Source organism: Palaemon carinicauda, chromosome 32, assembly GCF_036898095.1.
Source record: "Palaemon carinicauda isolate YSFRI2023 chromosome 32, ASM3689809v2, whole genome shotgun sequence".
In the NCBI taxonomy this organism is placed as follows: domain Eukaryota; kingdom Metazoa; phylum Arthropoda; class Malacostraca; order Decapoda; family Palaemonidae; genus Palaemon; species Palaemon carinicauda.
Genome location: NC_090756.1, coordinates 18,863,324 through 18,985,814, shown reverse-complemented (window position 1 = coordinate 18,985,814; position 122,491 = coordinate 18,863,324). Strand labels below are relative to the sequence as shown.

At 42.1% G+C, this 122,491-nt stretch overlaps 2 protein-coding genes and 2 long non-coding RNA genes across 4 annotated transcripts in view; 3 read left to right on the top strand and 1 right to left on the bottom strand.

Annotated features, from left to right (window-relative positions):
- Positions 1–1,709: 1,709 nt before the first annotated feature.
- LOC137625518 (serine-rich adhesin for platelets-like) lies at positions 1,710–3,382 on the top strand. Its single transcript, XM_068356427.1, has 2 exons — positions 1,710–1,888; positions 1,930–3,382. The coding sequence occupies exons 1-2, from the start codon at positions 1,710–1,712 to the stop codon at positions 3,380–3,382; spliced, it is 1,632 nt and encodes a 543-aa protein (XP_068212528.1).
- A 357-nt stretch (positions 3,383–3,739) lies between these two features.
- LOC137625517 (homeobox protein MSX-2-like) lies at positions 3,740–10,763 on the top strand. Its single transcript, XM_068356426.1, has 4 exons — positions 3,740–3,896; positions 4,043–4,362; positions 6,859–7,067; positions 8,872–10,763. Exons 1-4 carry the CDS (start codon positions 3,740–3,742, stop codon positions 9,110–9,112), a joined length of 927 nt encoding a protein of 308 aa, XP_068212527.1. The 3' UTR covers positions 9,113–10,763.
- A 24,005-nt stretch (positions 10,764–34,768) lies between these two features.
- Positions 34,769–75,467, top strand: LOC137625720 (uncharacterized). The gene is made up of 3 exons (XR_011040883.1): positions 34,769–34,852; positions 53,209–53,365; positions 75,272–75,467. It is a non-coding gene; the product is annotated as an uncharacterized lncRNA (long non-coding RNA).
- A 32,973-nt stretch (positions 75,468–108,440) lies between these two features.
- LOC137625719 (uncharacterized) overlaps positions 108,441–122,491 on the bottom strand; it is a 137,127-nt gene continuing 123,076 nt past the window's right edge. Inside the window, exons 5-6 of the long non-coding RNA XR_011040882.1 lie at positions 121,364–121,498; positions 108,441–108,858 (exon numbers count right to left, since the gene is read on the bottom strand). This is a non-coding gene — a long non-coding RNA (uncharacterized lncRNA). The remainder of the gene's footprint in view (positions 108,859–121,363; positions 121,499–122,491) is intronic.

Below are 122,491 nucleotides of genomic sequence, written 5' to 3'. Positions count from 1 at the left end.
ATGAAAACAAGTATTCAAAGTCCGGTTAAAACTAGTACAGCAGATACAGAACAGTTCAACAGGTGATTATAAAGAAACTGTATATATATATGATATATGATATATATAATAAACGAAAAAAAATTGGCCAGAGCCCTTGGAAAACAAGTCTTCGTACATCAAATAATTTCAAGTCAATTAAATAATTCAATGACTTTAAAATAAATAAATTTAATTAACAAACTTCGTAAACTTGAATTATTTCGAAATTTACAAATCTTTTTATTCCAGTATATAAAAAAAATAATTATTTTAGAAATATATACTTAATAATACCGGAAATATGTCTATGTTCTCGTTATAATTATCTATTAAGAATATCTAATATTAAATAAATAAATGTAAAGAGACAAAAACATATTTTAAAATTCATACGATGGATAAATTATCTTTTCGTAAAATTACATTCCGATATCAAATAGAGTTCAATAAATAAATCAATGAATCAATCAGACAACTATACGGATAAATCAATATCACAAACACGTGTTCATAGCACTAACGTAAGTCCGAACACGTGATTACGCATCGAAGTGTAAACAATGTTTATTGGTTGTAATTAGTGAATGAATACAATTTTTACCGATATAAATTTACAGCTGTATTATTGCATAACTTGAATTCATAAAAATTACCCTTTATTGCTGTATTTACAACCTGAATGTAATCATGTCAACACATATAATATACATACAAATTGGACCCTCATGGTATAATGGTAGCAGATTCAATACCGTGGGACACAAGTTCAATGACAGGGAATGATTTAACAAAATAATCTGATGCCAAAAATGCGAACAGTACTTTTAATCAGCCATGCAGTTACAGCTGTGGGTCATAGTATTAATCAGTCAACTGTTGTGGGTCATAGTATTAATCAAATAACTGTTGTGGGTCATAGTATTAATCAAATAACTATTGTGGGTCATAGTATTAATCAAATAACTGTTGTGAGTTATAGTATTAATCAGATAACTGTTGTGGGTCATGGTATTAATCAGTCAACTGTTGTGGGTAATCGTATTAATCAAATAACTGTTGTGGGTCATAGTATTAATCAATAATCTGTTGTGGGTCATATTATTGATCAGTTACATGTTCTGGGTCACAGTATTAATCACTTAACTGTTGTGGGTCATAGTATTAGTCAAATAACTGCTGTGGGTCATAGTATTAATCAATAAACTGTTGTGGGTCATAGTATTAACCAGTTAACTGTTGTGGGTCATGGTATTAATCAGTCAACTGTTGTGGGTCATAGTATTAATCAGTTAACTGTTGCGGGTCATAGTATTAATCAGTTAACTGTTGCGGGTCATAGTATTAATCAGTTAACTGTTGTGGGTCATAGTATCAATCAAATAACTGTTGTGGGTCATATTATTGATCCGTTAACTATTGTGGGGCATAGTATTAATCAGTTAACTGTTGTGGGTAATAGCATTAATCAGTCAACTGTTGAGGGTCATAGCATTAATCAAATAACTGTTGTGGGTCATAGTATTAATCAAATAACTGTTGTGGGTCATAGTATTAATCAATAAACTGTTGTGGGTCATAGTATTAATCAAATAACTGTTGTGGGTCATAGCATTAATCATTTAACTGTTCTGGGTCATAGTATCAATCAGTTAACTGCTGTGGGTCATAGTATTATTCAATTAACTGTTATGGGTAATAGCATTAATCAGTCAACTGTTGAAGGTCATAGCATTAATCAGTCAACTGTTGTGGGTAATACCATTAATCAAACAACTGTTGAGGGTCATAGCATTAATCAGTCACCTGTTGTGGGTAATAGCATTAATCATCAACTGTTGAGGGTCATAGCATTGACCAGTCAACTGTTGTGGGTAATAGCATTAATCAGTCAACTGTTGTGGGTCATAGTATTAATCAGTCAACTGTTGAGGGTCATAGCATTAATCAGTCAACTGTTGTGGGTCATAGTATTAATCAGAAAACTGTTGGGGGTAACAGCATTAACCAGTCACCTGTTGAGGGTTATAGCATAAATCAATCAACTGTTGTGGGTCATAGCATTAATCAGTCACCTGTTGAGGGTCACAGCATTAATCAGTCACCTGTTGAGGGTCATAGCATTAACCAGTCACCTGTTGAGGGTTATAGCATTAATCAGTCACCTGCTGAGGATCATAGTATTAATCAGTCATCTGTTGAGGGTCATAGTATTAATCAGTCAACTGATGAGGGTTATAGCATAAATCAATCAACTGTTGTGGGTCATAGCATTAATCAGTCACCTGTTGAGGGTCACAGCATTAATCAGTCACCTGTTGAGGGTCACAGCATTAATCAGTCACCTGTTGAGGGTCATAGCATTAATCAGTCACCTGTTGAGGGTCGTAGCATTAATCAGTCACCTGCTGAGGATCATAGTATTAATCAGTCATCTGTTGAGGGTCATAGCATTAATCAGTCACCTGCTGAGGATCATAGTATTAATCAGTCATCTGTTGAGGGTCATAGTATTAATCAGTCAACTGATGAGGGTTATAGCATAAATCAATCAACTGTTGTGGGTCATATCATTAATCAGTCACCTGTTGAGGGTCATAGCATTAATCAGTCAACTGTTGAGGGTCATAGCATTAATCGGTCACCGGTTGAGGGTCATAGCATTAATCAGTCGCCTGTTGAGGGTCATAGCATTAATCAGTCACCTGTTGCGGGTCACAGCATTAATCAGTCACCTGTTGAGGGTCATAGCATTAATCAGTCACCTGCTGAGGATCATAGTATTAATCAGTCATCTGTTGAGGGTCATAGTATTAATCAGTCAACCGATGAGGGTTATAGCATTAATCAGTCACCTGTTGAGGGTCATAGCATTAATCAGTCACCTGTTGAGGGTCATAGCATTAATCAGTCACCTGTTGAGGGTCACAGCATTAATCAGTCACCTGTTGAGGGTCATAGCATTAATCAGTCACCTGTTGATGGTCATAGTATTAATCAGTCAACTGTTGAGGGTCATAGTATTAATCAGTTAACTGTTGTGGGTCATAGTATTAATCAGTCAATTGTTTCGGGTTATAGTATTAATCATATAAGTGTTAAGGGTCAGAGCATTAATCAGTCAACTGTTGTGGGTCATAGCATTAATCAGTCAACTGTTGAGTGCCATAGCATTAATCAGTCAACTGTTGTGGGTCATACTATTAATCAGATAAGTGTTGAGGGTCATAGCATTAATCAGTCAACTGTTGTGGGTCATAGTATTAATCAAATAACTGTTGTGGGTCATATTATTGATCAGTTAACTATTGTGGGGCATAGTATTAATCAAATAACTGTTGTGGGTCATAGTATTAATCAATAAACTGATGCGGGTCATAGTATTAATCAAATAACTGTTTTGGGTCATAGCATTAATCATTTAACTATTCTGGGTCATAGTATTGATCAGTGAACTGTTGAGGGTAATAGCATTAATCAGTCAACTGTTGTGGGTCATAGCATTAATCAGTCAAATATTGAGGGTCATAGCATTAATCAGTCAACTGTTGGGGGTCATAGCATTAATCAGTAAATTGTTGTGGGTCATAGTATTAATCAATCAACTGTTGAGAACCATAGCAATAATTAGTCAACGGTTGGGGGTCATAGTATTAATCAGTTAACTCGTGGGTCATAGCATTAATCAGAACTGTTGTGGGTCATAGTATTAATCAGTCAAATGTTGTGGGTCATAGCATTAATCAGAACTGTTGTGAGTCATAGTATAATTCAGTCAACTGTTGTGGGTCATAGCATTATTCAATCAACTGTTGTGGGTAACAGCATTAATCAGTCAACTGTTGTGGGTAACAGCATTAATCAGTCAACTGTTGTGGGTAACAGCATTAATCAGTAAACTGTTGCGGGTCATAATATTAATCAGTCAACTTTTTTGGGTAACATCATTTAATCAGTCAGCTGTTGAGGGCCACAGTATTAATCCATTACCAGCTGTAATTCACCCAAAACTTATTTCTCTCAGGTCGCAGAACGCCCATCAGGAGCTCCCACGCCCACGGTCCCACCCATCCACCCTTATCACCGCCTATGAGCTGCCCGCCCATGAAGACAAATTCCAGCCCTCTGGCCAAGGCTTCTCTGCTTTCCGCCCCTGCACTCATCATCCCACCCCCGCCCACCATCCTCACAACGCCCATGATCAAGTCGCCGCCCATGAGCCCTCCACCGACCGCCCACGAGGAGTCTCGCTCGCCGTCTCCCAAATCCCCATCGTCTCCTCTACTTCCTGACGAAGATCATCTGGACGAAGGAAGGGATGCAGATGACGATCCTGCTGGCATGGTAAGGATCTGTAAGAGGTCCTTGGGGGAGGGGGTCCTAGGGGGTGGTTGGGGGGAGGGGGCGTTCCTAAGGGGGTCCTATGGGGAAGAGCCCCTCTAGTTGTTATTATTATTATTATTATTATTATTATTATTATTGTAATATTTAGGGTTGTTGTGGCCTATTGGAAGCATCCCTACCTGGATATGCTGGACTGAGGTTCGAGTCCCGCTCAAGCTTGATAATTTCTTGCTGTGTCTGCAACCTCACCATCCTTGAGCTAAGAATAGGGGGGGGGGAGGTTAGGGGACCCTATAGGTCTACCTGCTAAGTCATCAGCAGTCATTGCCTGGCCCTCCCTGGTCGTAGCTTGGGTGGAGAGAAGCCTTTGGTGCTTGATCATATGTATATATGGTCAGTCTCTAGGAGATTGTCCTGCTAGCTAGGGCAATGTGACTGTCCTTTGCCTTTGCCATTCATGAGCGGCCTTTAAACAGCAACCCCACGGGATCCAATGATAGAAGATAATAAATATGAATATGAAATTGACAAAATTAAGATATACTGTTAAAATTTATCACAAAAAACGGTAAAAATCCTAGAATAAATTTTTCCATGCATTTACCGTTTTAAAAACGGATATATTGATATTAGGAGTGAAATTACGGTCACCAACCCGTTAAAGATAATGACAAAGTAGGGTAAAAAGTTATGGTCACCTATATTTACTGAAATACGGGTGAGAACAGTAAGTTTTTACGGAGATTTTCCGTTTAAAATTACAGTTTTCTAACAATGTACTTCAAAATTTTAAACTTGCAGCGAATGTTTTCATGTTGAACAGCCTAACATAAGCCTCTTTTATTAGTTGATATATTAAAGAGCTATTTTAATGTTACTGTTCTTAATTTTTCTTTTTAATAATTGTTAATTACTTCTCTTGTAATTTATATATCTCCTTATTTCCTTTCCTCACAAGGCTATTTCCCCTGTTGGAGCCCTTGGGCTTATAGCCTCCTGCTTTTCCAAATAGGTTTATAACTTATAAAATAAAATATACACTTGACATTAGGTAATTAACATAAGTTAATTTTTTGCCAATGAAAATGGCAAAAATTTTTCTTCAAGGTCATATGTAGTAGGTTGGCCAGGGCACCAGCCACCCGTTGAGATACTACCGCTAGAAAGTTATGGGGGTCTTTTGACTGGCCAGATTGGATCCTTCTCTCTGGTTACGGTTCATTTTCCCTTTTCCTACACACATCCACACTGAATAGTCTGGCCTATTCTTTACATATTCTCCTCTGTCCTTATACACCTGACAACACAGATTACCAAACAATTCTTCTTCACCCAAGGGGTTACTGCACTAATTGTTCAGTGGCCAATTTCCTCTTGGTAAGGGTAGAAGAGACTCTTTAGGTATGGAAAGCAGCTCTTCTAGGAGAAGGACAATCCAAAATCAAATCATTGTTCTCTAGTCTTGAGAAGTGCCATAGCCTCTGTACCATGGTTTTCCACTGTCTTGGGTTAGAGTTCTCTTGCTTGAGGGTACAATCGGGCACACTATTCTATCGTATCTTATTTTTCTTCCGCTTTTTTTTGTTAAAGTTTTTATAGTTTATATAGGAGATATTTATTTGAATGTTGTTACTCTTCTTAAAATATTCTATTTTCCTTTCCTCACTGGGCTATGTTCCCTGTTGGATCCTCTGGGCTTATAGCATCCTGCTTTTCCAACTAAGGTTGTAGCTTAGCTATTAATAATAATAATAATAATAATAATAATAATAATAATAATAATAATAATAATAATAATAATACTGTATTTTCCACCATCACTTTGTTTGTAAAAATATTATTACGATCAAACTATTCATTTATGATTGTTATTACGGAAATCTGAATAAATATCTAATCAGTATTTCAAAGTAATTATCCCCATTAAGATATTTAACTGCTATTCATGTTTAAAAAATTAATCAAATATAAAATTACGAAAATTAAATAGAGCCTATATAATTACGATATTTACATATATAGTTATTACGATAAAACAATTTATCTATCTTATTATGTTAATCTAAATATGAATATAATTAGTAATTTCACAGTAAATATTCTCATAATTATATTTGACTGCTAGTAATGATTGAAAAATAATTACATATAAAATTACGATAATCAAATAGGGTCTATATAATTACGATAATTATAAATATAATTACGATAAAATAATTAATCTATATTTGTTATTATGTTAATCTAAATATAAATATATTCAATATTTCACATTAATGATTCTCATTAAGACATTTGACTGCTAGTAAAGTTTAAAAAATAATTAAATATATTACGATAATCAAACATATAATTACGATAAAATTATCTATTTACGATAGTTGTTATGTTAAACAAAATAAAAATCTACACAGTATTTCACAGTAATAATTCTCATTAAGATATTTAATTGTTATTATTTTTAAATAATTAAATTACTTTTGTTTCCCCCCTTAGCCCGGAGACCCCAATTCCAGCAGCCTCCGACGAGACGACGACAAGAAAAAACCGCGCAGGCGCAGAACGGCTTTCACGCATGCGCAGTTGGCCTACCTCGAGCGCAAATTTCGCGTCCAAAAATACCTGAGCGTGGCTGATCGGTCGGACGTGGCGGAGGCGCTCAACCTATCCGAAACACAGGTCAAGACTTGGTATCAAAATCGCAGGTACGGTTTTGATAAGATTTACAAAAATCACATGCATGGTGAAATTTTGAAAAACTCTACGGGAATAACACTTAATATTTAACATTAGTATTTAAAAATTCTACGGGAATAACACGCCCTATTTGACATAACAGAGAAAAAAGGGGGGGGGGGGGTTTACGGGAATAACAAGCCCTAATCAAAGTAATTTTATAGAAACTGCGGGAATAACATGCCACATTTAACATTATTTTAATAGAACTCTACGGGAACAACACGCCATTTGGAGACTTTGAACCATTATGCATTTTCCTTTCCCAAGATAATTCTCCATTTCCTTGCATAACATAAGCCATTTACCTTGAAAAATATACAACTTATAACATTGAATTTAAAAAGTGGTCCACTTACAAGTATAAATAGCCTTATGAATCTTTATATTTCACAAACTACTATTGCGATACATAATATACTACCTAAATCCTTCATTTCTAATCTCAAACCATAGTTCTCTAGTCTTGGGTAGTGCCATAACCGCTGTACCATGATCTTTCGCTGTCTTGGGTTAGAGTTCTCTTACCTGAGAATACATGCGGGCACACTAATCAATGTTTCCTTGCTATCTTTCCCCACTGGGCTCTATTCCCTGTTCGAGCCCTTGGGCTTATAGCATCCTGCATTTTCAACTAGGGTTGTAGCTTAATAATAATAATAATAATAATAATAATAATAACAATAATAATAATAATAATAATAATAGAAAGCATAACAAAACATTAGTGAATGCCTCCAATTCGTTCACCAACTGTTAGTTATCTAGAGCAGGGAGGTCACTCGGCACTAAGGGGTAAAATAATATGGGGCAGACCCAACAGTCACTCATTTAAATACAAGTTAAAAGAGGTAGGGGAAAAAAGGAAGCTGGAGTGAAGGGAATGTAGAAAGCTACAGAAAGCTACTAAGTAGGGGTCGCTAGTTGGGGCTATGGCATAATTTTGCTAGAAACAATGTTTATTCTCACAATTTACAGAACTTAATACAAAATGGAGTTCTCAGATACAAAAATGTTAAAGCCAATTGCGTACTATGAAAAAACACATAATTTACGACCATTTGCTAGATGTCTCCCCTCTATAATAAAGACCAAGTGTCTGGCTCTATATGCATTTCTTTCCGGTCACTCTCAGCGGTATGGCCAGACGTAAAACTACGGGTGAAAGGGATTGTAGTTAGGAAAGTGGGAGTGGGTGAACAGGGTTGACTGTGTGTGTATGCATATCTATTCAAATACTTGGTTATCAATTTTGACGGGTCATGTACACTAATATATACTAAAGGGAATGGTCTCATAACCTCTACATGTGAACCAAACTTTTTAACATTAGCAAACAAAATCTGTATATATATATATATATATATATATATATATATATATATATATATATATATATATATATATATATATATATATATACAGTATATATCCCTTTCCAAGTGGGAATACCTTAACATAGTGGAAGGGTTTGCATATCGTCATGATCAGCAAAGCTGTACTAGTCAGAGCCACCCATAATAGGCTAGTTTGCTAAGAGCGATCGGACGAAAATCTCCCACCATCACCAATCCATATTGGCTAGCGTGGTGATGAAAACTGGATAAACCCCAAATAGGAATTGACATGTCTGAGGCTTTTGTCCTGCAGTGCACTAGAAACGGCTGTATTTGTTGTTGTTGTTTAAATGTATGTGTGTGTGTAATGAAAGTCTTTCTCACTGAAGCATTCAGAAACACAAAAATAACCTTTTTTCCTTTTGAATCTCGACAGAACGAAATGGAAGAGACAGAACCAAATGAGGCTGGAGCAACTCCGCCAAAGCGCCGGCGTCGGCATCGAGAAGGACCTCTTGGGAGGCGGCGGGGGGCGCAACTCCCCATCGGACCCTCTGGGGGTGGTGGCCCCGACCTGCTGCCCCCCTTACTTCCTGCCACCCGTCGACCGCTCCTGTTTCATCACCACGGCGGGACTCTTCACCAGACTCCCTTACAGTCCTTCCTGCCCTTTGTGACCGCAAGCTGACCCCACTTGACCCATGACCCCGCTGTCGTATAGCCCGTCGTGTCCGTTGTGACCTCCAGGATGGTCCCTCCTGTAGAAGCTAGATGTTATATCGTCTCCTGCAGAAGGAGATGACTGCTTTGTTTACACGTGCTGCTTTTTTATATTCACGCCTTTGATGTCCTTTGTTTACTTTGTACAACTTCCGGTGATCCACAGGACATCTCGAACGGGTGTGCCAGGTCGGTGACCTGAGGTCATCACATTTCTAGTGCTTCGTTCTCCATTGCCAGCATTAGAGCAGGTTTAATTCCGCTGTACATAAAAGTGAGTTTATGCGTTGATGATAACGTCTTGTAAAGTGTTTTTTTATATCTTTGCCTACTCTTAAGTGGTTTAGGATAAGGCACAGGCTCTGAATTCGTGTTTCTGGATTTGTGCTCAGATGGAATGTTCGCATCTTAGGAAACTGACTGACTCTCGGTGGTCGATGAAAATGGTCGCACTCAGATAAACATTACCTTCTGGTAACCAGTCGAAAATAGTTGTTTTATTGGTTGCTATTTAGAAGGAAAATTTAAGGACTGATTGACCATCTGACCCAGTGTTTCGTGAAAATAATTGTCACCCCATTCCAAGTGAATGTTAAACATTATGTCCCTCTTCGCTCATCGGACAGGTGGAGGTTCCGTTCCTCTTCTCTCAATGGACTGATAGAGGCTTTACATTACATGGATATAACGTTGAACAGTGACAGAAAGCATACAGGTTATAATCCTGTTCCAGAAGTGAATGTTGGTGTCTTGCAACATAAAATTGTCTTCTTGAAAACGATAATTAAAGACATTTCATAGGAAGTAAGAAAGTTGGCTTTATAAAGGACAAAATAAAGAAAAGGGGAAAACAGGGTCATTTAAAAATGCCGATGACGTAAAGAGCCATTGAAAATAAAACTTCTATCTTTTGACACTTTATTGGCCAAAAGATTAGCGTCTCTAATAACAGTTTTTACCCGATGATTTAAATTTCTAAACCTATTTTCCTTACCAGGGCTTTCAAATCCACCTATGCAAGATGATTCAACAATGTTAACCAATACATTCTTTAAAAATAAATAAATGTAAGGTAATACATCAGGAAATACAGTTCAACAGTGAAATTTTAATCGTGGAAATTGAGGTTATAATGGCCCTCCTTTTCACAGAATTTTGGAACTCAGAAAAACTGGATTTAGAGTAAAAGTGTGAATTTTATTCGACTATCCTTGTTTTTTTTTTTTTTTTTTTTTTTTTTTTTTTTTTTTTTTAACTATTTTCAGCCTAAAGCACAACGTCTGGTGATAAATTAAGAAAACTTAAATATTCTCTGCGGAAACACAATGACCCATGTAAATAAAAAATACACCTTTTTTTAAAAGAAAAAAAGACCTTAACTACAGGCAACAAAAGACTTGTACAAAGAGGGAGATGGAATCTCCAATAAATGAAAGAATTTCAGATGAAAATAAAAAATGGGAGGGAACTGTAATTGTGGCTTTTAGCAGTGTTGACAGTGAGAGCCTGAGGTTGTCTAATCTAGTCATATTTATTTATAGAACAAATCAATCTTTTTTTTCAGGGTAGATCTTCTGCGCATACCTTTTGTCTGTTATATATAAGTACTGGTAGAAAAATAGACTCGAATATGTGAAAATGAGTTTCATTTACCTGGTAGAGAGTCAACTGTTGTAAGTAAAACCTGAGTAAACATAATGCTCTTAACCTAAATAATCGTTAAGAACCTATTTTTCATCTTTAAGAGCCATCCATTTATAGGAAGTATGAATGTAAGTGATAGTGAGAGAGAGAGAGAGAGAGAGAGAGAGAGAGAGAGAGAGAGAGAGAGAGAGAGAGAGAGAGAGAGAGTCCTCTTACATATTTCCCATGTCTTTTCACTCAACATGATATTTTACCAATTTGTTTCCCCATTTCCTTATAAAAAAGGACCAGGGAAGACCAGACAATAGTTTCTCATGACTCAGCAGATGAATCTAGCTCTAGAGCTTACAAGGTGAGGATTTATACATTACTGAATAATACTGAGCTTTGAGAGGAGCTCAAACTCCCAACCCATTGAATGCGAGTCAGTAACTTGTCCAACAACTATCATGAAAAACACTAATTCTCTAAACCTATATCACAAAAATGATTAGGCCTACTGTACCTCTCATCTATAAAGATCCTAATTATGTTACCTGTTTGCACGTCCTGTCCTACTTACATATGGGTGTCCTGTTGGGGGGCGGGGGGGGGGGGTTTAGGCCAGGAGTGATCCATGCCCTGGAAAACGTGGGACAAGTGCTGCGTCACTCAGTCACCCCAACCCCTTTGATTGACTGCACCTTACAATGGTAAGCAGTGATTTGTCTATCTATCTATCTACCTTTATATATATACATATATATATATATATATATATATATATATATATAGAGAGAGAGAGAGAGAGAGAGAGAGAGAGAGAGAGAGAGAGAGAGAGAGAGAGAGAGAGAGAGAGAGAGAGAGAGAGAGATGCTGACCTCCCTACATTACATATACTCTACTGTACCATCAATTCCGGTTTTCTATAACCATTCCCTCTAAAACATCTCGTCATCCATCAATTACATTAGTTTATGTCTTTCATTCTACCTTCTTTTTTATCCCCAGGACCTGTCAATTATATGGCCTTTCTAACAATTCATCTAACCCCTCTCTACATAAACTAACCCCAAGACTTAAATTTTAACCTATGTTTATATTTCTGATGTCTAAAGGTTAAAAGGTCGCTCATGAATGGCAGGGGAGAGGAACAGGACAATGTCCTAGAGACTGACCATTTATACATATGATCAGTACCCAGGCCCCCATTCCACCCAAGCTAGGAACAAAGAGGGCCAGGCAATGGCTGCTGATGACTAATCAGTTAAACCTATAGACTCCCCTAAACCCCACATCGTTAGCTCAGAATAATTGGGATGTTGCAGACACTACTAAAAACTAACGAGCTTGAGCGGGTCTCGAAACCCAGTCCAACAAATCGCCAGGCAAGGACGTTTCCAATATGCCACCACAACCCTCTGACTTGCCGCAAAATTTCTTAGAGACTGGCCATATATAATTATGATTGGTGCCTAAGACCCACATCCACCCAAGCTATGACCAAGGAAGACCAGAAAATGGATCCTGGTGATTCAGTAGGTGAATCCAACTCCATCCCCCTTACCATGAGATCACACGGAAGATAAGACTTTGGACACTACTGAAAACTATCCCAGAGCTCTGAGAGGAGCTCAAACTCCCAACCCACAGAAGGCGAGTCAGTGGCCATTCCAATAGAACACAATAACTATCAGGGAAACCAATCTTTCATTCTCACTATTCTCTAAACCTAAGTCATGGAGACTATTACTACTCTTCCTCAGGATAGTTTTAATATTATCAATAAAATCGTAGAACTACAGATATCTGCGTCTCTTCTTTGGAACTATTCGATGTCAGCTACAATATCTACACACACACACACACACAACAACAACAACAACAACAATAAAAACAAAATCAGCCGTTTCTAGCCTAGTCCAGGACGATGGCCTCAGAGGTATCCTTATGAATGTCTGGGGTTTGCCCAATTTTCATCACCACGCTGGCCATTACAGATTGGTGATGACGGGAGCCTTTTGTCTGATTGCTATCAGCAAATCAACATACTATGGATGGCCATGACTAGTAGAGTACAGCTTTGCTGATCATGAAAACACACAAACTCTTTCACCACGTTAAGGTATCACCACATACTGTATATGTGAAATTGATACGTTGTATTTTTAGTGATCAATATCACTCTTGCCTACCCCTTGAGAGGTAAAAGGTTCAACGTTTGAGTAAACCCAGACAGAGGAGCATACTCTACAGGTTTCAGACAGAAGAGTATGCTATATCAGAGAACAGACTATGTCCCTCTTGACCTACAGAGTTAATTGGGCTGCAGCCCCATAATTAAGACGTGGCATTAGCGACCTCATTCTAAAAGACCTGCTGAGAACCAAAATGCTAGCATTAGCTGGTGCGATCCCCTTTCAGGCAACACAAAAAATCAATAAAATATTACATACATAATATAAGTATACATATACCATAAACAATTATATATAAACATCACCATACTGGCCAGTGCAGTTTGGTGAGGATGAGAGATTTTTGACTGATCGCTCAACAGCAAACCAACCTAGTATGGATGCCTGGCTAATACAGCTTTGCCGATCATGACGGTACGCAAACCCCTCCACCACATTAAGGTTTCCTCACTCAGAAATGATTATATATATATATATATATATATATATATATATATATATATACTTGTATATACAACGGATTTTGAGCAAAGCAAAAAATCTATTCTTGGGTGAGATAGCCATGTCGTCCTGATGGAAGGTTCCTTTAGGTAGCCTTTTTAAGGGAAATTTGCTACAGTGATATTCCCAGAGAAATAAACAGAAGGTTTCCAGAATTCTAACTCCTGGCACGAGTCATCCATAATATAACTTTAAGGATGTTGCATAAAATCAGGGGACGTGTTTTTAGATACAACACATAGCAATCTTACCCCAAATAGATTTAACTCTGTTAGGGGGAAGAGTGGCGAAAGAAGGGGGTGTCGATCTATGTACCCGGTGGACCTCCTATCCGCACTACTAACGGCCGCCATTCCTTTACTTGTGTTTAAGCAGGAATAGCCGCAGATAGAGTAGTTTCGGGTGGGGTCAGCAAAAAGGGTGGGTCCATCAGGACGACATGGCTATCTCAACCAAAAATAGATTTTTCGCTTTGCTCAAAATCAGTTTTTTGGGCTCGGCCATGTCGTCCTGATGGAAGAATACCAGAGAATTAACTTGAAAGTACTATATCTGTGGGTTTGTATAAGTGCCTTCTACCTTAAATGTGGTCCTTATCTGGTCTCTTAGACCTGTATATGACATAACCGATATCTGTCCTTTCCACTAAGCTTGGAACTGGCTTAGGGCTTCCTGTCCCCTGCAGGGAAAGTGTCGACATCGACAATAAGGATTCAAGGCTTGATTTTCCGTAGGGACGGAAGGTAATACTTAGAGATTACCTTTCACATACCTTGGAAATCTGTACTCTGATTTCAAGTTGGGCCCTTCTAGGGTTTAAAAAAACTCTAGTAAGCTTTATTCGTCTGTAACTGAGATAGCAGCAATAAGACACAAATATGTTTAGTATTTCTACCTTGCAACTAGATTATCAAATGTAGTTACAATTGGGTATGAATCTGATCCAGCACTGAAAACACATCAGGGTCCATATTTTGTTTTGTCGAAAAAATATGTAATTTCATCGAAATGATGCCACTCAATGGAGATGTGAAAATAATTCTGACTGACGTACAGATTTTGGGAATGCATGAACACCATGACGAAACGTTCACTCTGCACTGGTGTTATTGGTCAGATATGCACCTATATGGAACAGTGTGTTAATCATGGTTGTGATTTGCACTCGAGGGTAAATGTACCCCTGCACCCGATGCACTGGAAAGTCCCAGAGCAGCTCACTGTTCATCGCAGCGCTAGACGACAGGTTTTATAACACTACCCGCCGCCACCACAACACGTTTTATTTCATGTAGGCTACTTGCTTCATATAGTGTCTGTAAAAGACTCTGGATGATCTCCACCCAGTGTATGAGCGGAGTCTTCCAAAGCCCCTGTGTTAGAAGAAATTCAATGAAAGAGCAACTTTCCTTGGATAGTAACCTGCGGGTGTACTGTCTGGATCTGCTCTGCGAATAAAGTAGGCGAGCTTTACTCTCAGTTGTCTTAGGGGTAGGTTTTGATCCTGAGGTTTTCGCCTCTGACGAGCTGTCCTCCCTTGAAGTCTGAGGTTCTTCGAAGATAGACTTTAAGACACTCTACTGGGCACAGAGAGGTATCTTCCTTCAGTGGGCAGATTCTCCAAGAACCCCACCTCTTGGTGGGTAGCTCTTTCTTGGCAATAAAAGCAGGATCAGGAAAGAGGTTCAGTTCTCCTGTCATGGAACTGAATATGGCCTTCAGTTCTAGATAAGGCCCCTATTTCACTAACTCTAGCCCCTGAAGCTATGACAAACAGGAAAAAAATTTCGGTTTTAGATCTTTTAGAGTACAATTTTTATTGTTTAGATTCGCAGCATGGTGCGAGGACTTCTCCAAATACCACGTGATGGGCTTTGGAAGGGGTTGCTGGCTTGAGTCTAGCGCATGATTTTAGGATCTTAATAAAGATTTCACTAGAGGGGTCCACTCCAAAGGTGAACAGAAATGGTTTAGCCAGGGCTGACTTACACGAGGTAATCGTAGTGGAAGCCAGGCCTTGTTCGAGTAGGAAAATTAAGAAAACTAGACCGAAATATATCGATATTTCTGTCGGTGCCTTTGATTTCACAAAGGACACCCATTTCTTCCATGATGATTCCTATTGTCTCCTAGTCAAACTTGACTTATACTCTTCGATGAAATCAACTTTATCCTTAGAGATTCTAAACCTTTATTCGCCGCTAGAGCGAGAAAATCGTGAGATGTAGGTTGTTGGTTCTCAAAGATGGAGCGCAAGCAGACGACTTCTGGACCAGATTGGATAATGCTGGGTCTGGCAGAGGGAACAGCTTCAGTTTCAGTTCTAAAACTAGAGGGAACCAGTTGCTTTGGGCTGCTTGGGGGCTGCTACTGCTGCTGTCCTTCTGAAGGATCTTAGCTTGTCGAGGACTCTTAGCAGGAGGATGGTTGGTGGAAACGGGTAAATGTGCTTCCACTTGTTCCGTTCGAGGGACGTGATGTCCATCGCCTCTGCTTGAGGGTCCATCTAAGGGGCTACATAACGAGGTTGTTTCTTATTATCGCTCATTGTGAAGAGGTCGGTCTGCAGTTCCGGGACTTTTTCCGAGGTAAAGGAAAATGGGTCTGCGTCTAGGAACTATTTTGTCTCTATGGGCTTTCGCCTGTATAGAGCATCCACCGTCACGTTGCGGAACCTTCGTAGGTGAACTGATGATAGGTGCCATCCCTTCTTCCTTATCAGGTGGAAGGGGCTAACATCACATATCAAAACGGCCTCCCCTGGAATTTGATGGACTTCGCTTTCCTTCTTACATTCTTGTTAAAAAGTTCTGAGGTATATTTTTCACACAAGGGGGTGGAGTGTTGGAAGAATTTTGGAAAACGGGGTGGAATTCTGTTCCATTTCCACACGAGTCCATTCGTTAATAGGCTGTGGGCCCAGGGATCGAAGGTCCCGCGATCCCGACAGTGATACGGTCTGCCTCCTACCTGGAACCCCTCTTTGGGTGTGGGGTCCTGTGGATTTGTTTTCGTGACCACGTCCTACTCGGCCCCGGGGAGGCGTTATCTGCGGGTGAACTTCTTCTTAGGGCCATTTCCTTTCTGACTTAAGGTGAAAGGAAGTCGATTGCCTCACAACGTTGGGGTTAAAGATTGGCGACTGAGCCACCAGTTGTTGAGGGACCATCTGGAAAGTGGTCTGAGGTTTCGTGGTCATAGTCACGGCAGAAAGTTGTGCAGATCTGCATGGTCTCCTTGCCTTTTTATTTTTAGGCTGGGGACCTCCGTCTGAGGAAGATTTCCTCTTGGAGTTCATGCCCCACTTTTGGAGAAAGGTCTCGTTTTCCGTGGTTGTTCTGGCTATGATCTCTTGGACCAGTTCCTGTGGGAAAAAGGTCTTTACCCCAGATGTTCGAGGTAATCAGTTTCCTTGGTTCGTGTCTTATGGTTACTGAGGTCAAAACGGACTCTCTGCAGGGTCTCCTCGCTCTGAGGAAAACATACAAGTCTTTCACAAGGGTACCCATGTGGGACTTAGCCGGGAAAATTATCCTTTCTGGGGCGTTCTGTACACCTGCACTCATTTCCCAACAGTTCTGGTGAGAAAGGGAGGCCGCTAGTCTCTCTTTCGTCTCTTGTTCCCTCCTCAGATGGTCTGGCAACTTCGGAAGGTTCTCATTGAACTGCTGGCCTGCTATCTCTGGATCCAACTTAGAGATGGAGAAGGTTAGATGGACATCCTTCCCTTTCGCCTCGCAGGCAGGTAGTGCTAGAGAGAATGGTTTGCATACCTCTAGGGTTGGGCAAGGATTGCCCTTGTTGACTGCCTTGACGGCGAAGTCTAGTGAGGAAGGAGTAAGAAACGTGGGATGTCTCTTGCTCAGTGCTGAGACTTTGGATTTGGTGTACCCGACTCCTTTCAAGGTTTCCAGGATGATGGCTTGCACCTTGTCATATCCATCCCGCAGTCTCATATAGCATTCTGGGTAAACTGAAAAGTTAGGCCAGAATTCAAGATCTTCAATCAGTTTGGTCCCCAACTTCTTTGAGACGAATAGTTTCCCATTCATCACGGACATATGCTCCGTATACTTCCAGGGGTTGGTTTTGGAGCGTTGAGAGAAATTCAGCACCTTAAGGAGCTTCCTAGTAGAGCTCTTGATAGGTCCTGGGCGATCCATCCTCTCTTGCAATAGTATCTGTTGCAGTCTGAGTGATTCTCTCATTGTCTCTTGTACCTTTTAGAACAACCCCATTATCCGTTGAATCGAAGTGAGGATCTCTTCGTTCATGACGGCCTATGCCGGTGGTTATGGAGTTGGGATTGAAAAGGTTGACGGCATAGGTTGGTATGCCATCCCGGCAAACTGGGGTTCTTCAGTTGCTGTTGAAACGTATCCTTCTTCCTCCGCTTGTGGATGTTCTACGTCTTCTTCAGGGCATACTTGTAGTAGGGCATTCTCAGTGTCAATGAACACTTCTGACGTCCTTTCTTGAATGATGTCCATGCCTTCTAGTGCCTTATCTATGTCCACGTCTATCTTCATTTGTATGAGGGGAGACTGGACCTGTTCCTGGGGCACCATCACGATAGGTAGAGCCTTGGGGAACATTAGGTACCTTAGGGAGTCGTCGGATAAGTACGGTACCTTAAAAATTCTTTTGGAATCTACTTACCCATTAGCGAAGGGTCTCCCTCGCTGTATCTCTAGTCTCCATGTTGACTGAGGGAGCTTCTCCCAAGCCGTTGGCCAGCAGGGTCGAACAGGTGGGGCAACCCTTCGGGTCCCAATACTTGACAACTCCCGACACGATGCTGCAGGGGGCATGAGTCCTGCACTGCATGTAGCCACAAGAGTCTTTGTCTTTGTGGTTGCAGGCTAAGGCTGTGCACTTCTACATTGGCTCCTCATGTAAAGGAAAAGGGGCTCAATGAGTATATAGTTTTTTATATCCGTGATATAAAAGCATACAATTTTTATCAACAATAGTTATTACTATTGTTTATGGTAGCTTAGGATAGTAAGCTGGAAAGGAAATAGGGAAGACACATATCTACGCTTCCCACCCCAATCAATTACTGAGACCTCCGTCAATAATAATATTTTAGGTTCCTTGTTAGGAAGAATACAGGGTGGAGGAAACTCTAGTACTTGAGTTAGGGTTAGTAAGTGTTTATACTAACAATATCCACCTGTAATATATTAATATTGAGCGGTGATTTATTAGGGTCCCGATGATCAAAGGATTCATCTAGGTGTTGAGGGATTACTCAATCTCAACATGATATCGTGGTCCAAACAATAGACTGTGATAGGAAACGTATAATATGTTAGAACTTAAATGTACTACTGTATATTCTATATACTGTACTCCAGCCAGCACACTACCGGGGGTTAGGTTAGTACCTGGCGGCACTAACTGATAGAGAGAGAGAAAATATTAATGCAGGAGAGTTTCCTATTGTTATGGTTTAGCACAACAGCTGGAAGATTCTACCAACTGATTCCTGAATTTGACAGGAATATGTAAGGGGACTTGTCATAAACTTTTTATCTCTCTTGATTGCTCAGTCGGTAGAGTCTTCGCAGGCGGGGTTTCCTGCCAAACAGGTAGGGGTTCAAATCTCCACCCGACCAGAAGCCGTTACCATAAAATTAATTCCAAGTGGATATAAAATCCCAAGATAGAATTCGGTATTAAATGCCATTCGTGGGTGGTATTTACATTGATTGAAATCACGTGTGCTTGTGATATATGTTCATTTAAAATAACCACGTTTTGCAAACTCCCGATTCAGCTATCATGGTGGATATGGGTTTATTTCAAGTCTATAAACAGATTCCTGAATTCAACAACAATATGTACGGGGACTTGTCATATACTTTTTATTTCTCTTGATAGCTCAGTCAGTAGAGTCTTCGCAGGCATGGTTTCCGGCCGAACAGGTAGGGGTTCGAATCTCCACAAGGCCAGAAGCTGTTACAATAAAATGAATTCCAAGTGGAATTATATATTCCCAAGATAGAATTCGGTATTAAATGCCATTCGTGGGTGGTATTTACATTGATTGAAATCACATGTGCCTGTGATGTATATTCATTTAAAATAACCACGTGTTGCAAACTCCCGATTCAGCTATCATGGTGGAGATGAGTTTATTTCAAGTCTATGAACAGATTCCTGAATTCGACAGGAATATGTATGGGGACTTGTCAAACGTTTTTTCTCTCTTGATAGCTCAGTCGGTAGAGTCTTCACAGGTATATATATATATATATATATATATATATATTATATATATATATATATATATATATATATATATATATATATATACTGTATATATTATATATATATAATATATTTATGTGTGTATATATATACATATATATATATATATATATATATATATATATATATATATATATATATATAAATATATATATATATATATAATATATATATGTGTGTATATATATACATATATATATATATATATATATATTATATATATATATCATATATATATATATATATATATATCATAATATATATATATATATATATATATATATATATATATATATATATATATATACATATATATATACACATATATATATATATATATATATATATATATATATATATATATATATATATATATATCTCATGAATATATATATATATATATATATATATATATATATATACATTATTATTATTATTATTATTACTATCCAAGCTACAACCCTAGTTGGAAAAGCAAGATGCTATAAGCCCAGGGGCTCCAACAGGGAAAAATAGCCCAGTGAGGAAAGGAAATAAGGAAATAAATAAATGAAGAGAACAAATTAACAATAAAGCATTCTAAAACAGTAACAACGTCAAAACAGACATGTCATATATAAACTATTAACAGCATCAAAAACAAATATGTCATAAATAAACTATAAAAAGACTCATGTCCGCCTGGTCAACAAAAAAGCATTTGCTCCAACTTTGAACTTTTGAAGTTCTACTGATTCAACCACCCGATTAGGAAGATCATTCCACAACTTGGTAACAGCTGGAATAAAACTTCTGGAGTACTGCGTAGTATTGAGCCTCGTGATGGAGAAGGCCTGGCTATTAGAATTAACAGCCTGCCTAGTATTACGAACAGGATAGAATTGTCCAGGGAGATCTGAATGTAAAGGATGGTCAGAGTTATGAAAAATCTTATGCAACATGCATAATGAACTAATTAAACGACGGTGCCAGAGATTAATATCTAGATCAGGAATAAGAAATTTAATAGACCGTAAGTTTCTGTCCAACAAATTAAGATGAGAATCAGCAGCTGAAGACCAAACAGGAGAACAATACTCAAAACAAGGTAGAATGAAAGAATTAAAACACTTCTTCAGAATAGATTGATCACCGAAAATCTTGAAAGACTTTCTCAATAAGCCTATTTTTTGTGCAATTGAAGAAGACAGAGACCTTATATGTTTCTCAAAAGTAAATTTACTGTCGAGAATCACACCTAAAATTTTGAAAGAGTCATACATATTTAAAGAAACATTATCAATACTGAGATCCGGATGTTGAGGAGCCACTGTCCTTGATCTACTTACAATCATACTTTGAGTTTTGTTAGGATTCAACTTCATACCCCATAATTTGCACCATGTACTAATTCTAGCTAAATCTCTATTAAGGGATTCACCAACCCCAGATCTACATTCAGGGGATGGAATTGATGCAAAGAGAGTAGCATCATCTGCATATGCAACAAGTTTGTTTTCTAGGCCAAACCACATGTCATGTGTATATAGTATGAAAAGTAATGGGCCAAGAACACTACCCTGTGGAACACCGGATATCACGTTCCTATAATCACTATGGTGCCCATATATATATATGATATATATATAATATATATATATATATATATATATATATATATATATTATATATATATTGTATATATAATATGTATATAATATATATATAATATATATATATATATATATATATATATATATATATATATATATATATGTTAAATATATATATATATATATATATATATATATATATATATATATATATATATATAATATGTATATATATCCCAGAGTCAGAGGCACATCCCTCTTGTCTAACCAAACTCTGGAAGAAGCTGAATGGACAGAGGAAGGAGGGGGAGGGCTCATGCAAGAAGAATGTCTAGGTTTCTTGCCCTTCGAAGCAGAGCTCTGGGGCGAAGAATCTCTCTTAGACTACTTCTTCTTCCAGCAGCCAAACTGCTTCCACTTGGACCAGTAAGGCCACCCCCGAGTCACCGACACTCGGCACATGAGACGTCTCTGTGCAGGAGTGTCCTCTGCACGAAGGGCAAAGCTGGTGAGAATCCATCTCCAGAAGGTAACAGAAGGTGCCTGGGCAAGTACACATGCTGCTTTCCTCACAAAAACAACGCAAACACACCTCAAGTCAAAAGTAGTTAAGGTTCAGTGTAAGGTAGCAGGCTGAGCGGGAACCTCGCCCCACTAACCAGGGTAGTCGGGATTGGCTGCACCTCCCATAAGTTTTTATATGGCTGTTATTATCCAGTTAAGCCGAGTTATCCGCTGTAAAGAAAGATGGGTTTGTATTTGTTTTGGAACAAATATATGTGTGTACATTTGCATGTGTGTGTATGCGTGCTATCCACATTTCATTACAAAATGCAGACTTAAGTATAATTAAAATAAAACCTTATTTCAACTTTGCATCGACAAATGTGAGACAAAAAATGCACCATTTAATAATAGTTTACTCTTAAGGGGCAACATATCTACTCATTATACATATGGTAACGGCACCATGTACCAGCGCCAACTGTTGAAAACGCGCCCTGCTAAAGACGGCAAATGCTCACAAAATTTGAACGAGTTTCTGGGTCTTCCCCTTATCCTTTGACATAACTGGGCCTACTCTTCCTGTAAAATATCTCATGATTCTAAATATTAAAAATCGAAACTCGTTATCAATATACTGACTTGAGTTAAAGGCCAAACTTTGAGTAGTTATGTTTCTTTTCTTTTAATTATGTTGACTTTGGATAAATATGAATTACAGAAGCCTCCCTGTTTACGGTAGAGTATCACACCATTCTGTTGCTATATCTTAACCTAAATGGCACTGCTAAATCTATCAAAACCATTAACGTCTGCAAGATTGTAAAATTTCAAATGTTGTCACTGAAAAACCACACTTTGAAAGGGAAACAAAAATAAGAACCACGTAACTTAAGGTTCTCCACCTCACCTAACCTAGGAGCCTTATCCCTACCTGACGGGGAGGGGGTACGGCCCCTGCGATCTCCCTTACATTACCTTACTCTTATATTACCTTATCCCAAGAACTACATTCACCCAACTGTCGATCCCATTAAGATCTGCTGGGTTGCAGACTTGCAGTTAACCTACAACAGCAACAGCTGTTGACCCTTGCCCAACTCCTAAATCAACAATATGAACAGCCAGTAAATTACCGAGGGCTTCATAATTCATAACACAAAGATACCAATGAATCGAAATGAGAGAATTGCAAAATACAACAATGCCATTAAATTCTCACCTACCTTAGATGCAGGGATCAAAAAGTCTATCCTTTGACGAGTTGGCAGTTTTAGGGTAGACTACGTCTGCAGACTTAGTATTCTATAAGAACTAAGAAGTTTTCGAGTATGGTGATTAAATAATCCACTGTATTCATAAATAGCGTCACTCGAGATGTAATGAAAGTTGTTTTAACGATATTAAATACAACAGTACACTGAAAAATCACTTTGAGTAGACATACACTAGTACGAATGACTGAATTTGAATGTTGAGGTTGAAACCAAAATAAATCATCTTTTGAAAGGCTGAATACCTTTCACTCTACAAAACTAGAAGCTTTAGTCTACATAATTAGAGAAAAATATATAAATTTTATATATTTTATATTTAATTTGAATATAAATATACATTTAGGAGTGTATTCTAATTTTATTAGATGTAAAGCTTTTGAAAAGTGTATAACCTTTACTATGTAAACATTGTTTCTTCTTCCTTATGTTTTCAGGATACATCCTAAACATTATAAAGATTTCGTTTTGGTGAAGACTTAGGCTACGGACTAAGGGAAATCAAATTTATTCTAATCTAGATATGTAGTTTCATTACTCTTCAAAATTGTAGAGTTGGATATCCATCAAAGGTAAAAACTGTAGTTTGAGTGAAGATGGTATCTGCTGAAGAAAAATCTAAATAGTAAAAACAGCACTAATGGAATTTATTAATTTTGATTAGTTTTTAATAGTAAATCTGGCTATTTTTATTTTTTGATTTTCGTCTTAAAAGCTTGAGTAAGCCATTACAACACCCATAAAGGAAGCCACACCTAAGCTGTAGGCCTATAGCATGTGGGACAGTTAACAGGGGGGCGTGGAGTTTTTGCTAAATGTCATGCTACTCGTATGCTATTTTGTGATTACTAGTGCATAAGAGTACAATATCACTTAGAAAGCATCTTTATAACTTGACAACGATGGGTTTTCGACAGCAATTGTCATTAAAATCTTTCAAACCACCTAGCAATAGGCCTAGACCATAAGTTAAATAAACCTGGTCTAGGATTTGGCCCATGGAACACTCAATCACACATGACCTGACCCAAAATGTGAGATATAAATTTAGTGGGTAGTATGTGGATTTGCGGAGAGGTTATCCGTTTAATTGATTCACACCTTATGGAAAAATATACTCAGCTGACCACTATTCATAAATTTAATTTTACGTAAAATTTTGTGAGGCCTCGGTCACTTCATTACATTGGTGTGGATGATGGTCATGACCTATTATGTATCACCTTTTAGAAGCAATGACATGTGAATTGAGGAAGTTCACAGAGGTCATAGCCCCCCAAAAAACCCTATGTTTAGTAAGTACACGACAGTGTGAGACAGATTGTGTGGGGACCTTGCACTAGGACATATCCCATTGGTTTCATTATTACTAATGGACACCAATGGCTACAGTTGTTATTGTGTAGAAAACAGTATTGAAATTCTTGTTTCAATACACCCAATTGGCCTTGTCTGTAAAACTACATTCTTACCAATTTAGGAAAATTCCAGAGAAAATGCTTTGATTATTACTTATATTGTTTTTCAGATTCGATCAAGAAGGATGAAATATCACACGTAAGCTTTCATAATATACATATATAAGAATATTTATGTATTACAGAAACTGTATTACACACTCCTGATCATACTGTTTACACAGTATGAACTTTGTACATTAAAATACACCTTTATAGAATAACCGAATCAAAAAAAGTTCAAACTGTGAAAACATCTTGAATGCACTATTTACAAAATTATTTATAATATATGACCACACATTTGAAACTGATATATTTTACAATCTATAAGGTGAATATTGCATGCCTGTACATTATTGCAGTTAGATTGAAAAAAAGAAAAAAGCTTTGTATAACAGACTATTAATTATTGATGAAATATTTTTTTTTTAGATTTTTTTTCCAAAAATAGCCATGTAATAAAAACAGCTACAGCAAGATATAAAAGTCAAATTCTTAACATCATCGACATAACATTTCAAATGATTACAATGAATTCTTTTCCAACACACTACTAGCATACAGACTCCAAATTTATCAAAACTGTAGCAATTTCATAAAGCTTCCCCCAACATAAAACAGGAATGCTGGAGAGAAACAGATCACTGTCCATCTGATAAGGCCATCCAGAGTACCATGTGAGTCTCTTCCCCATGGAATAAGCCTATGTAGAAAGGACTGGGTTACTCCTAATCTAACAGGAGCTAGAGATGAAAGGACTGGAGACACTCTTCATAAGTGGGGTCTTTTCACCCTCTGTTGAGTGCCCATGTGGACATTCCATCCAGACAAGATGTGAAGCTTCTGGGGCAGAATTTATTATTTTTTTGAAGGTTCATTTTAATCTAGTTATTATTCAATAAACAGTTGTTGATATCTTACATTGTGCTTCGATGCAACATCTTAATTTCACATCCCTCAACAAGGTGAGGGGTGAGGATAGGCCATTTATTTTCTTTTCTTTACTGATTAGAACTTTAACAGAGTTAAAATGATACACAAAGCGAAAATAATTATTCCTCTGAAAATGGAGTGATGAAAACGCAGACTGGAACTTCGCCATTAGCAATGGGTTGCAAACTCAATGAGCCCCCTGATGAAGCAGGAGAAGGACTCCATCTTGGATAGATGTCCTTCCATGGACACAACTTCTGGATGATTTCTCCAACAGCGACTAGGGCCAAGAGGTAAAGTCTTTCTTCCACATATCGGGTAGAAGGGCAAAAATGGGGTTTCTCCAACTTCTCTCCTGCTGCTGGGCGGCAAAGGTGTACCGCAGTCCTTGAAGTTATAAGTGCCGACTTCTGGACAATGCAAGGGCCTCCCCTGGAGGTGGTGGAGAAGGGGGAACTCTATGAATGTAATCAGGACGCTTTGCAGTGGATACAATGTTAGCGCGATAAGATATAATACAATGAACGTTAAGCATCCGTCTAAGCACCAATCTCTATCGATGAAATTAGGTAGCCCTTCGCTTGTATCATTTGGAATATCACTAACAGAACAAGTCACTGTTTGACCATGGTTGCTTTTGTATAAGCTACTGTACACCACAGACATCGGTTCATGTGGTTTATTATTATTATTATTATTATTATTATTACTACTGCTAGCTAAGCTACAACCCTAGTTGGAAAAACAGGATGCTATAAGCCCAATGGCTCCAACAAGGAAAATAGCCCAGTGAGGAAACGAAATAAGGAAACAAATAGAATACTGTATCTGAGTGTACCCTCAACCAAGAGAACTCTAAACCAAGACAGTAGAAGACCATGGCACAGGGGCTATGGTACTACCCAAGACTAGAGAACAATGGTTTGATTTTGGAGCGTCCTGCTAGAAGAGCTGCTTACCATAGCTAAAGAGTCTCTTCTACTCTTACCAAGTGGAGAGTAGCCACTGAATAATTACAGTGCAGTAGTTTACCCCTTGAGAGAAGAAAGTGTTTTCTTCACTTGCTAAATGCTACTGTAAGGACAGTGAGACAAGCGTCACCAAGATCAACTGATACTTTATTTGAATGCGCACGGAAATACATAACAAGGTGCGGACGGAAACGTAGGATTACATTGGCGCCAAGTCAGATTGAAGTGCCCGCCAAAATATATGTGTTTTCTTACACTTACAAATATATGAATTATGGGTTAACAAAAACATGTCATGAAACGATACATATATCAAAATGTAGCTCTGGTAGAGCGGAATATATATACATAGGACACCACAGTGTGGCGAAGAGAGAATTTAAATAAATAAGTAGTTTGTCGATTTTCTGGACGACGAAGGGATCGGTATCCTTACAAGTACTCCCCCCCCAAGACATCGGGCGGCGTAGAGGGCTGATGATCAATCTTCGTATCTCTTCGGGCGTCGGAGGGTTCCTCTTGTTTTTGAACGGAGGGGCGCGCTGGCGGTCGGTGTAAGGATCTCTTCCTCTTGACGTCGTTTGATGATTTTTCCTTCGTTGGGCGGCTTGTTTTGCGGCGGAACTCTGGGTCTGCCAGGTCCAGCGGAGGCGGTGTCGCTTCCTTCGAGAAACGCTGGTTTCACGCGGTCTATAGAGACCCAGTCCTCTTGGCCATGGACGTCGAGAAGGAAGGCTTTCGTTGTCTTTTTAATAACCCGGTAGGGACCTCGATAAGGTCTAGTCAGTGGTTGTCGATGAGCGTCGACACGGACGAAAACGTACTTGCAGTCATCCAGGCTTTTTGGCTTGAAGTGCTTGGTTCTGTCCTGGTAAGTTTTGAGACACGGCCTGAACCTCCTGGCGATATCCCTTAGGTGATCCAGCTGCGTGTCGTCGGTTGATGAGGGAAAGAATTCGCCAGGAACTGCGAGCGCTTCCCCGTAAACTTTTTCGGAGGGCGAAGGTTCGCCGTCTGCGCGAGGGGCGGTGCGAAGGCCGAGGAGTACCCAAGGAAGTCGTGATTTCCAGTCCCCGTCGGTGCAGCTCGCCATCAGGGACGCCTTGAGGGCGCGGTGCGTTCGTTCGACCATGCCGTTTGCCGCAGGGTTGTATGCCGTGGTGCTGTGGAGCGTCGTCCCCATCAGGTTCGCCAAAGTCAGCCATATTTCTGAGAGGAAAGCGGAGCCTCTGTCAGTCGTGATGTCGTCAGGAACGCCAAACCTGCTCACCCAGCTTGACAGGAGGGCTTCGGCACATGCTTGAGTCGTAGCTTCGGTCATCGGCGATGCCTCCAACCACCTCGTGGAGCGATCGATGATCGTAAGTAGGTAGCGAGCGGATCCAGAAGGGGGCAATGGTCCCACGACGTCGATGTGTATATGTCCGAAACGTCTTTTTGGCTGGGGAAAATCACCCACCCCCGATTCGGTGTGACGGCTGACCTTGCTTGACTGGCAGTTGATGCATGACCTCGCCCATTCCCGGGCGTCCTTTTTTATCCCTGGCCAGACAAACTTTTCAGACAGAAGGCGAGCGGTGGTGCGTCCTGAGGGGTGCGAAAGTCCGTGGATGATATCGAATATTTTCCTTCTGCAGGAGGCTGGTACCCAGGGACGAGGGCGGCCCGTGCTGGTGTCGCAAAGAATAGTTACTCCCGCTGGTCCGAGGGGAACCGCACTTATCTTGAGCGCGGATGGCTCCGTCAGGTGAACCTGTGCTTCTCGGTCGGTGCGTTGTTCGGTTGCGAGATTGGCGTAGTCGATTCCCAGGTGGATCGCATCAATTTCAATCCTTGAAAGGGCGTCCGCGACTGGGTTTTTCTTTCCTGGGACGTAACGTATGGTGCACCCGAATTCGGCGATTGATGCGAGATGACGTTGTTGTCGGGATGACCATGCGTCCGTTGATTTCGTGAAGGCGTGGACGAGGGGTTGATGATCCGTTGCAATCGTGAAGGGGGTACCCTCCAAGATGTGCCTGAAGTGGCGGACGGCGAGGTAGACGGCGAGGAGTTCCCTATCGAAGGTGCTGTATCTTGTTTCGGCGGGTTTCAATTTCTTGCTGAAGAATGCCAGCGGTCGAGGAGAACCATCGACGAGTTGCTCAAGCACAGCCCCGCAGGCGACGTTGCTGGCGTCGGTCATTAGTCGCAGGGGCGCGTTGTCGTCGAAATGAGCCAGGGTGATGGCGTTCGCAAGGGCATCCTTCGTCCGAGCGAATGCCTGTTGCTGGGGCAAGCCCCACTCGAGTTTTTTTGCTTTTCCTTTCAGCACTTCGTCGAGGGGTGACAGGGTTTGTGCGATGTTGGGGATGAAGCGCCTGTAGTAATTGACCATTCCCAAGAACTCCTGAAGTTGGCGAATGGTCGTAGGTATTAGGAACTTCCTGATGGCGTTGACTTTGGTTGTCATGGGTTTTACCCCGCGCGAGGATACACGGTGACCAAGGAAATCCACTCCCTCCGCACCGAACGTACATTTGTCGAAGCGTACGACTAGGCCGTTCTCCTGTAGGCGCTTTAGGACGGTGCGGACGTGTCCCCGGTGTTCCTCCTTGGTTTTCGAGAATATCAGGATGTCGTCGACGTAGCAGACGCAGAAAGGTAGGTCACCCAGAATGCTATCCATAAGTCGTTGGAAGGTTGCCCCGGCGTTGCGTAGACCGAAGGTTGAGTATGCGAAGGTGTAGGATCCGAACGGCGTTACAATGGCAGTTTTCGGGATATCTTCCGGGAATACGGGGACCTGGAAGTAAGACTTGAGAAGGTCCATCTTGGTAAAAAACCTTGCGCCGTGCAACGCGTTCGTTAGGTCCTGCATGTTGGGCAGTGGGTAGTGATCGGGCGTTGTGATGAGGTTGAGGCGCCTGTAGTCGCCGCAAGGTCTCCAGGACCCGTCCGGCTTTTTAACCATGTGCAGGGGTGATGCCCAGGGGCTCGATGCTTTCTTACAGATACCCATGCGTTCCATGTCCTCGAAGGCGCGTTTGGCATCCTTCAGTTTCTGAGGTGGGAGGCGGTGGAATTTGGCGTGAGTGGGAGGTCCTGTCGTTGTGATGTGGTGGTAGATGCCATGCTTGGACGGGGAACCTGGCGAGTGTCGGAGCTCGGGCTTGAAAACCTCGGGAAACTCTCGTAGGAGGTCGGCGTAGGGGTGCGTTGTTACGGCGGATACGGACATTGTTGCAGGGCCATGTTCTAGGGTGCGAGACTGGCAGGTCCCCGTGTCAATGAGACGTCTGTTAGCGACATCGACGAGGAGTCCATGGTGGGCGAGGAAATCCGCACCGAGGAGGGGGCGATTGACGTCGGCGATAGCGAAGGGCCAAGAATACGAACGGCCCATGATAGATATCTTGAGGGTCTTGATTCCATAGCACCGTATGGGAGATCCGTTGGCGGCGATGAGTGAGGGAGCGTTTTTGTCGGGACCACGGTCTAGGTCGGACTTCGAAGGAGGGAACGTTGACTGCAATGCGCCGGTGTCCACCATGAGTCTACGGTTGGAAATGGTATCGAGGATACAGAAACCAATCTTGTTATGGTTAACTGCGGCCGCGATGGTGGCAGGTGGATGCTTCTGGCGTCGTCTTCTAGGGAAACTGCATGGTGCTCTACATTTCTTGGCGTCACTGCCGAACTGTTGGTGGTAGAAGCACCATGCTGGGTTAGGCCTAGGGTTTGGTCGCGTCGGTTGCGGTGGTTTCTTTCTTGATACAATGTTGATCTCGTCGTCCTCGAGGGCCATTGCCGAGGAGTCTATGGAAGAGCAGCTGCTGAAGGAGGAGAACGGAGGCGGTATTGACGATGATGCTCCGAGGCGAGATGCTTTGGAGGCCTCGTGGAGCTTCTGAGCCTTCGACAGGAGTTCGTTCATCGGGAGCGTGTCGGCGTCTGTCAATTGGGCCCGTACGTCCTGTGGTAGGCGTCGAAGAAAGATCTCGCGAGATAAGCTAATCTCACGTCGTCGGCCGTTGCTGTCTGTTTCGGGGAGCATGAGCAGGCCGGTTAGCTCGTCCCACGCCTCGACAGGAGAGGTGTCACCCATGGGCTTGCCGGCGAGGTCCAGTACTTTCTGTGCCCTTGCTGAGACGGAGAGGGAGTAGATACCAATGAGTTTCGTTCTCAGGTCGTCGTATGAAACTTGGCCGGCCTGGGCGTCGAGCCATGGGGAAATCTTGTCGAATACTTCTTCAGGTATGGAGGTGAGAACGATGTCAGCCTTGGCGCAGGAGTCGCTGAGTCTAGCGACGCGGAAGAGTACGTCCGCTCTCAGGAACCAGGAAGCGGTGTTGTGTTGAGAAAAGGGCGGCAGTTTGACTTTGGGCGTGGAGGCGAGGCCGTTGGGTGCGATGGGCGTGTTGCTTCCTACATCGTGGCCAGACGACGAGTCAGCGAAGAGGTGAGAGGTTGATATGTCGGTTAAGCTCATCCTACTGCCTTACGTTCACCGAAGTGTGGGAGAACCAAAGGCAGGTTCTTGCCTAAGGTAACGGAGTATGTAGAAGGTAGCACGGCCGTAATAAGTCCGTTAATGGCAAAGCCAAAACCGCTGATGCTACTTTCAACTCCGGGGTCACCAGTTGTAAGGACAGTGAGACAAGCGTCACCAAGATCAACTGATACTCTATTTGAATGCGCACGGAAATACATAACAAGGTGCGGACGGAAACGTAGGATTACATTGGCGCCAAGTCAGATTGAAGTGCCCGCCAAAATATATGTGTTTTCTTACACTTACAAATATATGAATTATGGGTTAACAAAAACATGTCATGAAACGATACATATATCAAAATGTAGCTCTGGTAGAGCGGAATATATATACATAGGACACCACAGTGTGGCGAAGAGAGAATTTAAATAAATAAGTAGTTTGTCGATTTTCTGGACGACGAAGGGATAGGTGTCCTTACACTACATACAATTTGATTTTTTTCATTATCGCATACTTAGGTTGTGTTGATAATTACCATACTGGTAGGGTACGTTCTGGACGAACCCTACATATGAACGTACCGTACATAAGCCCTAAAGACCACATAAATTATTTGAAGCTAGTTAGCGTCTAAAGAGTGAAAGAGAAAACGGAGTTACACAGCTCTGTCCCTCCATTAGAAAACTGGGACCAACATGTCATGAATGAAGAGTTTTTCGGTTTTTCTCATTCCTGATGTAATATTTTGTCTCTAAGTTATGGTTTGTGGTGCTTATGAATATGCTAGGTGTGTGAAGGTTAGGTATCGTACACCTAAATATCACTATATGGGATGATATGACGAGGTTTTAGTGATTTAGTACACCACCTGTGTCGGTAAACTTTGTTTACATTTTAATGACTGCCTGTGGATATTTCGTACAGCTTGGTTTTTAAGTGTACGGAATCTCCACATGTAAACAAAAATATTTATGCTGTTTGTGTGTTGAACTCTTCTTTCATATAATATCAAGTAGGCAAGCTTCAAGCATGATTTTGTATGGTAGGCTGGTCCTGCATTATATATTTCTATTGTATCAGTGTATTAAAGTGTAAAAAACAGTTTCAATTATTACACGATAGCCAAAATTAGCCCAATCATCCTGTAAACTTTAAAAAGTACTTTTTTTTTATTTTTATTTTAAGCCTTGTAAGCATTATAGGGCAAAGCAGATAATGTAACTACATTTTTATCTCAACTTTTTGTGTAATAAAGCAAGATGAAAATTAAATCGCATTCTTTATTTCAACATAGTTATCTATTTATGTTGCAAATCATTTAAAATCATCGTTTGGATGTATTTTAATGAAAACTGGTGGCAAAATACATATTTATTTATTTATTTTTTTTATTTTTAACAAATGTTTTGTTTGAGGCCTCATATTTCTGTACGGATCGTCCATACCTGTGGACGATCCGTATACTTCGAGATTTTTTTTTCTTTTGAAGCTTTATTTCACCAACTTATATTGTGATGAAAAAACTGTGCTTCAGAGAGAATATGGCGCAATGATTGTACTTTATAGGGATCACTTCAAATTTAGATTAATTCACTAAAAAAATATTTATGAATTTTTGAAGAAAAAAAAAAACTGTATGGTTCGTCCACAACTCACCCTACATAGGCCTACGCCTCGTAACGCACAATCATCGACTATACTTTCAAACCTGATTACCATATTCACCTACAATTCAGTAATATAGAGAATATGCCTAATAGCTTTTCTCTCAATGGAAAGTTTCTCTTTATATGGACATTTATTTGTAATGGCACTGCAAAGGATTTAAAGGTCGATCATGAGTGGCCGCCCAAACCCACTCTTCACCCAAGCTAAGACCACGGAGGGCCAGGCAATGGCTACTGAAAACACAGCAGGTAGACCTATATGCTCCCTCAAACTCCTCATTCTTTGCTTACAGGATGGTGAGGTTGCGGACGCTACAAGAAACTGTCAAATCTAAGGGGGCCTCAAACCCCATTCTGGCAAATTAACAGACAGGGACGATTCCAATAGGCCATCATAACCCTAACCATAGGCCTATAAAGAACCGTGTTCAAAAGTACTGCCTTTGGTAGATTCAAGTATCAAAACTGTTTTAAAGAGAAAAATATAAGTTTAAAGAAATAAAATATCAAATAACATACAAACTGTTTTTGAAAACAAAACTTAAGAATTTTTTGAAATTTCAAAAATTAGGCCTATGTTACTGGGTGATAAAAAATACGGATGAAACCCTAGTCAATAAAAATCTAAAATTCACTCTTTAAAAATAGGTTTGTATGTGGTACTTTGTATGTATTGAGTATAAATATGTAAACTATACAATAAGCCGCCAATAGCCATCCAAAAGACTGAAGATATTAAGACTTTCGAGAGGAAATTGAAGACTTTCTTGTTCTCTAAGTGATTCGATAATGTGGATTTGACAATAAACGAGCGATATGCGGCATGAAATGCCGAATGCCTTGGAATATTATTATCATTATTACTTGCTAAGCCACAAACCTAGTTGGAAAATCAGGATGCTATAAGCCCAAGGACTCCAACAGGGATAATAGCCTAGTGAGGAAAGGAAATCAATAAATAAACTATACATACGATAAGATGACTGTAAAGGTCCTGTAGAGAGTTGGGTTCCTCTGCTGTATAGGACCAAGACCAGAGGGAAAAGAAAACCAGCTTTTAAGGTAAGTAAACAAAGATAATGTACTAAATCTATAGTGCATAACTGCAATGAGAGCATGGATTTGAATTTTGCAGAAATTAATACAATAAAAAATCTTTACTTTTGCAGTTTCAGCTGCAAAGAGAATGGTAAATTGACCAGTAGGCCTACAGTACATAGTAACACATAGGCCTAAGGATAAAGTGGGTTGGATATTTCTGACCCCAAACAGTTTACTCAAAAGTCAAAACATGTAGCTTATCAATAAGTTATGGTTTTAAATTAAGGATGAACTGAAATTGAATGTACAATAGGCCTATAGGCAAATTTCCCCAAGATTGTAGGCTTACTATTTGATAAAAGAAGCAATGTGACGTCATTACGTAAACATTCTATACGTACAGTCTCAAGACAATCTAAAACGAGGCAGTGGCCATTAACACATTTATCCACATTCCTTTATTCCATGTACCTGACATCTCTCTCTCTCTCTCTCTCTCTCTCTCTCTCTCTCTCTCTCTCTCTCTCTCTCTCTCTCTCTCTCTCTCTCTCTATAGTTATGTCTGTCATTGGATAAATTTACATGTAAATGAATGTTATGTTCATATTTAATCCTTCTCATTTGCGATTTTATTCTGTTTAGTGGCTTTGAATTTCCCACCTTTTATTTTACCAAAGCATATTTACCAAAATTCCTATAAGATTCCCTAATCACCTTTAAAGTACTGATTTATAATTAATATATTATAATCCATAAAGTATATTAATGTTTCTTAACTGTATATTCCAGGCATAAGTTTTTTCATTATATCAGTTGAGAAATTATAACTGATTTACCGTAAATTCTACATTTTCCGGTATTTTTGGGGATAGTTGCCAGTTAGCCTCCTTTGTCAATATCATCATGAGACATTTACCCAATTATTACACTATTGACTTTAAATTCAAATCATGATTTTCAATCATAATTTGAAAATGTAGGCACTGCTATAAAAACTAAAGCGAGAAACATTTAGTGAGACAAAATAAGAAATGCATGTTTATGAACAATTCAATTCTTATACATTTAGCAACATTTCTGACAGTGACAGTCAGCTGGCCACGGTAAACAGTTCGTCTCTTGGCGTGTCTGGATTTCACCTTTTGGAGTTCCTTTATTGCTATTATGTATATTGTAGTAAGTAAGTTTATTGTAATGTTATTCCAATTTTAAGCATCAGTACCTACATTTTTTTTTAAATTCTCGTATATGCCAAATGTGTCTCTTTATTATCAAGTTGTGTTACTAACCGTGTCATGGCAGCCATTGTTCCTGGTCTCATTGAGTTTAGTGGTGATTAAATCGGCTATTAGACCTCATTGCCAACAAATGAAAAGTTTAAGCAATAAACCAGTAAACTGTAAGGTATGGTACTCAAGTGAGTGGAGAAAAATTATCATATCCATGCATGTTTTATCATTGGTAGGGCTACACTCTTTAAATTGCAAATGGCTGAACTTGTGTTGTTTTGACTATCGAAATATTTTGCTGTATTTTTATGGGGAGATTGAAGTGAAAATCAATGAGTAATTCACAAAGATTTACAAAGCGGGGAATACGTTCGGTAAATGTTTAGGAGAAGGCCGCACCCGTTTTTCAAGTATTAACGACGAAAAACGGCAAAAAACAACCAGATTATTGTTGCACATCGCATAGAAACATGAGGGAATGAATAAAAAAGAAACTAAGACTTAACTCTTACACACAAAATGTAAGCATAAACCTACTACTACAATTATGGGGGACCCCAGTGGGAAGCGGGGTTTTTGGGTGGGGGGAGGAGGAGAAAAGTGATTTTTCGGGGCACTACCAAACCTAATACAACCAACTAACCTACCCTGGGGGGCCTGTACCCCTACCTAGGTCTACCGGGGGGGGCTTTGCCCCCCCTGCGACCCCCCCTTAAGGCCACAGTGATTTTCAGGGCACCACCGAACCTAATACACCCACCTAACCTAGCCTAATAGCCCTGTACCCCTACCGGGGGGGGGGGGGGGTTGCAGGGCCCCCCCTGCGACCCCCCCTTAAGGACACTACCTAACACATCCATCAAACCAAATCCAAAGTGATGGTACTGCTGTATACATCATTATACTATCACCATTATAATATACTCCATAAATTAATGAAGCTTACCTTAAACTGTTGGTTGATAAAGATATGCTGCTGCTTTGAGGAAAACGTGAAGCCGTTGCGAAGGTTCCCTGACATGCAGGACAATTTTTATTTTGTAAAATTAAATTGTGTCTCTGGCACAAATCCACTAGTTTTTCAATATAACCCCGAATAAGTAAGAACAAATTCATTGTAACTTAGGAAACAGTCAGGACAAGAAGATGGAATTTCAACTTCTTGTGCAATATCAGATGACGTGCTTGCTACGGCCTCGATGTCTAGGAACGAAATAAAATGGCTGGGTAAGAAAATGTATTGTCGCACTGTGATGGGTAAGAAAATGAATTGTCGCACTGTGATTGGCCAAACGTGAAGACGTCATTGGGAAAGAAAATGTATTGTCGCACTGTGATTGGCCAAACGTGAAGACGTCATAGTGGACTAGTTTGTCTGCGGATTATAGTGGTTACAGGGCTCATTTGAGCAAAAATAAGACACAGTCAACAATAACAACAGACTTAGAAAAATCTGGGAGGAAGACAAGAGTAGCGTGAGTTTGATCGTCGATATTTCGACTTATTGATTTTCACTAAATTATCTCACTGGTATACCATTATATACATACATTCCTACATATTCTAGTAAAAATAAATTGAATATCAGTGATATCTTCATGCGGCCCTCTCCTAGACATTAACCATACGTTCATGTAAACTCATACCTGCTCATTGATAATATTCTCACGGTAAATTTTATATCGGGTAATGTAAAAATTTGGAGCCTTTGTAGGGTGACGGCCAGATCCCGTAGAAAACGGGAATATTCTGAACTGTGGCCGTCGTTCTAAAAGCGATTTCGGCGGGAGAAGCTAACTTAAAAACCCACCTAACCTATGCTAAAAGCCGTATCCTTACCCAGGGGTCTTCGCCCCCCCGGACCCCCCTTACACAACAGTTTCCTTACCTACGAGTACGACGGGAGAAGCTAACTTAAAAAACCCACCTAACTTATGCTAATAGCCGTGTCCTTACCCAGGGGGGCTGCGCCCCCCCGGATCCCCCCTTACACAACATATTTAAGATCCGTAGACCATTTCAAAACTTTTTTTATTCTATACAAGATAACAGTCGGAGCGATAATAAGCAAATTAGGACGCTTGTCCGTAGCGCTACAAACTACCCAAAAATTTTATCGGGAAATAATTAAGAAGTTTGGTACAATATCTTAATATAATTTGACAGCCTTCTTAATTCAATTTCATGTCCAACTTATATTGCCACCTCCCAGGTTGTTTAGTGGTCTGGAATGGCCTCCAAGGGCCTGGTGCTCGTTCTTATGTTCTAATTTCTTGAGTCCAGTATCCAGTCCTAAGCCAGTTCTCTTAATCCATGCAAACCACATTTGGCTAAATTATAGAATAGTGCAATATTAATTAGGAAATTGAACCTCGAATAATTGAATAGATCTTTGCAAATACACTATTTTGAATACCATATACTACCGGCGGAAACCTCTATTCATGAAGTTACAGATTTTAATAAAAAAAAATCCTGTTTTGCTCCCTCATCTAGGCACAAATCTTGGGAGCCTCTTTCCACCCAGTAGCTCAGAAAAACACCGATAGGTGGTGCTGCATCTTCTGCCGCAATTTTTCTGTTCGAACACAATAAAGGGTCCAACGTTTTATATTTTAAAAGTGTTTATTTATTTTCAGTATTGGAATATGCAGCATAATCATAACTAACTTTATTGATCATGTTAGTAATAAAAAGTTTGGGTAGAGATGTGTGTTTGATATATTTAGTCTGATAATGAGAGATGGAAGCAAAGTTCAAGTTCAATCAGATGCTGGAGTGTGAAAGCTACAACTCATCCTTCTAAGTGTGTATAACTGATAACACCAATATGCCATACTACTAGTCCACTGTGCTTACACGTGTAGCGAAACAAAATCTGCTTGCCAGAACATAACAGAGAGATAATGTTGCGAGCATACGGCAGAGCGAAAAACCAATAAATCATTGGCTTAATTAAGTAAGGAGGCATTTGTAATACGATTAACGCTGTTACGAATGACTCCATAAAAAATGGGATGAAAAGCTTCGATTTCTATGCGTCCAGAAGTCCTGGAAAACAAAGACCCCGGTGTTTTGATAGTGTTTCATTACTGTTATTCAGTTTTGATCACAGTCACTTTTTAGTGCAATTACTTTTTCATGACGATTGACCAAAACAAAGTTTTTTCAAAGTTGATTTAGATATAGACCTAATTAGACAGGAACACTACATTTTAAGAAGTTTCAAATGTAATTGATGGCAACACCTAGCGCAAAACCATAGCTTTTTCAGTTATGGGAGTTGACCCACCATAACTCAATAACTATGAATTTCTGCCAGGAATCATTATCAATAACATTCAAAATACCACAAAATACATTACAAACCAGTCTTAATTTCTACAAACCATTTTTTGGGCTCAAGTCATGACGTCCTGATGGAAGGTTCCTTCAGTAGCTTCCTAGGGTATATTTAACTACAGTGGATATTCCCAGAGAATTAAACTAAAGGTTATCACAGAATTCTAACTTCTGGTGCGAGTACCCTAAAGGTTTCCCTCTAGGATATCGTAGGTAGTAGGTTGGCCAGGGCACCAGCCACCCGTTGAGATACTACCGCTAGAGAGTTATGGGGTCTTTTGACTGGCCAGACAGTACTACATTGGATCCTCCTCTCTGGTTACGGTTCATTTTCCCTTTGCCTACATACACACTGAATAGTCTGGCATATTCTTTACATATTCTCCTCTATCCTCATACACCTGACAACACAGATTACCAAACAATTCTTCATCACCCAAGGGGTTACTGCACTGTAATTGTTCAGTGCCACTTTCCTCTTGGTAAGGGTAGAAGAGACTCTTTAGCTATGGTAAGCAGCTCTTCTAGGAGAAGGACACTCCAAAATCAAACCACTGTTCTCTAGTCTTGGGTAGTGCCATAGCCTCTGTACCATGGCCTTTCACTGTCTTGGGTTAGAATTCTCTTGCTTGAGGGTACACTCGAGCACACTCTCCTATCTTATTTCTCTTCCTCTTGTTTTGTTAAAGTTTTTATAGATTATATAGGAGATATTTATTGTTGTTACTCTTCTTAGAATATTTTATTTTCCTTTTTTCCTTTCCGCACTGAGCTATTTTCCCTGTTGGAGCCCCTGGGCTTATAGCATACTGCTTTTCCAACTAGGGTTGTAGCTTAGTAAGTAATAATAATAATAATATCAACAGGGGACGCATGTTTTAACACGCCACATAGCTATCTACACCCCATATAGAGTTAACATTTCGATATGGAAAGGTGGCTGAGTAACTGAGGAGCCGTTCCACAGTTACTCTCATCCATGGATACTTTTGGTACTCGAGACGTAAACAAACAGGCGCCATTGCTAAATGACGTCACGTCCGTCCTCGTCCTTTCATCTGTAGCTTCTTTGCTAAGTCGGATTTTTCCCAAGTGCTTTCTTTATCAGCTTACATCACCGTTAGGTCGCTACCTTCAGCTTCGCCTTCTTCTGGAAAGTTGAGTACCAGGTCCCAGTATTGTTTAAATAAGCTCTAGTCGTAAAGTAACTTCTACTTTTCATAAAATATTGTGTTTTGTGGCAGAGCTGTGCCGATACCGGACGCACCATTTTATGGCGCCGCTGTTCATGTTGCATGCTTTATTTAGTTAGCCAGAACAGCCTTCTCCGGTTATTTAACTAATTAATATTACTAGTTATTTAGTCTTCATAGCTAGGGAAGCTTTATATCGTCTTTTAGCGATCATCAGACTCGGTCGCTGTTCGACCCCATACTAGATCGCTAGCTTAGCCTCTAGGCTGGACAGCCTAGTGCTTGTTTTCATGCATGATATATACCAGTGTTCCTAGTTAAGTTATGAAGATTGTGGCATTATTAAACATACTATTTACTGTGATGAAAGTGTTTTCGCCTTCGGGGACCATATAAGGGGCAGTGTTGATTGTGTATCATCCCCTCCTAACCTAATGTAGGAACCCTTATATATTCCCTCTGGGTAGACTTGCTTTCCCTTCTATATAGGGGAATCTCGTCTACAACCAGAGTATTTATCGCTTCTCTGCCTACCCTAAGGGAATGACCCTCCCTTAGGGTCGTGCCTGAGATAAGGAAGGGCCCTGCCCTTCCTCAGTTGCACCTGGTTGGGTTACTCCTTCCTCCCTGCAACTAGCGATGTGTCTTTCAAGCTTTCCTAGCCTAGGAGTTAGTCCTCCTATTCTAGGTTAAACTCTGGGGGTTGACTCTGCCTTATTATAGTTTGAGACAGTACATTAGTACCGTTCTCGATCTGGGCTACCTAGCCTAGGTTAGGGAGCGTTCTCCCTTACCCTGGTGGCCATTCTCATGCAGAGTCTCCTCTTTAGAAAGACCCATTCTTCTCCCTCCCCACCTATCCCTTTGGTGTAGGATTGCCTACACACCTCTGTCCTTAGTCCTACATCTCCTCCCTTGGGTGGAGTGGTAGGGCTAACATTGTTCTACTGCTGAGCTGGCCGCTCTGCTACACATACCCTTCATAGCGTTCTATGGGGGTGGTTGCTGGCGGCGGTCCTGCCGGCAGGGGATTCCCCCCCTCTTTGAGTGCCCTCTATCCCTCCCTTGGGTTTCCACAGGCACCCGGCCACCTGCCGGCTCCCTGCCGCCGGATGTCAGGAGTATCCACTCCTATCATGAGTCCACTCTCTCCGGAAGGATGCCGGAGGGGTATAGGATCTTACCCCTTCCGTCCCTCCTTACCTTTCTCTCTTTTTATCCTGGTGCCGGTCTCTTTCCGCCTCTACTGCCGGCGGTAACCGCCGCGACCTCAGGGGACATTCTTTCATAAGATGCCTTCCCCCCCTCTAAGACGTCAACCTTCCGTGTGCCGGAAGCTGCCGCCTTCCGTCGGCTTGCCGCCGACGTCCCACCCTTCGTTTTACCTAGTAACAGCCGGCCGACTTCCGGAGTCGGCCACCCGCATGCCGGCATTGATTGCCGGCAATCTGGGTATACGGCAATATACATATATATCTTATGAATTGATCCAAGGCTCACCATGCCGTCAGCCTTCGGCTGCCGCCCCCTTCCGACGACCCACCGCTGTGCCGGCGGTCGCCACTATGGTATTATCCTTATAGATACTCAGTGTGTCTGTCTTGATGCCTTCCACCCTGCAGGACCGGCCTCCGGTGTGCCGTCGGTCTGCCGGAACTCTCATGAGACGTTAAGGGACATGCACCCCTTCCATGACTGCCGGCGTCATGCCGACAGTCAAAATACTGCAGCCAGATGGCTTGGCCACTTGCATATAGGTATTGTCTTACCATCCAAGATTGTGGCTATGCTGTTTGTTTGCACCTTACAATATTCCAGCATACTCTGTGTATCTTAGTGCAGTCCATTGCCGGAACCTACATTTGATAAGGGGTTTATCCTATACCCCTTCTCCCCCAGGGATCTGAGTGGTCTCAGACCCTACTACACTCTGCGGGCAATTTCTGTTAGAAGCCTAGCTTGGCTCATCCATATGGATTTCCCTCATTGTGACCTTCGGACACAGAGGAATTGTCTACTGATAAGGTTACGGTAACCGACTGGGTGGGATTCACAAGTATGTGTCTATCTACTTCCTTTCCCGCTCATTAATCTGAAGCATTAAAATGTTTTATAATTAAATTAATTATAATTTTAGATTAAGTTATCTTAATTTTAGAGTAATGTAAGTCATTCTTATGCCTTCCATGTACTCATGATCTCTTTCTTTTACAGGAGGAGTATATGAAGTGTGAGAGCAACTTCTCCGGGGTGAAGCGCCCGGACTTCTACGGGCACAAGGCGTGCCGGACCCACGCCCCCTGCGCCGCCAAGAAAGGCGACGAAGTATTGGGACCCGCAGAACTGTACAGTCTGCAAAAGTCTTCTTGTCGAGGCGTTCGACGATCCTCCTCCTGCGGAGGCAAGGGACATTGCTAGGGAGAAGCTATGCAAATGGGCGCGTGGCTTCCAGAAGAACGCCATTGGACCGTATCTTCCCAACGAAGACTTGAGGGCCTTGCTTTTCCCAAAAGCATCGAAAGACTCAGTGGTCCCCCGTGATCAGATCCCCACCGTCCAGATCGTGGTGGAACCTGACGTCGTCATGGCTCAGTCCATGCGTGAGTGCCATCTTGATTCCGACAACGTGGAACGTATGTCGGAAGTGTCGGAAGGGACGGAGAGAAACCTCATGGGCGAGGAACTCGACTATGAGGAAGATCAGGTGGAATACCCTGATTCGGAGACAGAGGTCGCTCCCGCTCCCCCAACAACTCCTGCACCGTCCGAGGAACCTGTTCCTTCGACTTCTGCCACCCCGGACCCTCTTCCACAGGCTACTCAAGAGGTCTTCAAGATGCTTGAAGCCCTCATGGAAAAGAAGCTACGAGAATCTCAGGAGCAATTCCGGACGACTCTCGTCAGCTTCAAGCAACCGAAAAGAATTTCGGTTAAGGACCTCCCTACCTGCTCGGAAGCTAACCCATGGAGATACGCCGAGCATATGCCAATTACAACTGGCAAAATTTACATTAGTGAAAAGGTTGGCTCTATATTGCTGGAAGAAGTGGAGTTCTTCCCAAATTTCGAGGCTTATCCGGACTGTTACATCCGGCTCAGGTCCGTACCAGCCTCAAAGGAGGAGACAGAACCAAAGGAGGTTATTGTGTTCGATCTCGCGAAGGCCCAAGCTTTGTTAGCTCAGGCGGTGAAGAGTAGGGGTTTCACCAACTCCAAGATGCTGGCGCTTAGTAAGAAGCATCCAACCTTCGTTGCGCCAAATGCTGCGACCTTCCCCTTCATCGAAAAGGCCTTCACAGCGGTCATAAAGGCAGTGGAGGAAGGGAGACCTTGCCCTGCACTGGAGGAGTGCAGACCCTTCTCCATTACTCTTCCCCCCGATGATAGGCACTGGAAAGACATCCAGTCGATCTTCACGGTAGGGAAACTAGAGCCTGACGTAGCCGGTCGTCAATTTAATGAGGACCTCCCAAGACTGAACGATCACCTCCTTCGTAGGGAATAGGATACGAAGGAGAGACTTGCCTCGTCGCTGTCCCACCAGGTACAGCTTGAGCTCATGGCCGAGGATACTAGAGTCCCGGACTTTTATATGGTCCTAGCCAAGTCGCACTTGGCGACTGTAACCAAGGACCTATACGTATAGCTTCACTAGGGCTCGCAGAGCCTGTCGTGAATTCGTGTTCGCTAACGCGACAGTGAAACACGAACCCCGGAGGCTGATTTCCTCCAATATCTGGGGCAAGTATCTCTTCCCATCTACCTTGGTGAAAGAGATTGTGGACAAAGCTGCCACGGAGAATAGGAACCTTCTCCATAAGTGGGGCATGTCGCGAAAGAGGAAGTCCTCTCAGAATGATGGCCCTCAGCCTAAGAGGAAGACTTCGAAGCCAAAACCCCAACAACGTCAACAGACGTTTCCAGGTCCCGCTACTCCCCAAGTGGCTACGCAGCCGCAACAGACCTTTCAGTTGGTCCCCCAACCGGTGGTGTCGCAGTCGCCGGTCTTCACCCCTGCATATGAGCAACACTCAACTACCTTTCATCCCAGAGGAAGGGGCTCCGGCAGAGATTCTTCTCGCCGTCCCTCCAGAGGCAGAAGAGGAAGGGGAGCTAGCGGCTGAGGTGGCAAACCCTCGGGACACCAGAAGCAATGATGTGCTTCCGGTGGTAGGAAGACTCCGCCAATTCCAGGATCGTTGGACCTTCGATCCCTGGGCACACAGCATCGTCAAGAAGGGACTAGGCTGGAGCTGGACTCAACCACCCCCAGCCTTCCAGCAATTCTTCCAACAGTCAACCCCCCTCCTGGAAGAATATGTCCTGGAGCTCTTGAACAAGAAGGTGATCAGGAGGGTAAAGTCAACCAGGTTCCAAGGGAGACTATTTTGCGTTCCCACGAAAGACTCCGACAAACTCAGTCATTCTAGACTTATCCCCTCTCAACAAGTTCATTGCAAACAACAAATTCAAGATGCTGACTCTGCAACAAATAAGGACCCTTCTGCCTCAACGGGCCTATACAGTCTCCATAGACCTGGCGGATGCCTACTGGCACATTCCAATGAATCATTACGCTTCCTCCTACCTAGGATTTAGACTCCAAAGGAAAAGTTACGCCTTCAGGGCCATGCCCTTCGGGCTCAACGTGGCTCCACGGATCTTCACCAAGCTGGCAGACGCAATCGTCCAACAGCTCCGTCTTCAGGGCGTCCAAGTGATGGCCTACCTAGACAACTGGTTAGTCCGAGCGACATCACCCGAAGATTGTGTAAGAGCCTGCAACAAAGTCACCCAGTTCCTAGAGCATTTGGGCTTCAAGATAAACACCGAGAAATCTCGCCTCTCTCCAGCTCAGAAGTTCCAATGGTTGGGAATCCATTGGGATCTTCAGTCACACCGCCTTTCCATCCCACAGAAGAAAAGGAAGGAAATAGCAGGGTCTGTCAGAAGGCTTCTAAAATCCAAACGGATCTCAAGACGCCAACAGGAACAAGTTCTCGGTTCTCTACAGTTCGCCTCTGTGACAAACCCAGTGCTTCGCGCACAGCTAAAGGATGCCGCGGGAGTCTGGAGACGTTTCGCATCCATCGCTCGAAGAGACCTCAAGAGACGGCTTCCAAACAGACTTCGCTCACTTTTAAAGCCATGGTCGGAAGCAAAGGCCCTGAAAAGGTCCATTCCTCTTCAACACCCGCCTCCATCGATCAACATCCACATGGACGCTTCACTGGAGGGTTGGGGAGGTCACTCCCACCAACGACAGGTTCAAGGAACATGGTCTCCTCTATTCAAGACGTTTCACATCAACATATTGGAGGCCATGGCGGTTCTTCTCACCCTGAAGAAACTCTCCCTGCCTCCCTCGATCCACATTCGTCTGACTCTGGACAACTCGGTGGTAGTCAGATGTCTCAATCGTCAGGGCTCGAGATCGCCCCAGATAAATCAGGTACTTCTTCCGATCTTTCGTTTGGCAGAAAAGAAGAAATGACACCTGTCTGCAGTTCACCTACAAGGATTCCGCAACGTGACAGCGGACGCTCTATCAAGGACAAGTCCAATAGAGTCGGAATGGTCTCTAGACGTAAGGTCATTCTCCTTCATCTCTCACCAAGTCCCGGAACTTCAGATCGATCTCTTCGCGACGAGCGACAACAATCAACTTCCTCGATATGTGGCCCCGTACGAGGACCCCAAGGCAGAAGCAGTGGATGCTATGTCACTGGATTGGAACAGATGGTCCAGGATATACCTGTTCCCTCCTCCCAACCTTCTGCTGAAAGTCCTCTCCAAACCGAGAACCTTCAAAGGGACAGTGGCCCTAGTGGCTCCCAAGTGGCCTCGGAGCAATTGGTACCCTCTGGTCCTGGAGCTGCAGCCCACGCTGATCCCCCTACCGGGCCCAGTTCTCTCTCAACAAGTACAGAAGTCGACTGTCTTCGCTTCATCACTGAAAGTCAGGGACCTTCATCTCATGATTTTCTCTCCTTAGCCGCAAAGAAAAGGTTTGGAATCTCGAAAAAAAGCTTAGACTTCCTCGAGGAATACAAGACTGAATCTACAAGACAGCAATACGAATCTTCCTGGAGAAAGTGAGTCTCTTTCCTCAAGGCAAAAAATCCTGCGGAAATCACCATTGATTTTTGTATGTCCTTCTTCTTTCACCTTCATGGACAAGGCTTAGCGGCCAACACGATTTCCACCTGCAAATCGGCTTTGACTAGACCACTCCTGTACGCCTTCCAGATTGATTTGTCCAGTGATATCTTCAATAAACTACCAAAGGCATGCGCTAGACTACGCCCAGCACCTCCACCAAAACCTATCTCCTGGTCCCTGGACAAGGTGCTCCATTTTGCCTCTAACCTGGACAACGATTCGTGCCCTCTGAAAGACCTGACTCAAAAAGTTATCTTCCTTTTTGCTCTCGCCTCGGGAGCCCGAGTCGGTGCAATAGTCGCATTAACAAGAGAAGAGGGTCATATCCTGTTCGCAGATACAGGAGAGCTTACCCTCTTCCCTGATCCGACGTTTCTCGCTAAGAATGAACTACCCACCAAGAGATGGGGCCCTTGGAGAATCTGCCCCCTGAAGGAAGATGTGTCTCTATGCCCAGTGGAGAGTCTTAAGGTCTATCTTCGTAGAACTTCAGACTTCGGTGGAGGACAACTCTTCAAAGGAGAAACATCGGGTAGCGACCTGTCACTGAAACAACTAAGAGCGAAAATCACCTACTTCATTCGCAGAGCGGATCCTGACAGTACACCCGCAGGTCATGATCCTAGAAAAGTCGCGTCTTCTCTGAACTTCTTCCAGAGTATGGATTTCAAAAGCCTCAAGAGCTTCACAGGCTGGAAATCATCGCGCGTTTTCTTCAAGCACTATGCAAAACAAGTGCATGAAGTTAACCCTGGATAGGTACGCTCCTCGGACACCCCTTTAAGGGTATACTCGGACGCGAACGACCCCGACGCCAAAAAAAATTCTTGAAAAATCAGTTTTTGCAGTAACCTCCTTTTTTCTTTTGCCAAAAAAAACTTCAATGAATGCTTAAAACAACTGTAAAGATAAATACTACTCATCTGCAGAAAAACTATTTATTATAAATATTTTAAAAAATTAAGTAGAAAAAAAAAAGACCTGACATAAAAATTCATAAAAAAAAGTTTATACATATATACACAAATCCTTTTAGGAATTGATTCTTGAATGTTTAGGACACATCTTGATGTATTTTGGATGAAGTCAGACCCATGGAGGTGAAGATCTGAAATGAGAAAAAAAAGGGTAACTTTTTTTGGCCAAAAAAATTTGTCCAAATTTCATGAATTTTTTTGGGTACCCAAATGAAATAGGAAGTGGCTAATTTTTTTAGGGAATAAACATATGTTATCCTAAAATAGAAATATGTAAAAAAATCTCCATTATTTTGTAAATTACATTTATATCAGGGGCCATATCTAAAGGTAATTTTTTGAGTACTTAGAAATTTCGTAAAAAAATACATATATTTAATATATATGATATTTATGCAGGTAAAAATATACCAAAATATCACAAATTCTATAGGGAACAAGAATATATATAGATAGGGCAGCTTACGCTTCGGATATGTCCACAAAATGGCCGCCAACCACACTGACTCAGACTCCCTAATCTGCCACTTGAAATGTAGGAAGGGTATGTCAATTTCAAGGTGTTATATACTAATCTAATTATTATTTGATATGCATAAAAATTGTATGGTGGGTTGCTGGATAATTGTCGATTATTTTACGACTATAAAATTAAAATTCTGACCCAAAAAAATTTTTTTGAAGGGAAATAAAATCGAAAAAAAAAAAATGTAAAACAATATAATATTTTAGCTAAAAAAAATTGATGATATTCAATAAAAAAAAAAGTAAACAAAATTTTCCGACAAATAAACATCTAGAGGAATCATTACTCTGTGATAGTTCCTTAGTACGTAGTAATTTTGAAAGAATTGGGAAAAAACGAAAAAATGGCAATCACCGGAAAATCAAACACATACCTATATATATGCCATATCTGGCTAAAAAAAAGATAGGCATGGGTAGCCAGATCATCTAGAAACACTTTCCAACACTATAAAAATATAAGTTTTGCGACACTACTTGCCAATTCCTTACGGTAACATGACTAAGCGAAAAAATGCAAAACAAATAAAAAGGGACACTCGCGGAAAAATGGCTAACATTCTAATATACGGCATTTCAGAAAAAAAAATTCAGCCACGTGCTAGGCAAACCATCAAGGCACATTTTCCGACAAATAAACATCTAAATGAATCATTACTCTGTGATAGTTCCTTAGTACGTAGTAATTTTGAAAGAAATGGGAAAAAACGAAAAAATGGCAATCACAGGAAAATCGAACACATACCTATATATACGCCATATCTGGCTAAAAAAAAAAAGATAGGCATGGGTAGCCAGATCATCTAGAAACACTTTCCAACACTATGAAATTATAAGTTTTGCGACACTACTTGCTAATTCCTTACGGTAACATGACTAAGCAAAAAAATGCAAAACAAATAAAAAGGGGCACTCGTGGAAAAATGGCCATTCTAATATACGGCATTTCAGAAAAAAAAATTTCAGCCACGTGCTCGGCAAACCATCAAGGCACATTTTCTGACAAATAAACATATAAATGAATCATTACTCTGTGATAGTTCCTTAGTACGTAGTAATTTTGAAAGAAATGGGAAAAAACGAAAAAATGGCAATCACAGGAAAATCGAACACATACTTATATATACGCAATATCTGGCTAAAAAAAAAATAGGCATGGGTAGCCAGATCATCTAGAAACACTTTCCAACACTATAAAAATATAAGTTTTGCGACACTACTTGCCAATTCCTTACGGTAACATGACTAAGCAAAAAAATGCAAAACAAATAAAAAGGGGAACTCGCGGAAAAATGCCCAACATTCTAATATACGGCATCTCAGATAAAAAAAAAGACATGCACGTGTTAGCCCAACCATCAAGGCACACTTTCTAACACATAAACATGAAAAAAAATCAATAATATACGGCAATTCCTTACTACATAGTAAATTTTTACAAATATTGAAAAAAAACAGAAATTGGCAACCGCAGTTAAATACCCAATATACCAATAACTACGTCGTATCTGACAAAAACAAAATCACGCATGGGTAGCCAGATCATCTAGACACACTTTCCAACACTAAAAAAGCAAAAGTTTTACGACACTATTTCGCAATATCTTACGGAAAAATGACTTGGCAAAAAAATGAAAAAAAATGAAAAAGGGGTACTCGCGGTAAAATGCCCGACATTCTAATATACGGCATCTCAGATAAAAAAAAAGACATGCACGTGTTAGCCCAACCATCAAGGCACACTTTCTAACACATAAACATGAAAAAAAAAATGAATAATATACGGCAATTCCTTACTACGTAGTAATTTTTACAAATATTGAAAAAAAACAGAAATTGGTAACCGCAGTTAAATACCCAATATACCAATAACTACGTCGTATCTGACAAAAACAAAGTCATGCATGGGTAGCCAGATCATCTAGACACACTTTCCAACACTAAACAAGCAAAAGTTTTACGACACTATTTGGCAATATCTTACGGAAAAATGACTTGGCAAAAAAATGAAAAAAAATAAAAAAGGGGCAATCGCGGTAAAATGGTCCTCGTGGTGATGAACGACATTTTAACTAAAAAAAAAATCATGCACATGGTAGCCAAACAATCCACCAAGACTTTCCACAACTGATAACCTATACAAGTTGCACCATTCTACGACAATTTCATAATACGTAATAACTTTGATAATTATGCAAACTACCTTAGAAGGGTAAACTCGGTCGCGCTCGACCCCGACTCGTCTCAGAAATCGGGGAAGGAGTACAGCTACAGCAATGCACATCTGGACACTACTAGAGCGTGTAGGGGAGACACCTCCTGCAGGTCGATCACCCACAAATTCAGTCACGGGGCTGAGTCACGTGAGAAAAACCTGTTTTTTTTGACGCTCGGGGTCGCGAACGACCCACCGTACCTATCCAGGGTTAAGCATTTCGTGGTAGCCGCAGGTAATGTTATGAAACCTGCTGTTTAACTCTGCATAGAACAGTGAGTTACTTGGGACTTTTAACTCTACGGGTGCCTCTGTTGACACTTTTTGTGATACATAGTGATTTCATAGACACTTAGTGTTTCTAATAGACTGTTCTTACCAAGGTGAAATGTCATAGACTTTACATGAGTGCCACATGCTCTAGGGCATGATGTGTTTTCCTTGCAGAAGACTGACGTTCCTCTGGAACTTGTGTTTCTAAAAAGTAAATTTTCTTTTCAGATTTAAGATTGAAGTCTTTATTTTCTATGTACATTATTCTTTTATTATTGTGAATAAAATCTATATTCATTATTGTAATTACTACCATAATGATCTGCAATCTTTGAAATAAAATGTCTATTTTATTCCATGTGCGTCTCTCTCCGCTCCTATACTTTATCAAGAAATATACGATTTTTATAGTTTCATTTACCCCCTTTTGTCTCTAAATAATGAGAAGAATGATATATGTAATTATGTTATATACTCACTCATGCCTCGATAATATTCCTATTCGAATATTAACCTTTGTCCTGCCTCCGAGACCAGATTGATCTCTCCTCCAGGGAGAGTAGTAAATGTTATTTACTTTCCTATGCTTGATAATATTCCTACCCGAATATTAACCTTAGTCTTGTCTACGAGTCCAGCACGAACTCTCCGCAGGGTGAGTAGCTCTTCAATGATCGCTTCGAGATGTTCCTATTGTCCACCAGGACTTCTCTGCCAGGGGGGCAGGAAGCTAGTTCTTCATAGAATCTCTGGTAAGGACATGTTCTATACCTCTATTCGAAGCCCTTGGCACTTGCATTAAAAAGGGGAAAAATTCCATGATACATTAATTATCTGGTACACTTCCATCAGGACATCATGGCTTGAGCCCAAAAAACGGATTTTGAGCGAAGCGAAAAATCTATTTTTGGGTGAGATAGCCATGACGTCCTGATGGACCCTCCCGTCTATTCTAGTTCAGCCTTTCAGGCCCCGCCCTGACCTGCTGTATCATGGAGATTAGCAGAAGCTGGGCTCAGGATGAGGACGGACGTGACGTCATTTAGCAATGGCGCCTGTTTGTTTACGTCTCGAGTACCAAAAGCAGCCACGGATGAGTGTAACTGTGGAACGGCTCCCCAGTTATTCTCCACCTTTCCATATCGAAGTGTTAACTCTATATGGGGTGCAGATAGCTATGTGGCGTGTTAATACATGCGTCCCCTGTTGATATACAATATCCTAGAGGGAAACCTTTAGGGTACTCGCACCAGAAGTTAGAATTCTGTGATAACCTTTAGTTTAATTCTCTGGGAATATCCACTGTAGTTAAATATACCCAAGGAAGCTACTGAAGGAACCTTCCATCAGGACGTCATGGCTATCTCACCCAAAAATAAATTTTTCGCTTCGCTCAAAATCCGTTTTTTGTCCATTTCTGAGCATGAATATTGGGTCATACCACCTGTCTTGAAGATTTTTCACTCCCCCCACTTACAACAATTATGGGGATTCCTAGTAAGAAAATAGGGTTTTTGGTGGTGTGACCCCCCTAAAAAGTAATAAGTAGTAATAGTAAGGGTCAGAAATGCGTAATAAACACAAGATAGCTAACCGGAAAAATGTATGGTTTGTGTAAATTTTGTGAAGTTGAAGTTTCATTATTAGCCTACCAATGATTCACGTCACGTCCCTCAAATTGGTTATGCTCTGCCGTGGCTCGCATTGCTCGTAAATAAAAATTTTCTCGCTGCTTCTCTATTCTGGCAAGCAGTACATTGATGTGGTGAGTATGTCGTCTGCATGGCTCACTATTAAAATATAATTACCTATAATTTATATCACGTCCCTCTAATGGTCTCGACTTTGCCGTGACTCCCTTGGTTCACAAATAAATACAGTACAGTATTATCTTATAGGTCCTATGTCCTGGCTAGCGTTACATAGCTTAGATGCCAGTCATGTAGATCACCATTTTTGGGATAGCTTTTATTTTCATATAAGCAACAATAGCTATATACTTAACAGTTTATGTTTTGATCATAATTATTGACCAAAAGAGATGAAATTACATTAAATTTTGAAATAGATTGAAAGGAGAATATGTCTTCTTGTGAGGTAGTCCTGCTCGAACTGAAGTTGATGGAAAACAAAAATTGTAATTTGTAGAACAACATCCAGGAACTTGTGCATAAATATTTGGAAACTTCATTGGTTCAAAAGGTCATCTAATGATTAGTTCATGCAAAGAACTGAAAACTGCCAAAAGCTATTGCAAACATTGCATGTGCAGTAACCCACAATCAGTCTCACAAAAGTAAATGGACTTCGAAAGAGAAAATGGTGTTTACCTTTTAATTGATCAATACGTAATTTATGCCCCAGCCCCCCTTACAGTAGTCACAGAAAGAAAAATGCCGGAATAGCCCGCACTCGTCCATTTCTTAGAGGGAATTCCAGTTTTGCTAGAAATTAAAGTATCCTATATTTTTCATGTTGTGACCATATACATTAATATTATCAAAATATTTACGGTGGACTTTGGTTATGGCATGGCAATTTCTAATCCCTTGCGGATGATAATAGCCTAGCCTTAGATTGTCTGGTCATTGTATTTTATTAATTTATTTTTACAATAGTTCTCCATTGTAAGTAAAGAAGTGAGTGAACATTCTTTGCCTTTAGTTTAGTTTCAAGTTGCACCCGGGAGTTATACGGTTCTTTATTTTATAGCCAAATATATTAGTGCATAAACTTCTTTTTTTTTTTTTTTTGCAGATGGTTTTGTTTTGTCCATTTCTAACCCTGAATAATGGTGCAAATCACCAGTGTTTTAATTTTCCTACTTCCTCGGTTAAAAAAATTTATCGGGTTCCCAATGGGAAACCTGGAATTTTGGGTGAGAATAAGATAATGCCCATGACAATTGATTTTTACCAATATTATTGTTTGGAAATGCATAAAAAAAGACTTAACTAGTTAGAAAAATATTAGTTCTTGTATATATTTGGTTATAAATTGATGCATTATATAATATCCTATAATCTTTATCACTTCCCTCAATAATTGATCTTTTATGTGCTGGCGAGGGCTGCCACCCACCAGATAATCACCGAAAAATTTCATTGAAATTTTAACGGCTGAATTCCAGCCAAGCTGAAATCTTATCCAATTAAGTGACTCTGGTTTGTATAGTTAGGAAAAATACAAATTACTTTAAAGATTTGTGATTATTTTTAAGAATTTGTAAGAATTTTCGTCTCATTTCATTTAACGTAATATTTGGAGTGGCTTAGTAATTTTTTTTTGCTGATAACGCTTATATAAATGGTATAATTTTAATCATATGCTTCAAGTAGCTTGATTTAAAGAAAAGTTGTAATCAGCGCTCCTGTAAGATTTTTAAATTTGGCCGACAATTGTTTTCGATAGGATAATAATTGTATTTGTATTAATAGACTGCTTAATTATATGCTGTAAATAGCTTGATTTAAAGACTCAAGTTGTATTGGGCGCTCCTGTAAGATATCTAAATGTGGCTGACAATTATTCTTACTGGGATGATGGTAATTTTATTTGTATTAATAGACTGTAGATAATGTTACTTGTACAGTACTGTATTGAGAACTTTATCTTTTCAGGTGTGACATTTTGAATCTTAGTATAAGAATTTGGCCCCTATTCTCAGCTGTTTAATTGAGCATATAATAGTGATCTGAAGTTCAGCAACGTTGAGTAACAACAATTTAGAACAAGAGGATTTTGAGGAAATTGCTGCACAACGGCACTAATGGAGAAGTACGTTACATTCAATGTTATGTTTTATTTTCTAGAAGCTAAGTTTTTGTTATGTCCCTCTAGCCCATGAAAGCTTTGTCAAGCATATTTTCTGTCTTTACTTGGGTTACAATAAGGACTGCAAAAGCTATTCAATATTAGATCATTTTATTATATTTTCTCTGTTTTGGACCACATCGTCAAGATGATTTTTTTTAGAATGCATCTTAAGAAGGATATGTGCAATGGAGACAATAACAACTGTAAAAGCTGTTTAATATTTTATCATTAAAGTTTTGCTGTTTCTGATCACATCTTCAAGATGATGTTTATTCCGGCACCTGCAAGATGTAACCCACAGGAGCCTTGACACATTCTCCGTTTGGTTCTGTTGTGGCTGCTCAAAACATGATCAATAACACCTCACATCCCTCGTAGGACAAGTAGCAGTCGGTTGAGGACAGATGTTACTCACAGTAGTTGTAAGTCTAGTGTGACTGTGTATTACTGGCCTTTTCGTCTTTTATTCTCCCCTCTCTTGGGGTTTGAGCAAGCCGAGGAAGGTGGAAGTCGAGTAACATCCAGGTAAGAAAAGTATAACTCGAAGTCTTACCTTAGCGAGTCACAATGCTTAGTTGTCACACTTGCGCAATTGCTCAGGCTGTTGTCTCGCATTGGGAGTTAGCGACGTGATAGTATGTACTCTTCCACAGCTCATGCAAAGCATAAGTCACACACCCAGGATCAATGACTAGTCAGTTGGTCTTGGACTTCACCCATCTAAACGTGTCTCCATAGTAAAGAGCTGGAATGTTTGTATGTGGTGCCGGAACAAATGACAAATTTGAAAATAATTTGTAATTTTCGTAACCACACGAACCTGAAGTTCTTTACACATACTGGCCCACCGTCACCTACCCCCAGGAAGTCCTGCCTGCTATTGCAAAGTGGCCTGTGTTGGCTACTGTGTGTCTAACTCCCGCTACTTCCTGCTAACTAGGTAAGGGTAGTAGCACCTCACTAAAAGTTTTACGGCTATTCTCAGCTGTCGCTGAAATATATCTCCAGTAAAGAGCTTCAGCTTTGTATGGTTAAAAGAAATACAAATTATTTCCAAATTTGTCATTTTTGTTAGAATACATCTTGAGAAAGAAGGATATGTACAATTGAGTCAGGTGTTATCCATTTTATGGTAAACAATTGCAGATCTCTATAATTTTAAGAGCTGGTATCCTTTTGTATTTCAAAGTTTTTGAGTATGAACATAATTGACAAATTTTATAGAAGTCTTTAAAATATGCTAGGACCAATTTCTTGCTGCAACAATGTGGCACAAAGTCCTAGTGTAAACAATTTAATGTTCAGCAGTATTATTGGGGGGAAGTTGAATTTGTTTTGACTCCAGAGATGTAAACCTCAGCTCTTGCATTTATGATACAGGTGCAAGTCCCAAGCCATATGGTCCAAATTACTTGTATTCATTTAATGATGTTTTTCATATTTGTGGACATCTTTCGTCCTTTAAAAAGGGGAATGTCTATTGGAGCTGGAACGGCTGTGAATTTGGTAAAGAGATACGGTAATACATTGTTATACGAGCATAATGCGTTCCTGGACCGAGCTTTTATGTCCATTCACTCTTATCTCAAATCAAATTTTGCACGTAAAATAACTTTAAAAAAATTAATCCATTTCCACTCTTAGAAACATCAAAATTAATTATATAACAAAGGAAAAACATTCTTTTAATTGTTTCAATACTTACCTACACTCATACATACATACATATACCAAGGCACTTCCCCCAATTTTGGGGGGTAGCCGACATCAACAAATGAAACAAAAACAAAAAAGGGGACCTCTACTCTCTACGTTCCTCCATAAAATGACATAAATGATTGTTGATTGTTGGACTGTGATCTGCAATAAAATGTGGCCTTATTATGTAGTTCTTACCTTCGAGGAGGAGGAGGATACACATACGGTATTTATACTGTTCCTTGAACTTAAGATTATCTTAAATTAAATTAGCTTGCTTAATTTTAAAATTAATTTTAATTTTACATATATTATTTTACATTTTTTTTTTTACTGTCCCTCTCTTGTTTTAGCTCTTTGCCTCACTTTCACTAGTGGGCTTTAAAAAAAAAAATCTATCCAAGGAGGTTTGTTTGTCTCCCTTTCAAAATGCTGCAGAAATTAGTTGGGCAAGTGTCGATAAAAAGAGCTGAAGCACGACCACAAGACAATTTATCCGGGTATGTCTTCTCCACAAAATCAGACACATCCTGCCGCTTGGACAACACTTCCTTAATCTCCTTCCAAGAAAGGAGCTCCTCCAGTTCTGCCGCCTCCTCGCTACTGAGGTCTTGCAATACTGTACCTCCGTATGTTGTATCATCTGGAACTCTTCTTGATGCTCCTTGACAAGGCCGTTCATGTCTGCCTCATCTACCTCTAGCCCCATGAACTTTCCAAGAGACACGATCTCTTCCAACACAATGGGTTCAGGGTCAGACTGCGGTGTATCGAACCTTTCGAAGTCACTTTCAGCCACTGAATCAAGGCACAATTTTTTCCATACTGAATTTAAGGTTCTTTGCGTATCACCCTGCCATGCTTCATCAATAATTTTCAAACTATGAACAATATTAAAATGATTCTTACAAAATTCACAAAGGGTGAGATTGGTGTTGTCTGTGACATCAAAGCATTTCTTAAACAAATGTTTTGTGTACAGTTTCTTGAAGTTTGAAGAGACCTGTTGGTCCATGAGCTGAAGGGTTGCGTGGTGTTGGGCGGGAGATAGAGGACCTTGACGAACTTGAATTCATCCAGAATGTCATCTTCAAGAAGAGGAGGGTGACCAGAGACATTGTCCAGGATGAGAAAATATTTCAACAGCAGGTTGTTCTCCAACAAATTCTGGTTGATTGCTGGACCAAAGCACAGATTCATCCATTCTTTGAAAAAGTACCTCGTAACACAAGCCTTTGAATTTGCGAGCCACATGACAAAGTTTTTCTTTCAAGATCTTGTGGCTCTTGAAAGCATGTGGGTTTTCTGAGTGGTATACCAGCTGTGGCTTGATCTTGCAGTCAACGATGGTATTAGCACACAAGGCTGGAGTCATTTTATCCTTCTTGGGTTCATGGCCCGAGAGTTTCTTCTCCTCTCCCGTGATGAATGTCCTCTTGGGTATCCTCTTCCAGAAAAGGCCAGGTTTATCGCAGTTCAAGACTTTTTGGCAATGTAACCTTCAGCAGCAACAATTGAGGCAAATGGTTTCATGTACTCCTCCGTGACTTTCACGTCGGAACTCTCAGCTTCCGCATGCCTCATAACCGAGTAGATCCCAGTTCTCTTTTTAAAATTATCGAACCAGCCACGACTGGCTTTGAAGGTTTCCACTGGTGTTGATGTCTTCCCACTCTCGGCTGTTTCCCTTTGTTTCAAGTCTGTAGGTTAAGCTGGCCTTCTCACGGATGATTGTCTGTCATGCTATCTCCTACCAGTGGTTTTTCTTTTTTCCACAGCAACAGAAGCCTTTCCATCTCTTCATTTACATAAGTCCGTAGCTTTGACAGTATGGTAAGGACTTTGGAAGGCTTCTGTTTGAGGATGGTACATACTGTCGATGTACTCCTCTTGTAATGGTTGGCCAGCTCAGTCACCCTTACACCACTCATGTTTTTTGATAATTTCACGCTTCACCTCTATAATCATCATGTGCTTTTTCTTATCACTACTGTTGTTTCCACTCGCTTGCTCTGGACCCATTACTTGTTAAACTCTCAACAAATTAACGTTAAAAACTCGTAAATAATGCAAACAAAATAGGTGATGCTCGGAGATGTGTTCAGTAGTCTGAGATCAAGCGAAATGAATGAGTGATGCAGGCCTCGAGAGCAGCTCCCACACGCTTGGCCACATAGCGTCAGCATCTGCAAGTGTACTTGTATCTCAAGTTTATGCTCTTATCACAATGCAAAAATTTGTTCGTCGGCTTGTATGTTGGGAAGTTCGTAAGTCAAGGTATTACTGTATGAGGAAATAAAGGGTCTGAGTGTTGTTAAATATGGCTAGTTCCTACACTTGATACAAATCCTCATTATTTGCTATAAGGAGATATTCTAGTGCAAGCTGGAAAATACGGCAGAAAACCTTAACAAAGTTGTTAACGACCGGGCCGGTAGTTATCCACCTGTTAGTGGTGGGGGACTGCCGGTCGGCATCCACCTGTTAGTGGTGGTGGTGGGGGGGGGGGGGGGGGGGACTGCCAGTCGGTAGCTACTGAATACCTTCAATCGGATTCTAACCGTTGCAGTGGTAACACCGCTGCTCCTGCTTTTGTTTGACTGGCAGACTAGCCTTTCTTTATTGTGTTTTTGATTAACTCTTTTTCTTTTTTCTTTGTTAGATGTGATGTCCTCTATTATGAGGAAGTGTCCTGGGGTTCCCCCGATATCATGTGGCACATTTGTCACCACGAGAGGTGGATCCTCATTCCCTATGCCCTTCGTGCAGAGGTCATAGGTGTTCTGAAGGCTCCCCCTGGCAAGTATGTAGAGAATGGTTGCCCTCTCAGTGGGAAAAGTTCGTGAAGAGGAAGAAGAAGAAATCCAAAAAGGATTCGTTACCTCCTGGTTTGCCGTCGAAAGATAAGGAGTCTCGGGCCTCCTCTTTGGCCTCTCGATCTCTTCCTTCAGACTCTTCCTTGCCTCCGTCCTCCTGGGGGAAGTCAAGGAAGAGTGGCACCATTGACTTAACCCCCATTCCCCTTGGTCAGGCGGATCACGTTGCCCCTCCCACTGGGACAATATTTTCTGCCACTGGGAGTGACTCTATTACTGCTTCCATTCCAGATCATGTACGAGCGGTATGGCCTGCCCTTGGACTCCCTGGTTCTCCTTCGGAGGAAGTGTGGAATCAGTTATTTGCGGTCACAGTTTTACCTCAGGTCCCTTCTGTTTTGGAACCCTTGGAAGTTCCGGACCTTGCATACCTCCCATCAACTCAGTTGGCGCCCACAGAAGTTTCAGTAGGTATAGTAACTTCAGCTCCGGTGGAGCCTACTTCGCACCTCGCTTGCGCTTCTACAAAACTACAACGTCGCAAGCGCAAACATCGCAGTACCACCTCCTCCTCCTCCTTCTCCTATAGTAAAGAATGAGGGTTTGTATCAAGTGTAGGAACAAATGACAAACTTATAACAGAGTTTGTATTTTTCCTAACATACAAACCCGAATTCTTTACACAAATCTTCCCTCCGTCACCGCCCCAAAAAATAGAGATATTATTACGCCTATGCTTTTTTCCCATAGAGCTGGGAGAAAGCTTGCCTTAGGCGATGTCCTCCTTTTGGAGGACTTCTTCCTCGTTGGTGAGAGATATTATTACGCCTACCCTTTATTCCCATAGAGCTGGGAGAAAGCTTGTTTTAGGCGATCTCCTTCAGGAGAACTTTCCTCTCGTTTGCAAGAGATAACTTGAAGGAAGGAATTTGCTGATCCACCAGGCACGATGGCAGAGCTTTCTCCGAAGCAGGTTTCCCTTTCGGGGGAACAAGTCTTAAGTTCTTGAGAGAAGACCGTCTCTGGGCATCGGCAGTCCCCCGTTACGCTTATGGTTTTCCTTCAGGGGCGGAGCGAGTGCCTTATCTTAAGCGACGTTCTCCTTCGGTAGAACAAACCTCCCCTGCGGAGGTGTTATCTTTAGATCTTTGAACCTGCTGGTTCTCCTTGACCCTTCAGGGTCTCGTTACGATCACCCTTTGGGCTGGCGTGATCATGGGCCTTCGGGCTCTCGTCATGTTGATCCTGCGGGTTCTCATGACAGTAGAAATCCTTCAGGACTCCGTCGCGCTGATCCTTCAGGCTCACGCGACTCGAAACCTTCGGGTTTCAGTTACGCTGAACATTCGGGCTCTCGTAACGATGGTAACGTTGAGCCTTCGGGACCTCGTACCATCAATCACACTGACCTTTCGGGGTTTCGTGACAGAGGAACTTTGGTTTCTCGTTACGCTGACCTTTCGGGGTCTCGTAACATTAGTTACGCTGACCTTTCAGGGGCTCTCGTAACTTTAGCTACGCTGAACCCTTGGGCTCTCGTAACTTTAGTCACTCTGACACTTCGGTGTTTCGTGACGGAAACTTCGGTTTCCCATTGCGCTGACCCTCCGGGGTCTCATAACATTAGTTACGCTGAACCCTTGGGCTCTCATAACTTCAGTTAGGCTGAACCCTTGGGCTCTTGTAACTTTAGTCTCACTGACACTTCGGTGTTTTGTGACCGGGAAACTCCGGTTTCTCGTTGCGCTGACCCTTAGGGGTCTCGCAACACGCTACGTTAGGCCTTTGGTCTCTCGTGCCCTTTGTCACGCTGACCCTTCGGCGTCTTGTGACAGAGAAACTTCCGTTTCTAGTTTATGCTGACCCTTCGGGGTCTCGCAACACAGTTCACGCTGAACCTTCGGGTTCTCGTGACCATAGTCATACTTATATGACAAGAGAGTTTGCGGACTCGTTGTGTTGATCGTTCGCTCTCACAAAACACAGGCTATCGTTAACCTTCGGGTGAACGTAGCATTGAGTACTCTTTCCACACTGAGAGCTCTCGCGCACACGACCAAGTTGGTGTGCATGGCCGATATGGCGTGCACTCCTTATTTAGCACACACGACCGATCTGGCGTGCACGACTAAATTGGCGTGCACACGACCAATTTAGCGCGCAGGACCAACCTTATACGCGCGAACAACTTTGGCGCGCACGACCAAATTGGCGCGCACGACAGGATTGTGGCGCTAACGACCAACCTTATGCGCGCAACCAACACTGCGCGGGAACAACTAGTCGCGCGCAATTAGTTGAAGTGCGCGAACAACTCTTATAACAGAGTTTTTCGAACTGTCGTTGCACGAAGTGTTCGCGCGCGCAAGAGTATTACTCTTATGACAGTGTCTTCTGACTCGTCGCAAGTGTTCACGCACGCGCAAAAACCGGGAGGGGTTTCCGACTCTGTAGGTAACAATGACACAGTTCCTTTGGGTTCAGGTCTTGTGAACCCCGGGGGGGTTCACGTAACACGATTCCTGAAAATTCCATCAGGAATCAGCGACAGTGTTCCTGCGTGTTCTCGTCACAACATCCCTTAGGGTCATTAGGAAGGAATTCACAAATAGATTCTAGATTCTGAACCCCTAGGTTCTCATCCGAATCTCTTGGTTCCCGCGATCCAAAGTTTTTCAAAAAAAAAAAAAAAAAAAAAAACATGGTCGACCTCCCCCCCACGGATGGGTCTTTCAAATGCGTGACTTATAACGTCACACTACACCTCCAGATGATTACTATGCCCGCTAGGCTGGTTTTGCCAGCACCGATCCTTACGTTTTCGATCGAACCACCGTCATCTTCCCTCCACCTTCCCACTTCGAGTGGTTTGTTTAGCAGATGGAAATCAGTGGGAATGAAAAATTCTTTACTTTCCTGTTCATTTCCAATGGCAGGCTTTGCCTGAATTAGACAGTAGTTTTCTCACTAGTGAGAAAGCGTTCAATGGCAACTCCTTCGCGTAAGCAGTCGATGGCAATTATGTCTGGCCTTCTTAAAGCAAACCCCCACATACGAGACTTACGAGACTTCACCCTTTTCGGGAGACTCGTTCCTGAGAAGTTTTACAAAACTTCAACAGGTGTTGTTAAACTTCATGAAGGCCGTAAGCCTTTCCGGGGCATGAGCTCTATCCAAGACAAAACCGTGAGGTTATTGTCTTAAACTCAGGTTCTACCGTTTGATTGAGTCAGCCTCTCCCGTCATTCTACCCTGGGTACGACGACTTGCCGTTTCACACGATAGGCTTCCGAGACTTTATTTTACCCTTACAGGGTTATTGTCCCGACAAATTAGTCCCGAAGGAACAGTGTTAGCCGACGTTAAAGAACGATAGCAACAGCGTGGGCAACTTTTCATTACGTTTACAAAAGTTTCAAACCCCGCCCACAGGTAACCAGACATCCGTTTCTGTGTATGAACACAGGCTAGCCCCTCACATAAAGAGGAGGGGCAAACCAAAGGAGAAATGATCGCTTTTATAACTATATTTTGTTTGGGAACATGCATGCTCTCATTCAAGAAAATATTAGTTAGTCAACGATCAAAAATTCCTTGGGCAATGATGTTGCGATTCGTCGCACACATTATTCCCGCAACCGGATTCATTGCAAACGTTTCTTTGAGGCAGAGAATACACATGTGCTAGCGCAGATGGACAAGTACATATGCATGTAAGCGATCTTTGCCAATAAGGACTATATACATCTTGCAATTAGAACTCCGTTCTATTAAGTTGTATATTTATATCCCCTACTGAAACCAGGTTATTCAGTACATTACTTGGCTACTTTCCTGTAACCAGACATACGGCATTTACGTTCTGCCTTCTTATAGGCATTTTTTCTTTTCCCCCAATCGGAAGCATTAGTCTCCTACAAAGGCTTTGGCTGGAAACTTCTCATAAGCATATCTGTTCCCTAGTAGGGAACTTTTAATGTAAATGCTGGTTTACCGATCGTAGAAGAAGTACGAACATTTTTTCTCTCCTAAGAAGAAACCTCCATTACGAACGTTTTCAATGTTCTCCAACTGAGTTCCGGACACAAATTTCAAGTCGAACTACGCATTTATGCTTGTCATGCTCACAGTTCGGTGTTACTACTTGTAGTAGAATTATGCTTATTACCCATCCAACAATAGATAGAAGATACGTCTCAATTCCCTCTTGGGTTTGGTTGGTTGCGTTCGGTTATTACCATACAGTCTCCTGTCTGAAAAGCAATCTCTATGGAGATTCGCTCTTATAACACAAGCTGTACTGATTAATTGGTTTACCGTTTGGTATCAGTCTTATTCGGCCAACCAAACTAGATTGGTGGCAGTTGGAGGGAGGACAGGCTGTTCCCCTTCATTGCAAGAATGTGCAAATAGTTACACGTCTCAACATAATCTCGATGTGTTTATTGCTATGCACTTCCCCCCCCCACCACTGAACGATCCGCGGTTGATGGGTGGCAGACGAGAACTTCTGTAAAGAGGCCTGTCTTCTCGTCTTCCCTCTGGATCTGATGCTCTCTTAAATGCATCAAAAGAGGGGGGGGGGGGCATATGCCGCACCATTCCATCCTTGTCCGTTGGCCCGATTGAGAGAGGTACCAGCATTCACCTCTCTTAGAGAACCATCTAGCAGTACAAAGCCTCAGATGGACAGAGGACAACTAGTTGCCCCCATCCGCTCGCGTCATTCCTGGTACAAGAATGTGCTTGCAGGACTACCCAGATAGTGGGCTCCTAGTGTCTTGGAATCATCTTGTATCCAACAAAGTCTTAACTTTCTGAGGTCCTCGACTGTGGTTATGCTCGCAGCGACCCTGAACTTCAGGCTCCCGCTCGACCGTTCCCCAGTCCCGGAACACCAGGCCCTCAAACAAGATGTGTTCCAAGATCTGTTGGGCAGCCTAGAGGTGTGCTTTTTTTCCCCCATTCGGTCTGCTGAAAAAGTCCTCAGCCAAGGCAGGATAGTCAAGATCTTATCAATGACTCCAATAGCTTCGCTATGACAACCCGCAGAATGGTTCCCGGACCTTCTGCAGCCCCTGACGGAGTTCCAATAGCTTTGTTATGACAACCCGCAGAATGGTTCCCGGACCTTCTGCAGCTCCTGACGGAGTTCCGAGGGATCTTCCTCCATGACACGATCTTCCAAGCAGCCACATGCTAACACTTTCCTAAGCCGTAGCTTTGCTTCGACTTTATGCCTGGGACGATCCTACTCCACCTCTCTCAGAGAGGCCTTTCACAATGAGTTACGGAAAAGATATCTAGTTACCTCGGACACTTTTCAGCGTCGGTCTTCCAGGCGAAGTGTTCGGTCCTTTGTGACTGTCATCGTCTACTCTAGAAGATGGGGAGAAGTAATCCTCAGCGGCGTCCCTGAGTGGATTGCTAAGACTCAAAATCCGAGTGTGTTGTACCCTAGGTGCAGCCCATTTCGGATAAAGAGTCTTCGTTCGGTAACCGAAAACCCATCAACTGGGGTTTTACCTAGTGAGGAGTCTGTGGGGTTACCTTAAAAGAACCCTCTTAATGAGAGAATGCCTTGATAAAGTCATTGAGCTTCAGCACGGCATTTCACTCCCGTGCTGAAACTTGGTGACGGGCAAGAGGGCTCTTGAACTTGGGGAAATTACTCCCCCAGTTCGAATCTAAATTTCTCTCTTTCTTATCTTTTTCTTCCTCTTTATATTGCTTCAACCTTCTCCTAATATTATAAACTTTCTTTCATGATGCTGTCCCAACCCTATGAGTAAAATTTTCCATATGTATGTGTTTTTTTACATACAGTATATATGTATGTTTTTTTTTTTTTTTTTTTTTCTCATGGCATGGATGTTTCTACATCTGTTATTGCCACTTGGGCGGATGCTGCCTGCTTTGATGAATGGGAGAGGGGTCACAGTTGGGAGGTGTTTGTGCTCAAAGCTATATGTGAGAGTATTGGATGATCTCAGCCATCCCGAAGATGGTTTGGACCTTTTTGGCGGAACTATTCTCAAGTGTTGGGTCTTCGGAATCCAGGGGGATCCAATGCTTGGGGTAGGACTCTCGGCTTTTGGCCGGAAGCCCGTCATTACAGATATGGGGAGGATGATTCCATAATTTCTTGGTCTCAGTCTTAACAGGCGGGTTCAGCTTACACCTGTGCCTCTATATCTGTTTTGATGCTATCCTTCGGGTAGGGTATGGAGTGGACCATCTGGGAAGTATACTCTCACTGTGCCGGTAGTGGAGAGTGCAAATTTCCTTCTCAACATGTGATGCCTTAATGTTCTCAAGCAGGTAAATCAAACTATTCAAAAAATCACTCTTCTCTTTTCCTTATTCTGATGGATTCTTGTGACAATGACCCCACCTCCCCTGGATATGCTGACTCGCCCCTGGCACTGTTGACGACGACTGGCAATTCATTTAAAGAAAACTCCGTTGACGACGTAGGAACTAAAAAGGACTGTTCTTTAAACATTCGGAAAAAGGGTAATTTGGGCAACACAGGAAAACTGAATGTCCTGCACGTTACCCAAATCCCTTTAGAAGCTAATTATGATGTGCTACATAAAATATTTGAGTGTTACGGATCAATAAAAGAAATTAGAATGAAACTTCAAGAAGATTATTGGGAATCTTGGTTATCATTTAATTGTCATGAGGAAGCATTTAATGCAAGCCGTAATATTGTTGATATTAAAGTAGGTAATATGAGTGTTAAGGGTGCTCTGTGTGATGGGGCACCTAAAGATCTGGATGTCTACAGACCAGCAGACTGGGCTGATAAAGATATAGAGGCAGATATGCCATCCCAAGAAAGCCAAAACCACCTATGTGGCTTCTTGCTCAATCTGTAGGAGGTACGGAAAATTATTTCAAGATCTGCAAATTTCTTCAGAGGAAGGTAGGTACGATTGCACCTGGAGATATATCTCGATTCGGGAAGAAAAGTTACTTGATAAAGGCCAAGTCATACACACAGTCTGTTATACTGTCCAATTTGAAGACAGTAAATGATGATATAAAATTGGACATCAAACCCCATCTAAACTTTAGCTATGGAAGGGGAGTGGTTTTTAATAGGGATCTGTATGAATTTACTGAAGAAGAGATATTGACTATGTGTCCTCTATCAGTGTGGAAAGTACATAAAGTACCTGGAACATCAATGATTGTTCTTACTTTCCAGGATGCCGATGTACCTTCCCACATAGACATAGAAAACGAAAGGATCAGAGTTCAACCTTTCAAGCAAAAGCCACTGCAATGTTATAATTGCTTTAAATTTGGACATCCTTCCAAAGTTTGCAATAGTGAAAGAATTTGTAATACTTGCTCCAATATTTACCATGGGGAATGTACATTTGAGGCAAGGTGCTTAAACTGCAACTCTAATCATAAATCTAATGATAGGAGCTGCCAGTTTTATAAGTTAGAAGAGGCTGCCCTCAATAAATCAATTATTGAACATGTAAGCGTGGGGCATGCCAAGAGATTATTAAATAAATCTAATACTTATGCAAAGACATTAAAAACAGGAGAAAAAGTTCCTCGGGAATCATCTCACCCACCTACTACTGTAGGTAGTTCTCGAAAAAGGAATTCACCATCTATTGATAAAGTGCTGCATAAGACAAGAACATCTCCTCCTAAAGATTTATCATTGAGTATCAACAAAAAGACATTGCCCACCACTATCAAACCTTTGTCCCCCATTACAAAGGATAGTACTAACCTCTCCCAGGCCATGTCCTTGCCTGATTTAATGGAGATTCCACCTGACACCAAGTTATCAGGTGTACCTGTAGTGGTGAAGGTACAAAAACCTGGTAACTCGCAACCTATTAATCGTAAAAGAGAGAGACCTCCATCTCTCTCACCCCCTTCCATAAGAAATACTAGAATTATGACATCAAATAAATATGATGTTTTGTCTGTTGATGTTGGCGATCAACCAGAAGACAATTTAAATAAATCAGAAATTCAAGTTGAGGTCCACCATCTCCCTCAACAAATAGATAAAAAAGATACAAAGAAAACCACCAACGTAAAACCCAACATAACAAGACCATCTCTGAAGAAACCTACAGGTAATAATGTTAGATTAAAAACTGCCAATGGGAAGACCTCATCCAAGATGTCTTCCCGAAATAATCCATAGTTTTCTCCTCAATTTTGCAATGGAACTGTCAGGGTTTAAGGGCGAAATTTGAAGAACTTAAGCTCCTAATTCATGAACATTCCCCCATAATTGTATGTCTACAGGAAAGTATGCTTGATGCTAACACTCCTAGTCCTCGAGAGTATGTTAGCTATAGAACACCATATAATCATCAAGCAGGGAGCCATGGTGGAAGTCTCATGTACATTCGTCGAGATGTTCCCCAAATACCTATGTCTATATGTACAACACTGCAGGCAGTGGCTGTACAAATTGATATAGGAAGAAAATATACAATATGCTCTCTCTACTTGCCTCCAAATGATAATATTTTATATGATGATTTAGCAGAGGTCATTCATCAACTCCCTCAACCATTTCTCTTACTGGGAGATATGAATGGTAGACATCCTTTATGGGGTGATATTTTAGCAAACACAAGGGGCAATATTATCTCATCAATTGTGGAGAATGAGGATGTGGGACTCCTTAATACAGGAGAGCCCACACACTTCCATGTTCAGATGGGTACCTTGTCATGCATTGACCTTTCAGTTGCAAGCTCTAACTGCCTTCTTGATTTTGATTGGAGGACATTACATGATTGGCATACTAGTGATCATGCACCAATCATTATAAACACCAACAAGGGTCCGCCTTTGCAAAGATCGCCACGTTGGAATCTAGACAAGACCGACTGGGTTAAATTTTCTGAGCTAAGTGAAATCGAAGGGAGAGCAGAACAGTTTGAAAGTATTGATGATGCCATAGACCTACTGAATGGAACTCTTCCTACAGCAGGAGTCAATTCAATTCCCAAAACAACAGGGTTATTCAAACGACGACCAGTCCCGTGGTGGTCTTCAGAACTAACTGCACTCCACAGAGCCACAAGAAGATCTCTAACACGATTGCGTAGGCGCAGAACTGATGAGAATTTAATTATGTACAAGAAATGTAGAGCACAGTTCCGTCGTGCCATGAAAGAAGCAAGGCGCCAGTCATGGATGTCTTTTGTTTCCTCCATTAACAGTAGAACACCACCGTCTTCTGTGTGGAGGAAAGTAAAAAAGATAGCTGGCAAATTCCCCCCCAACCCACCACCAGTGTTGAAGGTGAATGGCCAGTATGTAACTGAAGCAAATGAAGTTAGCAATGTCTTGGCTAATCATTTTTCAAATGTATCCAGCAAGTGTGAAGGAGCCCCTGGTCACCAGTATAGGAGCACTGAAGAAAAGAAAATTTTAAATTTTGCAACAAGAAGGGAAGAGTCGTATAATTCTCCTTTCACTGAAAGAGAATTTGATTCCGCACTTGCTCATTGCAATGATACAGCCCCTGGACCCGATGGAATTCCATATGCAATGATTAAACATGTACATTTTAATACAAAGCTATTTATTTTTAAGCATTATTAATAGAATATGGCATGATCATAGTTACCCAAGTGTTTGGGAACTAGCCATTATTTTAGCCTTTTTAAAACTCGGTAAAGACAAGTTTTTAGGAGCAAACTATCGTCCTATAGCATTGACATCTTGTTTATGTAAAATCATGGAGAAGATGGTCAATGCAAGGCTGATGTGGTGCCTTGAAAAGAAAGCTATTTTATCATCGATTCAATGTGGATTCCGAAAAATGCACTCATCAACTGATGTGTTGATACGACTTGAGTCTTCTATTTGTGAAGCCTTTGCTTCCAAACAGCACCATGTTACAGTATTTTTTTTACCTTGAAAAGGCATATGATACCAAATGGAGATATGTTATACTTAAAACCATTCATGAAATCGGATTGAGAGGAGAGCTGCCACTATTTATTCAGGCATTTCTTTCACGTAGAGTTTTTCAAGTGAGAGTTGGGGATACTCTATCAGAGAGTAAGTGCCAGGAAGGAGGAGTTCCTCAGGGTAGTGTGCTGAGTGTAACCCTTTTTGCACTAGCAATTAATGGGATATCCTCAGCCATTCCCCAGGATGTTCTCTCAACATTATTTGTGGATGATCTCTCAATATCATTTGCTGGCACTAGAATGGCAATGGTTGAGAGAAAAATCCAACTCGCTATTGATAAAATTATCCAGTGGGCTGACATGAATGGATTTAGGTTCTCGACAAGTAAAACTACCATTGTCCATTTTTGTCGTATCCGGGGAGTACATCCAGACCCGGATATATACATTAAAGGTCAACGGATACCATGTGCAAGAGAAGCTAAATTTTTAGGTTAGATATTTGATTGTAGGCTTACATGGGTTTCTCACTTAAAAGCGTAAAAAGCTAAATGTGTTGAAGCTCTGAATATCTTAAAGTATTGTCCCATACATCATGGGGGGCAGACCGCAATACTATTTTAAAATTATACAAGGCCTTGATTTTTTCCAAAATTAGTTATGGTTGTGAAATATATTCTTCAGCCACCCCAAGCCGGTTAAAAATATTAGACTCGATACATCATGCAGGTATTAGATTGTCTACTGGAGCTTTTAAAACCTCGCCTATCCCAAGTCTCCTTGTTGATGCTGGAGAGTTACCTCTAGACCTTTACCGAATGTCTTCCATTATTCGGTATTGGTTTAGATTGCAAAGACTCCCTAACTCTCTAGCCTTGTAAGACACGCATCATACTTTGAGTTGCACCCAAAATCTCCTCAACCTTATGGCTTTCGGGTGAAACGATTATTAAATAGTCTGGATATAATTAGAAATAAGGTACTTCCATTCAAGGTATCATCAACGCCTCCATGGAAGTTACCAGAGATATCTTTTTGTAAATATTTTATTGGAGATAAGAAGAATATGTCAGACCTAGAAGCCAGGTCTCTTTTTTAATGAACATGTTAAAGAACATGAGGATCAACTTTTATATATACTGATGGCTCCAAATCTGATGCTGGCGTTGGATTTGGAGTACAGTGAACCCTCGTTTATCGCGGTAGATAGGTTCCAGACGCGGACGCGATAGGTGAAAATCCGCGAAGTAGTGACATATTTACCTATTTATTTAACATGTATATTCGGACTTTTAAAACCTTCCCTTGTACGTAGTACTGTTAACAAACCACCCTTTAATGTACAGAACACTTAATGCATGTACTACAGCACCCTAAACTAAAACAGGCACAAATATTAAAGGCGATTTTATATCATGCGTTTCCTAAACACCTAAAAAGCACGATAAAAAATGGCAACCAATGTTTTGTTTACGTTCATCTCTGATCATAATGAAGAAACAAACTCATTTAGTGTACAGTACACATATATGTATAGGTTAGTTTTTGCATCGATTATATTGATTATACAGTACTGTATGTTGATTTGTTTATTACCAATGTTTTAGTTTACGTATTTTTCTTAGGACTTCCAAATGAAATGTTTTTCTTTATGACGCCGCCTGAAACGACGGCGTGTACGCTCAGTAAACAACCACGCTCAGAACAAACAAGGCATTTAACGCGCATGATGATAGTGATAAATAATGATACAGTACATACAGTATTTACAGTAAAAGCATTTACAAAATATGTTACCTTACAAATATAAATTATACAGTATTGTACGTAGCAAAGCAGGAAAACAATTTACGAGAGAGAGAGAGAGAGAGAGAGAGAGAGAGAGAGAGAGAGAGAGAGAGAGAGAGAGAGAGAGAGAGAGAGAGAGATATTGATTGATTGATTGATTGATTGATTGATTGTTTTACGTACGTAAATGTAAATTTTAAACAAAAAAAATATGATAGGTTACAACATGTAGACTTTTAAAACCTTCCCTTTAACTTAATGCATACAGTACGTACATTACTAAACTATAAAACAGGCACAAATACAATTTTAGAATGTACAGTAAGAATATTAAAGTAAAAAATAAAGATTGTTACTGTACTCACCACGAAAGAAGTTGAAGAAAAACTTGAATGGTGATGGCGATGAATTTGCTGCACAGTAGAAATGATGATGATGAAGCTGATGATGTGTTCTACTGTGCAGCCAATGATAGTATTTTACGTCTCTTCAGACGGAGGTGTCTTTTCCTGGGACACCTCTTCAACTTCTTCCTGGGAAACTTCAATTTCTTCCGAAGGCGTACTAGCAGGAGGAACTGGCTCTTTTTTGCGAGGCTGGAAGAACATTGTGATCGGAAGTTGTTGCCGCTGCTTCTTTTTTCGATCCAAGAGCATTTTGTAGGGAGTCATTTTGTCATCAACCTTGTTGCAGAATTGCATCGAGCGAACCATATCCTCGTCCCACTCTTGCAACATTTCTTTCAACTCCTTCGCATGGTTGCAGGCCTTGGCAAGCCGTTCTAATGTTAAGCCCGTTTCTTCGACATTTTCTTGGGTCTCTTCCTGGGTATCACTCTCTTCCTCACTTGCCGATTTCGTCAGGTCTTCGAGGTCTACGTCAGTTAGGGGCTGGGAATGGCAGTCCAACAACTCGTCGACGTCTTCAGTCGTCATGTCGCCAAACCCGTCGCCTCCAATTATGGCAGCCAACTGCACAGATTTGCGTATTGCAGAGTGTTGGATTTCCGACGGAGTAAATCGCTTGTCGTCGTAAACAATATCGGGCCACAACTTCTTCCAGCTCGCATTCACGGTTGCAGGTTTCATCTCTTGAAGTGCCTTCTGAATATTCTGCAGGCACGTGGCTATGGTGTACTGCCGCCAGTACTCCTTCAAGTTAAAATCTTCATCCTCGTCATCTTGGGCAGCATCCACACACGCAACGAGGTCCGCCAAGGTATTCTTCGTGTAGAGGGCCTTGAACGCCCTGATAACCCCCTGGTCCATCGGTTGAATTAATGACGTGGTGTTGGGTGGCAGGAACTCAACCTGAATGCCCTCATGCGACAGGTCAGTTGCGTGTCCACCAGCGTTATCCATAAGGAGAAGGATCTTGAATGGCAAGCCCTTCTCTAAGAGATATTTGCTGACTTGCGGGATAAAACACTGATGGAACTAGTTGGAGGTCAGCATCTTCGTAATCCATGCTTTTTGATTATGCATCCAGTACACGGGAAGGAGATTCTTATTTTTATTTTTCAAAGCGCGAGGATTTTTCGACTTATAAATAAGCCCCGGCTTTAACAAAAATCCAGCAGCATTGCCACACATCACGAGGGTAACGCGATCCTTGAATGCTTTAAAGCAAGAGGCTTTGGCTTCCTCTTTGAACTGGAAAGTTCGCGACGGCATTCTCTTCCAAAACAAGCCAGTCTCATCCATATTAAAGACTTGTTCCGGCTTGTATCCACCTTCGGCGATAATATTCTTGAACGTCTGGTTCACGTAAGTTTCAGCAGCGGCAGTGTCAGCGGAAGCAGACTCCCCATGCAGGGAAACGCTTTTCAGGGCGAAGCGTTTCTGAAACTTCGCGAACCATCCTTTGCTTGCGGAAAAACGTTTCTGAGGCTGGGAATCAGTGGATGTCCCTGGTTGAGGATCATCTGCATCATCATCATCTTCAGCATGGTTGCCGTCGTCGTCTTTAGGTTCCTTTGCAGCAAAATTCTCATATAAACTCAAAGCCTTTGTTTGGATGGTGTTTGTATCCAACGCTATGTTCTTCTTCCGGCATTCGGCAATCCACACAGCTAAAGCACCTTCCATGCGTACGATCGTTTTATTACGCGTTGTAACGACTCGCTTCGCTGATCTGCTAAAGGTGATTGCAGCCGTCTTTCTAATGTTTGCCTCGTCCTTCTTGATATAGCGAACAGTAGATTCGTTGATGCCAAAATGGCGGCCGGCGGCCGCGTAACTTCTACCATCTTTTAACATGTCGAGAAGCGTAACCTTCTCAGCTATCGTCATCATCCTTCGGTGGCGTTTAGGCTCACTACCAGCCTTAAGAGAAGCAGAACGCTTGGGAGCCATTACAGTAGGATTTACAGTACCGTAACAAAAAGTTCAACTTAAAAAGGTCGCACACAGCACAGATTAAACTTCACAAACTTAAGAACGTCTACTCAGCGATACGCGGTAACAGAGAGTGAACGATCCAGCCCCGCGAGAACTTTGATGCTGCGGGTAGGAGATGCGGGCAAAACACCAATCACAGGCTAGATAACAAAACTTGAGTTCTGATTCGTCATCTATCAGCGCTTGAACCAATCACAACCCGTCTTACAGTACTATGATGCGTTGGTTACCTACTCATAGAAGATGCCCCGCGCATACTGAACGTACGTAGATTAAGTACAATACCGTAATAATAATAAATAATGATAATAATACTGTACAGTAATAATAATAATAATAATGATAATAATGATAACAATAATAATTTTATTAACAACAACAACAATAATAATAATAATAACAATAATAATAATACAGCTTTACGTACGCTATTTTACGCCCCTTTTCTCTCTCTCTCTCTCTCTCTCTCTCTCTCTCTCTCTCTCTCTCTCTCTCTCTCTCTCTCGTACGCTTATTCGAAATGTGATTTTTGCAACAAAGAATATTATTGGATGCAGTACTGTACTACGTACGTATACATACAAAAGATTCATGGAAAAGAAGCACACCCATTACAGTACACACCATTCTAATATGGTATGACTGCATCTGATTTGCGTTTCATGTTCGATTTAATTTTACTACGTACTGTATACAGTACTGAATTATCGTATGATCACATTCTCTTTTCGTGTTTTATTTCTTTCTGTGCTGAATTATATATCATATGTAATGCAATGAACAATCAGTAAGAGCAGATATTACTAATTACAGTATTAATGGAATTACAGGTAACAAAATATCGTATTTGGGGGTCTTCAGATTTCGCGGTATTTTCGAATTTTCCGGAAAATCCGCGATATGTATATATATATGGGTTATGGAAAAACCCCGCGAAGTGGTGAATCCGCGATTGTCGAACCGTGAAGTAGCGAGGGTTCACTGTACATAGTAATGGTTTTAATTGTAGAGGTGCACATCCTCTGACCGCTTCCATATTTACTGCCGAACTGTATGGCATATTAACCGCTATTGAGAAAATAGCGTTGGAGAAGGAGGGTAATTTTACAATTTTTAGTGATGCAAGGAGTGTCCTTCAAGCTATAGAAGTTTTTAATTCTAATAACCCTCTAGTTTTAAAGATTTTAGAATGGCTTTTTATTATTGGACGGAGAGGTATAACAGTTCAATTTTGTTGGGTTCCAGCACATGTAGGTGTGTCTGGGAATGAGAAGGCAGATTCACTGGCTAAGAAGGCTGCATCCGAGTTACTGCCAAGAAGGTATCCCATTCCCTGTAATGATTTCTTAGCTGACATCAAGAAATTGGTTTGCAATAAATGGCAACAGCAATGGGATAGCCTAGATGGGAATAAAATGCGAGAGGTAACAAATGACATATCTCCTTGGAGGTATAATATGATGCCCCGAAAATGGGAGACGTCTCTTTGTCGTCTCCGTATTGGTCACACTCGGTTGACACATGAGTTTCTGCTGAAGGGCCAACACCAACCGTATTGTGACGACTGTTTAGTTCCTCTAACAGTAAGGCATTTGTTGACCGAATGCCCAAATTATAACAACTTAAGGAATAGATATTTGTTTGAGGCTCGAGGTGAGGGTGGCAGGTTCATCCTTGCCAAGATTCTTGGAAATGTGTCCTACCATGCAAGTGGCATTTTTAGATTTATTTCAGAAGCAGGTCTTCTGAAAAATATTTAACTTTTATGACATTCAACTTTTATGATTTTAATTGAATACTCTTTTATTTTTTATTTTATTTTATTTTTTATTTTTGTATACATAAATTAAATGTGACCGGCGTCAATGACCTCAGATGTCAGGATGCCTGAAAACTTTAAATCAATCAATCAATCAACTTTAAAAGAACGATACCAGCTCGCCCCCGTGTGTCGGCACTGTTGACCAGTGCGGGGAAGGTCAAGAGGAGGATCTCAAGGATTTCCTTCCCCTCTCAATCTAGACCCTCCTCCATCTTAAAACCCAGAGCTTGTAACGTCAAGTGGCATTGCTACGTCCCTGGCGTTCAAGAAACTCTTCTGTGGCGCAGATACTTTAAGTGGGCATGTGGAAGCGTCAATCGACCTTCACGGCTCACTACCTGCAAAGACGTAACTCACAAGAACATGGGGACCTTTTCCATCGGTCCTGTGGTGGTCATACAACAAATGGTCTAAACACCTCAGGCTCCTTGATGGATAAGTAGCAGAGGGTTGAGGGCTGAGGTTACCCGGATTAGTCTGAGGTGAATGAGTAAGAATGGCTGGCTCCTTTCTTCCTTACACCTTCTCCCTTTGAGGGAAAACAGCTCCGCAAGCCTCAGCATAGCTGACCTCACCTCGTTGCAGGTAAGTCTCATTTCCCTTGTGCCTCATAAGTATAGAAGAATACTTTGTTATATCCCCAATACCTTTTTGAGGAAGGGTATTGGGTAATTCTTAAGAACAATAGGTTTTGTACTCGAGTTCCTATGTTAAAGACAAGCTACACTGTTAGTTCCACTCACACAGGCTTCTGGAGGCCGCTATCGGTGCATTACCTTATATCGGCACTTGATTTTAGCAAGGGTAGGGTCCCTTCTACTATCAAACACAGATCGAAATAGAGAGGACCCTGGTTCATGACCAAGGCCAGTTGGTGAGGACTTCCTCCCTCCTAAGAGTAAGTCACCCCTATAAATAGCGAAGGGTTTGTATCTACGCCGGAACAAATAACAAATTTGTAAGTAATTTGTATTTTTCCTAGTATACAAACCTGGAGCTATCTATACAAATTGGCCCGGCTCCTGTCCCCCAAGAAGTCCTGCCATAAAGCAAAGTGGTTACTCAGCCGAGAGGTGTGAGTGAGCGGGGTAGCCATTCTACCCCACCCCCCACCCGCTAACTAGCGTATAGGGTAGTTATCCCTCACTAGAATTATCATGGCTCGTCTTTCAGCTACGCCAAAAATATACTCCTATAGATAGCTCCAGGTTTGTATACTAGGAAAAATACAAATTACTTACAAATTTATGTTAATATTATAAACAGTTCAATCAGATCACTGAGGTAACTGAAAAGTCAAGAATTATGACGAGTCAAATGTACTGTACAAAAATTAGAATTAATGAGGATTATTAATACAGTACTTTACAGTAATGTTTTTATGGAAAGTTGCATTGCCACAACTAATCTTTTTTTCTTTTCAGGTTACAGCATTACATTTTGTGGTAAATGAACTAGTGTGTACCCGGGTCTTCAATGGATCCAAGTTCACAGTTTTTTTTTCTATTACTCTGGAGTTCTCAACGTTGATGGGCAATTTTGATGTAATGAAGTTCACAGTATACATGAAGCATATTTAAGCCTGGTTAGGTCATTTGAAAAGACCCCAGTGCCTTGACTAGCAGGTCTGTATGGTTTAGACTGGGTTACATACTTGTTCAGTTTTCTTCCCCTTTCTAAGCAAGTAACCTTTTTGTATTTTTTTTTGTTTTTGTATTTTAGATTTATAGTAGAGTAGTTCCTTTGACTGTGAGGTCTACTTTTCATAATAATAGTTGGAGTGATAGTCATGGATAGTTTTTTAACCCTGGATAGGTACGCTACTCGGACACCCCTTTAAGGGTATACTCGATCGCGCGCGACCCCGACGCAAAAAAAAATCCTTGAAAAATCTGTTTTTACAGTAACCTTTTTTTTTTTGCCAAAAAAAAAATTCAACGAATGCTTAAAACTACTGTAAAGATAAATACTACTCATCTGCAGAAAAACTATTTATTATAAATATTTTAAAAAATTAAGTAAAAAAAAAAAGACCTTACATGGAAATTCAAAAAATAAATATTTATACATATATACACAAATCCTTTTAGGAATTGATTCTTGAATGTTTAGGACACATCTTGATGTATTTTGGATGAAGTCGGACCCATGGAGGTGAAGATCTGAAATGAGAAAAAAAGGGTAACTTTTTTTGGCCAAAAAAATTTGTCCAAATTTCATGAATTTTTGGGGGTACCCAAATGAAATAGGAAGTGGCTATTTTTTTTAGGGAATAAACATATGTTATCCTAAAATAGAAATATGTAAAAAAATCTTCATTATTTTGTAAATTACATTTATATCAGGGGCCATATCTAAAGGTCATTTTTTGAGTACTTAGAAATTTTGTAAAAAAATATATATTTAATATATAATATGATATTTATGCAGGTAGAAATATACCAAAATATCACAAATTCTATAGGGAACAAGAATATATATAGATAGGGCAACTTACGCTTCGGATATGTCCACAAAATGGCCGCCAACCACACTGACTCAGACTCCCTAATCTGCCACTTGAAATGTAGGAAGGGTATGTCAATTTCAAGGTGTTATTTACTAATCTAATTATTCTTGGATATGCATAAAAATTGTATGGTGGGTTGCTGGATGATTTTCCATTATTTTAGGACTTTAAAATTAGAATTCTGACCCAAAAAAAAATTTTTGAAGGGAAATAAAATCGAAAAAAAAAAATTGTAAAATAATATAATATTTTAGCTAAAAAAATTTGATGATATTCAATCAAAAAAGAAGTAAACAAAATTTTCCGACAAAGAAACATCTAAATGAATCATTACTCTGTGATAGTTCCTTAGTACGTAGTAATTTTGAAAGAAATGGGAAAAAAAGAAAAAGTGGCAATCGCAGGAAAATCGAACACATGCCTATATATACGCCATATCTGGCTAAAAATAAAGATAGGCATGGGTAGCCAGATCATCTAGAAACAGTTTCCAACACTATGAAAATATAAGTTTTGCGACACTACTTGCCAATTCCTTACGGTAACATGACTAAGCAAATGCAAAACAAATAAAAAGGGGCACTCGATGAAAAATGGCAACGTGCTAATGGTGGGCATTTCAGAAAACAAAAATTTCAGCCACGTGCTAGGCAAACCATCAAGGCACATTTTCCGACAAATAAACATGTAAATGAATCATTACTCTGTGATAGTTCCTTAGTACGTAGTAATTTTGAAAGAAATGGGAAAAAACGAAAAAATGGTAATCACAGGAAAATCGAACACATACCTATATATACGCCATATCTGGCTAAAAAAAAAGATAGGTATGGGTAGCCAAATCATCTAGAAACACTTTCCAACACTATAAAAATATAAGTTTTGCGACACTACTTGCCAATTCCTTACGGTAACATGATTAAGCAAAGAAATGCAAAACAAATAAAAAGGGGCACTCGCGGAAAAATGGCCAACATTCTAATATACGGCATCTCAGATAAAAAAAAAGACATGCACGTGTTAGCCCAACCATCAAGGCACACTTTCTAACAAATAAACATGAAAAAAAAATCAATAATATATGGCAATTCCTTACTACGTAGTAAATTTTTACAAATATTGAAAAAAAACAAATTGGCAACCGCAGGAAAATACCCCACATACCAATATCTACGGCGTATCTGACAAAAACAAAGTCACGCATGGGTAGCCAGATCATCTAGACACACATTCCAACACTAAAAAAGCAAAAGTTTTGCGACACTATTTGGCAATTTCTTACGGAAAAATGACTTGGCCAAAAAATGAAAAAAAACTGAAAAAGGGGCACTCGCGGTAAAATGGTCCTCGTGGTGATGAACGACATTTCAACTAAAAAAAAAATCATGCACATGGTAGCCAAACCATCCTCCAAGACTTTCCACAACTGATAACCTATACAAGTTGCACCATTCTACGACAATTTCATAATACGTAATAACTTTGATAATTATGCAACTTAACTTAGAAGGGTAAATTCGGTCGCGCTCGACCCCGACGCGTCTCAGAAATCTGGGAAGGAGTACAGCTACAGCAATGCACATCTGGACACTACTAGAGCGTATAGGCGAGTTACCGACTGCAGGTCGATCACCCACAAATTCAGTCACGGGGGTGAGTCACGTGAGAAAAACATCTTTTGTTTTGACGCTCGGGGTCGCGGACGACCCACCGTACCGTTCCAGGGTTAATGGAAATTAAGAGGCTTGAGTACTCCCTTAATAGAAATTGAAGATATGAGAGATTGTGTGATACAGATGCATGGGGATGATTTGATTATTATTATTATTATTATTATTATTTCGTGGTAGGAGACCCTCTTTTAGGCAGGTTGAGTTAAAAGTAATGGCTGCATCGGCAGAGTTTATTTTCTTATCCAATTTTTCTATTTTCCGGATAATTCTCTTCTCTAGAGCGCTACAATCAGCCAGCAGACTTGAAAAATTCATCAGTCGGGTGAATGACAAAATCGGGAAGACTTTTCAAGTATATTCTCACAAAATACAAGTAAAACTTTGGTACAGAATAGTAAAAACTACGACGCGTTTCGAGGATAAGTCCTTCCTCATCTTCTGGTAGAGAGTGAGTTGGATGCTGCAGTCGGGTGGTATTTATACCCAGGATCAGGATTAAAAGTGAAAGGGCTGGAATTTTCATCGGTTTTCATTGGTTGATCGGAGCTGATATGATATGGTGTCTGGTGTACGATGATCTCGGCCGGGAATACCAGTCTGTGACGTCATCGGGGGACCTGAGTTTTGATTGGCTGAGGTGCGCTCTGAGCGGGAGAGCAGCCTGGCTGGCTCAGAGCGCACCTCAGCCAATCAAAACTCAGGTCCCCCGATGACGTCACAGACTGGTATTCCCGGCCGAGATCATCGTACACCAGACACCATATCATATCAGCTCCGATCAACCAATGAAAACCGATGAAAATTCCAGCCCTTTCACTTTTAATCCTGATCCTGGGTATAAATACCACCCGACTGCAGCATCCAACTCACTCTCTACCAGAAGATGAGGAAGGACTTATCCTCGAAACGCGTCGTAGTTTTTACTATTCTGTACCAAAGTTTTACTTGTATTTTGTGAGAATATACTTGAAAAGTCTTCCCGATTTTGTCATTCACCCGACTGATGAATTTTTCAAGTCTGCTGGCTGATTGTAGCGCTCTAGAGAAGAGAATTATCCGGAAAATAGAAAAATTGGATAAGAAAATAAACTCTGCCGATGCAGCCATTACTATTATTATTATTATTATTATTATTATTATTATTATTATTATATGCCTTGGAGGTTATGTTTTCAGTTGACTCTGTCTCCAACCTAACTCAAAAAGTTTTGGATGAAATTTGATGAAAATTTCAGGATGACAGAAATGGGATACCTTGAGGTGATTATATTTTGCCCATGATCCTTATCTCCACCTGGATCCAGGATTTTCTAAAGCATTCTTCACTATTCCGAGATTGGACCAATTTCGATATTAATCGTGGAACAAATAAATAAGGGTCTAGTGAAGGTCAAAATGGTGTGGTAGAGGGAACTGAGCTGCGTTGGTGGAGGTTTGCACACCCTATTTGGAAAAGCATTCCCATGCAGGTCTTAATTTGATCAGAGGCGGTTAGATAAGAAAATACAAATGACTTTAGAAATCTGAGATACTTTCATATTGCGTACTTAAAAAAAAACTTAATTTCCATGCAGGTCTTAATTTCATCTTAGGACAAATTATTACGCTCGTGATCTTTTTGTTATGTTTCTTGAATTTTAAGACAAAGAAATCTTTCAGGTATAGTTGGTGTGAAAATTAAAATCCTTAATATAGCAAAATGCTTCACCTCAAAGTATGGCCATAGAAGATTGACTGGTTTGTATCAGTCATCAATGCCCTCCTTTCATGTTACCAGAGGCCTGTTGTAAATTATCACATGAAACTCCCGGGACAAGTTTTGGCTAGCATGTTTCTTCAGTTTGTGAGTATGTTGTAAGTTTTGTGACTACTAATGTATTTATTTACTAGAAGATAATCTATGTAACTAGCAATATCCATTTGGTAATAATTTCTTTAAATAGTTATGAAAATATAGTAGCGTCATAATCTATAGATAATTATAGCCCAAGATTTAATTAGTTTTTGTTCCTGTGCAAAATAGAAACCTTCCACTCACAGGTATCAACCTCGTACAGAGAGTTCTCTGCTGTTCGGTCTGTCCTATGTGGATAATTGTATTCCAAAAGTGATCGAGGCTCTTTCCAATCTATTTCATTTATGTCTTCTCCACAGCTTAACTACAGACGAGAGCACAATGATGTGCCGTAAAGAGTAAAATCTCCTAACATTATTCCCAAACAGGAACCTAGCCTTGTAACTCTGAAGCAGAAGCCTACACCTTCTGCAGAGTATATGACTGTCATTGATGACTCACTAGATCCCACTGATGTAACACCTCACAAGGTTCTGCCCTCCGGATTGGAGAGACCTCATATTCTTAAGATTATGAGCCTCATACGACAACTAGATGGTTTTGGAGACCTGCCGTGCCCCCAAGTTACTAGTAGGCGCGGTTTGATGTCTCCTTGTCAAACCAGGGTTGCGACACACTACCTGTTTACCAAATAAGTCTCGTCTGTTGAAGATGGCTTGCAATTCAGTAGATCGTTCAAGTTACCTCCTTTGGCGCTATCTTGTCAAAGAAAATTTTGTTGACTCGGAGACGCACCCTAGTCCTCTAGGCCTACCTGTTGACCCCAATGTTGTAACTCTTGTTCCAGGTGTACCTAGGACCAAGCTAGTTAACTTTCCCTTCACCTTTTGGCATCTGAGTTGCAAAACATGTAGATAGCTGTCATGTCAGTTATACAGGCCTCCTGCTGGCTAGTCCACTGATCAGGAACGGTGTTTCGGTTTGCCATTTCAGAAAATATGAAAAACCATGATTTAAAGAAACAATTTAAAGTGTTTCAGATCTGGGCTAAGGGTTTAGAGTTTCTGTTGCATCACACAGTTTCCCTATGGAGGAACTGTAACCTGAAATGCTGAGATTCACTCTTGGCCAAATGCTCTAAACAGTTGTCGCACAGTCTTGCTCTATTTGTGCAACTCAAATCCTATCGACCACCCTACACTTTTTCCTCCCACAAAAGTAGCTGCAGAAGGCTAGCCAATCATATTTCTTGAAAAGAGCATCGGCCACCAGGATGCCCACTCCTCAGCAACCTCAAAAGCCTTCTCCACTTTAACTAGGTACAGCAGCGCTGGCTCCTGCCACCTGCAGACGTAAAACTAGCCTCCTAGGCCCTTAACTTTCACTGGAGAGGTCACTTTTCCAGAGAAAAGGGCAGAGGCCATCGTGGCTTCTGCTAGGGAGTGCAGATCCCCTGACTTTCCATCAGTTGGGGGATGCCTGCAAAGTCATTAGGACAGCTGTCACCCTCCCCTGACATGGACTCTGACAACCCTATTATACTACTCGGATGATTGCCAAAGGGGCCATAGAGTGGGTATCAGACAGATCCCTAGGCTTCTCCAGCATTTTCTTCTTTGTAGAGAAGCTTTTGAGAGCTGGGGACTTGTTATAAACTCCCACTTGAACCAATTTGTGCTCCAAACGAGTTTTAAGATAGAGACCCCTAGCACAGTTCTTCAGGCTATCAGAAAGATCAACTTTTTGTTGACCATAGACCTGAAGATGCAGAGTTTCAGATCCCTATCCATCCCAGGTCCAGAAAGTATCTGATTCTCTTTCAGAGACAAGATCTACCTCTTCAAGGTGCAGTGCTTTGGGATCCACAGCCCCTCAAGTCTCTACTCTTAGTCTTTACCCTAGTCTCAGCTTGGGCTCATGTCATGAGTATCAGCTGCTGAGGTATCTAGATGACTGACTTCTCTTGGCCAATTCAAGATCTCCGCTGTTGCTTCACAGCGATCTCCTCGACTAATGCAGGGAGTTGGGAATGCAGTTGAACCTCAAAGTCCAGCATCGTCCTACATCAACGCCTGAGATACCTAGGCATGGGGATGGATTCAGTTTAAGGCAAAGCATTTCCAACTTTAGACAGGATACAGCAATTCAGACAAGTGGCAACTCCCTTTCTTGAATGGAAATTTATCCCAACTCATTCTTGGCAGACTCCTTGGACATCTTCTCCCTAGAGAAACTGGTTCCCTTTGGAAGGATGCACCTTCGCTCGCTATAGTGGGCTCTAAAGAGCCAGTGGTCCCAAATAAACCCTACTGTAGCTTTAGTGGAAGTATTAAGGCAGAGAACTTGTAAACCAGAATCCCACTTCAAGTTCCTCATCCAGAGTTTCTTTTTTTATGAATGCCTCTTGCCATGGATGGCAAATTTCAGTGGCAGGGTCACAGGAGGACAAGACATGCCACATCAGCTACTTAGAGATGAAAGCGTCTTATCTAGCATTACTCCACTTTTTTGAGGCTTTCAAAGCCAGAGATATGTTGATGAGGGACAACTTTACAGTCATAACCTACACCAACAAGCAATGAGGCTCAGTATCCCTTGTGCTATGCCAGCTAGCAGTGGGAGTACACCATCAGGCAAAGTGGGGAACTTTCTATTGTTGATGTTGTAGGAGTATTGCTTCACTCAGGCTACTATTTCCGTTTGCAGATTGTTTTTTGCTTCTACGGAAAGAGGAGTTTCTCTCTCTCTCAGCGGTTCAAGTCTATTTCTCAGCCTTGAGCCAAGTCTTTAAACTGAAGGAAAGCAATATGTCTTCTTCATGGGAACTCTTAAGATGGCACCTTACGAGCTTTTAAATAAGGCCTCAGATTGAGATCTAACTTAAAGACAGTCTTCCTCTTAGCTTCGACTTCAGCAAAAAGAGTGAGCGAATTGCAGGGCTTGTCTTACCTGATATCTCACAACAACGGGTGAAAATGCTATCTCTTCCTACGTTCCAGAGTTCGTGGCTAAGACCCAGAACTTAGCCAGTAACGATACCAGCTAGAGTGGATATGAATGTGTTGAGGTTGTTTGGCCATGTTGAGAGAATGGAAAATGGCTGTCTGCTAAAGAAGGTGATGAATGCAAGAGTTGATGGGAGAAGTACAAGAGGAAGGCCAAGGTTTGGGTGGATGGATGGAGTGAAGAAAGCTCTGGGTGATAGGAGGATAGATGTGAGAGAGGCAAGAGAGCGTACTAGAAATAGGAATGAATGGCGAGCGATTGTGACGCAGTTCCGGTAGGCCCTGCTGCTGCCTCCGATGCCTTAGATGACCGCGGAGGTAGCAGCAGTAGGGGATTCAGCATTATGAAGCTTCATCTGTGGTGGATAATGTGGGAGGGTGGGCTGTGGCACCCTAGCAGTACCAGCTGAACTCGGTTGAGTTCCTTGTTAGGCTGGAGGAACGTAGAGTAGAGGTCCCCTTTTTTGTTTTGTTTCTTTTGTTTATGTCGGCTACCTCCCAAAATTGGGGGAAGTGCCTTGGTATATGTATGTATGTACCATCTCTGCTATTAAAGAGGTAACTGATGATCCGGATAGATTGTGATTATGTCATTTAAGAGCAGTCCTGAGGTGTCATAAGAGAAATGCTCATTTTTGACTGAAAATCACCAACCTGTTCTTGAGCACAGGACAACAAAAAGAACACATCAAAGAATACCTCTCTTTTTGGTTGTGTGAAGTTAATCCTGAGAGCCTATAAATCTTCAGTGGAAGCCCTACCATGGCTCCCCCTTAGAGTGTCCGTGGTCTTGCTTCAACGTTAGTATTCCTGTAGAACCACTCAATGGCTCAAATCCTTAATGCAGAGGTTTGGAGAAGGCAGACTACCTTCATAGCTCACAATTTAAAGGACTATACTTATAGATTGCTGGATATGTTTTCTATGAGGCCTATCGTTGCAACACCACATAATCTAAGCCAAACTCATGCAGGACAACTAACCCATCTCTCACAGTACAGTATCCGTTATCCTCCACATAAAGGGTGTGAGGTCATTGACTTGTGATTTGAGGTTGACATATTGAGCTTGCCTCTTGACGAGCCAGTTTTGAATATCATAAATACTTTTTTGCCTATCGTTTATTTAGGGCTAGGTAGATACCCATCTAAGGATGGAGACTTCTTCCCACTGAAAGAAGACTCAACGAATAAATGACCCTGAAGTTTGTATCTGCGTAGGAACAAACTACAAACTTTTAAAAATGATATTTTAATTATAAAATAAATTTTTGAATATACTTACCCGGTGAATATATAGCTGCAACTCTGTTGCTCGACAGACAAAAAAACTGTAAAAACTCGCCAGCGATCGCTATACAGGTTGCGGGTGTGCCCATCAGCGCCAACTGTCGGCCAGATACCATACTCAATGTAAACAAAGACTCAATTTCTTCTCATCCCACTGCGTCTCTATTGGGGAGGAAGGGAGGGTCGTTTAATTTATATTATAAGTATATTCAAAAATTTATTTTATAATTAAAATATCATTTTTAAATATTTAACTTAGCCGGTGAATATATAGCTGATTCACACCCAGGGTGGTGGGTAGAGACCAGTTAAATATGTTTACATCTTATGAGCTAAGAGTTTTTATTTCATTTTAGAAGTTATCAAAATAACAAAAACAAAATAAATAGGTACCTGGTAAGGAAGTCGACTTAGACGATTACTCTGCCTTATAAGTACGTCTTCCTTACGGAGCCTCGCGATCCTCTTAGGATGCTGACAGACCCCTAGGAGCTGAAGTATCAAGGGCTGCAACCCATACAACAGGACCTCATCAAACCCCTAATCTGGGCGCTCTCAAGAAATGACTTTGACCACCTGCCAAATCAAACAGGATGCGAAAGGCTTCTTAGCCTTCCGGACAACCCATAAAAACATTAAAACATTTCAAGAGACAGATTAAAAGGATATGGAATTAGGGAATTGTAGTGGTTGAGCCCTCACCCACTACTGCACTCGCTGCTACGAATGGTCCCAGTGTGTAGCAGTTCTCGTAAAGAGACTGGACATCTTTCAAGTAAAATGACGCCAACACTGACTTGCTTCTCCAATAGGTTGCGTCCATTATACTTTGCAGAGATCTATTTTGCTTAAAGGCCACGGAAGTTGCTACAGCTCTAACTTCGTGCGTCTTCACCTTAAACAAAGTTCCAGGGATGACAGCGTCCCTACCAGACTCATCCACAGCCTGACTGAGCAGCGTTCCTTCTTCAGCATCTTCTGGATGGATAGCAGGGCTTGATCTATTCTGGGGGCTGATCGTCTTGTTGTTCAGCAACGTCCTCATCAGATAGGTCCTCATCCGAAAACTGATGAGGAAACGGCAACGGAGTGGGCAACGTCTGGCTCGCTGAGTCCGGTCGCACTGGTGCATGCGTGACGAAGCCGGACGCAACGTCATGGAACTGCTGCACAGTCTGTGAACTGTCAACAACCATGGGTGCGCGAGGACGCACAGCGTCCACCCGAGACTGTCTAGACCGTCTGGGTTGTGCAGTCAACACCATACCGGGTTGCGGAGGTTGACGCACCGCGTCAAAACAAGTCACCTCTGCTGGTTGTTGAACGTCCTGAACGTTAACAACCACCTCCGAGCGTCGCTTAACGTCAACGTGCGGCTGGCAACCCACACTGGGTCGCATCGGTGGAGGAACCACCTCAACTGGTAGACGCGAGAAGGTTACCTCAGTGTCAACAGGACGCACAACCGACCGCTTGGAAGGTTGTTGGCCAGAAGGTTCAGCAGCAACCTTCTCCGCATTAAAGTCCTCCATCAAGGATGCAAGCTTGGACTGCATGTCTTGCAGCAAAGCCCATTAAGGGTCTACGGGAGCAGGTGCGGCAACAGACGGGGTTAGCGACTGAGGCGGGTACCGCTTTCCATCCCTGAAAGCCTTGTTTATGCATGACATAATTGTACAGCAAAACTTCAAAGGATCGAAAACAGCTGTGAAGTTGACCTGTAAAATCTTGGAGCGTCTCCTGGCCAGGCGCCAGGGAGAGTCAACGAGATTTGAGAAGTCTATCTGGGCAGAGGCAGGAACTCCCAAGCCGAGAACTTCTCTCGTGTCATATCAGACTCTCGCTCTATAAGCCAGTTTAAAAGAAGGGAAAGCAAAGGCTGTATCCCCCAAACTCCTCCTGGTGATAAACCAGTCGCCTAGCAAACGTAAAGCTCTCTAGGAGAGCGAGAGAGCACTAGCTTATAAACAACGGCTTCGAAGTAGCTAGGCCTAGTGTAAGCTTTGACGTTTAGGCGAACGAGGAGCAGCAGTTACAAAAAGATCCGGACAAAGATCCTTAAAAATCAGCATGATTTAATTAAAGTCCATAGAGGGCTAAGCAGCTTTAGGCTCCTCTCCGTCTGACAGAGTCCTCAAGGGAATATCAGTAGGAGGGGGAACAGCAACTTCCTCATCTAAAGGAACCTTGTCCGATAATAGCTGAGTCTCAAGCAAGGGAGAGACCTACCGTGGTGGCAATGCTTTACAAGCAGAGTCCACACGCACTGGTGCATTAGTAGCGGACCAGGACGCAACGTCATGTAACTGCTTGACAGTCTGTGAACTGTCAACAACCACAGGTGCGAGAGAACAGGACGCAACGTCATGTAACTGCTTGACAGTCTGTGAACTGTCAACAACAAAAGGTGCGTGAAGACGCACAGCGTCCACTCGAGACTGCTTTGACTGCCTTGACTGAGCAGTCAAAACAACTCTAGAATGCGGAGGTTGACGCACAGCGTCAAAACAAGTCAACTCCGATTGTTAGCGAACGTCCTGAACGTCAACAGAAGCATCAGCAAGTGGCCTAACGTCCAAATGTGGCTGAAAATCCACACGAGACCGCATCGAGTGTGGTTCTAAACAACCTGACTGACTTGACTTAGCTACGCCAACGTCAACAGGACGCACAAAGGAACGTTAGGTTGGCTGAAAGCCAGGATCTCGATGAGATAAACGGCTAGGCTCAACGGACTAATCGGCAGAATAGTCTTCCATAAGGGAGGCAAGCTTATTCTGCATGTCTTGCCGTACAACCCAGTTAGGATCAACGGAAATGGTTGCGGTAAGAGACGAGGGTAACGTCTGTGACCGCAACACTTTGCCAACAAAAAAGACTCTCGGAGTCTGTGTTACGCTTTTGTTAGGCGGCGAGCAGTTTTCCGATGACTGCATAGGGTCAGAGCTGTCCTAATGGCTGCAACCAGGACGCTGGACCTGTCCTGAAAGAACTGACTTTCGCTTAAGGGCCTCGAAACCTTGTTACAGGTTTCTTATGCGAAAAGCCTTCGGATGACGAGGAGAAAATTGTCTCTCTCGCCTTATGGTAGGGGAGATCTTGGTAAGATACACCCGATACCAAAGAGGGAAACGTCTGTTCGCTGATCAAGGCCTCTCGAACCCATAAGTCGTACGACATTACTTCTCCCCTGGGCTTGGGAGCTTGCAAGAGGTCCCGGACTAGGTGAACGACAGGCACGAACAGACGAACCCTCGGACGCAACACTGTAACACTTTGCGCAATATCACTTTATCACTACGATTTTCTGTTTTGCACTTATTTCACTGAAATCGAAACTTTTACTGATTTCTACCTGAAGCACGCAATTCTACCCTCATCAAAAGGTAGTAAATGCGAAATCAGTCGTATAATGCAAGCACATTAATACCAGCAAAAAAACAGTAAACATCTTTTAAGATAAAAAAAAAAATTCAGTGGTTTGGGAAGAGAAGAAACACTAGTTCATTCAAAACTACGTTTTCAATCTCTCACCGTACATTGCCTGGGGACGAGAATAAAACTAAAAACGTTTTATCCTTTCTCCCCGTACAGAGACTAGGGACGAGAGTAACTCGAGAACAACGTTACCCGCTTGAACGGAACGTTTTCTCTCCTCTCTCTCCCTCCGTCTCTATCTCTCTCTCTCTTTCTCTCTTGATTTCGCACCCAAGAGAAGAGCCCAATTACATTTCGTGAAAAAAACATGTTATTTGACCAAAGGAAAAAACTGAAAGGTTTTTCAATTAAAAAGTTCCTTTAAAATAGAATTTAAAACATTTAAGCTTTGAAAGAAGAATGAACAAAACGTTAGAATCGATTTACTCTTTCTGCAAAGTGAAACCGTGATACTCTCTCTCTCTATCGTAACGATAGAGCGCAAACTGCGTAGCATAAATAAACTAAACGTTAGTTCATCTTTGAAAACAGTACGAAGACTATTCAAAGAAATTCTTTCATAAAATATTTATTAAAAATATTCATTTAAAAAGTTTTAAATCATTAGCTCTTTAAAAGCTATTTACGATTGAAAGGGCTCAACGTTGTTTAACTTCGGTTTCCAAGTTAGGACCGCCTACTCTCAGGAAAGGTCGCATATAAACAAAACATTAAAATTTATTTTTTATGTTTATTATAAATGGAAAGTTAATCGAAGAGGCCTAATAAAGGCGGTGAGATATTAGAGGAAAATCTATAATTAATTTATAACGTGATAAGATAATTACTAAAAGCCTAAACACACTTCCGTCTAAGGGAAGGGTCGGCCATTTAAAAGTCAAAGAAAGTCCATACTCTCTTTGTCACCAAAAATTAAATCTATCCAAAACGAGTTCAAGATTTAAGATGAAGATAAAACACCTGCATTGCGAAAGCTCAAACCAAAATGAAGTACTTCACCAAATATGTTGAGAAAACTCCAGGTTCTACAGCGAGTAAAAGTACGTCTTGTCGACACGTCGACAGAGAAGAAATTGAGTCTTTGTTTACATTGAGTATGGTATCTGGCCGACAGTTGGCGCTGATGGGCACACCTGCAACCTGTATAGCGATCGCTGGCGAGTTTTTACAGTTTTTTTGTCTGTCGAGCAACAGAGTTGCAGCTATATATTCACCGGCTAAGTTAAATATTTAAAAGTGTGTTTTCCTAGCTATACACAACCGAGTCATTATCCAGATGTCTTGCCTTATTCATTCTTCAAGTCTTTACCACACTGAGAATGGCCATGCCTTGTAGAGGCTGTCGCGCACAAATCCATCATGGAGATGACAGCTGGTAACCATACCCAGAAAATTGACCACAGGTCTCCAGAATTCTAATTCCTGGTGCGAGTATCCTTAAGAAAATTCTTAAGGATATCGCATAATATCAGGGGACGTATTTCTTGATACGACACATGGCAAATCATCACCCCAAATAGAGTTTTCGCCCTGAGGGGAAGAGTGGCGAAATTGAAGGGGAGCCGTTATCAAGGTTACCCAGTGGATCCCCTTTCCCGTACTACTACGGCGTAACTCATTCCTTTAATAGTAGCCAATTAAGCACGGTGTATCTCCCTCTTGCTCTGGGTTATGTTACTATTTCAAGGATTATTACCATGCATTCCCCAGCATCTTCATCCTCTGGAAAGTTGGTAACTATACAGGGTTATCAGTTAGGCACTGTTTTTCTGGTCGTTGCAAAACGACTCAGGGAGTAAACACCTTATAAGTGACTCAGGGAGTAAAAACCATATAAATGACTCAGGGAGTAAACACCTTATAAGTGACTGAGGGAGTAAACACCTTATAAGTGACTTGGGGGAGTAAACACCTTATATGTGACTCGGGGAGTAAACACCTTATAAGCGACTTGGGGAGTAAACACCTTATAAGCGACTTGGGGAGTAAACACCTTATAAGCGACTTTGGGAGTAAACACCTTCATAAGTGACTCAAGGAGTAATAAACACCTTATAAGTGACTCACGTTTGTATAGCTAGGAAAAATATAATTGTAAATAAATTGTAGTATTTAGTACAAATATGTTGTATACCTCTAAATATTTTTCCATTTTTTATACTGGGAAATACTTTTTTTTTTTGGGCTCAGGCCATGTCGTCCTGATGGAAGGGTTCCTTTAGGTAGCCTTCTAAGGGATATTTGCTACAGTGATACTTCCAGAGAAATAAACCGAAGGAGTCTCCAGGATTCTAACTCCTGGCGTGAGTATCCAATTAAGGATATCTCATATCAGGGGACGTATTTTTTTTAGATACAACACATGGCAATCTTCACCCCGAATAGATTCAACTCTTTGATGTAAGGGGGAAGAGTGGCAAAAGAAATGGGTGCCGATCTAGGTACCCGGTGGACCTCGTATCTGTACTACTACCGGCCGCCATTCCTTTACTTGTAGCGCCATAAGCTAGGTGTTCTCCCACGTTATCCCGGTGTTTTGTTGCAAGTTTTTGGAATAATCATGATGCAATCTCCTGCATCTACATTTAAGTTGAGTATTAATTCTTTCCTGTGCATAATTTTAGGCTCCCTTCTCAGTTAAATTTCAATAATTTAAGTGTGTTTGGTTGAGCATTGCCAAGAACCGGAGGCAGCCATTTTATGACTGTAGTTGTCCGTTACTATTGCATTTTATCAAGTCAGTAGGGCGACAATTCCCGGTATTAAGCTATAATATTAGCTAGTTAGACAAATTATACAAGGTAAGATTTTTCATACATACATACTTTTCGTATGTGGCGGGAACCCCGGTGGTACCAACCTTGGTCGGGGATCCTACCAGAGCTAGACTACTCTCGCTCATATATACGTTAGTAAAGTATTTCCCCACGTTTAGCCTCGCCCCATCGTTCCTTATTGATTTGGGTGAGAACTTGCATTCTCTAGAATCTATGGATAAGGTTCGATATACATTCTCTCTCGGAGAAAAGAGGCTAAACCCTTCCTCCCTCCCTGAGTGCCGCCGCCGCTACAGGCAGCAACCACTGTCTTTCTTCACTGCCATCGAGTAGAACAGAGTTCTTGCCACCTCCGGCTTTGAGTTAGATAGTAAATAACTCAGGGTGCCCTTGTCTTGCCGCCGACGATGTCGCCAGTAAAGGAACCATGTTTCCTCTGCCGCCGATGATGTCGTCGGCACAGGAAGCCATGCTTCCTCAGTTCGCTGTTGAAGGTAGGCGGCATACCTGCCGCCACCTCATTTCAATGAACTATAAGACCCTTACCCCTGCCCCTTCTGTCCTTTAGTGATGTCATAGCTGTCCCAATACTCTTTCACTGGTATTCTGACAGTCATCCCGGCTTGCTAGGTTAACTGCGTTACTGGCTGGTGCCCTGCCGATGGCAGTTAGTTCAGCCGCCTCAGCCACCTTCGCCCTTACTTCCTTCCTTCACAGGAAGTGAATATGATTGGGGGGAATATTGAGCCGGCCCTGATGGCTGCCGGGGGGAAACCTAACATACTTTGGGAAGTCCTCAGCCCTCCCTTGGACTGCCATCCACAATTTTGGCAGCTGGCGATTCTTACCCCTTCCATTGGAACTCTCATTCTGGCAAGGAGACAGTAGGTGGCCTGATAGTCCTACCTTTCCAATTGTTGTGCTAAACCATAATAATAGGAAACTCATTTTCCTTAATGCTTTTTCTCTCTCGTATCAGTTAGTGCCGCCAGGTACTAACCTAACCCCGGCAGTGCCGCCGGCTGAACTACAGTATACAACTATACAGTAGTACACATGTTTTCTAACATACTCTGTTTCCTATCGATCGCAGTCTATTGTTGGGACCACGATATTATGTTGAGGTTTGAGTACTCTCTCGACACCCAGATGGTTTTTTCGATCATCAGGACCCTAAAAATCACCGATCAGTATTACTATATACTACAGGTGGATAATGTTAGTATAGACACTTACTAACTCTAACTCTAGTTCCTAGAGTTTCTTCTACCTTGTATTCTCCCTACCAGGGAAACCAAATATTATTACTGATGGAGGTCTCAGCATTAGCCTGGGAGAGGAAACACAGATATGCATCTTTTCTACTTCCCTTCAAGCTTACTATCCTAAGCTATTATAAACAATAGTGATTACTATTGTTAATAAAAATGTATGCTTTTATATCAATGATATAAAAACCATGATACTCGTTGAGCCCTTTCCCTTTACAGGAGGAGCCGGTGGAGAAGTGTGCAGCATTGTTCTGCAACCACAAAGGCAAAGACTTTTGTGGACACACGATGTGCAGGACTCATGCTCTGTGCTGCATCGTGTCGGGAGTCCTGAAGTATTGGGACCCGAAGGGTTGCCCCATCTGCTCAACCCTGCTGGCCAACTGCTTCGGAGAAGCCCTCCCAGTCAACATAGAGAATAGGGACACAGCGAGGGAGACCCTTCGCAAATGGGTAAGAGGGTTCCAAAAGAGCTCTCCGGGACCATACTTACCCAACGACTCCCTAAGGTGTCTTCTGTTCCCCAAGGCTATCAAACGCGGTAGTGCACCAGGAACAGGTCCAGCCTCCTCTCGTACAATTGAAGATCGACGCGGACATAAACAAGGCACTGGAAGGCATGGACATCCACCAAGAAAGGATGTCAGAAGTGTCCACTGACACGGAGCAGGACCTACTGCAAGGAGGCCCTGAAGAAGACGTGGAACAGCCACAAGCGGAGGAAGAAGGATCCGTTTCAACAGCAACCGAAGAGCAACCGAAGACCCTTGGTTCGCCATGACGGCATACCAACCTATGCCATCAACCACTTCAGCCCCAACTCCTCAACCAGTTGCTCAGGTCGACAAGAGTGAAGCGATCCTCACGTCGATCCAGCGTATGTTGGAATCGTTCCAGAAGGAACAAGAGACGATGAAGCAGTCAATCAAGCAACAGCAGATACTGCTACAGGAAAGGGCGGACCGCCCTGGACCTTCCAGAGGCTCCTCTGAGAAGCCCCTTAGAGTGTTGGATCTCCCTCACTGCTTCGAAACCAACCCTTGGAGGTATGCGGAGCATATGCCCATGATGAATGGGAAATTATTCGTCTCAGAGAATTTGTGCCAAACTAATTGAAGATCTCTAGTTCTGGCCTAGCTTTTCAGCTTACCCAGACTGTTGCGTGAGACTGCGGGATGAACATGCACCCCGTGAGGAAATGGTACCCAAAGAAGTCATTGTCTTCGAGCATGACAAGGCGCAAGCCATCCTCCTAAAAGCCTTGAAAGGAGCCGGGTACACCAACTCCAGAATCTTAGCTCCTTCCTCCATCTCTTTCCCCTTTTCAGAGAAAGCACTAGACTTTGCCATCAAGGTAGTTGAAGAGGGCAAACCCTGCCCAACCCTAGAGGAATGCAAACCATTCTCTCTAGCACTACCTGCCTGCGAGGAGAAGTGGAAGGATGTCCACCTAACCTTCTCTGTCTCGAAGTTGGATCCAGAGATAGCAGGCCAGCAGTTCAATGAGAACCTTCCAAAGTTGCCGGACCATCTTCTGAGGAGGGAACAGGAGACGAAGGAGAGACTTGCGGCCTCCCTTTCTCATCAGAACTGCCTGGAAATAAGTGCAGGCCTACATAACGCCCCAGAAATGTTCATTTTCCTGGCTGTGTCTCACATGGGGACCCTTGTGAAAGACTTGTATGCTTTCCTCAGAGCAAGGAGAGCCTGCAGAGAGTTCGTTTTTGCCTCAGCGACCGTAAAACACGAACCCAGGAAGCTGATTTCATCGTGCATCTGGGGTAAGGACCTTTTCCCACAGGAACTGGTCTGAGAGATCATAGCCAGAGCAGCCACAGAGAATAGGAACCTTCTCCAAAAGTGGGGCATGACCTCAAAGAGGAAATCTTCCTCAGACGGAGGTCCCCAGCCTAAGAACAAAAAGGCAAGGAGACCACGCAGACCTGCGCAACTTCCTGCCGTGACCATGACCACGATGCCTCAACTGGTAGCCCAGCCTCAGACCACCTTCCAGATGGTCCCTCAACAACTGGTATCCCAGTCGCCAGCGTTTAACCCTGGCTTTGAGAGGCAGTCGACTTCCTTTCGCCCTCACTAAAGAAATGGCCCAAGAAATTCCTCCGGAAACCCCTCTCGAGGCCGAGGAAGACGTGGTCTCGGAAACAAGTCCTGAGGACCCCCCAAGCAATGAGGGGCTCCAGGTAGGGGGCAGACTGTACCACTTTCGGGATCGCTGGACCTTCGATCCCTGGGCCCACAGCCTAATCACGAATGGACTCGGTTGGAAATGGAACAGAACTCCACCCCGTTTTCCAGAATTCTTCCAACACACTACCCCCTCGTTAGAAGAATATACCTCAGAACTCTTGAACAAGAAGGTAATAAGGAAAGCGAAGTCCATCAAATTCCAGGGAAGGCTGTTTTGTGTTCCCAAGAAAGACTCAGACAAACTCAGTGTCATTCTAGACTTGTCTCCACGCAAGTTCATCGAGAACAAGAAGTTCCGAATGCTTACTTTGCAACACATAAGGACCCTTCTACCAAAAGGGGCCTACACAGTACTCAATAGACCTAGCAGATGCTTACTGGCATCTGCCAGTCAGCCGGCCTTTCTCCTCCTTCCTAGGATTCAAGCTACGGAAGAAGTTTGTCTTCAGAGCAATGCCCTTCGGACTGAACACAGCCCCAAAGGATATTCACGAAGCTAGCAGACAATCGTCCAGCAGCTACGCTCCGAAGGAGTTCAAGTGGTAGCATATCTAGACGATTGGCTGGTGTGGGCAGCATCCAAGACTACTTGTCTGCAGACAGCCAAAAAGGTGATCCAGTTCCTGGAACCCCTGGGCTTCAAGATCAATTGCAAGAAGTCTCGCCTTTCTCCAGCTCAGAAGTTCCAATGGTTAGGAATCCAATGGGACTTGAAGTCACACCACCTCTCCATTCCATCCAAGAAGAGGAGAGAGATAGCGGGAGCTGTCAAAAGACTAATCCATCACAAGAGGATTTCAAGACGCCAACAGGAAAGAGTATTGGGCTCTCTCCAGTTCGCAGCAGTGACAGACTCGGAGCTAAAAGCACATCTAAAAGATGCGTCAGGAGTCTGGAGAAGATACGCATCAAACGCTCAAAGAGATCAACTAAGGTTGACCCCGACCCTATTGCGCACGCAGTTAAAGCCGTGGTCAACAGCCAAGAGGCTAGCACGGACAATTTCCCTGCAACTACCACAACCATCAGTGGTGATACACACTGACGCCTCCTTGGAAGAATGGGGAGGCCATTCTCACGAGAGAAAAGTTCAAGGGAATTGGTCGCACCAGTTCAAAACCTTTCACATCAACATTTCGGAAGCTTTGGCAGTTTTCCTGACATTGAAGAAACTATCCCCTCGCAGAGCAATCCACATCAGATTGGTCCTGGACAACGAAGTGACAGTAAACTGTCTAAATCGACAAGGCTCGAGATCGCCTCGCATCAACCATTTGATATTAGCCATCTTCTACTTGGCAAGGAAGAGGGGATAGCACCTATCAGCAGTTCACCTACAAGGGTTCCGCACTGTGACGGCGGACGCTCTATCCACGCAAAAGCCCAGAGAGACAGAATGGTCCCTAGACGCAGACTCATTCTCCTTCATCTCGGAAAAAGTCCCGAAACTGCAGATAGACCTCTTCGCAACAAGCGACAAGAGGAAACTACCTCATTACGTAGCCCCTTATATGGACCCAAAAGCAGAAGTGATGGACGCCATGTCCCTCGACTGGAACCGGTGGAATCGCATTTACCTATTTCCACCAACCAATCTCCAGCTAAGAGTCTTCGACAAGCTAATATCCTTCAGAGGGACAGCAGCAGTAGTGGCCCCCAAGTGGCACAAAAGCAATTGGTCCCTCTAGTTCTAGAATTGAAACTGAAGCTGTTTCCTCTGCCGGTCCCAGTTTTATCCCAACTGGTCCAGAAGTCAACTGTCTACGTTTCATCCTCGAGAACCAACAACCTACATCTCATGATTTTCTCGCCTTAGCGGCGAACAAAAAGTTTGGAATCTCAAAGGATAAAATTGACTTCATCAGAGAGTATAAGTCAAGTTCGACTAGGAGACAATATGAATCGTCATGGAAGAAATGGGTGTCCTTTGTGAAAACAAGGAAACCGACAGAAATATCGATAGATTTCTGTCTTGCATTCTTCATATACCTACACGAACAAGGCCTGGCTTCTACTACGATTACCTCGTGTAAGTCGGCCGTGACTAGACCACTTCTGTATGCCTTTGAGGTGGACCTCTCTAGTGAAATCTTCAATAAGATCCTAAAAGCATGCGCTAGACTCAAGCCAGCAACCCCACCTAAGCCCATCACGTGGTCATGGGCCAAAGTCTTGCACTATGCTTTGAACCTAAACATTGAGGATTGTACTCTAAAGGATCTAACAAAGAAAGTCATTTTTCTGTTTGCAATAGCCTCAGGGACTAGAGTTAAGCCCCCCTGACACTTGCACGCATTCATGGCACGCACTGGCACGCATTGATGCGCGAACTCGCGTGAACGAGCCGTGAAAATGTCGTGAACAGTGCGGAAACTCGCGTGCCAGAGCGTACCAATGCGTGCCATGCGGGCCCAAAACTTTGAAATGTTTAAAGTTTGTGGCACGCATTGGCACGCACTAAATGGCCGTGAACGATGCGCCAACTGGAGTGAACTGGAGTGAACAGTGAGGGAACTGGCGTGAACTGGAGTGAACTGGAGTGAACGATGCGGGAAGTGGCGTGAACTTTATAATGAAGAGAAACAAAAAGGAAACGAAAATATTAATGAAAAGGAAAGAAAAATAAACCTAGTAAATTTTTATATTTGCTGTTTTAATGTGAAAAAAAAATGATATCTTATTTCAAACTATTTCTATAACTTTATAATGAAGAGAAACAAAAAGGAAACGAAAAAATTAATGAAAAGGAAAGAAAAATAAACCTAATAAATTTTTATATTTGCTGTTTTAATGTGAAACAAAATTATATCTTAAAAATTCAAACTATTTCTATAACTTTATAATGAAGAGAAACCAAAAGGAAACGAAAAAATTAATGAAAAGGAAAGAAAAATAAGCCTAATAAATTTTCATATTTGCTGTTTTAATGTGAAACAAAATTATATCTTAAAAATTCAAACTATTTCTATAACTTTATAATGAAGAGAAACAAAAAGGAAACGAAAAAATTAATGAAAAGGAAAGAAAAATAAGCCTAATAAATTTTCATATTTGCTGTTTTAATGTGAAAAAAAATTATATCTTATTTCAAAGTATTTCTATAACTTTATAATGAAGAGAAACAAAAAGGAAACGAAAAAATTAATGAAAAGGAAAGAAAAATAAACCTAATAATTGTTTATATTTGCTGTTTGAATGTAAATATAAAATGATGTCTTATTTCATGCACACACTTATTTTCCTCTATTACCAATCAAGACCCAAAACTTTTGTTTTGAATAAAAATGAACTGAAAAATAAACCCAAGAAATTTTTAAGTTTGCTGTTTGAATGTAAAAATAAAATGATGTTTTATTTCATCAACATACTTATTCTTCTTTATTACCTTAAAATGAAGGGCAAAACAAATTTTTTCTGTTTGCAGTTTTAATGTAAAAATAAAATGATTTCTTATTTCAACACACTTTTTTCTCTATTACCTTAAAATCAACAGCCTAAAAACTTTTCATGTTTGCTGCTTTTAATGTTAAAATAAAATGCTTTCTTAATACTTGTACATATTTCATGTCTGCTATTTATATGTAAATCAAATGCTTTTTTATTGAAACTAAAATAAAGGGCAACAAAAAATACAAACGAAAAAGATACGTTTCTTCTCCTCAATGCAATGGTGTCTCTGACAGAAAGCATTGTTGTCTCTTCCGAACCCAATCCAAGAATGTCCTCGGGTTGGAGAAGCCCCGTTTTTATATGGAGTGGCCAATTCGTGAACTGGCGTGAACTGGCGTGACCAATGCGGAAACGATGCGGAATGATGAGTGAACTCGCGTGAACGTGTCGTGAACGATGCGCGAACTACGCGTGCCAATTCGTGCCATCGCGTGAACGTCGCGTGAACGATGCGCGAACTGGAGTGAACTGGTCGTGAACAGTGCGCGAAAAACACCAGTGCGTGCCAAAGAGTGGCACGCACTGGCGCGCATCAATGCGTGCCAGTGCGTGGCAAAAATGCGCGCAAGTGTCAGGGGGGCTTTAGTGAAATACAGTGAACCCTCGTTTATCGCGGTAGATAGGTTCCAGACGCGGGCGCGATAGGTGAAAATCCGCGAAGTAGTGACATCATATTTACCTATTTATTTAACATGTATATTCGGACTTTTAAAACCTTCCCTTGTACGTAGTACTGTTAACAAACCACCCTTTAATGTACAGAACACTTAATGCATGTACTACAGCACCCTAAACTAAAACAGGCACAAATATTAAAGGCGATTTTATATCATGCGTTTCCTAAACACCTAAAAAGCACGATAAAAAATGGCAACCAATGTTTTGTTTACGTTCATCTCTGATCATAATGAAGAAACAAACTCATTTAGTGTACTGTACACATATATGTATAGGTTAGTTTTTGCATCGATTATATTGATTATACAGTACTGTATGTTGATCTTTTTATTACCAATGTTTTAGTTTACGTATTTTTCTTAGGACTTCCAAATGAAATGTTTTAATTTATGACGCCGCCTGAAACGACGGCGTCATAAAGTACTCTACGCTCAGTAAACAACCACGCTCAGAACAAACAAGGCATTTAACGCGCATGATGATAGTGATAAATAATGATACAGTACAGTATTTACAGTAAAAGCATTTACAAAATATGTTACCTTACAAATATAATTTACTGTATCTATATAAAATCATACAGTACTGTACAGCACATACAGTATTGTACGTAGCAAAGCAGGAAAACAATTTACGAGAGAGAGAGAGAGAGAGAGAGAGAGAGAGAGAGAGAGAGAGAGAGATTGTTTTACGTACGTACAGTAAATGTAAATTTTAAACATAAAAAATCAATTTACGAGAGAGAGAGAGAGAGAGAGAGAGAGAGAGAGAGAGAGCGAGAGCGAGAGCGAGAGCGAGAGCGAGAGCGAGAGAGAGAGAGAGAGAGAGAGATTTTTTGATTGTTTTACGTACGTAAATGTAAATTTTAAACAAAAAAAATATGATAGGTTACAACATGTAGACTTTTAAAACCTTCCCTTTAACTTAATGCATACAGTACTAAACTATAAAACAGGCACAAATACAGTTTTAGAATGTACAGTAAGAATATTAAAGTAAAAAATAAAGATTGTTACTGTACTCACCACGAAAGAAGTTGAAGAAAAACTTGAATGATGATGGCGATGAATTTGCTGCACAGTAGAAAAGATGATGATGAAGCTGATGATGTGTTCTACTGTGCAGCCAGGTAGTATTTTATGTCTCTTCAGACGGAGGTGTCTTTTCCTGGGACACCTCTTCAACTTCTTCCTGGGAAACTTCTTCAATTTCTTCCGAAGGCGTACTAGCAGGAGGAACTGGCTCTTTTTTGCGAGGCTGGAAGAACATTGTGATCGGAAGTTGTTGCCGCTGCTTCTTTTTTCGATCCAAGAGCATTTTGTAGGGAGTCATGTCTTCATCGATCTTGTTGCAGAATTGCATCGAGCGAACCATATCCTCGTCTCACTCTTGCAACATTTCTTTCAACTCCTTCGCATGGTTGCAGGCCTTGGCAAGCCGTTCTAATGTTAAGCCCGTTTCTTCAACATTTTCTTGGGTCTCTTCCTGGGTTTCACTCTCTTCTTCGCTTGCCGATTTCGTCAGGTCTTCGAGGTCTGCGTCAGTTAGGGGCTGGGAATGGCAGTCCAACAACTCGTCGACGTCTTCAGTCGTCATGTCGCCAAACCCGTCACCTCCAATTATGGCAGCCAACTGCACAGATTTGCGTATTGCAGAGTGTTGGATTTCCGACGGAGTAAATCCCTTGTCGTCGTAAACAATCTCGGGCCACAACTTCTTCCAGCTCGCATTCACGGTTGCAGGTTTCATCTCTTGAAGTGCCTTCTGAATATTCTGCAGGCACGTGGCTATGGTGTACTGCCGCCAGTACGCCTTCAAGTTAAAATCTTCATCCTCATCATCTTGGGCAGCATCCACACACGCAACGAGGTCCGCCAAGGTGTTCTTCGTGTAGAGGGCCTTGAACGCCCTGATAACCCCCTGGTCCATCGGTTGAATTAATGACGTGGTGTTGGGTGGCAGGAACTCAACCTGAATGCCCTCATGCGACAGGTCAGTTGCGTGTCCACCAGCGTTATCCATAAGGAGAAGGATCTTGAATGGCAAGCCCTTCTCTACGAGATATTTGCTGACTTGCGGGATAAAACACTGATGGAACCAGTTGGAGGTCAGCATCTTCGTAATCCATGCTTTTTGATTATGCATCCAGTACACGGGAAGGAGATTCTTATTTTTATTTTTCAAAGCGCGAGGATTTTTCGACTTATAAATAAGCCCCGGCTTTAGCAAAAATCCAGCAGCATTGCCACACATCACGAGGGTAACGCGATCCTTGAATGCTTTAAAGCCAGAGGCTTTGGCTTCCTCTTTGAACAGGAAAGTTCGCGACGGCATTCTCTTCCAAAACAAGCCGGTCTCATCCATATTAAAGACTTGTTCCGGCTTGTATCCACCTTCGGCGATAATATTCTTGAACGTCTGGTTCACGTAAGTTTCAGCAGCGGCAGTGTCAGTGGAAGCAGACTCCCCATGCAGGGAAACGCTTTTCAGGGCGAAGCGTTTCTGAAACTTCGCGAACCATCCTTTGCTGGCGGAAAAACGTTTCTGAGGCTGGGAATCAGTGGATGTCCCTGGTTGAGGATCATCTGCATCATCATCATCTTCAGCATGGTTGCCGTCGTCGTCTTTAGGTTCCTTTGCAGCAAAATTCTCATATAAGCTCAAAGCCTTTGTTTGGATGGTGTTCGTATCCAACGCTATGTTCTTCTTCCGGCAGTCGGCAATCCACACAGCTAAAGCACCTTCCATGCGTACGATCGTTTTATTATGCGTTGTAACGACTCGCTTCGCTGATCTGCTAAAGGTGATTGCAGCCGTCTTTCTAATGTTCGCCTCGTCCTTCTTGATATAGCGAACAGTAGATTCGTTGATGCCAAAATGGCGGCCAGCGGCCGCGTAACTTCTACCATCTTTTAACATATCGAGAAGCGTAACCTTCTCAGCTATCGTCATCATCCTTCGGTGGCGTTTAGGCTCACTACCAGCCTTAAGAGAAGCAGAACGCTTGGGAGCCATTACAGTAGGATTTGACAAAAAGTTCAACTTAAAAAAGTCGCACACAGCACAGATTCACAAACTTAAGAACGTCTACTCAGCGATACCCGGTAAGAGAAAGTGGACGATCCAGCCCCGCGAGAACCTAGATGCTGCGGGTAGGAGATGATGGCAAAACACCAATCACAGGCTAGATAACAAAACTTGAGTTCTGATTCGTCATCTATCAGCGCTTGAACCAATCACAACCCGTCTTACAGTACTATGATGCGTAGGTTACCAACTCATAGAAGATGCCCCACGCATACCGAACGTACGTAGAATAATAATACCGTAATAATAATAAATAATGATAATAATACAGTACAGTACTGTAATAATAATAATAATGATAATAATAATAACAATAATAATAATAACAATAATAATTTTATTAACAACAACAACAATAATAATAACAATAATAATAATACAGCTTTACGTACGCTATTTTACGCTTTTGTTGTAGGATGTGTGTCTCTCTCTCTCTCTCTCTATCTCTCTCTCTCGTACGCTTATTCGAAATGTGATTTTTGCAACAAAGAATATTATTGGATGCAGTACTACGTACGTATACATACAAAAGATTCATGGAAAAGAAGCACATCCATTACATTTGTAGTACTGTACGTACAGTAGTACAGTAGTCAACAGCAGCCTTACTGTACACCATTCTAATATTGTATGACTGCATCTGATTTGCGTTTCATGTTCGATTTAATTTTACTACGTACTGTATACAGTACATTATCGTATGATCACATTCTCTTTTCGTGTTTTATTTCTTTCTGTGCTGAATTATATATCATATGTAATGCAATGAACAATCAGTAAGAGCAGATATTACTAATTACAGTATTAATGGAATTACAGGTAACAAAATATCGTATTTGGTTGTCTTCAGATTTCGCGGTATTTTCAAATTTTCCGGAAAATCCGCGATATGTATATATATATGGGTTATGGAAAAAACCCGCGAAGTGGTGAATCCGCGATTGTCGAACCGCGAAGTAGCGAGGGTTCACTGTAGTGGCCTTATCCAGAAACGAAGGCCATATTCAGTTCCTAGACACAGGAGAACTGAACCTCTTTCCTGATCCTGCCTTTCTTGCCTAGAATGAGCTACCCACTAAGAGATGGAGGGCCATGTCGTCCTGATGGACCCACCCTTTTGCTGACCCCACCCGAAATTACTCTTATCTGTGGCTGTTTCTGCTTAATGACAAGTAAAGGAATATGAGGTCCACCGGCTACCTAGATCGGCACCCTTCTTCCCCCTTACATCAAAGAGTTAAATCTATTCGGGGGTGAAGATTGCTATGTGTCGTAGCTAAAAGATACGTCCCCTGATATTATGCGATATCCTTAATTGGATACTCGCGCCAGGAGTTAGAATCCTGGAGACCTTTGGTTTATCTCTCTGGGAGTATCACTAGCAAATATCCCTTAGAAGGTTCCATCAGGACGACATGGCACCCTCACCTAAAATTAGATTTTTCACTGCTCAAAATCCATTATTTGACCTGAAAAAATATTTTTTTAGTGTATTTTTGTCCTTGGAATTTTAACTTGTTTCCTCATGCATTGGTGTTCGCGTATTATTTAGTTGTTTTGTGTCTGCATGACATTGACAGTTCTTTATTAATTAATAACTAACTATTCAGCAGAGTAACATGAAAGGGATATTAGGTTACGATTTTCTCAGAAGTAATTACTGTTCAGCAACCAGATATTTATTTATCCTTCCTGCTATACTAAGGAAGAGATTTCCTTCCTCTCTCATCGATGTTCTCATAAATCAGAGAGAGGTTGTTGTAGTTGTTATAGTTAAAAGCTTTTAAGGGCTAGAATATATTGCCTGAATGTTTAATCTCTATTTTAAACTTTGGCTGTAATTTTTCTACCCTTCGCCGCCTCATGATAATATTTTTTGTTATAAGGGTCAAGAGGATAAATTGTAGTGCGTGTTTCTATGAGCGGTCATGAATTCTTTTATATTAGGTTATCATATGAATTGGTTATCATATGAATTTTTTGTGGACTGACTTCTATCTGCAAAGAGGGTAATTGAGGAAAATAAACCTGCCATTTTTTCCATGTTAGATACTTGTTGCTTTTAAAGGATTCTGATGATTATGATACAAGTTTGTGCTATTTCTTTCTTTGGTTTTACAGCATTTTGATAAGGTGAAAGTTTATGCCATTCCTCTCTTCGCTTTTACAAGATTTTGATAATTAAGGTGACTTCTTTTTTTTCTCTGCATTTATAAGATTTTCATGATGGCAGCTGAAAGTTTGTCCCCTTTCTCTCCTCAGTTTTACAAGATTGTGATGATTTAAGGCGAAAGTTTGTTTTTTCTCTTTGGTATAACCAGATCTTGACGGTATTAAGGGGAAATTTTTGTGTGCTTTCTCTTTGGTTTTGCAAGATTTTGATGGTTAAAGTGACAGTTTGTTGTTTCTCTCTTTGGATTAAAATAAGATTTTGATAGGGTGAAAGTTTTTGCCTTGTCTCTTTTGTATCACAAGTTTTTGATGATAACAATGACTTTGTGGCCCTTCTCTCTCAGTTTTACAAGTTTATGATGATAGACAAGTGTTTCCTATTTCTCTCTGAATAAGCAGCTAGTTTGAGATTATTTCCCGATGAAGCAAATAATTGTTTATTTTTTATATCACTGCTTTTTATCCCAAAGACAGATGGAGACAACGACGATTTACGATTTAATCCCTAACTTTTCATAGCATTGGCCAGTATGTAAACAGTCTTTTGACTAAGGTAAGTAGGGAAGGACATGGCATTTAGGTTAGTTGTTCAATTTTTAATCCATAATAAATTAAGTTAAAATTGTCTAACACGTAGCTAGTTTAATTCATTATTTCAAAGACGTGCAGGATATTAAATAGAAACCACCAAGGTATAACCATTCATAATTTTATATATTTTATTCAGCTAATTGTAGTTCTGTATTTCCAAAAGAATTGTGGAAAATTTGACTGGCATTTTTCCGTAGACACTATAACTATCATAAAGTGAAAACAAATTATGGTCTGTACAATACACAACAATATAAGATTTTCCCACTTAAATTTTGTAAAATATCTGAAATAAAAAGTTTTAATTGCTGGTCTTGCATAATGTTCAAGGCATTTCCCAAATATTTAAGTAATAAATCTTTCTTCTACGAAGATTGACTTCTCTTATGTTTTGCAGGTTGACTTGTTCACAGAAGGAAGAGAAGGTCATGAAGTTTAAAAGGATGTCTATTGAAGAAGGCCATTTGGTTGAGAAGGACTGAAGAAAGCCATTTGGCTGAGGAGGGCGTCCATCTACTGAATAAGGCCATGTGGTTGAGGAGGGCGTCCGTCTACTGAATAAGGCTATGTGGTTGAGGAGGGCGTCCATCTACTGAAGGTAGATGGACGCCTTAATGATGAAGGCCATGTTGGTGAGGAAGGCGTTAATATACTGAAGAAGGCCATGTGGAGGGCGTCTATCAATCGAAGAAGGCCTTGTGGTTGAGGAGGGCATTCATCTACTGAAGAAGGCCATGTGGTTAAGAAGGGCATCCTTCTCCTGAAGAGGGTCATGTGGTCAAGGAGGGCGTCGGTCGACTGAAGAAAGGCCATGTGGTTGAGGATGGCATCCATCGACTGAAAAAGGCCATGTGGTTGAGGAGGGCATCCATCAACTGAAGAAGGCCATGTGGTTGAGAAGGGTGTCTATCTACTGATGAAGGCTATGTTGGTGAGGAAGGCATATACTGAAGAAGGCCATGTGGTTGAGGAGGTTGTCTATCGATTGAAGAAGGCCATGTGGTTGAGGAGGGCATTCATCTACTGAAGAAGGCCATGTGGTTAAGGAGGGCATCCATCTACTGAAGAAATGCCATGTGGTTGAGGAGGGCATCCATCGACTGAAAAAGGCCATGTGGTTGAGGAGGGCATCCATCAACTGAAGAAGGCCATGTGGTTGAGAAGGGCGTCCATCAACTGAAGAAGGCCATATGGTTGAGGAGGAGGAGGAGGGTGTCGAGCGACTGAAGAAGGCCATGTGGTTGAGGAGGGCATCTATCGCCTGAAGAATGCCATGTGGTTGAGAAGGGTGTCTATCTACTGAAGAAGGACATGTTGTTGAGGAGGGCGTTAATCCACTGAAGCAGGCCATGTGGTTGAGGGCTTCCATCTACTGAAGAAGGCCATGTGGTTGAGGAGGGCATCCATCTACTGAAGAAGGCTATGTGGTCAAGGCGGATGTCGATCGACTGAAGAAAGGCCATGTGGTTGAGGAGGGCATCCATCAACTGAAAAAGGCCATGTGGTTGAGGAGGGTGTCTATCTACTGATGAAGGCCATGTTGTTGAGGAGGGCGTTGATCTACTGAAGAAGGCCATGTGGTTGAGGAGGGTGTCTATTGACTGAAGAAGGCCATGTGGTTGAGGAGGGCATTCATCTACTGAAGAAGGCCATGTGGTTGAGGAGGGCATCCATCTACTGAAGAAATGCCATGTGGTTGAGGAGGGCATCCATCGACTGAAAAAGGCCAAGTGGTTGAGGAGGGCATCCATCAACTGAAGAAGGTCATGTGGTTGAGAACGGTGTCTATCTAATGAAGAAGGACATGTTGTTGAGGAGGGCGTTGATCCACTGAAGAAGGCCATGTGGTTGAGGGCTTTCATCTACTGAAGAAGGCCATGTGGTTGAGGAGGGCATCCATCTACTGAAGAGGGTTATGTGGTTGAGGAGGGCATCCATCTACTGAAGAAGGCTATGTGGTCAAGGCGGATGTCGATCGACTGAAGAAAGGCCATGTGGTTGAGGAGGGCATCCATCAACTGAAAAAGGCCATGTGGTTGAGGAGGGCGTCGATCGACTGAAGAAGCCCATGTGGTTGAGGAGGGCATTCATCTACTGAAGAAGGCCATGTGGTTGAGGAGGGCATCCATCACCATGTGGTCAAGGAGGGCGTTGATATGCTGAAGAAGGCCATGTGGTTGAGGAGGGCATCCATCTACTGAAGAAGGCCATGTGGTTAAGGCGGGCATCCATCTACTGAAGAAATGCCATGTGGTTGAGGAGGGCATCCATCAACTGAAGAAGGCCATGTGGTTGAGAAGGGTGTCTGCCGACTGAAGAAGGCCATGTGGTTGAGGAGGGCATCCATCAACTGAAGAAGGCCATATGGTTGAGGAGGAGGAGGGTGTCGAGCGACTGAAGAAGGCCATGTGGTTGAGGAGGGCATCCATCAACTGAAGAAGGACATGTTGTTGAGGAGGGCATCCATCAACTGAAAAAGGCCATGTGGTTGAGAAGAGTGTCTATCCACTGAAGAAGGCTATGTGGTTGAGGGCTTCCATCTACTGAAGAAGGCCATGTGGTTGAGGAGGACATCCATCTACTGAAGAGGGTTATGTGGTTGAGGAGGGCATCCATCTACTGAAGAAGGCCATGTGGTCAAGGAGGATGTCGATCGACTGAAGAAAGGCCATGTGGTTGAGGAGGGCATCCATCGGGCATGTGGTTGAGGAGGGCGTCTATCTACTGATGAAGGCCATGTGGTTGAGAAGGATGTCTGCCTACTGAAGAAGGCCATGTGGTTGAGGAGGGCGTCTATCGACTGAATTAGGCCATGTGGTTGAGGAGGGCGTCTATCGACTGAAGAAGGCCACGTGGTTGAGAAGGGCGTTTTATAGACTGAAGAAGCCCATGTGGTCGAGGAGGGCATTCATCTACTGAAGAAGGCCATGTGGTCAAGGAGGATGTCGATCGACTGAAGAAAGGCCATGTGGTTGAGGAGGGCATCCATCGACTGAAAAAGGCCATGTGGTTGAGGAGGGCGTCTATCTACTGATGAAGGCCATGTGGTTGAGAAGGATGTCTGCCTACTGAAGAAGGCCATGTGGTTGAGGAGGGCGTCTATCGACTGAAGAAGGCCATGTGGTTGAGACGGGCGTTTATAGACTGAAGAAGCCCATGTGGTTGAGGAGGGCATTCATCTACTGAAGAAGGCCATGTGGTCAAGGAGGGTGTCGATCGACTGAAGAAGGCCATGTGGTCAAGGAGGGCGTCGATCGACTGAAGAAGGTCATGTGGTTGAGGAGGGCATCCATCTACTGAAGAAGGCCATGTGGTCAAGGAGGATGTCGATCGACTGAAGAAGGCCATGTGGTCGAGGAGGGCATTCATCGACTGAAAAAGGCCATGTGGTTGAGGAGGGTGTCTATCTACTGATGAAGGCCATGTTGTTGAGGAGGGCGTTGATCTACTGAAGAAGGCCATGTGATTGAGAAGGATGTCTGCCTACTGAAGAAGGTCATGTGGTTGAGGAGGGCGGCTATCGACTGAAGAAGGCCATGTGGTTGAGGAGGGCATTCATCTACTGAAGAAGGCCATGTGGTTGAGAAGGGAGTTTATAGACTGAAGAAACCCATGTGGTTGAGGAGGGCATTCATCTACTGAAGAAGGCCATGTGGTCAAGGAGGGCGTCGATCGACTTTTGAAGGCCATGTGGTTGAGGAGGGCATTCATCGACTGAAGAAGGCCATGTGGTTGAGGAGGGCATTCATCGACTGAAGAAGGGCATGTGGTTGAGGAGGGCATCCATCACCATGTGGTCAAGGAGGGCGTTGATATACTGAAGAAGGCCATGTGGTTGAGGAGGGCATCCATCTACTGAAGAAGGCCATGTGGTTGAGGAGGATGTCTGGTTACTGAAGGCCATGTGGTTGAGAAGGATGTCTGGCTGCTGAAAGAGGTCATGTGGTTGAGGAGGATCTCTGCCTACTGAAGAAGGCCATGTGGTTGAGGAGGGCGTCTATCGACTGAAGAAGGCCATGTGGTCGAGGAGGGCATTCATCTACTGAAGAAGGCCATGTGGTTGAGGAGGATGTCTGCCTACTGAAGAAGGCCATGTGGTTGAGGAGGACGTCTGCCTACTGAAGACTGAAGGAGGCCATGTGGTTGAGAAGGATGATTGCCTATTGAAGAACATAACCATTATGGACATGAAGAATATTTCTATAAGTTGGTATATGCTTTAGAGAAATATAGGTTTGGAAAAGATTTCTGACCAGTTTTTGCTTCTCTACCTTTTTCATATAAATTCTATTCCTTATTACTATAGTCTGTTTTCTTCTCGTGAAGCTGTTTTTTCCCTGCTCCTTATCCATTTTCCTGCTTGCGTAAGTTTAATCTTCTTTACTACTTACTCTTCTCATGTATATTCTGTTCCTTGCTACGTGCTATAGTTCATATTCTCTTTATCCTCCTTATATCTTAAGTGCCACTGATTGCGTATGTTTAATCTTCTTTACTACTTACTCTTCTCATGTATATTCTGTTCCTTGCTACGTGCCATAGTTCATATTCTCTTTATCCTCCTTCTAGCTTAAGTGCCACTTAAACTACTCCTTACTCATTCAACTCATACTAGTGTATAATCTTTGCTCTTTCCAACTGGCACATGTTCCATATTCTCTTTCTCCTCTAACATATGGTCCCTGTTTACTGCTGCTTCCATCTGGCGCTTGGGTTCATGTTCCCTTCCTCTGTTTAGCCTATGTTTCACTTGTTCTGCTCCTTACTCTACTAGTAGTCTAGTCCATGTTCTCTAATCATTCCGACTGGCATGTTTTATGTTATCTTTTTCCGTCTAGCTTACGTTCTCCGTAAGCTGCCCCTTACTTAATCGTAAGGTCCACAGTCTCTGCTCTTTCCTCGACAAGGGTCACAGTTCATTAACAATACTAGGTTGTTTTCTCTTTCTTCACACCATTCTTTGAAATGTGGTGGTAGTCACCTTTGTTCTCCTGGCTTGGAATACAGTCTTGGCTTTCATTAATCCCCCACAAATAGTATATTGGATTTGTCTTCATGTGGTAGTTATCTGAAAAAGAAAGGAGAATGATAAAAATACTGTACAACACACTAATGATGAATTTACTTAAATTTATTTTAGTTTTATTTCTTTAACATTTAATCTTAGTTCATTATTTGGATGTTTTGATGGAACCAGTTCTTAAATGTAGTTAAAAATACTGGTTTGTGCACATCTCAAATTTCAATAACTTCATTTCACATGTTATAAAATTTAATATTCATGGGAAAAACTCCAGTTAGTAGAAATTAACAAAGTTATAGTTCTTTTGAGTTGTGCAGAGGTCAGTTCTATGCTCTTGACATCACTTGTCTGTGCAAAGGAGACTAGCAGGTGTATATACACACTGAGTAATGTTATTTAATAGGGATTATCCTTTCGGTTAAGTGATAATCCTTACTAAATAGCTGAAGGTTTGTAAGTCAGGAAAAAATACATACTGTATTACCTCCTGATGTCATATTTCAACTATCATCCCATAAAGACATTGCCGACACTGAATATTCCTATTGCCAATTCCCACACTGAAAAATGATGGGCCTAGAGGTAATAGAGATTGAAAATTTAAAATACTAAAATAAACTTAATAAAAATACTACCGACCCTTTTACCTTGTTTAGTACCTCAGTACAATAACCACCTTCATAAATAAATTGGTTAATTTATTCTCATAAAATGTCCCTAAATGTATTTTTTTATGTAATTATTTACATACTGTCCCTTACCAAACACCTGGAATTATATGAGAAAAATGAAATTAAATTTGCAAAAAAAAAAAAAAAAAAGTTCCTCAGCTGATACTATAGCATTTGAAGACCAGAAATCTTAATCAAACCAAGATTCTTTTTAAATAATGCCAAACCTTTCTTAAAGTATAATTCCTACAAAAATTTAATTGCCATATTAACATCATGAACCATAATCCTATTTTTTCATCTTTCTTGGCTTCAATTTCTTGTGTGCCTGTGACAAAGCCTTCAACAATGAAAGGCATAAAGTCAGAACATTACCGATATGTTTTTAGGCCTCAGAGTCAAGTTTATTCTCCCAACTACCTTTTCTAGACGGAAATCTGAAACCGACAAACTTTAGTCTTAGAAAAATAAATTCTGGCTCCGAATATAGGCAAGAAAAAAGATTTTTTGCTACAAAACAAACATGAGATCTTTTTTAGTTCACCACAGTAATGCATTTAGCTGACACTAATGCCAACAAGTAATCATAGCTAAGAGGTCTTTAGCCAAATGATTTCAAGAGGGCAAATTTGTGATATGTAAATTTCTAAAAAGTGCCAGCTACATAAATCTGCAATACATTACCTGAAATTGATAAATCCAATGACGGATGCTCTAGTGCAGTATTAATCATGGACCTATAACCCTTATTAGACGAAATGGATTATTTAAAAAAAAAAATATTCAAACAGGTCCTAATCATGCACATCTTGACTTTCACTAATTACAATAAACCTTTCACTGTCCTAAATACAGATTATTGGCAGACTGTCTTTTGGGACCTAGGATAGACTCTTAAAGGACCTTGAAAACCCTTTGTCAATGGAAATACAGTGGATTGTCTCCATATGGGTAGATGCTGTAGGCTACATAAAGGGATTGCCCCGAGACTGATTTTTGTACGGCAACCATCACGGACACTGTGACAAGAGGCTACAGATCTGTAAACCACCTAAGAGACCAAAATGGAACCACCACTAACTTCTGTTCATAGGCATCCTTTACTTATCACTAGTCAAATAATGGTGGATGGTGACTAGACTTTGATCCAAATTCGACCAGTACTGTAACAGTAAAGCCACCTTAAATCCTCAAGGATCCAGAACCAGTGAAAAAAAAAAAAACATGACTAAGTCCCTCCCACCAATTCCAAATCTCCAGAGACACTGACAGATGTAGACCATTTGCTTGGAAGATTTCAGTTTTCACTGCCATGATGTTCGATTTTCCTGAGATAAGCAGACAATCGACTTTCAAATTTGTTCGTCAATAACGCTTCTGCCATCCAGTATAAAGTTTCCAGCCTAGTTTCCTCCCACCTTTTCTTACTAGCAGCTCCTGAGTTTAGCTAAAGAACCTTCAACATCGCTGAAAGCTCCAAGCAATTAATATAAACTAATTCTTACGTCGTACATTTCCCCAACATGGAAAACCTTGTTCTCCATCCTTCCCAAGTAGCATCAATGAGAAGAGTCGTCTAGAAAAGACCCCTTCTCAGGAAACTCCCTGGGATAATAAACTAGGATCATCCAACCACCTCCATATTAGAAGTTTGTTCTTCACTTTTCCTTCTTATTCTGAGAAAATAGTTTTAGATGGACTGTAGAAACTACTCTAAAGTGACCAAAATTATCCACTACTCAGTAACCAGTATAACTAGCAACTAATTCTTATCAAAATTCTTGAAATTTCCTAAACAAAACAGACACCTGGTCCTGCCATCCAGAAACATGATGCAAACTAAGGTGTTTATCTAATATAGGAACAGTCTCACAATACCCATACAATAAATAATTTCTCCATTAATTAGAGGATATAGGGATTCAAACCTCTTTAATCCCAGAGAGCAGCCATGGCTCAATGTAGGCTTTCCAATATACCATGAAATTATTTAAATAACTTCATTCCTAAATGTCATATTAAATGACATTCTCAGTTAAGTATCTTTCATCGTAATCTTCTCATAGTTTTATCCTCTTTGAATATCAGGAGTTATTTTCCTTAGCACCAGTCAGTAAAAATTGTGTAAGATTTGGGTAAATTTATTGTTCCAAATAGCTACTGCCTTCTAAAAATAATTTACTGTTCAGTACAGCAATAGATGTATCAACACCAAATTTAAAAATTGTGTAAGATTTGGGTAAATTTATTGTTCCAAATAGCTACTGCCTTCTAAAAATAATTTACTGTTCAGTACAGCATTAGATGTATCAACACCAAATTCATCTTATTTTCTTTTAGAATAATTATTTAAAATAATTACCTGGACCTAATTTCATCAATTTATATGGACAAAAACTAACAAAATGGATTGCATTATTATTTCTACTACAAATTGCCTTTAATCTCAAAATATATTTTTCTATACAAAATGTATTTCAACAAGTTTCCGCTGAAAATTAGAATATTTATCTAATGTAGGTACAACCTGCACAATGGGAACCATACCATAAGCTAAGCCATTAATATATAAAGGTGGTTGCTTGAGACTGCTATTTCAGTGAGTTTAGAGATATTAAGATCCAAGCTACCAACTCTTACCTTTGAGTCCAGGTCTAAATTGAGTGGATAGGACTGCAGAAATTAAGGGTTTCCCAGTATTAAGATAAAACGTAATTATAGCACGATGCTTAGAGGCAATTAACTGTTGCACTGTGCAATATCAGAACTTTAACCAGTTGGTGCACTAGAATCACTAGGTTAAATGAGTTAGGCTAAGGTTCAAAACACGGCAGGTTAGGCTAGAAACTTTGCCTTTACCAAAGACTCACTGTCCTCCTAGATTGATCAAAAGCTAAAGATAAGATTTTATGAAGCTGACTATCATCAACAATGCAAATTTTATAAAGCTCATTACAAAGCTTGAAAGCTTATTAAAGATCAAAGCTTGAAAGCTCAGTAAAGGCTAGCGACACTACCAACATATCATCCCCACTGTAAACAACTAGCCTCGCCTTCTCTGGAAATTTCCCTGGACTAATAGTTGAAGTTTCCTTTAATCTTCAGATATTTCAATCTGGTCAGCAACCTTTGAACTTACTTCCCATAAGAGAAACAGTAAGGCCTTCACATTCCACACAATGATTGTCAAAATCTCAATACTGGCCTGGCATGAGAGAGGGGGAATGCGGATAATGATTGCCCCAAAATAACTCCCTTGAACAATCTACACAGTAATTGACAAAACATGGAGAAGACATCCCTTACAATCACTAATAGCCTAAATAACTTATAAATGCTTCACAACTGGTAGAAATAATGCAGTGTCACACTATCATGCACAAGTTAACGACAACCCAAAGACCGAATTAGGTATGGCGTATCTATACCATGTTTATTATCATTAATTGCTAAGCTACAACCCTAGTTGGAAAAGCAAGATGCTATAAGCCCAGGGGCTCCAACAGGGAAAATAGCTCAGTGAGGAAATGAAACAAGGAAAAATAAAACATTTTAAGGAAGAGAAATAAGATAGAATAGTACCCGAGTGAGTGGAAGACCATGGTACAGAGGCTATGGCAATACCCAAGACTCAAGAACACTGGTTTGATTTTGGAGTGTTCTCCTATTAGAGCTGCTGACCATAGCTAAGGTCTCTCTTCTGCCCTTACCAAGAAGAATTGTTTGGTAATCTCTTTGTTGTCAGGTGTATGGGGACAGAGGATAATATGTAAAAAATGGGTCAGACTATTCGGTGTATGTGTAGACAGAGGGAAAATGAACCAAAACCAAGTGAAGGATTTATTGTACTGTCTGGCCATTATCTGCTAGCTTGTCTCAACAAACCAATACCTAAGCCTATTGCCAGGGAAATCTTTGGTTATTTTGTTAAACATCTAAAGCCAGGCTTCAAGAGATAAGCAATATGAACATCAGAGGAGATTCATAGAAATATACTATCTAAGTACTTTATTTACATCATAGAAAGTATGAAATGACAAATTCGTAGATAATTTGTATTTTTCCTAACCATACAAACCTTAGCTATTTAATATGGGTATTACTTTCGGCGTAGCTGAAATGACGGGCCATTAGAATTTTAACGAGGGTTTACTACCCCTCCCTAGTTAGCGAGGGGGTAGGGAGGTAGGGAGGCTACCCCTCCCCCCCTCACACCTGTGACTAGCTCACTTTGCTTAGAGGTAGGACTTCCCAGGGGACAGGGCTGGTGGGCAAGTTTGATTAAATAGCCAAGGTTTGTATGGTTAGGAAAAATACAAATTATCTACGAATTTATCATTTGCTCCGTAACCAAAATACAAACAACGCTATTTAATATAGGTGACTCTTAGGTAGGGTGGTAAGTCCCAGCCGTTACCGACTTTTGGCTTTTGGCCGGGGACTCAGTATCTGAGTGTGTCAGTGCTCAAGATAAGGAGTCCCTGCACCTCGTAAGTGCCTTGCTCTGCAAGGACCGCAGCCTACGTAAGCTTGTGTGTAAAGGAATGAAGTGTGACTGGTCCTAGGAAGTTGACCTTAAGTCCTTTAGATGGAATTCTAGGATAGGACGTTCCCAATACCACCTCGTAAGGGTATGGGGACGTGACAGTATTATCTTAATACTAGGAACACAAGGAAACATGGTTTACCTGCAGTGGTTTGAGGTCAGCTGTGCAGAGAACCCAGGATACTGCTTTCCCCAAGAAAGAGGAGAATGAAGAAAAGAATAAGGGCCAGGCATACCTTTTCATTCATGCAGACTAAAACCGGGTAACAATGCCCCCAATCTTCTGCTAGTTGTCCATTAAAGGATCCCGAGGTTTAAACCAGTTGTTGTGCAGCCACCACAGGGCCGATAGAAAACCTTGTGAAGGTCGTTTGACGCTCCCAAACCCCTGCTTGTAAAACCTGTGTCACTGAGTAATTCTTCTTGAATGCCAGGGACGTAGCAATGCCTCTGACATGTGCCCTAGGGCGACGTGACGGAGGAGGGTCGGGATTCAGTGAATGATAGATAACCCTGCGAATCCACGCTGAGATTGTATTCTTAGTGACCCTCCTCTTCGTCCTTCCCGTGCTCACGAACAATGCTTGCACCCGAGGACAAATTGCAGCTGTTCTCTTAAGATAGAGCCTCAGACTCCTTACTGGGCACAGTAGGATGGTCTGGGTCATCTGTTACAGAACGAGACTCGAAATCGGGAAAGAGTCTAAACGAGGGTCCGGCAAACCTGGATTTTGAGTCTTAGCAACAAACTCAAGGACGAATTTGAACGTTACCTCCCCCATCCCCTTGAATGGGCGATGTCATACGAGAAACCATGAAGTTTGCCGACTCGCTTGGCCGAGGCCAAAGCAAGTAGGAACACGGTCTTCCAAGTCAGGTGACGATCAGAAGCCTGGCGTAATGGTTCGAAAGGAGGTCTCTTAAAGAGACCTGAGGACTCAAACCACGTTCCATGGAGGTGGTCTCGCTTCCGACTGAGGGCAGGCAAGTTCATAACTTCGTATGAGTAGAGAAAGTTCCAGCGAAGAGGAAATGTCCATTCCTTTGAGCCTGAAGGCAAGATTTAAGGCTGAGCGATAGCCTTTCACTGCCGAGACTGAAAGGCGCATTTCTTCCCGCAAATACATGAGAAACTCCGCTACTGCTGGTATAGTGGCATCGAGTGGAGAGATACCCCTTCCACGACACCAACCACAGAAGACTTTCCACTTTGCCTGGTAGACCGCTGCGGATGACTTTTGCGGTGTCGAGACATCCTTTCGGCAACTTATTGCTAAAATCCTCTCTCTGTGAGGAGACGCTGGATAGTCTCCAGGCCTGAAGCCGCAGCGATGCTACGGCTTTGTGGAAGATGTTGGCATGTGGTTGTCCGAGTAGCTCGTGTCGAGGAGGAAGTTCTCTCGGGAGTTCCGTCAGGAACTGCAGACGGTCCGGGAACCACTCTGCGTGATGCCATAGTGGAGCTATCAAGGTCATCAAAAGGTTGACCGATATTCTGGTCTTGTTGAGTACCCTTCTCATCAGACAGAATGAGGGAAAGGCGTAAACGTTGATGTTGTCCCACCGTTATTGGAAGGCATCTTGCCAGAGTGCCTTGGGGTCCGGGACTGGGGAGCAGTACAGCGGAAGCTTGAAATTCAAAGCTGTCGCGAACAGATCCACCGTCGGGGAACCACACAAAGTCAGGACTTTGTTGGTTACTAGACGATCCAAAGACCACTCGGTACTCACTATATGAGATGCCCTGCTCAGACTGTCGGCGAGCACATTCCTCTTGCCTGGAATGAAGCGAGCTGATAGCGGAATCAAGTGGACTTTGGTCCATCTCAGTATCTCTACTGCAAGATGGGATAGCTGCTCTGAAAAGGTACCTCCCTGCTTGTTGATGTAAGCCACTACCGTGGTGTTGTCGCTCATCACCACCAAGGAGTGACCCGCCAGGTATTGTTGGAACTGTTGAAGTGCCAGGTATACGGCCTTCATTTCTAGCAGGTTTATGTGAGGACGAGAAGATCCACTCCCGTTCGTAGGTTCTCGTCCGTCACCCACCACTGAAGGTCCGTCCGTTCCGCAGGACCCATAGGGACCAAGACGTCCGGGGAATAGTGTCCTTGATTCCACCGGGACTTAAGTCGCCATTGCAGGGATCTCATCCTGAGGCGACCATTTGGAACTAGACGGGCCAGTGAAGAAAGGTGACCGAGGAGACGTAACCACGACTGGGCAGGGAGTTCTGGTCTGAGGAGAGGATCTGCGACCCTCCTCAGACTTGCTATCCTGCCGTCTGATGGGAAGGCTTTGTGGAGATTGGTGTCCAAGATCATGCCTAGATATACCAGTCGCTGAGTTGGAAGCAGAGAAGACTTCGAGATTTACCATGATCCCTAGATCTTGGCAAAGTCCCAGAAGCTTGTCTCAAGTGTCGAAGTAGGGTAGACTCCGAGTTTGCCAGGATCAGCCAGTCTTCCAGATAACGGAGGAGACTGATGCCGATCCTGTGTGCCCACGAAGAAATCAGGGTGAACACACTGGTGAATACCCGAGGTGCTGTGGAGAGACCGAAACACAGCACCTTGAACTGGTGGATCTTGTTGTCTAGGCTGAATGTTAAGTACTTCCTTGAAGACGGATGGAATGGGATCTGGAAGTACACGTCCTTCGGGTCCAGTGTACACATGAAGTCTTGTGGTCTCACCGCAAATCTGACCGGGTCCGCCGTCTACATGCTGAACGGGGTTTGTTTGACATACCTGTTCAGGGCTGAGAGGTCGATGACTGGTCTCCAGCCTCCAGACGCCTTCTTTACAAGAAAGAGAAGCAGCCTGGGGAACCGTCGACGACCTCCTGGAGAGCCCCTTTCTTAACATGGTCTCGACTTCTGCCCGTAGGGCTTGCCCCCTTACCGATCCCATGGCAAAGGAGCTCAACAACACTGGATCCGCTGTCAGGGGAGGTAGAGATGTTATGAACAAGACGCGATATCCCTGACTGATAACTGAAATCGTCCAGGAATCGGCCCCGAGTTGCTGCCACCTGTCTGCGCAACTTTGAAGGCATCCCCCCACTGGTGGACATGCAGGGGGATTGCCAATCCTAGCGTTTGCAGCCTCGGCCACTTCCTCTAGGATTCTTGCCTTCCCTGCAGGACTTTTTGCCTTTCTTGTCTTCGACAAGAAAGGGCTTTGACACCGTTGTCTTTGCTGCCACAGCCGGTTTCATCGTCTTGGACGGGCGAGGTGTTGAGGTGCCGGAGGTTTATAGGGCTTCGATGCAAGAGCCCTATGAAGGAGGGAGTTCTGGTTGGACTTCCTCCACCTCTCGGCTGCCTGTTCCACGTCTTTAGGCTCAAACAAATTTTTCCCCCAAAATGGAAGAATGTCTGAGCCTGCTGACCTCGACGGTTGGGACCTTCGCGTGGAACCTCTCTTGCCACCGCATCACGTTGTTTCGGGATCGAATTGGCCCACAAGTTCGAGACTTGGGGGGCCAGAAACTCAATGGTGCGGGTGCCCGAGAGGAGGAAGGTCTCCAGGACCTTCCTGGTGCTCTCCTTAGACAGGTCTTCGGATCGCAACAGGATGCCAAGAGACCCCAGCCAGATGTCCAGCCACGAAGTAGCCTGCATGGCACACTTCACAACCTTCTCCTGGCTTAGGATCTCTGTCGCCGAGAAAGTCGCTTGCCGGCTAGAGTGTCTCTCAATAGGGACTCCCTTGGTAAGCTCTTCCACAGAGTGGTGCAAGGGAAGAGCTAAACAAGACTCCTCCATGATCTCAAAGTACCTCCTCAGGTGGATACGAGGAGGAGGGAGGAGCTTGTTGCCAGCAGTGGAAAGGCTGGAGGAGGCAAGCTCGGAGAGCTGGCCCTCAACCTTGTCCCTGGCACTCTTCACCCCTTGGGACCAGGGCAAAGCTGAACTGGCCTTAGCGGGATTCTGAGTGCCAAAGACTCGGTCCAGGACCATGTCCTTACCCTCTCGAGGAGGAGGAATCTCAGGATCAAGAAACCTGTTGAGATGCCTCATCAGGGTCAGAACATGCCAGAAAGCACGCTCTGACTCCTGTGGCTCCCATCCTGGAGAACTAGCAGCAAAATTTCCCGTCCCCAAAGGCTCTTCTTGGGGGGACACGTGGACGTTCTCTGCGGGTCTTGTTGGCTCTGGGCGAATTCTTGAGGATGACTTGGGGACTGTCTTGGAGTCATTAGGTTCCCTCCTGGGAGGGATACAGGACTCCAACAACGACGTCTGAGGGCTCTTCTCCGCCCCAACCCGGGACGATTCTCCTGCGCGAGGCGGGGTTTCTCCCATTGGTGCGATGGGAGAACGGCTCACCTCGGAAGATTCCCGAGGACTGAAAATCCTCGTCCTCAGGAGAGGGAGAGAAAGTCTGGGGGGGGGGGGTGAGGGAGCCTTCCTCAAGGATGTCCAAGGAGCCAGCTTGACCCTTGGAGAATTTACCACGACTTCTCTCTTCCTCTTCAGTGGGGTCTGAGCCACCATTGCTTTGAGGCCCATCTCAGCGAAGGCAGGTTTGACGGCCTGCACGACAGCTCTGATGAGGGACCCGAACCATGGCTGCTTACTGACAGCTGTGCTGTCAGAGACTCCCTCTGGAGGGAAGGGGATCGGGTGATCCTTCGGAGTAGAAGCGACAACTGGGCCTGCCTGAAAAGAAAGGGAAGAAGAAGGAGGTTGGTTCCTGGACCTATCTGGAGGCTTCCCTCCCTCCTGCGAGCGCGCTGGTCTGCGCTTGTGGGGAGGGAACGTGAGGATGATGACCTGGCAGCTCTCGTTCCTGTAGGCTTGCGCGGGGGTTTGCGTTGTGCCTCCCTATGGGAATCGCCCTGGGGTTCGCTCTGGCGCTCGCGTGATAGGTTCTTGCCTGGTTCGCGCTCGGGTAAACGTTCGGACGTGCAGAGATGATGGCGAGGGCACGCGCGGGCCAGCGATGGCGCGCGTAGGCGAGCGACTGCGCACAGGTGAAGGGGCGTGTGGGCGCGCAGGCGATCTATGAGAGGGCGAGTGGGCGCGCTGGCGAGCGATGGCGCACAGGCGATGGAGCGCGCGGGCGGGCGATGGCGCACAGGCGATGGAGCGCGCGGGCGGGCGATGGAGCGCGCGGGCGAGCGATGGCGCACAGGCGAGCGATGGCGAACAGGCGATGGAGCACGCGGGTGATCAGGAGATTGGTGGCGCGCGGTTGCGCGATCTGGTAAAGGAAGGGGAAGCGCAGAAGGGTATGCCAGCGCTTGCCCGCAGGATCTTGACGGGCTCTAGGAGAATGTGCACGCGCAGGGGAATTACCCGTAGCGCGTGGGCGCGCAGGAGGGCGCACAGCAGGAACCGGTGGCTGCGTGCGATGGCGCGTAGGCGATAGCTGACGAGCAGGCGAGGTTCGACGGCGCATAGATCGCTGAAGGGAAGGAGAAGCAAGGTTCTTCCTTCCTGCGCCCAGATCTAGAGATCGTGGGCATGCAGGCGAACGTTGGCGCGCAGGCGAACGCTGGCGAGCAGGTGAAGAGCGCTGGCGAGCAGGTGAAGAGCGCTGACGAGCACGAGATCGTGGGCGCGCAGGAGATCGTGGGTGCGCGTAGCGCGCATCCAGATGAAGGCGCGCAGTTGTGCGCTGGCGAGGAGAAGATCGCTGGCGTAAAGGAGAACGCTGGTGCGCAGGTGAGCGCTGGCGAGCAGGAGAGCGCTGGCGCGTAGTCTCAGCTGCAGGAGGTCGCTGGAGAGGTCTGAAGGTGAAGGTCTACGGTGAGAAGACTTCACAGCATGTGAGCGCTTGCGCGCAAGTGCGCAAGAGAACGTTGGCACGCAGGGGATACTTAGCGCTTAAGGGACTTACTCACTATGTGAGAAAGCCCCTTTTGCCCCGAAGGGACCAAAGCCCATTGGATAACGGGGTGCGTGGGCACCCACAGCGCACCAGTAGCCAGGAACGGAGATGGCAGGTCCGAAGGTCTGGCAGGCGAAGGAGATCGTGAACGATCAGCAGAGAGGTACAGGGATTCAACTGCAACGGTCGGTGCACGGCGGGGAGGATCCTCTGCAGGGGACTGCGAAGGTGAAGAACTGAAGAGGCGCCTCCTAACTCCCTTGTGGAGAGAAGAAAGGCCTCTACGGCAAAGAGGAAGGCGAGCCTTCCGTCTGATACGTCCTCTGGGGGCGGCAGGCAGTTCATCATCAGTCCTCCGAAGAGGAGTGTCAGTGAACTCCCCCGAGGGGGAGAATCACCTGCAGGAGAGACCGTTGGACTTAGCTCCTCCCTCGAAGGATGTTCGGAGGGGGGAACTAAGCCTTCAGCTGCATCAGGAACCAAAACGGGTTTGACCTAACTCGTCGGAAGCCCCTGCCACAACAACGTCGACAATAGACCGAGGATCAACCTCTGCTACCGCCGGAGACAGTTTGACAGCAGCCCCCAACCTGATAATGTCAAACAGGGCTTCCTTGGAGGGTGAACCCTTAAGGCCCAAGGAAGCCCAAAGCTGTAACAAATCATCATTAGCAACATTGTTATCAGAAATATCCTCCCCCAGGGAAGGAGGAGCTGCTGCCTCCCTATGGGAGGCAACTCCCTCTCCCGAACCCCGAGGTCGGTCAACATAAGTACGGCCTACGCTACCACTCGACGGCCTCTCGGGAGAGACCGATCAAGTGGGAGCTTCGGAGGTGGTTCGGGCTACGGAAGAAGAGTCCTTGGAAATTTCTTTCTTCAAGGAAACCCTTGAAGGAGGAATATCCCGTTTGGACTACTGTACTACTTCCGGCGCTGGGAAAACCTCTCCAACTGGGAGGTAGACCACTCCCTACACACACTACACACATTATCTCTGTCACACCGTTAGCCCCTGCAAAAAGGACAAAAGGTGTGAGGGTCCATTTCTACCGCCGACATATATGTACCACAAGGGCGGTCAGGTAATCCAGGACACTTCCGCATAGTAGAGGCCAACTTCCAAGCACACTGAAAAGAAAAAACAAAACAAGATCAAAGGCTGTCAATAAGCGAGGGTGGGAGCAGACAAGTCTGTTCATCACCCGAGCCAAAAGCAAAGTGAGCTAGTCACAGGTGTGTGAGGGGGGAGGGGTAGCTAGCTAGCCCTCCCTACCCTCTCGCTGACTAGCGAGGGGGTAGTAAACCCTCAAAAAATTCTAATGGCCCGTCATTTCAGCTACGCCGAAAGTAATACCCATATTAAATAGCTTGGTTTGTATTTCGGTTACAGAACAAATCAATTTTTGGTCAACCTGCCAGTAGGCAAAAAACTTGATAATTTACTTTTAAATAATGGTAAAACATTAAAATGCCATAGAATTCATACTCACCCTTCCAATTCTGACCATTCAATAATTGCTTGAAGTATTTCAAAACATTTATTTCTTGCCAAACCATTCATACGAGGATCAATAGAACAATCTGGCAACTCATCCTCAAGCACAACACAATGTCTTGAAACATATCTGTATAATACAAGAAAGGGAGTGATTAACATGTAATTAATGAAAATCCTGACATACAAATCTTTGTTAAAATTTTTTACTTGGAAGGAATGTAACTGCAGTCTGTGTAAAATGAAGCTGGTTTTTGCTTTGGCAAATTGCAACATGCTTACACCAGCTAATCTTGACAGGGAACAAAATGATATGATTTTTCCTTTTTTGTTATGGTCCAATCTCTTTTCTTAAAACTAATAGCAATTGACTCTGATAACATTCGTGAAAATATTTAACTAACTGCTGTCCTCTAATGGATTTCTTATTTTGTAAAAGCAGGCTAGATCACAGGAGAGCAACTGTAGCTGCCAGTTTACCCATATTAGCATCCATCATTGCCCCTGCTTTCAGTTCTCTCTTTCACTTTCACTACCTAATGCAGTAGAAGCGGACACAAGAACAAAAGTTGGACGAGGTATTAAAAATCTTCTTATTCAAGGACTAGACTGATTCTGGGCTTTAGAATAACAGCATGTCTAATTTGCCCATTGTAGCATCCAGATAACTTTTGAGTATTGCAGTGCAATAGTCTTACTTGTTGCCAGAGCAATTTCAAACAATTTTGGCAATTAAGTTCAGATCTTGGGAGAAAAGGAGGGGGTTAGTATATTAGAATATTAAAAAGGGAGTGTACATTATCTAGGGTGGTAAAAGGTTACTGATAAGACATTCCAGTAAAACCTGAATAATGTGCAGTAAAAGTACCAGAATAAAAAGTAAAAATTTCACCACTAACTTTAGTAGTGCAATTTTATGGTACTGCAATATCAAAGTAATAATGTAAATACTTAAAGTTTTAATAAATAAATGCTGAGAATTTGAAAAAACCACATGAATTAAAGACTACTGAAACAGTTCAGAAAACAACAAACATTATCCAAATAGTTACTGCCATCTAGAAATAGTTTACAGCTAGGTATGCAGTTAATTCTAATAGTCTTGCCTTCCCCATCATAAAGC

Bases quoted from the DNA above. Each gene is read 5' to 3' on its own strand.
- LOC137625518 (XM_068356427.1), top strand. From the start codon at position 1,710: ATGGGTAATAGCATTAATCAGTCAACTGTTGAAGGTCATAGCATTAAT. The intron at 1,889-1,929 runs GTGGGTAATAGC...TGTGGGTCATAG, and splicing joins GCATTGACCAGTCAACTGTT to TATTAATCAGTCAACTGTTG.
- LOC137625517 (XM_068356426.1), top strand. From the start codon at position 3,740: ATGTTGTGGGTCATAGCATTAATCAGAACTGTTGTGAGTCATAGTATA. The intron at 4,363-6,858 runs GTAAGGATCTGT...TTCCCCCCTTAG, and splicing joins ATGACGATCCTGCTGGCATG to CCCGGAGACCCCAATTCCAG. The intron at 7,068-8,871 runs GTACGGTTTTGA...GAATCTCGACAG, and splicing joins ACTTGGTATCAAAATCGCAG to AACGAAATGGAAGAGACAGA.